The 144,179-nt window shown below is 47.1% G+C and overlaps 1 pseudogene across 1 annotated transcript; it reads right to left on the bottom strand.

Annotated features, from left to right (window-relative positions):
* Positions 1–63,678: 63,678 nt before the first annotated feature.
* Positions 63,679–111,497, bottom strand: LOC146835240 (selenoprotein P-like; annotated as a pseudogene). Its single transcript, XR_014960697.1, has 5 exons — positions 111,244–111,497; positions 92,729–92,942; positions 89,295–89,507; positions 79,492–79,630; positions 63,679–65,976 (listed from the first exon to the last, which is right to left on the bottom strand). The product of XR_014960697.1 is annotated as a selenoprotein P-like (transcript).
* Positions 111,498–144,179: the final 32,682 nt, after the last annotated feature.

Raw genomic sequence — 144,179 nt, 5'->3', positions numbered from 1 at the left:
CTTGTTCAGCTCTAGATGACTTTATTTGTGTCAATCGGTATCTCAATCTCTTTATCTTGTTTGGCCAAACTTCCTCCTTTGCTGGCCTTTTCAACTTATTTCCCTTTTCACTTCTCTCAGTTCTCCATGCTCTTTTTCTCAGAACTCGACCTTTCTGTACTTCTTTGTCACTGTCTTCAGATTCAGTTCCACCTTGACTCTTACTTTCAGTCGTTTTTCTTTCCGCAACTTCCGTTTTCTTATCTACTTCTGTCCCTCCTCGTGTTTCTTCCACACAATCTTCCTGCTGACTAACTGTCCCTTCACTCACCTGGATGTGTTGTTTCCCTACACCTCCTCGGGGTTCTTCCTCAACAATCTTTCCCTCTCTCTCTGTATCTAGTACCTCACCATCTACCTCTGTTATTTCAGGTGGAATTTCTCTTGTTTTTACCTGCGGAGCTTCTTTATCAAGAATTTATTTGACAGTCTCTTCACTGTTTTCGTTTACTCTTTCATGTACTTGTACTTGTTGAGTGTCTGACTCTGAGCTAGTGTCAGAAATCTGTAATCTCCTTCTTAATGGTAGATTCTCTGGTGCTATAACTGGGCTTGATTCTAACTCCGCCTTTTCAGGATCTGGTCTTGTTCTTGTTTCTTCGGAATCTGACTCGGAACTGGTATCAGATTCTTCAAAATATTCCTCTTACCTGTTATCCACTGGATTTGTAATTCACAAGGTATGACTAGCATGAATCCAATTCTTTACTCCTGCACATTTCACAGCTGTTGTCGTGGTCAAGATTACCTGACATGGTTTACCACACCGTGGGACCAGACAATTTCTTCTTCTATGCACTTTAACTCTCACTCAGTCACCTGGACTTAGATCATGAGCTGGCTTCTTTTCAAGAGTGGTTGCATCCGATCCAACCTGATGAAACACAGAATGAGCGGAATCAGCCAACCCCTTGCAATAATCCAACACCAAGTCATCAGATATAGGCAATAGTTTGTTGACAGGAATGAAAACATGTCTCATTGCCCTCCCCATTACTATTTCATGGGGACTCAATCCATTATTCCTATCAGGGATAGATCTAATAGTCATGAGCACTAGAGGCAAGACATCAGGCCATTTCAAACCTGTGGCCAAACACATTTTTCCCAATCTATTTTTAATGGTGCCATTTACTTGTTCCTCCACACCAGAAGCCTCTGGGCGATAAGCACAATGCAGTTTCTGTTGTACATTCAATGCTTCACAAATCAGTTTCATGATTTCATTATGAAAATGCTTTCCTCTATCTGATTCGATTGTGACTGGAAAACCAAATCTGGGAATGAACTCTCTCAATAGTCGTTTTGCTACAGTAATTTCATCACTCCTTCTTGTTGGGTATGCTTCCACCCATCAAGAAAATAGGCAAACTACCACTAGAACATATCTCAATCTATTGCAGGGGGGCATTTCAATGAAGTCAATCTGCATTCTTGTGAAAGGCCCTCCTTCTCGTCCTATCGTTCCTAGGCTCACCACTGTCTTCCTTCCAGGATTATATTGCTGACATATAAGGCATCTTTGACATAGGCTCTCAGCTACAAGTCTAAACTTAGCATTATACCATGTCTGTTTGAAAAGTCTGATCATAGCATCCCTTCCTACATGTGCTTGTCCATGATACATCCGTGCCATAGTAGAAACCATGCTATCAGGCATGACTGGCCGTCCATCCAGATAAACCCAAACATGATCGGTCTTTCGAGGTGCACAACCTGCTTTTATCCACTGTTTCCTCTCCTCGTCTCCTGCCTCTTCTTGTAACTGCCTTACCTCCTCCCATGTATTCACAGTGTTAGTAAAAAGCAAGGGACATGAATTAATTTCTTTTTCCCTGCCACGATTTACTGAATTCTGGTTTCGTGCACAATATTGTGCCATGTCATTAGCAAACTCGTTCCCCAGCGGTTTTGGAGTGTGCAGCACATTTTACAACTGCTAATTGCTTAGGCAGCTGTATCACCTCAAGCAACTTTCCAACCACTTCAGCATTCCTTATAGGAGTTCCACTCGATGTCAAAAATCCTCTTTGGGACCAAATTTGCCCAAAGTCATCCACCACACCAAAGCTATACTGACTATCGGTAATCACAGTGACTCTCAGATTCTTTCCCAACTTGCACGCTCTTGATAATGCAAATAGATCGGCAACCTGGGCTGATTTTACTCCTTTCATACAAGATGCTTCCAATACAGCTGCTACAGTACACACTGCGTACGCTGCACTCAAAATCCCCTCGTCTGTTCTCAAGCATGACCCATCCACAAACATCACATAGTCACTTTCTGTCAGAGGTACATCTTTTATATCAGGGCGTGGCTTAGTACAAAAATCAAGCACTTCCAAATAGTCATGATCCACATCATTCCTGACTTCCACATTCTCAGCATCAGGTAACAATGTTGAAGGATTCACATTCAGACACCTCACAAGGCTCACATTCGTTGCACCTAAAATGACTTTCTCATACTTAGACGACTATGCGTCATAAACTGAGTGAGACTCCTAGTTAAAAGGATTGCTACGTCATGAGGCACAAACACTCTCACAGGATATCCCATCACAATTCCTTCACTCTGTTCCAGGCTCTCACAAGTAGCTACTACAGCTTTCAAACAACCAGGTAATGCCACAGCTAGAGGATCTAATATAGCTGAAAAGTAGGCAATTGGTCTTCTCAATTTTCCATGTTTCTGTACTAGTACGGAAAGCGCACATCCATTTCTCTCGCTGCAATAGAGCTCAAACTCTTTTTCATAGTCAGGCATGCCAAGAGCTGGTGCTTCACACAAACCATCTCTCAATTGTTTAAAAGCCTTCAACTTCTCTTTATTCAACTCACTGGCGTCTTTTACATCGCTCTTTGTCAAACGTACTAGAGGTTTTGCAATCAATGAGAAATTACTAATCCACTGACGGCAATATCCAACCATTCCAAGAAACATTCTCACCTCTGTTTGAGTCATTGGGGCTCTCATTCCTTTGATTATCCTGATTCTATCTGCTGTCACTTTTCTTAGCCCTTTTTCAATTTTCTGGCCTAAATACTGTACTTCTTTTTGGCAAAATTGCAATTTTGATGGGGATACTTTAAGTCCTCCATCTGCTAAATGATTTAGCAATGCAACTGTATCCACTACACAAGCTTCTCGAGTTCTCGATGCCACAAGTAGGTCATCGATATATTGGACTAGTACCGAACTTTCGGGCATTTTTAAATCTTCTAGGGACTTCTTCAGAATCTGATTAAATATCGATGGACTTTCTGTATACCCCTGTGGGATTCGGCACCATGCCAAAGTACGTTCGCCAAACCGGAACACAAAAATCTGTTGGCTATCAGGGTGCAATGGAATAGAAAAGAAAGCATGACACAAGTCTGACTGTGTACCATTCTGCATCATGAGGAATCTGATATAGAATCACAGAAGGATTTGGTATGATGGGACAACATGATACAACAATTTTATTCACTTTTCTCAGATCTTGCACTATTCTGAAAGTTCTCAGACCCATAATTGGTGAATTACACGGGCAACTCATTATTTCTCTCAAAATACCTTGTTCAATCATTCTGTCTATTATGGGAGTAACTCCTGCAATTATTTCGGGTGTCAATTTATTCTGTGGAATATTTGGGTAACTTACTCCTTCCTTTACAGTAATTCTTACGGGATCTACATTTCTCATTAATCTCACATCTTCTCCTGTGAAATCCCATAGTTCCGTTTTCACTGTTTTCTTCAATTCCTGAGGCAATTCTTCTGGGTCAAATACAGCAAATGCCTCAGTTACTTCGGGTCCCATATTAGCCATAGTCATTTTGTACAGTACATCCTCATCAGGAGTCTCAAAATCTATGCCATCAGGAGTACAGAAAATTGTGCAATTCATTTTACACAACAGGTCCGTCCTAACAAAATTACAGGGCTGGTATCGCACACAACAAAACGGTGCATCTCGGAAAATTTCCCTATTTTGACCTTAACCCCTTCGATGCTGCGCAGATTCCGCCGCTGTGCTGACGGAATCTTGCGCGGGCGTGGTCATGACGGAATGGTTCCGTCATGAGCACAGCTCAACCGTGGGTCATGACGGAACCATTGTTGAAACTCCAACTACTGGGATTGTCTCATCCGAGAGAGGAATATCTTTAACATCAGCTGATCTAACAGTTGAACGAGTAGCACCAGTATCTACTAGGAAAGTAATGTTTTCGTCATTTACCTTTCCATCCACAAAAGGGCCTATCTGGTCTACTTCCAGAGTTGCGCAAAGTACGTACTCTTCTTCCTTTCCTCGGCACCGTCAATAACTCTCTTCTGACTCACTCTCATCACGTTGCAGCCAATACTGCGAAACAGCACTAGCGTGCGGCAGCTTACTTACCTGTTCTTTGGTGTAGAATCCTGTCTCATTACTGTATCTCTGAGGGTTTACGCTCTGTGGAAAAGCTGGTTTTGGCACCTGACACTGTTGGGCAACAACCTGCTGCTGTCGCTGTGGTTGACAACTCACCTCATTCTGCACCTGTGGATTTAATGAAGCATTATCGCCATTAGCACTTGGGGGTAATTTACACTCGGATTTCCAATGCCCTATCTTTCCGCAGTTATGACATGGCCACTTCTTCTTTTTTTTTTTTTTTGAAAAACCTTTATTACAGTTTCAGAGACATACAAGTATGGGCCTACAACCAATAGGCCGGCCGCTAATGCACACTATAAGCATAGACACATCTCGACAGCCACATCGGTGAAACAATAAGAGAGCTACTGGAGTGCTAATCAACTCAGCCAGCCGCAGCCGCAGTCCATAGACAAACAAAGAAAGGTTTCATATTTTTAAAGAAAACGAAAAACATCACACACACAAGGCAGAGGAGGTCAATAGTAGTAACATGTGCTCCCCGTGTCGAAGGGGTAAACAAACCCAGGGAGAAAGAGGGGGGGGGGGGCAGGCAGAAGAAACCAAATGCACATGTCACGGCCACTTCTTTTTTGCTTCTTCTATGCTAATCTGTCCTTTTCCTTTCCCAGTACTGGGTTTTTGCTTCATATTGCGCATGCGATTTGCCTGTTCAATCAGTTGGGCTTCTTGTCTTTTTGCCACTTTTACTTGAGTCCACATGTCTTTTTCTTTTAACTTACGTTGCTTGGCTTCAATCTCATCGCTAAAATATTTTGCATGCCTTAATACTTCATCTATCTTTTCATTTTGCCAGTCCACAGTATGCTGTTTAATCATTTCACTTACTTCACGTCGCAACCCGTACACAAATTGATATACAAAGTGACTTAAATCTTTCTCACAAAAATTTTCATCACCACTGTATTGTTTACAATCCAATAACAATCTCTCATAATAGGCATGTACAGATTCTTTTACCTCTTGATGAGTTCTATCAATTCTTACGCAATCAGTTTCTTTTGGAGGTACTTTATTTTTCAAGAAGGTAACTCCCTTTTCGTATTTTCTCATTACCTCTGGATCAGGGGCACCTGTTTTAGGATCTCTAGGGTATTCCTGGGTAGGCCAACCTATCGTAATTTTACATTCTGCCCATAAATCTGCTGGCACAATTATGTCAAACAGACTGTTCAAATCAATCCACAGTACTTTTGATAATTTGACAAACCTGTCAACCTGCCTGTACCACTCCACTGGCTTCTCGCGCAAACGGGGAAAGTAATTTGTAAATGATAAAATGTCCTGTCTAGTCCAGGGCACATGCACATAGCCTCCTCCTGGAATCTCCCTCATGGGACACTCAGTTACCACTTTCTCCTTTTCTCTTACTGGAAAAGCTGCAAACGTTTTGTCAGTTGCATCATCTCATTTCCGAAACCATCTGCTCTTCCATTTATCTACATCGCCCCATTTTCTCAGTAAAACAATTAGCTCTTTAATTTGAGTTATTCTTCTTGCAGTATTCAGATTCTCAATATCCTTCTCAGCAAAGTCTACTCTGTATGGTTTCTGTAATTACTTTATTTTCTCAAAGTCGATACCCATTTCACTCGCTACTTCTTCCAATTTTTCATGTAAATTTCTCGCTCTCCATGTTATACTTTTACATAGAAACATTAATTCTTCATCCTGATATGCTTTTAACTTTTCTGTGGGAATAGTTCCTACTAATAATTCTTCTAAAGTTATTTTTAATTTTGCCAAATCTAAAGGTCGAGGTTCAGCATCTTTTTGCTGTAAACTCCTTAACCATTCGCTTAGTTCATCGGAAGTGGGACTTACAGGAGTTATTTCATTCCTTACTCTTTCTGGACTTTTTGGCGATCCTGGTACTGATTCTGTTGTCATTACTGCTTTATTGGCCAGGCTTTGATTCACTGTCAAATTTTTAGGAGTACTTAATCCCGAAGTTCCTGTCACTTTTCCCCATGGATTTTCTCCTGAATCTCTTTTTTCCATTTCAGCTTGCTTATTACTGTTGTAAGGGATCGTTAGACAATTTTCACTATCCTTTTGCTTATCAAAAATAGGCATCACTGGTCCTATTGTTACAGGAACAGTTACAGCTTCCATATTTTTGGTCAATTTCCTAATCTTTTCAGTTAACTCCAAAGTAGTTCTGGCTAATTCAGCTGAGTTTTCATTTGTCATTCTACCAGGTTGTGTATTTTCTGATTCTCTGAAAGGATTATTTTTCCCTACCTCAGGTGGCGTTGACTCAAATTTTATATTTTGTGGTGTCTCTTTCACAGGGGCACTTGGTGTCAACAACGTAGAATTTCGTTGGTACGGGGGAGGATTTTTATAAAACATGTCTTCAAGTACATCATCCTCCGACTCATTCACACCATACTTGTAGCCTTCTGACCCTGTATTGTTTCTCTTCTCTGTACATTTTCTACTACTAGTCTCTTCAGCATTTCTCATAGGGAACATCCCATCAGCCATATTCGCACTCCGCCATCTTCTCATTCTGTCATCATGATTTTCCTGTCCACACGGTCTGCCAAACATGAATTTATACCTTTCGCCACTCCGCTGTTGCTCTCTTTCATACATCTCATCTTCCCATTCTGTCAGTGCCTCAAACTGAGTAGGTCTAGGTCTCGGCTCTAGTCTCATCATCTTTTCTCTGAAGTTCCTCAATACCGCTAAATTAAATGAACCATGTTCTGGAAACGCTAAAACTCCATCATCTTTTGTATACTTTGCCCAATTATCTAACCAATTACATGTATGATACCCATATTTCGCAACCATGAAGGATGCGGGCGATTTTGGTGGAGGAAGCAACTGTCCCTCTCTAGTCACAATCAGTTTATCTTTTTAAAATAAGTTCTTAATCTTTCCAAACCAGGACTTTTTCTCTTTTTCTGGTGGATCGTAATACATTATTTTCCTTATCCGGTATCGCTAGATTTCCTCTACGACTATTCCGTGGTCTTATCCAATCATAGCGCGATTCACACTAACGCACCAATCAGGAGCGTCTATATCACTTCTGTAATTCTACAATCCAGCGCAACTCACAATAACACACCAATCTGAAGCGATTACATCACTCTGGCTTTTCTCCACTCCTAGCGCGACGTACACTAATGCACGAATCCAGAGCGTTTACTTCTCTCAATTGCTGGCCAATCCCAGTGCGGTCTTTCTAACGTCAGCTTTTCTCGCTACTCCTGCTTCTGCTGACCCCTCCTTTACAAAATATCTCGGCAAATCTTTTCTTGCTTTCTCTTTTACTCAAATTCTGTTAGTAGCGACATAAAAACACCACCATTGTCCGCTTCACTAAATCAAAGGAAATAGATTTGACCTTTTACACAAGAATTCCGTATTTCTCGAGAACAGCGCTTACCTCTGCCCTACTACGTAATTATTCCATTTGCCGATAAAGTAGCACTTCCCTCTACCTTACCCTTCTAGCAAGCATTAGCTAACCGTTTCTCTGGAGATAAAACACATGTGGAGACTACACAGCTCCTGAGAATTAAGACCAGAGTTTCACAATAAAGCCAAATGCTATTTCACTTATACACAGTCATACGGAAAATTGTAGTCCATTTACCCAAGAATCCTGTATTTCTCGAGAGCAGCACTTACCTCTGCCCTACCAGAGAATTATTTCATTCATTGATAAAGTAGCACTTCCCTCTACTTTACCCTTCTAACAAGCTTAGGGGAGACCTATTACCTTTCCAGTGATAAGCATGATCAGAGCTCACAATTGACTCCTGTTACTTAAGACCGAAATTTCACAGGTGGCCTTCGCTATCCATACACCACTTTCACACAGAAATCCCTACCGATAACACACGACGATGTTACCAATTTCGAACCCAGACAATGCGTCGTGCGACTCCAATCGTCACACGTTTTCCCTGTGTACCTACAGGGCAACAATACAATACACCGTGCGACTTCACTTGCCACATGTTTTCCCCGTGTACCTACAGGGTATCCAACTTCCTACATCCCAGAAGTCTTCACAAGCAACACAAAACGCGACGCGACTCAACATAGAATGTTAGTACATAAATCAATAATCAGAAATCAAAATCAATAAGCAATAATTACCAAACCAATGCAATAAAACCATAACTCTGCTACCAGAAAAACTGATCCAGCGTGAAAAGGGGGGGGGGGGCACATTTTACATATCCTCCCTGCGCCACAGACCTGTCGTCACACTAACTCATTCACACACGCATTCATTGGTGGGGCCCACAACACCAGCACTCATACGTTTCTCTCATGAGTCTGCACACAGGAGGGAAGATGCGCTGGACATGTGGGGGGGTACCTTATTACCTATAGGAAGGAAACATTTATTACAGTATATACATATTTACATTAACACCTATAGGATCCTAACCTTAACATCAAGGCACTCCATCCACTTGGTCGAATGGAGCAATTAGTTGGACTGGTTGATGGTGATTTAGAACCAGCTAAAACACATTAAACCTTCAGAATCCTCTAGTAACCTAAATAAAGAACCACAAACTCATACTTTTGTTAATCAATATTTAGTTTATCTAATCTTTGTTTCAATTTTTCAAAAATAGCATTTCGGTCAATAAAATTGGAATTTCAGTCTATCAACACAAATTGCATGACATTTTATATTTACCTATTCTCGCTATCAGGGTTATTCTCTAATTCAATTGGCTCTGCATAACCCAAATTCTTTGCTCAATCGTCTCAATCGGAAGCAGGCCAAGACTCAAAAGTCCGGAAAAGTTCTTTGCTCAGCACGACACTGTCCCAATGATCTCCAAAGGACCAAGTAATCGTGCAAGCGAATCGATCACGGAAGGCTCTCTCCTCCGGATATGATCTGCTCTCTCCCTCCAACATTCATCTCTATTCTACTACCCTTTTTATAATAAAATTCTGGGTAACATGAAACATTTCTTAGTCTACAAGAGACTATGATTGGTCCATCTGGTGAAATTTGTAAGAAGGTCCAATTTTCCCACTGACTTGGGTTCCCAGAGAAGATGCTGGGTCACTTCCTCAGTTTATGTCATACTCATGCAACATTGTTGAATCGTGGTTATGTGCGACCATTGTTTCCTCCAGCAATTTCCACTGACTGAAGTTTGGCAGTCCTCCATTTTTCCTATCCTTGACCAGGAACACTGTGCTCTGAATTGAGGATGCCCGGAGATCTTCGGAGCCATCCGAGTCTGTGCAGAAGACATTGCGCTCACAAGACGGTGGCCACTTCCAAACTCCATTTTGAATGTCATGACTTCGTAGGCTCGAATGCCAACTTAAGCAAAACAAACACAAAGAATAATTAATATGTGTAAATTACGATTCTAATGTTAAAACCCACACTAATCCCTTTTGTATTAATATTTTCCTAGTTTATATCGACATTTAAAGCATTCATAGTCACCATTTGGCATCAACAGGAACGCAAATATCACCAAAGCAACATAAATCATGCAATATTCTATCAACAGAAATACTATTGTTAATAGGCGTACCACAATTAGTTATTAGAGTTATTCTGCCATGCAAATAGCAATGTGTCCCAAGTGTAATTTGTGTTTACCAAAGATGAATATTGTTGGTTAGTATAACACAGCAAACAGTTAATTCAAATTAAAATATAAATCGATTACGTAATTAGTATTTTGATGCAGAATAGAGAAGGTATACAAAATGTTGCTTTACCTGCTCCATCAACATCAACAATAGTGAGTGATAAGTCTCAAAGGGGCATATCAACAAGCGGCAGCAATAATTATCGCTGGCCGCCCTTAGCGTGAGGAATTTTATCACCGGCTATAAATCGCCGTCGAGCCCAATGGAGGACTTCGAAGAAGAGCCGCTGCTAAAAGGAAGAAAAGTGTCAGTTGGAATCCAAAGGTGGATTCTTGTCGAGAAGTACCTGAAAGCAGAGGGGACAGAGTCTGGGTCACTTATGAGTGACCAGGGGCTCGGTAGACGAATGCCCACTGATGTTGGGTGCTTCTGGTTGGTTGATGGAGTCCTTGATTCTGCAGCTGCGGGGACCAGGAGACATTGAGGACAACCAGGAGCCGGATTCAAGCTGTCCCACGAAGGATGTCGGGTGCTCAGGGGTCGGTGTCTGGTGGGAGCAACAACAAGCCTTGGCAACGGCAACCCACGCATAAGGTGAATGATTTGTGCGGGTTGGACCAGCAAGGTCCAGGAAACTCACCAAACACAGGGAAGTCAGAGTGAGCCTAAAACAACCAGGGGAGCCCAAGAAAAGCAGAGTTGATCCTCAAGTGGACCCACAGGCCGGAGGTACAGGAGTCGCGAGGGGCCCTAAAGCGATTTCACCAAACAACAGCCCACGGACCACTCAGTGCAAGGAGGTCAAAGTTCTTGGTAGGAAATGGTGCCAGAGACTGGGGCTACTCGGAGCCCAATGTACTTGTTTAGGAAACACCAAAAAGCATATGCACTTGCAAATGTATGCAAAGTACAAGAGTTCGAGTATTGAGGCCCCCACGAGGGATTCTGACTTTAAACTTGGTGAGAGGGCAGCTCAGACCTCGAGGGACGTAGAAACCCACCTCCTGGGTTGCTGAAGTCTTGGGAGTCCATAGGAGCTCAGGATCAGCAGATTGGAGAGCAGTGTTGTGATGCCTGCGAATGCAGGGGAGTGGCTCCTTCACTCCAAGGGAGATATCTTCAGTTGTCCTTGATGCTCCACAGGTCCGGTATGGTGCACGAGCACAGACGATGCAGCAGACTGAGTGGGAGATGATGTCGGGCCCAAACGAAGTCCAGCAAAGTCCAAGGTGTCCAGATGGTCGAAGTTCAGTGGTTTCTGGTTCAGAATCTTGTCCACGTCGAATCTAAGGCCCTACAGGCAGGTAAGCCCTAAAGTACCCAAGGAAGAGGGTTGACAAGATTCAGGGGAACCTCCCAGGGGAGGGTCTGGACAGTGAGGAGGTTACACCCATGTCCTTTGTCCAGTTTCACACCAGAGCGGGAGCTGACAGCTCCCAGGACTGGTTTGAACTGGACTATGCACAGGGACACCAAATGTGCCCCTCATGCAGACTTTCAGTCACTGGCAAGCACGCCCACCCAGCCCTGATATATACTAATTCCTGTCTGGGAGGTCGTCACACCTCCCTGTGACAGGATGCCTATTGTTCTGCCATCCCCTGCTCGAGCTGGGGAAGGGGTACTGAGTCGGGTCAGGAAGGGAGCAGACCTCCACCAACTCTGCAATACACTTTCTAAAATAAAGGGGAGTAAGGGGGAGGGCACCGGACCCAAATAATCAGTCCCTTGCCTATGCACCACTGTATAGTAGAGTGCCTCTCACTCGTTTTTACACCTGGGAGCAGTCAAAGCTATTGGTCTGCTGTAAGAAAATACTACCTCCGTGGGCACCCATGACATCAATGCTCTGTTTCTGTTTAGCAAGCAGATCAAGGCATCCTTCCATCGTTCTCGAGCACCCTCAGTGCACAACAGTGGGTATTCTGATTGAGCACAGCAGTAAGAGAATAGCCACCTCCAGCAGAAGTCTTCATTTACATTCTAACATGCAGGCCTGTCCCAGTAGACCCTTAGTGTTGTCATATGGTATCTGGTCTTCACTACCACAAAGGCAGCATCGCCCAGAGGGTCACCTCCCACAAGCAACAGATCCTAGGCTTGTACCGTCCATCCATCAGTGCTGTCACATGCCCCTCCTTCAGCCTCCTGGTCTAGGCCTGCCCCTCTCAGATACCTCTCTGTATATGATGTAGGGCAGTGGAGCAAATTCCAAGAGATATCTCACCTCGGTGGGCTCCAGGCAGGCCTCTGTATTGGGTCACCAGGTTTCCCGTCTACAACCTGGGCATTTAACAGTGCCACAAAGAAAGGGTTCTCTGCAGGTATGAATCATGCAATCCATTTGTCAAAAATAATCAACTTGTAGCTATGTCTAAATCAGTGGGCTCTATGGGTGTCTGTGCACATTGGTGTTTGATTGTAGGCATAGGTGAATGGCGTAATGCAAATGTGTCATCCTCAATGACACTTTGTGTCATTTTTGGTTGTTCGGGAAAGTCCTAGAAAAAAATAAAGATGGCTATAAGTTCTGTGTTTAACTTTTCACATTTGAAAGTGCTTTACAGACAGAGGTCAAATATCTGGCTATGTCTTCTGATGAATTGCTGCAGCACTGGTGTTTACTTTTCTTTCTCTGACTGGAAAGTGAGAGGAGTTTTGAAAGTAAATTATGTAAAAAAGTGTAGGACACTGGCTCTGTATATGGTATTGCCACTAGGTGGTAATAACGTACACATAGTCCAGGGGTTCCCCAAAAGTGTACAGGGCTCTATGTAAAATGCTCTATTAGTTGAAGTTTGGGTGAGGAGCCTTACGCCTAACACAGAGGAGCGGAAGACATTTATTGCTAAACCTTGATCAATAATAGACACATGACTCAAAAAGGATATCCACACCAATTTAGAAAAATATTCTTTGTTTGTATTTTATTTTAAGATTTAGAACTTCACAATCAGATTTTTTAAATAAAAATACTTTTCACTTTCAAAAGTTGACACTGAATATTTTCACAACAGTTCAGTGTTATCCTATGGGTAAAATACTTTCACGATTATACAGGTAATTACCACACTTACAGTTCCAGCCTTCAGGACAAAAGGTCAGCAAGGGCAAAGGGTCAGGCGAGTACAAAACCTGCACCACCAGCGGCACAAGGGCAGCTGGGTGCAGAGTTCAAAGTCGGAGTTTGGCCCAATGCATTCCAAGGGGACTGGGGTTGCTTGGATCCACACTCCTTATAGGTAAGGAGATCGGTTGCAGGAGCCAAGCTTTGGTGGTTAACACAAGCACAGGGATGCAACAAGGCAAAACCAAACATACACCCCCAACAGCACAGGGGGCTGGGTGCATGGTACCACGTCAGCGTCTAGCGCCTAATGCTTCTCAATAGAGTTTCTTCTTTTGTCAAACCGGCTGCAGGTGTTGCTCCGAAGGTTGCAGTAGGAAGACCAATGACAGCAGAGGTAAGTAGAGGTATAGGGGTACCAGGGGTAGAAAAGATTCAACAGTAATGTAATAATGACTTTGAAAGACTTAGAATCGTGAACTTAGTGGTCAAAGGTCAACAGACATGATCCCCCAAAACCAATTAAACCAATGAAAATGCAAGTATTTTTCAAGACAAATACAATAATGCAACACTAGTAACAATTGATCCAAGGGTAGTACAATAACGAGCATCAAACACCTAAATAACTGTAATTAGAGGTCAAAAAGCAACTTTTTGTGATGGCTTAGGCGGTGGCGCCTTGTGGCAGGACATGTGTCAACGCAGTCTAGTTTGCGTTTTTCAATGCTGGAGTCCAGTGGGCGGCCGTCCAATAACTGTGCGCCAAGCAAGCCACAATTACCCCAGGCAAATAGAGTTTAGCCGTCGCACCGCTAGTAACTTGCACTACTATTAACAGGGCCTCAGTGAAGTAGGGCGTTGACACTTCCGCTCCTCGTGTTCTTCAGTAGCTTACAGGCAGTATGTATAACCGCAATAACCCACAAAGAGGGATTTAGTGTGGACCCCTGCAAGGTGAGAGCAGGCAATAGGCGAGGGGGGCACCGACGACCACCTTCGCACTTCCTACGTCAGCCCCCGCACCACCTGTGTGCCGTGCCGCAGGCCTTCAGTTACTTGATACTGGTATATACCTTCTGGTAACTTCAGCAAGGGTGCTGTTTTAACGTGAGAGCCACTATAATACGCTGTATAGCCCAGCACAATCACACCGTGTCCATTACCCCACTTGCAATCTCTTTCGGGGGGATCTGCTAATTAATAGAACCAATAGTGCTCAGAGTCAGCGTATTCAGGTGTGCAAGCCACTCTTGCTTCCCTCTGCGCCTCTCTTGCCTCTTTCTGCATTTCTTTTGCTTCTTTCTGTACGTTTCTTTCTTTTTCTGCACTTCTCATGACCTCATTCTGCAAACCTCATGTACTTTCTGCACCTCTCTTCCCTCTTTCTGCATGACTGTTGCCTCTTTCTGCACCTCATTTGCTTCTTTCTGCACCCCTTTTGTCTCTTTCTGCACTCGTCTTCCCTCTTTCTGTACCTTTCTTGCCTGTTTTGCATCTCACTTGCCTCTTTCTGCACTTTTCTTGCTTCTTTCTACACCTCTGTTGCTTCTTTCAGCCATTCTCTTGCCTCTTTCTGCACTTCTCTTGCCTGTTTCTGCACCTCTCTTGCCTCTTTTTGCGCCTCTGTTGGCTCTTTCTGCACCTCACGTGCTCCTTTCTACACTTCTTCTGGATTTCATTTGAGATGTTATCAGTGATGTCATCAGTGATGTCACTGACCATGTCATGAATGATGTAATATGTGACGTCATCAGCAGTGCATTGCGGGGGCGCGAGTTATAGTTAGCTGAACTAACTATAATGGCCGAATTTCTCTGGTTTTGTGAAATGTCCAACTAACTATAACGTCTCTGAAACCTGTGGATTTTTCAGTGAATTTCTAAGGTTTTTTAAATGGTAATTTCTAACTATAACGTCCCTGAAACCTAAGTTTTTTTCAGTGAATATATATATGTGTGTGTGTGTGTGTGTGTGTGTGTGTGTGTTTATATATATATATATATATTTATATATATATAATATTATAATACCCGAGTATTAATTACTAGCTGATAAAATATATTTAAATATAATTTTATCATTGAAATGAAATCATTTTTAAAAGAGCTGCAAAACTCACCTTTGCAAAGGATATAGGGGCAATGGGTCGGAGAGTGTATTAATACACAGGTATTACATTTTAATACCTGTTTAATTTTTGGAAATTAGAATTTATATTTAAATGTAATATTATATGTAAATATTAATATTTTTTGACCTGCTCCAACACTTACCTTTAGGGGCCAGATGTAAGGCATATGGGTTAATGGATGGTGAAGTGACGTAATACCCAGGTATTATTTTGATATCTGTTTATTCATTTTTGCAATTAATATATATTTAAATGTAACATTATATATAAATAGTTTTGAACCTATGACAAACTTCCCTTCAGGGATGTGATGTAAGGCATATAGGGGTGATGGGTAGAGTAGTGTAGTAATACCCAGTAAATAATCCTAACACCAGATTATTTTTTAGTAGGTGCTAAATTAAATTTTATCAGTGAATTTAAATATTTTAAAAGAACTCCTACACTCACCTTTAGTGACAGAATATAAGAGATACAGGGGTAATAGATGGGGTAGTACATTAATACGGAGGCATTGATTTTAATTGATTTTTCCTGAAATGTATTTAAGTTTCATTTTATCTTTAAACTTAAATATATTTTTGAACTAATGTAACACTCACTTTTAGTGACAGGAAACAAGAGAATAGGCGTATGTTGTGGGGAAGATGTTTATTAATACAAAAGTATTAATTTTAATATCTGTGTACTAATTATTAGGCTTTTAAGTGAACTTTTAAATTTAAAATAATTGTACATTTTTTTTAACCCACCTGTAATACATTTATGGACAGAGTGCAATGAATATAAGGGTAATGGGAGATGGAATTGTATTAATTATCAGGTATTACTTTTAATACCTGAGTACTAATTACTAGGGGCTCGATTACGATGTCGGTTGGACTTAAGTTCGCCTGACACAGTCGCGGTCTTGGGACTGACCGACCTCTGGTATTAAGAGGAGACCGCACCATGCGGCTGATTTTGATGTCGGGTGGAAAGCATCTGCACGACTCGGAGAGCCTCCAAGAAGTGGTTGGAGGCCTTCCAACCGACTCGGTTGGTTTAGTTTCTGACTGCCAAATTACGATGTTGGCTGTTGGAAACTTATCCAATCCGTCTTTTCGAATTGGTTCCGACTGACTCGCAGAGTCCGTGGACCGCTCGGAACTGATCCATACTGCTCTATGGAGTTTCATTTCCGACCTCCGTATTACGATGTCGGTTTTCAGACAGCCTTTCTGAGCGGGCCTGTCCGACACGAAAAGGCTGTTGGAAAGCGACTTTGGGGCCCCTAGCAGGGCCCTATTGCCTCTGTGGCCTCTGGTTGGGGGCCAAGAGGGTACCTAGGGTACCCCCCTGTAAATCCCTACCCTGCATGGTTGGCACCGTGGGGTGCCTGCCACAGGGTGCACGGATTGCCCAAAACCCCTTTTTCTCTATGGGAGCTTGTGTTCCAACCAGTTTTCGAGCGACACACAAGCTCCCATAGAGACTAGTGAGTTTCCGCCTGAAAACGATGAGGTTGCATCGTAATCGGTCGGTCAGACCCACCAACCGCAAGTCGGTCAGAAACGATTCAGAGATGGTGTCGGTTGGTCGTAACAAGGCTCCATGTGCTGTCGCATTCTTCCATTTCTCTAAGGGAGCTTGTGTTATGGCCGTAATCCAGCCGTGACACAAGTTCCCATATGTTATGTTATGTTAGGGGGATTTGTAGAGCGCATGGCTGCCCCAGCAACAGGGCGTCCCAGCGCTAGCTGACAGGTGACCAGGGGAGATGTGGCTAGATGCTAGATGGAAGCACAAAAGCCAAGTTTTGATCAGCTTCCTGAAAGCCCAGTGATCCTGGCAGCTGCGGGCAGCCAGTGGGATGGAATTCCATAGTGCGGGGGCCTGAGATTTAAAGGAGCAACCCCTGGCTGTGCGCTGGCGGACCAGTGGGATGCACAGCAGATGTTGATCAGAGGAACGCAATGGATGCAGAGGAACATAAGGGGTGCAAAGTCTCTGCAGGATTTGGGGGCCCCGGCCATGTACAATCTTGTATGTGGTGCAGAGGGTTTTAAACTGGACTCTCTGTTTGATTGGCAGCCAGTATAGACGGTGAAGTAGATTGGAGGTATGGCATTCCCTAGGGAGGGCAAACAAAGTACATGCAGTTGCATTCTGTACCCGTTGGAGTCTTGAAGTAACTGTTTTATTTATGCCAAGCAGAAGACCATTACAGTAGTCCAGACGTGACTGGACAGCCGATTGTACTATCATTTGGCAGGTGGCAGCGTCAAAAAATCCAAAATGGGTTTTAAGCCGCGCAGAAGACCGAAACAGATACCGGCCACTTTTTTTGCATGAGTCTCAAATGAGAGGGCAGTTTCAATCACGACCCCCAAATCTTTAACTGCATTTTTCTGTGTGGGAGGGGTGCCCAAGGTTGCAGGCCACCATTGGAAGTGCCACTTGTGAGTTTCCCGGCCAACCAGGAGCACCTCCGTCTTTGCCAAATTGAGCTGTAGATACTTGTTAGCCATCCAGTCTGCAATGGCCAAAACATTGGCACAACATTTTTGTTGGTCCAGAGCAGGATTGTTGGTAAAGGTAAATACCAGCTGGGTATCGTCCCCGTAAGATACCATTTTGATGTTGCGCTCTTTAGCCAGGAGGGCCAGAGGGCGGACATACCCCTTGAACAACGTGAAGCTCAAGTCGGAGCCCTGCAGAACACCACTGCTAAGAGGGAAATTGCTAGACTGGTAGGGGGGCATGTATCTGAAAAGAGCGTTCTGATAGAAAAGAAGCAAACCAGGCCAGAGTCTTGCCTTTAAACCTGATCTCCGCAAGAAGTTGAAGAAGAATCTTGTGGGAGACTGTGTCAAAGGCCGCACTAAGATCAAGTAAAAATAGTGCCCAGGTATTGCCCTCGTCTAGTGTGGCCCACAGCTGCTCAGTGACCACCAAAAGGGCTGATTCTGTGCTGTGCCTGGGACGAAATCCATTCTAAAATCTATCTAAGATTTGGTTGGCCTCCAGATATTTGGTCAGAGTGATGTTGACATGGGACTCCATAGTTTTGGCCAGGTAGGGAAGCAGGGAGATAGGTCGGAAGTTCTCCGGCAAAGATGCATCTAGTGTAGGTTTTTTCAGCAGTGGGCCGACTTTGGCGTGCTTCCATGACTTTGGAATCACTGCCGACAGAAGTGAGACATTCATTCCCGGCCCTCAGTCATAAGGCAGTTGTAGAAATTCCTGAAGATATCCGGTTTTATGGGATCATCAGGGGAACCTGATTTGATTTTAGCCACTAGGGTGGCTAGGTCTCAGAGAGATACGGGTGGCAGAGTTTGTAAGGTGTGCGAGAGTGCTCTAGAGATGGGGGGAACCATGGATTCAGTGGTACCCCGCCTCATTTCTAGCGTGATGCAAATACATTCTACTTTGTTAATAAAGTACCTTGTCAGCAAGTCACAACGAGTGTTGGAAGATACGGTGTTATTGGTTCCTGTGGGAAGTGTTGACATGTCTTTCATAAGGGAGAAGATAATTTTGGAGGGGTTGGAGCTAGATGAGATCAAGTCATAGAACAAGGCTTTAGTCTTTTGAACAGATTTCTGGAAGGTTTTTATGGCCATCCTAGAGGTACTTTTAGCAACGGCGTCATAAGTATGTCTCCAGGCTCGTCACAGAATTTTGCACTTTTTCTTTTCCGCCCGTAGGGACTCATTGTACCAAACGTGCGTATGTGTGCGCTTAGTCCCCGTCAGTTTCATCGGAATGCAAAGGTCAAGTGATTTATTGAAATGGCCCCTGAAGACCATATTAGCTGCCTCCAGGTCCGCAGGCCAGTCTGGGTGGGACGCATTTAAGGCAGATAGGAAGGTAGAGAAATGGGAGATTGTGTTAATCATTGCACTCCATGGCAGGCACTTCAAGGTGCCTGCCACAGGGTGCAGGGATTAACAGGGGGCACTATAGGTGCCCCCTCTGCCCCCAGCCAGAAGCTGCAAGGCCAAGGGGGGCCTGCTAGGACTCCCCAAACTCGCTTTCCGACAGGCTTTCCATGTCGAAAAGCCCAGCATGGAAAACCTGTGGGAAACCGATTATCATAATCCAGAAGTTGAAAACGCCATCCCATGGGAGTACTCTGGCCAATGGGCTCCTGGAGCCTGTCGGAAGCCAGTCAGAATGACCGGCCGGTTTCAATTCCGACCGGCAGTATTGTAATCAGCCAGTCAATTTTGAAACCAAGGATCTCTGTAGTAAAGCCCCGACCTAAGGTCAGAGGCTTTATGACTGAGATCGTAATAGGCCCCTTTTAAATAAATGTAAATTTAATTTTTGCATTAAACTTAAATATTGTTTAAAAGTACTTCTACACTCATCTTTAGTGACAGGATGTAAGGCATATAGGGGTAATGGGTGAGGTAGTGTATTAATACCCATGTAATACTTCATTTTTACAAACTAACTGAAATTTATTGTAAATAGAAAAATCAATACAACAGTGAGATTTTAAACCGCAATTATTATGAATAAATAATAGTTACAGTGATACACTTCATTTTAGATTAAGCTACAGGAAACAAATAAACACCAAACACCATGTTTTTTCATTTTAAAATTTATTTGCAAATAGTTGAAAAACTGACAATTTGCAAAAATAGTAATATATACTTTTTTTTTAGAAATAAACAAGACTTTATTGTAATAAATAAAAGTGTCAAAAGCAAATGGTTGAAAGTAGTTTCCCATGCTTTACATTAGTGTCAATGGTGAAAACTGTCCTTTTTTCCGTTGGTATGCAATGCCTGCCAGACTCTCTCTTTCTCAGTGATGACGAGGAAATGGACCTTGTCCTTGCATGTACATAATGATAAACCCAAGACAGTATAAAGGAAAGCCACAATAATTCACTTTTCAATTATTTTTGTTGCTTTATTTAAAACTTTTTGCAAGTAAGTACAGTAACCCAATACAGTACATGATTACATTGGCTGGCAGCTAAGCGAGTCAGCGGTGATCGTATACAATACATTTGTATATGTCAAACAGAGCGAAGACTATCAACAGAGGTTGTTAAAAGAGAGCTAGCAATACTATGCACACCCCAAGTGTATACAGTCATATTAAGCTAACATAGGCAGTCATCCTGCCCGACAAATAATACATGCCAGTACACAGTGGGCTGGGTCATAACTCAGGTCTTAATAGTCTTGCTTCCTTCAGGCTCACCAGTTTCTGTCCCCACCAGGTATTGCTGATATAGGCCCCAAAACCCTGCGGGCCACTCTGCGGGGGAAGGAGTTTACTATAGGTATCTGATTGCATGTTGCATTATAGCATATCCCTCTCCCATTCAGCTATTGTCGGGACCCGGCCCTTGGCCCAGCGCATAGAAACCCTACCCTTAGCGTGAAGCCGTCCCATGTCCAACAGTCATCTGGCCTGTTTACATATGTTTTTACTATAACCCAGGAGTGCGAGCAGTGGATCTGGAGCCAGCGAGAGGCCTGTGATCATGTTTATCCTACGGAATACCTTGTCCCAGAATTCAACAATCCGGGGACACAGCCAGGCAACATGTAGAAACCCCGCCTCTCCCTCTCCACAGCGTGGGCAAGCAGCCGACTCTCTTAGGCCATATCGCTTCAGCCTTTCTGGAGTGTAGGAAACCCTATTAATTTATGTAAAAAGGATTAGTAGATGTTTACCATTAAGCGAGATACGCGTAGTCAGCTCACAGCAGTATCTCCGGGCGCCATCGTCAATGATCATGTCTAGGTCACTCTGCCAGTCCCATCTGGCTTTTTCTGTATCGGTCTCCTGGAGTCTTGTGTCTTGTTATAAATAACAGTCACTATCTTAGGGGGAGGAGTGGATCGCAGAATGCAGGTGAGTGATGGGATCTCCATGGGTTCTAGCAAGTCATCCCGAGAACGTCTCGCAGTGCATACCTAGTTCTATGGAAGTGATATTGCTCTAAGGGGAGAGGGTACATGTTCCTCTGCAATTATGTCTTCCCACCTGCGTGCTACCCCGACCTGGGACAGGTCACCCATCTGCAAAATGCCTAGTTTTTCAGTTCGGCAACTGCTTCTTTATCATGACCAGTCAGAAACCAATGGCACCAGTCGATTGGGATCCGAGGAGAGTATAATTGCGCACCCGCCTGTCTGTTGAACAGGTTGCGCCAAGCATGGACTGTAGTGTTTATAGAGTCCAATGCACCCGTCTTTCTGGTAGGTGAATAACATCTGGGGGAGCGAGAAGGGGTTGGCAACAACTGCCCCCATATGTAGGTGTGGCAAGTTCTTCGGTTCATGAATCCAATATCGGGTGTGCGAGCCTTGCGCCACTCTGTAGTACAGATCCAAGTCAGGTGCATTAAGACCACCCATTGAGTAGGGAAAAGTCAATGTGTCTCACTTGACCCGTGGTTGTTTCACAGCCCAGGCAAGTTTAATAAGTAAAGAGCAAAGAACTGCAAGTGTCTAACTAGGGAGAATCATCAGGATATTCAGAAACAAGAACAAAAATCTAGGGAGGACAATCATTTTCATAAAAGAAATACGCCCTATCAACGAGAGAGGCAGACGGATCCACCGCATCACATCATCCTCGAGTTTAGCAATAGCCCTCCCATAATTCTCGTAGAATAATACATTAGGGTCAGTATGCACCTGTATGCCCAGATATCGCACGAGTCCGTGGTCCATTGTAATGGGAAGTAAAGCTCCACAGGAGTCATAACTGGGGTTTGCGGGAAAATAATAGATTTGGACCAGTTAACCTTAAGGCCCGATATAGCACCACAATTCGTGACCTCCATAAGCACCGGTGTAATATTTTCCCTTGGGTCCCAGACATACAAGAGAGTGTCATCCGCATAGGCAGAGATAGTCAGCTGATATCTAGGGAATCGCAGCCCTCTATGTCCGTGGTATGCTGGCCACCAGGGCATACAGTTCAGGCGATAACGGGAACCCCTGGATATTGTAATAGGAGAAGTAACCATATTGCCAACCATAACTCTAACAATTGGAGCACTGTACAAGACACCCACCAGCCGCAAAAAAGTCACCCACCCCAAAACGTTTGAGCACTGCCCTGATAAATGCCCACTCCACAGAGTCAAACACTTTTTCTGCGTCCAAGAAGACCGCAGCTGGGTTAGCACTGAATACCGTTCTGAGGGTATAAGTTAGGTATTGCCCTGGTACAGAACTAGCCTGCTCTGGCCCTAACAGGATGGGCACGAGTGGAGCTAAATGATTAGCCAGTGTTTTAGCGAACAGTTTAGTGTATACATTTAGTAGTGATGAAGGTCTATAGGAGAAGCATTCGTTTGCCAGCTTCCCTGGCTTAAGTATAGCAATTATCAGGGCCTCTCTCGTTATAGGTGGCATCCTATCAGCCTCCACCATCTCCTCATAGTGGGTGACTAAGTGTGGCATTAAGAAGTCCGCAAATATCTTGTAAAAGGTTACCCTCAGGCCATTGGAGCCCAGAGCGCTGCCGTCTCGCATTGACTGCAGAGCTCTACGGATCTCGCCATTTATCACAAAAACAAGAGCGACCCATATGTCCCTGTGAATTGGGTCTAGCTAATGAGCCAAAAAAACATTTGTTCACATGGAACTCATTATCACAAAAAAATGAAATTGCTCAAAGAGTATTAATATCTTGCATCTAAAGTTGTTCACCCAATGCATTTTGGGCTAAGGAGCTCTTCTTCAGGGATAACTTTGATATAAAGAAAGGCCCTCGGTAACCATCAAAGGGGCATATTATCAAGCACGGCGTTAAAATTATCGCCGCTTTAGCGGCAGAAAACTGCCGCTAAAGCGGCTATAATGGGCTTCATAATATGCCGCGAGAATTCCAATAGAAGCCCATGTTGACACCAGAACATGGGCTTCTATGGGAATTCTCAAGGGCATATTATCAAGCCCATTATCGCTGCTTTAGCGGCAGTTTTCTGCCGCTAAAGCGGCGATAATTTTAACGCTGTTTCTTGATAATATGCCCCTATGTTCTCTTAGTCAGAAAACATAAATGTGTACAACATGCATTTCAGGCAGTCAATGTGCAAAACCAACACTAAAACGTGCTGCTCAAAAAGTTTATTATTATGTTGCAGAGGGTTTTGCAATCTGTTTAGGGCTTTTGTTTCAGGAGTTTTAAGGTCACCCCATCCCATGAGTAATATTCATAGCACTTGGTATGCATCAATCTGTCCCTGTTCTCTCCTTAGTCTCAATTCCTACATTCCTGATCGAAATCTGCCCCTTTTATGACCCTACTTCTGTTGTCTCTATCCTGTACTCAAAGTCCTAAGAACCTATCATCTATAACATCCTTAATTTCGCCACCCTATTATAATCATAAAAGGGGCAGATTTCCATCAGGAATGTAGGAATTGAGACTAAGGAGAGAACAGGGACAGATTGATGCATACGAAGAGGGTTCTATAGAAGGATTTTGTTTTTGGTAGAAAAAATGGGGTGTTTATTGCAATGAGTGTTATGAATATTACTCATGATGTTTATTATATCACCAATTGTGTCATTTTTGACTGATAGAGATGATGTCTGTTACAAACTAGAACTACTGGTTTAACATCCTGATTAACTTGGGAGCCTGTTATATAGGTAGGAATAAATTAGAACAATTTGTTTACTATTCTGATTTACTTTGGAGCATGTTATATAGGCAGGATTTGATTTGAAGGTGTGAATATATGGACAGGAAAGTCTTGATTATGATGGCATGTTCTCATTTATTTCAAGCCCTGATGATGTCCCGGGAGGGGACGAAATGCGTCGGCTGTTGAGAGTATTGGACATTAGGAATGGAAGTATAACCTCTCGATCTAATGATTGGATCATACAATATTTCATATAATTGGAAAGTAACGATGGATGGATCAAAAGGATGATAAAGTGATTGGATCATAAAAAATTGGTAACAACGATTGATGGATCAAAAGAAAAATTTGGATGGATTAAAAGGAAAAAAAAATATTTTTGGGGAAGAACATTTATTAATGGATAAAGGACTATGGGCCATATGTAGGTAAATATATTTTACCGATTCTTAAATACCGAATTTTACCGATTCGGTATTTATGAATCGGTAAGTTATATGTAGGTAATCATTCGGTAATAATTACCGATTCGGTAACAATCGGTATTCAAGAATTGGAATTTACCGAATCGGTAAATACCGAGGTGGTATTTACCGAATCGGTAAATTCGAAGTGGTATTTACCAAATCGGTAAATACCGAATCGGTATTTACCGAATCAGAAAAACGAAAACAGATGACTGGATGAAACAGCCAATCCTGTGCAACCAAACCTCACCCAACCAGGAAGTGGCCACACCCAGGCAGGTGCACACAATCAACAGACTCTGGAGAGGCTGGGAGTGCAGAGGAGAGGCAGGGAGCCAGTGCCTGATTGTGCAGCTCAAACTCACAATGTCCAGCCAGGAGACCCAGAGAGATGGAGGGGAAAGGAGGAGAAAGCAGAAATTCAGCCCCAAGGAACTGCAGGTACTAGTGGAGGAGGTGGTGAAGCAGCACCAGAAGCTGTTTGGGAGGCAGTCCCTGCAAGTGCCAGAGTCGGAGAAGCGGAATATATGGCTGGGAATCCAGGCGCAGGTCAATGCTGTTGGAGTGACCCCCAGGGACATTGAGGTACTTAAAAAGCGCTGGTACGACCTGAGGATCGTCACGAAGAGGAAGATGGGGGAACTGCAGAAGGAGGCCAGCCGGACAGGAGGTGGAAGGAACAGGGCACCTGCCCATACTGAACTGGAGGAGCTGGTGGAGTCCACAATAGAGCTCGAGAGTGTCGTGGGGCTTGGGGATGCCGACAGCTCTGCCAGAGCCGCCACCCAACAAGGTAAGACGCATGCACAGCAATGTAGCCCCCCCTACCCCTATCCCACATCCCCAATTGTGAAATGAGTATCCCACTCCAGTCCATGTGTTAGTGCAGACTGGCAATGCATTATGGGAGATGTAGTCTGGGAAACCCCAACCATGAACTGAATAGCACAGAACAAGAAGGCATGGTACACACATTAGCGAAAAGCAGGCAGAGGACAATGTGAGAGTGTTACAGAAATTTATTGTGATGCTTGCAATGTAGGGCTTCAGGTACACTGAGCTGATGTTGCATTTCTGTCCACAGATGAAACATCGCGCAGGACTGCAACAGGAGAGAGGGCACACCGGCAAGACAGTACAGGGCTGGCTAGCACAAGTTCTGCACAGATATCATTGCCACAGCCAGCATCACCGCTACCACAGCCAGCATCACCAATACCACAGCCAGCATCACCACTCATGCTTGAGTCACCGGCCACATCACCGCCTGCATTTGTGAGGTCGAGGAGGCCTGCTGCTGCCAGGTTGCGAGTGTTTGAGTCCTCATCTGACGACAGCAGGGGCCCGGAGCCAACCACTATGCCCCAGGATGGGAGCCATGCCACTGTGCCCTCCACCTCAGAGGGAGCACACACAGGTGTCAGACGGGGCTGCAGGTCTCGGGTGCAGAGTCCACCAGCACACGTTGACAGCCATGGGGTGTTCTCGGGGCTCGAGGGCAACATGTTGAAAATACAGCGCCTACAAACAAAGGCAGTGATGTCTGTTCAGTGCCAAATGCGGGGACTGAAAGCTACTTTTGACAACATGGACAGGGGCATCAGCGCTATGGCGGTGGGGATGAGTGAGATGGCTGCGGGCATGCGGGACATGTCCCAGTCCGTCAAGCTGTTGTGCAGCAAGTATGATGCAGACAGAGCTGCACGGCGCCGGGAACGGCAGAGGAGAGACAGTCATACCAGGGCACTCAACCGGCTGGCAACTGCCACTTCACTGCTCTGCAGGCGCTCTGTGGCTATGCAGGAGGGCCTGACACACTGCAGCAGCGACGTTTCTAGGGGGATGGTGCAGGTCACCAGTGCACTGGAAGTGCTATTGACAAGCCAGGAGGCCACAACTGGTGCTGGGGATGCTGCAGAAAGCATCGAAACCAGCAGCAGGAGCAGCATAACCCCCCCGGTCCCAGATACACGCAGGAGCAGCAGGCGGCATGGGTCTGCCACTAGTGAGGAGGCACGATCCGTGGCATCCCACACTGTAGCGCGTGGCCGCAAACAGTAATGCTGCACGGCATAGCATAAGACAATTGGGTGACGTAACCCTGGACTTGCTAGTAGTCATTACACAATGTTGCCAGAATGGCATTTTCTTGGTGTTGTGGCGTAGTGCCGCATTATTAAACTACGTCATGACATCCAACAACTGGCTGTGTCCCCTTACTTACTCAGAAATAGTTGCATGTGATCTCTGCCCGTCTCTCTCTCCCATCTGTTGCTGTTGGCACTCCAGCTGCGTTGGCCTCTGGCTGTCCTGACTCATCCTCATTGTCCTCAAAATCTGTTAGTTCCACCTCTGTACCTCTCTTCGTGGCAAGGTTGTGCAGCATTGCACAAGTGGCAATGATCTTGCAACAGATGATGGGTGTGTACTGGCGTGCGCCTCCGCTTTTGTGGAGGCAGCGGAACCTGCTTTTCAATAGTCCAAACGTGCGCTCCACCACGTTGCGTGTAGATTTGTGTGCCACGTTATATCGTCTCTCACTCTGGGTTGATGGGTGTAGGTAGGGAGTGAGGATGAATGACCGCACAGCATATGCACTGTCGCCTAGGTGAGTATGAGAGAACCATCAGTCACATGCCTCAATACACGATGATTTGCACTTAGTAGAATGGAGCGTCACTGTTACTTACCTAGCAGGTATCCTTCTCCAAATTCTCCGGCAAGCAGTCGTGTGTAGATCCCACTGTTCTGGAAGATGAAGGAAGCGTGGGTGCTCCCAGGAAACTTAGCTACGATATCAGTGATGATGTTCCCTGCATCGCAGATTACCTGCACATTTATGGAGTGGGTGGACTTTCTGTTCCTGTAGATGTGCTCAGTGGCAGCTGGTGGGCAGATTGGAATGTGTGTGCCATCAATACAGCCTATGACATGGGGGAACTGTGCCATGTGATAAAAGTCTGTTTTGGTTTTCTGCAGTTCAGCCTGTGTGTTTGGGAAGCTGATGTAGTGGTGCATTCTCTGCATCATGGCATCCAGGAACTTCCTGAAGAAACGGGACAGGCAACTCTGGGATACACCGCCCACCGCAGCTATCACCCCTGGTAACTGCCAGATGCGAGTAGATGTAGGCTGCAGAGCACCTGCACATGTGGTGGTATGCCAAGCGCCCTTCTTGTTGGCTGGTCCAGGAGTGGGTGCAGGTCCCTTATGAGGTCCATGATGGTTTGGGGGTGTAGCCTGTACCTTTCATGTATCTCAGCCTCAGTCTGTTGAAAGAGTGTGATGCGCTGTCTGTAAATGCGTTCCTCCCGTCTCCAAATCCTCAGACCTGCTGCCTGTAGACGTAGGCGCCTTGCAATGACATACAGAGCGACCATGTTGTCCATGCTGTTGCATTTTGGGATTGCTTATATGCACTGTTGATGCTTACCACCTGCTTTCAATCTGTGTTAATTACCGACTCTTAATTACCGAATTTCATGGATTTCTTAATTACCGATTTTACCTACATGTCTTTTCTCTTTTTACCACTTCTTATTTACCGATTCGGTAAATATGTATTCGGTAAATATGAATCGGTATTTTAGAATTCGGTAATTATGAATCGGTATTTACCGATTCATATTTACCGAAAACTGGTTTTTGGCCTCCTACATCTCACTTGACTAAATACCGGTCGGTAACAGGATATTTACCGAATTTCGGCCGTTACCGACCGGTATTTAGCTACCTACATATGGCCCTAACTGAGGCATCAAAGCAATAATACATTGGTACATGAACAATTGGACATTCTACATGTTTAAAAAATATGAGATTTGAGAATAAATGTGTTTGAATCAAAGATATTTGTTTGGAAATATTGTGTATATTTGTAGTGCTCCTTACTAGTGGGAAATTATTTTAATGTAGGGATGGTTTAACGGTGACCATTCGTTAAGTGAGCACTGGTAATTGAAATATTTTGAGGAAGTGACTCCCTGTGCGCATGGGTGCGGGACCCTCATCGTTGTGGTGCATTTTTTTTTGATTACTTACTTGTTTGATGTGTAGAAAACCGTGGAGCGGGACAGACGTGCGTCTCATGCTGCATGAGGACGCAGTCCTGTTTTACTGCCAATAGTCGTGTGCATGCGCGAGCAGCAGATCTGAAATAATTACTTTCCGATGGGCAGCGCCGGACTGAGAACCAAAACCGGCCCTGGCAAAGTGCTCGGCAGGCCCCTCAGGGGTTGGGGGTGTCGCCGAGCTCTTTGCCGGGGCCGGTTTTCGGCCGATTGTGTTACAGGGCCGATTTTGCAGCTATGCTGCAAAAACGGCCCTGTAACAAAAACGTCCCCCAGGGGCCGAAAACCGGCCCCAACCCATGCGGCCCACCAGGGGATTGCCTGGTGCCCGCTACGGCCAGTCCGGCCCTGCCGATGGGCTACTCGTGCGAGTGCAGGTGGCGTTCTCCTATCCTCAGTCCCTGGAACATCACCGGGGTGCAAAAACATGGTAGGGCACTGCCCTAGGACAGATTAAAGGGGTGGCTCCCTCCACATTCGAAAATAAATCAAGCAGATAGTGCAGACAAGTTAAGGACAGTTTAATAAGCTTGATATTTCACCCATGGCTACTCTCCCCCTGAACCTCCTCCACACCTCCAAAACTTAGCAAAGATGATGTACTTCGCAGAGGAGGTTGATGAATATGCGGATTATGATGATTATGCTGAATATGAAGAGGTGCCTTATGAGCACCAAATGGAGGAGCAGCTACAGGAGGCCCTGGACTCCCATGTGCAGAATTCGGTCAACAGAGCTTTGATCAGGGCGTTACAACCCTTCACTAAACTCTTAAAAAATTACGGGAAGAGAGTATTGGGTGCTTCTTTGGGCAAATCTTCAACTAAATCTGCACTTTTGGGTGAGCAGGGCTTTACCCAGGACCTTCATTTAACTCCCCTGCAGAGGTGTTGTCCCAGGTGGCATCATCGGTCCTTAAGGACTATGGGTATGGCAGTACCTTCCTTTCTAGTTCACTAGGGAATTCTGCCTTTTCTAATCCAGGGGAGGGGGACGAGTTGTCTCCTTCCACGCACAATATGTCAGAATCTGACAAGGCCACAGAGAAACCGCGCAATGCGCAAATGTAAGACTCATTATGGGGGAACAGAGTCAGAAAATAAAAACCATTTGTTTAATCCTAAAAATATCATTCACCTGAGGTCCACAGAATGGGTGCCCTGCAAAGAGGTGGTGCATTATGTCCAAGAGAATATCAGACAGGGTTCTGAGCGCGAAGTGAGCAGTACTTTGAAATCAGAATGCCCAAGACCTTCATTACTAGGTAAGGTGACAGACACCCCAGAGTTAGACCCCAACATGACGACCTTCCTTAAAAAGTTTGCTAAGGACCCAAAGAAAGGGTTAGACAGGGTGTGGAAGGGATGCCAGGATAAATTGATGGACATATCAGGGCTCCTCAACAAGATTCTAGACTTAGCAGTCAGGGCTAAGGACACAAACACAAATCTTGATCCGACGGAGATATTGGACTGGGCTTAGAGAGCTTTGTGCTTTCTCAGTAATACAAATTGTGCGCTGTCCACGAGCGCAGAAAATCGTTTCTAATGAGGATTGACCCTCAATTGGCAGACATGGCCACTACTGAAGAAGGCTCGCTGGCTAATGGCCTATTGTTTGGTAACAGGTTCGTCAGGGACCTAGGAAAATATGTGGGTACCTTTTCGGCCCTGTACAAGGCCCAGTCTTCAATTAAAAAGTATTTCACAGTGACCTTTTTACCAGGGCCGGACGCTTCAGGGGTCAAGCAACTGGCTGAGGATAACACAAGGCCTCAAGAGGTTTCGATAATAGAGGTCGTGGCGGCGCCACCCAATCAAACTTCTATCCCAACCACATCAGAGGAGTGAGAGGCAGACAAAATCGAGGTGGCTACAGAGGAGGAAACAACAGCAATTCCAGTGACACCTCCTTAGCAAGTAAGCCGGGTACAGGCCGGGGAGGTGTTGGTGGGAGGAAGAATTGGTTTATTCCTTCAAGCTTGGGAGGCATTAACACAAGACCCGTGGGTACTACAAACAGTGCAAGGGTTCCAACTAGAGTTCTACTCCACCCCAAAGCAAAATTGGACACCTATCCTCAACCTCTACATTTTTCCCTAATAGAAAGCACTTTCATAGATGAAGAAGTGATGTCATTATTGAAAACAAAGGTGATTGTAGAGTCAGCACCTCATCCACGCGGTTTTGTCAGTACAATTGTTCTAGTGCCAAAGAAAGATCAGGGATTTCTCCTTGTTTAAAATCTCGAGGAATTCAACTCTTGGATTGTGTCTCGCCATTTCAAAATGGAAGGCATACACTTACTGAGAGATCTGTTGTCTGAAAAGGGCTGGATGGTGCAGTTAGATCTGAGAGACGCATATTTGGCAGTACCGATTTTCCCAACTCACCAGAGGTTTCTCTAGTTTCAATGGCAATATCGATGGTTCGAATTTATCGCTATGCCCTTCGGTCTCTCTTCCACCCCTTGGTGCTTCACCAAGCTGCTCAAACTGGTAGTGCAATATCTGCAAGAGCAAGGGGTGAGGTTGATCATATATCTGGACGATGTTATGATCAAGGCACAGAACGCGGAAACAGCGTTACTCCATTTATCTTGGACGATCCAACTCCTGCAGGACTTGGGGTTTGTTATCAACTCGGAAAGTCAATCCTGACTCCTTCTCAGTCAATGGAATTTTTGGGGTTCCAGGTAGACTTAGTTTTGACGCAACTGTTGCTCCCTCTGAAGAAGAGGATTTCGATCAAGAAGGAATTGAGGAGAGCGCTCGCCTCTCCGACTATATCTCTGAGGATTCTGGCTCGCTTAGTAGGCCTGCTAGCCTCGTCTATTCAGGTGATTTTCCCGGGTCCTCTACACTCCCGGGCTTTACAATAACTGAAGATCATGCATTTGCAGAAGGGTTTGAGCTATGCAGAGCAGATTCCCCTCTTTTCACAAGGTTTGAGCTATGCAGAGCGGATTCCCCTATTCACGAAAGCCAGGACGGAAATGTCCTTGTGGTTGGAACACATGGATGCTTGGCATGGCAAGGCCATTTTTGCTTCAGCCCCCAAGGTGGTTGGAACACATGGATGCTTGGAATAGCAAGGCCATTTTTGCTTCAACCGCCAAGGTAGTGGTAGAGTCAGATGCCAGCTGGTGAGGCTGAGAAGCCCAATGCGGATCAGTGGAAACAGGGGCTCATACACTTTCCCCACAGAAAACATGTTATGGCATCCATTGCTCTGCTCCACCCTAATTATTAAAACAGAAACCTCACACACCTTTGATCAAGCAAATCCACCTTTACATGTATTTATTTCACAAAAGTGAAATTGAAACATAGCAAGCAGTGAGACAGGTGATGATTTTGGGTTCCCCACTAACCCAGGGAGAGGACCAAGCAGATACCTTGAACACAAAGAACACATCATGCTGAACGATTCGGTGGTGGTCCCATCTTCCCAGGACCACCCCAAGCAAAGTTATGGGCAAAAATACAATCCCAACCAAAGGCCCCACAAAGCATTATGGGATGAGATTCTAGAATGCAGTGAATATTATAGTATCTACTCTCTTGCTGAGCCGGGGAGAGCCCCTCCGGCTTCAGGAATGGTTTCCTCTAAGTCTAGTGGGTCTGATGGAGGTGCCCATCCCACCGGGTACCTCAACAGTGATCCTTGGTGGAGGGCAGCTCGGGCCCGCTCTGGCGTCGGGCTGCAGTCCTCCTTGCATCTAGACTGCTTGCGTCCTCGGGACCCCATCTCCTCCCTGTGTGTTTCTTCCGTGCTGGTGTCTGAGGGGATCTGGAGGCAACCTCAGAGGGTTGCTGTCTGCTCGCTGTTGCTGACTCCTGACTGAGGCAGCAGGCATGGGTGCTGCTGGGACAGGGAGCCAGCGAGGACAGGTGGGCTCCCTGAGCTGCCCTCCACCAAGAATCACTGTTGAGGTGCCCGGTGGGATGGGCACCTCCATCAGACCCACCAGACTTAGAGGAAACCATTCCTCAAGCAGCAGTGGCTCTCCTGGCTCAGGGGACAGCCCATACTATTCACTACACTCTAGAATCTCACCCCATAATGCTTTGCGGTGCCTTTGGTTGGCATTATATTTTTGCCCATAATTTTGCTTGGGGGGATCCTAGGAAGATGAGACCACCAACAAATCGTTCAGCATTATATGCTCTTTGTGTTCAAGGCATCTGCTTGGTCCTCTCCCTAGGTTAGGGGTGCCTCAAAATCATCTCCTCTCTCACTACCTGTATTGCTTCAAAGTTCACTTTTGTGAATTGGCTATATGTATTTTAGCATGTAAAGGTAACATTGTTTTACCACAAGGATGTGGATGTAGGAGCTAACTCCGCCACGCAATGAAGTCTGAGTTTTTGCTTGAGCTCCGTGTTCTGTTACAGTTGGCAGCTGGATCTTCAGGTGCTCAACTTGGATGCATTTCTTTATTTTAGGACTGACACGCATTAGGGGGCATATTTACAATGTCTGGTGCATCTCTACAAATCAGCAGGGATGCGACAATACAGATGCAACATGCAATTCTCCCCTTGCGCCACCACGTATGCTTCACATTTACAATGCATCGCACCATGGCGCAAGGATAGGCAGATGCGTGTTGCATCTTGTGGTGTAAGGGCGGCTCATTGCTGGAGTCGCATGGCAACGCAACTCCAGCAATGCACAGGGGCCGCCCATTCTTAATGTGGTGCGTCACTCCTTACGCCTGCTTCAAGCAGGCGTAAGTTTGACGCAGCGGCGTCGTAAAACTGACACAGTGAAATCTTGTAGATTTCACTGCGTCAGTTTTACGAGGCTTTCCTGAGACAGAACGCCCACCCTGTGATGGAACACCCACATGAAACCTGATGCAGGTTTCATGTGGCGCAATTCTTTACAACGTAATGCATCTGCCTAGATGCGTCACGTTGTAAATAAGTTACAACGTGGCGCATGGTTTACGCTGCCGCTGCGTCACAGAAGTGATGCAACGGAAGAGCAAATGTGTCGCAAGGGGCTTGTAAATCTGCCCCTATGTCTTTCCCTCATTTGTCATGATCCAGAGAGTGTTAGAACAAGTGTGCAGACAGGGAGCGGAGTAAATCTTGATCACCCCTTACTGGAAGGCACAGTCATGATTCCCGCTCTCAGTCCTAGGACTACTAGAAGATAGGAATACTAGAAGATCCAATGGGAAGACCACATCTGTTGGTGATGCAGAGCCAATAGTCCCTCATGGCATGGGGACACATCTGTTGGTGATGCAGATCCAATTGTCCCTCATGGCATGGGGACTTTGAGGAGACACTGGCAAGTGCTAGGAGTTTCACAGGATGCAATGCTTTTTCTGTTGCAATCTTAGGCTCCCGCTACGCACAAGCGTTAGGAATCAGCTTGGCATAGATTGGCTTGTTGGTGTAGTGAGCAACAGGTGTATCCCATGGGATCCGGTATACATATGATTGTTCATTTTCTTTCAGATGTAGCCAGCCAGGGAATGGCATATAGGACGGTTAACAATTTCTGTTCCGCAATTTCAGCAGGTCATCACCATGGAAGGAAAACCTTTTGGGAGAACATCGATTAGTTTATAAATTGCTGAGAGGCATTAGATTGGTGAAACCACCAAAATCCAGATATTCCACAGTGTGGGATGTTGATATGGTAATTCGATTGATCAGAAATTGGCCAGCGAACGAAGGTGTTTCACGTAAGCAGTTGTCAGTGAAACTTACACTATTAGTATGTCTCATTTCCTGTAGGCGGGTCTCGGATGTGCGTGCCTTGGATTTGGCAGGTAGAGTATTTACTCCTTCTGGGGTTTCTTTCACAATTTTCAAAATAACTAAGACAAATTACAAATGTGTGAGTTATCCTGCCTTTCCACCTCACAGTAAGTTATGTGTGGTTCAATGTTTGAAATGTTACAGGGATTGTACTCGTGAGTTTAGAAATGATGTGGCAGGTCAATTGTTGATTTCGTTGCAGAAATCTTTCTGCCGAGTCTCTTCAGCGACTATGGCCAGATGGATTACATGGTTGTCAAGTCAAGCTGTTGTTGATGTCTCTGTTTTTGGAGCTCATTCCGTGGGAGGGGCTATGGCTTCTAAGGCCTTATTAACTGGTTCTCATTTGGAAGTTATTAGGACTGCGGCAGATTAGTCTTCTGATTCAAATTTTAAAACGTTCCATCACAAATCAATCGTGGATGTAGCATCTGATGTAATTGCAAAACTTTAAACGAGCATAATCAGGAGCCTCCGTTTCCTGACACAGAATAAAAAAAATTCTAGCTAATGCGTCAAGAATTTTCAATTCTAGTAAGGACACGGAGGCGAGAATGATCCCGCCCGGAGAGTTTTATATGTTAAATTGCAACAGTCTATTATTGTATGTTATTATGAAGTATTATAAGATTCCTACCCATTGTTGAAGACGTCTGGTTAGACGGGAGGTTTCCCTCGGTTGGAAGTTTCGGTGGCAGAGATCGGTTGGAAGACTAGAAGTTGTGAAGTTTATAGTTGTGGTTATTGACTGTTTGGCAAGGAAAGAGGACAGACTATGGTGCTCTCATGTTATATACCCAGCAGAGTGTACACTGATTGGTGGAGTGATGTCATACTGGGCATCATGGGTTATGTAGTTTAAAGTTTTATTGGCTGCTGTTTGGCTTCAGTAAAGAAAGAGAAGCATAATCCTCGCCTCCGTGCCATTAATAGAATTGAAAATTCTTGATGCGATAGCAAGAATTTTTTTTACTCCTTCCTCCTGCGGTGAATCGACGCAATGCTGTATAAGAAATACCGATTCGATCCAAGATGGCCGCCGCTGCATGAACAAAAGTGCGCAGTAGGCGTCACACCGTAGAGCGTCTGCCCACGACTGCAGTGCTAGAGACACTCCTATGGTTTGACACCGCTTGATGACCTTTGACTACCATGATTTTAATTGACTTTGGTGTTTCATTTTACCCTAGCCTGAATGTATGTCCTGCGTATGCCTTGTTTCCCTTGAAGATTTCGTAAATTTAAAGTGGGAGTTGTCACAGAGTAGAACAGCTTGCCAAGAACAGAATGTGTGGGATGTGCATTTGAAAGCATGAGAAAGAGGGAGATGTGGGATGTACTTTTTGGTCCTGAAGTGCAGTGCTGTGAGCAGTGGTGCTCAAATGTGCATTGTGTTGTACACTGAGAGATGAAGTGTGTGATGCTATAGGCAGTGGTGCACAAATGTGCATTCTGTGGTACATTGGGAAGTATTATGAAGTTCTTACTATTGACTTTGACATGCCCTCATGTCATCCTGAATTCTGTCTCTGTCGTCCTTAAGCTTTTTGCGTGTACAGACAGGCCCTTAGAGTGCTCAAGTTGTTTGGGTTAATAACGTTCAAGGTTGCTTTATTTTTGGAGAGATTGTTCAATGTACCGTAGGCTTTCGTAAGCTTCGTTAAGATAAAGGCTGGAACATGTGAGAAAGTTTAGGGATCATGGGAGTTCCTTGTGCCATTGGAATGCTTGCATGAGAGGTGGCCAATTCCAGTAAGTTTCCTTGGCGCAGAGGGAAGGTCTCTCGAACCTTCTAGTGTGCTTTGAGACTATAAAGCTGAGGTTTGTTGACTTAGAAACCGGGATTTTTGAAATCTGAAATGGGGACTGACGCCTCTACTTCGGTACAGTGGAACCCTGGTTGATGAGACTCTTAACCCCAGCTGTGAATACCCCAGTCTGGAGTGGGGCTAAGATGCAGTGTTTGCACCAGGTGAAGTGATTTGTTTTTTTTATTAGTGCCATTGTGATGTGTGGCCAGTGGCTATAATCTTAAGAGGTGTTTTCTTTGTGATGTGTGAGTGAGTTAGAGTGCACATCCAAAGTAATCATTTGATGTATTTAGTGTATATATCTTTCTGATTTCTTGGAGGACGTCCAGTATTATTTGCTGCTTTATTATTATTATTATTACAGGGATGCGTTATGGCCCCAACACCCTTCTCCCTTTTTCTAAACAGCCTAATCGAAACCCTGTTAGACGGGAAAGACATTGATGCACCGAGGTTGGCGAACCGCAAAATTCCAGCTCTTATATTTGCGGATGATACACTTCTACTCTCCAAATCTCCCATGGACATGCAGAGGGTGCTTGAGGTATTCAGCACCTTCTGCAAAAATCGGGGACTGGAAATTAATCTACAAAAAACCAAGTATATGGTTTTTAATGCCAACACTTCGAATTGCCCATATCCCCGATTAGAAGGCAGGCCCCTAGAGAGGCTGTCCACCTTTGACTACCTCGGGATCACTTTAACCGAAAAGATGGAATGGGGGACACAAATAAAGAAAGCTAGCCTCAAACTGACCCAGTCCTCGGGGGGCATCATAAAAGTTTACAAGAGTTGCACGCAAAAAGTGATGGGCCCTGTAGCAGAAATATATAAGATCCAGGCTACGGGAGCGTCATTGTATGGGGCAGAATTGTGGGGCCACTGCCCATCTACCTCCCTCTCAATGACAGAATTCATTTCATAGACAACTGCTGGGCCTCCCTATGAGCTCCCCACTAACACCGTTTAGGATGGATCTAGGGATTAGCCCTATAGCAGATGTAGTCTTTTCTAGACCTCTCCTATGCTGGCGACGCCTTTGGAGTACACCCGAATTGGCCGAATACAGAGAGGAGCTGAAGGATGTAATGCGCATCCCAGGTGCAGGGAAAGTCCCTTGGCTAGCCTATATTAGGAATAGATGCCAGGCCTTAGGGAGGACAAATATGTGGACAACCCCAGATGAGATCTGTCCAACAATCCCCAGAAGGACACTACTTGACTCCTATAGAGAATTTAAACTGGCTCTACTATGGTGGGGGTCTAAGCCCGACTGTTTAACCTCCAGGTTCCTGGACATTAAGCAGAAATACAGGATAGAAATGGCTCTTGACCATATTCAACCCCTTATAGCCCAAAAACTTTAATCCAATTCAAACATGGGGTGCTCCCGCTCCGAGCATTTATGAATAAATGGCTGGGAGCCCACACATTAGACTGCCCTGGGTGCGACCGGGCTGAGGAAACTGAAATGCACGTCCTCTTCTTTTGCCCTGCTTATGGGAAGGCAATGTCACAGTGGCTGTTACAAATGTGTAGAAACATGGGGATCAGACACTGCGCAGAGGTGTACAGGCTTTTTAAGTATGAAACCGATTCGCTTATTGTATTTACCATCTCACGGTTTCTGTACTCTATGTGGTGCACCCGCAGAGCTATCCTTAAGAAAACTCCCCTAGGAAATCCGTAGCTCCTTAGTAATCTCTACATACATATGTTTTGCTAAGTTATGCAATAGATGAAAAAATGCGGTTTGTACACACCTACTGTATGGTTATGCCCACTGTAAACTAACCCTCTTCTATTGCCTTTTAATCATATAATTTTATCTGTTTTAACTCGGACCCTTTTTAACACCTGTTATAAATATTTTTTAGATAAAGTCAAAAGCTTTTAGTAACCAATAGGCATTTTATCTATCAATGAATTAGCTTTTAGCCATAATATGTGCTATTTTATTTCATCTAGTAATCAATGCAGAAACCATAAATCCTTTGTACATTGCACTATATCAAGCCATAGAACCCCGAGTAGGGAGTCAATCTAAGAATGTATTAAAAGCTTCTATAATTTGGAGTGTTCCAATTTTAAAACGCAGATATCATGTACATAGCTTTTATAATGATAAATTGTATTGTTCTTATTTCTTTCGTTCTCTTTTTTATCTATTACAACATATTCATTGTCTTTTTTTTAATGTGCTTTTATGGCCCGTATGGTCAAAATAAAGCTTTTCTTGACTTGACTTGATTATTATTATCCGTACATTTAACAGTTGCATTTGCCAAGTGCCTTATTATTGCTTGCGTATACATATATATCTTGATATACATTTGAATGTTACTCCGCTGACATCTGGAAAAGCCTTTCTGTTAGAGTGCATTGCATAAATAAAACCCCAATCCTTATTCTGAAAAGAGAGTCTTTGATATGTTTCATTTTATAAAGTGAAACCTCTTTCTAGGTGGTGTTGTGTTATAAGTCTCTTGCTTCATCGTGTTTGAGCCATCGTGTGGGAGTGGTATTTTGGGAGGGCAGAGCAAGACATTTTGGCGTCACAAACAGAATTTATGAAAAAAATGCAATTTTAAAAGGGGAGAATGCTCCCTAAAATGTCCATGTTTTCAGTTGCAGATTCCCAGATGCCAACTGAGTAATTTGGGTGAGAAGTTGTCTTTAATTAATTTTTAACAGATGAGGGGCAAGTACAGATATTTGAATTTTTAGAAATGTTTTCTTTTAAAGAGGTAAAACAACTTGGTATTTCGGAGAGAAAAAGTTGTGTCATTTTGAATGCATTCCTCGGCATGTATAAAAAATGTGGTCAGTTAGAAAGAGAATGTAATGAAATACAAAGGGAGTTAGTCAAAGCAAAAGAAAAGTCAGACCTTTTAACACGTGAAAATAAATCAATGAAAAGAGAGTTGGAACTGTACCAAGCTCCGTTTATTTTGCCAGACTGCTTAGATAGCCAGGGCGAGTCGTTCGTGAAAAATTTGTGTTTAAAACGTTTTTATTGAAACAAAACAAACCATGGGGGAGGGGGATAGGAGGTTAGGGTACATATAAAACAGTAAAAGAAAAAGGTGCAACTCAAGAGGGTTGGCGAAGGATAGCTCGGTGGTCCAGAGGAAAAGCACAGTAAATGAAAGGCAAGAAATGCAATCTGTGGGATCCCTGCGTGCATATCCAACACCCCAAATCTGAGCAATGAAAGCCAGCAGCAACTCAACAAAGCACAATCCACCCCCCCCCATCCCTCATCCCCCCAGTAAAGAAAGGAGGGAAAAAAAAACACCATACCCCAACCCCCCCGTCCTATGGTCCCGCGCCAGATTTATCCGCCCCAAAAAGCCCCGCACCCCCCCCCCCCCGAGGACCCCGTCTCACATGTGATCTAGTCCGCCGGGATCACCGGCGGCGTCAGCCTAAGAAGCCTAAGATACCTCGGACAGGTGAGCTCCCGGAATTCGGTGGACAGCAGCGCTAGAAAGGGTTGCCACAGCTCTTCATATTGGTCTATCTCCCCCGCCACCGTAAGCGACAACTTCTCCATTCCCAGCACATGCCAGAGCCTATGCAACCAACCCGTAATGGAGGGGACAGTGGTGGTGCGCCAGTGGATAAGGATGTTCTGGACCGCAGACCCCAGCGCAATCGCGATCTGCCTACCCCTGCGGGACTTCAGTGGGTACATTAGGTCATTGGGGAGGCCCAGCAGGACATACGCCGGGAAGCGCGGCAGCTCTATCCCAAAGTGCTTATCCACCTCGTCCAAAACTTCCTTCCAGTAAGCGGTCAGCACGGGGCAATCCCAAAGAATGTGTGAGAGGGTACCCTCCTGCCCGCAGCCCCGCCAGCACCCCTTGTCAGTGTGTTTATGCATTTCATACAGTCTCTCCGGGGTGTAGTACCAATAAGTGGACACCTTAGTAAAGGTCTCCGTAAGGCCCGTATGATATGCAGAGTGCCGCGCCCGATACGCAATTTTGTCCCATTCCTTGTGGCTGAGCGTCCTACCCAGTTCTCTGTGCCAGCGCTCCCTCCCCGGGTTATAATAGTGAAACGGCGGGGGTTGTAGGTACTTGTACAGATCGGTAATTAGCTTAGCGTCGGAGGTCCGGGTAGCCAGCCACCTCTCATACGGTGTAATTTGACGAGCAGCGGTGTCACGCACCTGGGGCTGGAGGGCCCAATGCCGAACCTGCATGTAGCGCAATCTGTCCAGCTCCGTCAGGCCGAATTCCTGGCGAAGTTGCTGAAAAGGAATCACGCCCTCCGGTCCATAGATCTGGAAGAGCACCCTGCAGCCCGCATGCACCCAATGGGAAAAAGCTCCCGGCTCCATCCCTGGGGAGAAGTCCGGGTTGCCCACTATGGGTGTGAATGGCGAAGGGAAGGTGGTGAGGCCCCGAGCCTCACAGACTGCATCCCACACCCTCAGGGGGACCCGCGTAACAAGAGGCGTAAAGGTTAGGGGGGCGATGCGCGCGGCGCAAGAATGGAACCTCTTGTAAGGTGCGGCCCGCCACTGCCTGGTCTTGAAAGAGCCAGTGTTTGTCGGACTCCCACCTGCTCCACTCCACCAGATATCGCAGCTGTGCCGCCTGAAAGTACTTACGGAGGTCCGGAATACCGAGACCCCCCGCCTCCGGAGCAAGCGTGGAGAGGACCCTCTTCATCCGTGGCTTGCAGCCCTGCCAGACAAAGCGGGAGATGTCAGCCTGCATTTGTCGTATCCAGCCCACCGGGGGCTGGAGAGGTAGGGCCCGAAAAAGATACAGTATCTGGGGCAACACCGTCATCTTAACCGCCGCGATGCGCCCCAGACAGGACAGTAGGCCCTTGCTCCAGCGGCCAAGCTCCTCCTTGATCTTCCTGCTGAGGGAGGTATAATTGGCCGTAACCATCTCCGGCAATGTGGGTGCCAGCAGAATCCCCAAGTATGGCACCGTGGACGAGGACCACTGCATGGGGAAGAGTCGCTGAAGGTCCCTCCTGGTATCCGCAGCCAGGGACACGTCTAACGCCACCGACTTGCTCATATTCATTTTGAAGCCGGCCACACGTGCAAAGGCGTCCAGTTCCTGGAGGCAAGCAGGCAGCGACCTCCTAGGGTCGTCCAAGGTCAACAGGACATCGTCCGCATAGAGACTAACCGTGTGGACATACTGGCCCATCTGGACCCCAATAGCATCCGGGTTGTTGCGAATCCTCTGAGCAAACGGCTCCATGTAGAGGGCAAACAAAAGCGGCGAGAGGGGGCAGCCCTGCCTCGTGCCGCGTTCGATAGCAAATCCACCGGAGCTACACCCGTTGACCCGCACCGACGCTGAAGGATGCTTGAAACAGTTGAATACCATGGTGCGGAACTTATCACCGATTCCCAATTTCTTGAGAACCAGCTCGAGATACGGCCAGTGAACTCTGTCGAAGGCCTTCTCCGCATCAACGGACAGCAACATTCGCTCCCCCGGGATCCGCGAGGCCTTCTCCAGAACATGCGTCACCCGCTTGGTATTGTCAACCGTCTGTCTGCCGGGTACAAAGCCAGCCTGGTCCGCCTCCACCAATCCGGGGAGGCGTGGACCCAGCCTGGACGCTAGAATCCCCGTGTACAACTTGAGGTCGACATTTAAAAGCGAGATGGGTCGATTCGAACCGCAGAAGGCCCGGTCCTTCCCAGGTTTCGGGATTACCGAGACCGTCGCCCTCAGGAGATCCGGTGGGATGGCTCCCGGTTTGGAGAAGGTATTAAATAGCCGAGTAAGGACAGGGGCCACAGCCGTGCAAAAAGTCTTGTAAAACAGAGACGTGTACCCGTCCGGGCCCGGGGCCTTACCATGTTTCAGCCGCGCGATAGCGGAAATCACTTCCTCAACATGGATATCCCGCTCCAGGTGGTCCGCCTGAGCAGGATCCAGCACCGGAAGGGTCACTGACTCCAAATAGCCTTCGGCATCCCGCGGCGAGGAGGGCTCCTCAGCATACAGCGCCTCGTAGAAGCCGCGGAAAGATTCCGCTACCTCTGCGTCCCCGGAGACGACCACCCCGTCCGTACCCACCAGTTCCCTCACGACGCTACGCTGCTGCGTGACCCGGAGCCGGTGTGCTAGGAGCTTACCACATTTGTCCCCCCCAGTGTAGAAGGCATGCTTCAAGCGCAAGGCGGCATACTCCGCCCTATCAAGATCCAGTGCCGACAGGAGCTTCCTCGCAGCCTTCAACTGCCGCCACACCCTTGGCGCCCCCGTGCGGCGGTGGACCTGCTCAAGCTCCCGGACCTGAACGGTCAGCTCGTCCCTTTTCCGTTGCCGCTCCCTATTTTCGGCTGAGGAGATGGAAATAAATTCCCCCCGGAGGACTGCCTTCAATGCCGCCCACTGTCGCTTGTGAAGTGTCGGTGTTGCTATTGTGAGTTAGGTAATCCTGTATGACCTCCCCAATGCGCTTCACTACAGACTTTTTGTGTAAAAGGGTATCCCGAAGGCGCCACACCCCCCTAGAGGGGGAGGCCGCCGGCCACTTGAAAACGCCGGCGACTGGTGAATGGTCAGACAGGGTCAGGACCCCAATGTCCGCCGCCGTGGCGGCAGCGCGCATCGGTCCACTCACCAGAAGATAGTCCAGCCGTGGGTAGGTTCGGTGTGCGTGTGAAAAGTAAGAGTAGTCCCTATCAGTGGGGTGCATGGAGCGCCAAAGGTCGTGTAAGTCCATTTCCGCAATCCGGGCCTTCACAGCCTGGGACAGTTCCCCCGTCTGCAGGGAGCGCTGCGCCGATCTGTCCATCACAGAATCGAAGACAATATTAAGGTCTCCCCCCAAAATGACGTGGCGGTCGGGAGAAGCAGTGACATCCACTAACACGGAGTCCAGGAAACGCTCTTGGTGGTCATTTGGGCTATAAACGGAACCGACTGTAAACGCTATGCCTCCTAAGCGCATGCGATACGCAAGAAGCCTCCCCTTCTGTTCAGCACACTTATACAAAACCTCCCCCCTAAAGGAGCTCGCTAGAAGAATGGCTACCCCCGCCGTCTTGTTCGCTGCCGAGGAGAAGAACTGGGTAGGGAACTTAGCAGAGCGCAGCCTATGGCAATCCCGGGACAATAAGTGGGTCTCCTGCAAGAGGCAAATGTCCGCCTGCGTCCCCTCCAGCAAAGATAAGATCGCTCTGCGCTTCACAGGGTTATTCAGACCCTGAACATTAAGGGTCACTACCTTTAGGGCCGACATTCCTCCTGGGGATCAGGAACGCCGTGCAATGGGCAGGGGATCAGCGGGTGGGGCGCGCGGGGCAATCGCGCGGGACAAGCCAAAACAGACCAAGCGTGGGCACGGACGACATCGGACGGAACCTCCCTAACCCCAGAACAACCCCTACACCCACCCAAAACACAACCCTGGCAACTAGCCAAATGCAAACCTAAACACCCCATTGTCCCAGTCAAGTCCCAAAACGGGCAAGTCCGTAGAAAAAAAACAAAGTGGACGTCCAGCCACTCACCTCCATCCGCTCCCCCCCGACCCCCCCGCCCCATACCCAGCATTTAAAGAAGCTAGAGGCATCTCCCCCCGGAGTGAGTGTTAGGCCGTCAAGGCCACGCCGGTGAAGCCGGCCGAGTCCCTGGCCACCGCCCTCAATGCGTCGGCCATGTCCGCCCTGATGGTAGGGGAATCAGGACGCCCTGCGCTGGCCGCCGATCGTCGCCTCGCCGACCTCCGCCGGCTCCGTCTCTCCGAGGGCCTCCACGACGGTGTAGCACCTTCCTCCTCCACCGCCGTAAGCCCCAGGACCCCACAAATGTCCTGCAAGGAGCGTAGCTGATGTAGCACCCCATTCCACCGGAAGATCAGGCGGAAGGGATGTCCCCAAGAGTACGGCGTCTCGTGTTCGCGCAAAAAGTCAGTGGCAATCCTGAAGGACCTGCGTTTCTGCAGCGTGATGGCGGAGAAGTCCTGATAAAGCGCCACAGGCCGCTCCCGGAAAGTCAGGGGCTGTTTCCTGCGGGCCTCAGTCATGATGCGTTCCTTCAGCGGGAAGTCGGGCAGGAAAGCCAAAATATCCGGTGGAGGTGCCGATGACTGGCGCTGCCGGCCAACCCTATGTGCCCTATCAATGCGAATAGGGAAGTCCGCAGCTTCCCCCAGGATCTCTCGAAACAGGTCCTGCAGGTAGCCCCCCAGATCGGACCCCTCGTCTGCGGACGGCACACCACGCACTCGAATGTTGTTCCTCCGTGACCTGTTCTCAAGGTCCTCAGAGTGGGCCTGGAGCTCAACACACTGCTCCCGGAGGCGGAGAACGTCCTGTTGAAGATGGACTATCTCCTCATCCCGGCGTTGGGCCTCCGTCTCCACCGTTTCAACGCGCTCGCCAAGGCCCTCCACTTCCCTACGCACTTCCCGGACCTCGCTGGCCACTTCCCGCTTCAGTGTCTGGAAGTCCTCTTTGAGGGAGCTAAATAGTTCTTCCATAAAGGACCTCGTGACCGGTGGCTCCCCCCCAGTCACATCCGCCGAGGCCCGGGAAGACCCCGGCGAGGGCTGTGTTCTGTCCCGCAGTTGCTGGGCCCTGCCAAGCATGTCCGGCAGGGTGCGGTCCCCCTTCTTCGAGCCGCCTCTTCCAGTCATCGCAAACACTGCGGTCGACGGGTGGGCACAGGTCCAGCCGCCCCAGGGATGCCCAGCCGCTGGCAAGCGCCCGACGTGGGGGTCCCCCCGCAAGCAGAATCGCTGCGTCACAGGCGACAAGATGGTGGTTCAGTCCGGTCACCGCCAGCCACGGGTGCCCATCCGAGACAGCAATGGAAGCTACAGTGGGGGGCTCCTCATCAGCACGTCCCTCAGAGAGTCAGCCCGGCAGCAGTGACGGTCACATACATCCACCAGCAAGGGCTCCGGTGAAGGCCAACACCACTGATCCCTCGGGGACAAAATGGCGGCAGGGCGGGGTAGGGCAGAACGACCAGGCCCGGCGACACCACCGGGGCCCCCTAAACGCACAGCAATCAGATAAGTTCCACCGCCGGTTTCAGTCTGTCACACGCAAGGGCCCAGATGGTCCGACCCCAACAGAGAGTCCGCCGTACTGCGGCCAAGGGACAGGGGCCCACACAGTGCGAAGTGTTGCCAACACAAGTCTGAGTGCCAAAGCACCCGTCCTAAGTCTTCCGCACCGCCGGTTCCCAGCCCGCAGAGCTCCTTCACCCTCCGTCGAGCGACGGGTCAGACTTCCTCCAGATCGCAGCTTTCAGCACCAGGCCCAGCCGAGGCGCCCGGACAGCACTCCGATGCGCTCCGCCTCCCAGGCCCTCCGTCGCTCCTCGAACTCGATCGGACTTTTGGGGGACTTCCCTCGAGGCGATCCAAACCAAAGTGACAACAACGTGCGCTCCAGGTGCTCCGCCGCACTCCTCTCACACGCTGAGCCTCAGCGGGGGGAGAAAAGCGTAAGAAAAGGGCTCAAGCTTGGCCGGAGGAGCTACGGGAGGAAGCGTCCGCTCACCCCGCCATCTTGGCCACGCCCCTCGTGAAAAATGTGGATGAAAAGGAGCTGCAGGTTAATTTACAACGCTCACAGGGATTTTAATTATTCTTTTGAGGACGTTCAACATACAGAAATAAATGGTATTTTGGTTGAATTAGAAGCTTCTGAAGTAATGTTGAACCTAGAAAATGTAAACGTGCAGGAGTATTTTGGAAACTACAGAAAAGATAAACAAACAAGCCTGTTAGAACTGGCGATCGTTAGTGGCAGTTATAAATCAGACTGGTCAGTGAATGACAAACCTTGCTTTACATGGAGAGACGTTATGAAAAATGCTATTTTAAGGCATGCGTCTAAATGGGAAGAGGAGCAGCAATGTGCTTTTGAATCTGCAAAAGAGATTATGCAATGGGTTTCAGAGGGGTGGCCAATACAGAAAGGAGACATTGAGTTACATGTGTCAGGGGCAGTGTGCCACTTTGAGTATGTGGGAAAAACAAGAAAAGAAGAGGGTGCTCTTAGACATTTGGACTGAAACATTTTCAAATGCTGGAGAATGTTTTGCTTCCTTTGAAAAACACTTCCTTTTGAGTTGTGCTCTGGTAGAAACAGGGCAGAGTCAGTTGTTTTTCAGCTGTGCTCTGATAGACACAGGGCAGACACAGTTGCTATTGAGTGGTGCTCTGATAGACACAGGGCAGATGCAGGTGCTTTTGTGTTTTTGCACGCTGACAGACACTGAGCAGATGACAATAAGGCATAATGTGATTTTTCAGTTTCAAACTTTCTCTAATGCAATGGCTGATGAATTCCCAAGTTATACAGAACATGTAATACACAAGAAACAAATGTGATCAAATGGTACATACAGAAAGAAACTGCAGTTTTGCATGAACAGTTGGTGCAGATCCCAGTAGAAAGTCCAGGGGCGGTGTTTGAGGTGCCTGAGGTACAGGATTCCCCAGTAAAGTGGAACAGAAAAATGTTGCAAATATTATTCCAAAGCGCAGCTACTGTGTATCATGTAGATGCTCATTGTTCACTAAACAGAAACTCTGAATCCCTCACAGATGAAAATGCTAAAATCTTGGAGGCAGAGGTGGTGACACACGATTCAGATTTGGTGTGCATGACTAAGTGCGAGCACCGAGGAGAGAAGGACCCTATCAAAAGGTGGGCAGAGAAAGAAGGGATGCATATGCTCTTAGTCTTACTTAGAACTGTGATTCCTATGTGTCAGTATGCACAGCACAGACCAGTCCAACAGGTGGTGAGGGGTCAGTTGGAGAAAGGAAAATTACCAGAGTAGATAGAACAGATGGATTGCCTTGGGCTCATGCCAAATGATCAAGGGTATACGTATTCAGCAGTGTGTGGAGAGATAGTCAGGAAGGGAACTGTGAAAGGGAAAGGAGAGTTTGATCCCAATACCAAGAATTCAGAGGCCATAGAGTGGGTAGAATTCTCAGATAAATTCCCCAGAGCCAGCAGAGAACCGTGCAGACAGAAATGATAATATTGTGCCATCAGACCCAAAACTGAAAAAATGAACGTGTCCTTTTTGAAAAATGTTTTTTTTGCAAGAGGAGTGATGCTTGTTTCTTTTCCAGATCATACTGCGACGTGTTGGTGTACCTGATATCCCTGTCCTGCGTGTAGGTGCCTTTGTCTGAGTGGGCCTGTGAGGGTGTAAGATCCACCAACCCTGGAGTGATCACCAGCCAGCACGGACCGACATAGTTGCTGAGATGGACTTCCTAGCCAGTGATAACGAACTGATGTTGTGAAAGTGAAGGAAACTGTTAAAAGATGTACTTTCAAAGCAAGAAGGCTGTGTATCTTTCACACAGAAGAACATTTTTCAATTAAAACCAGAGGAGCAGATTTACAAGCCCCATTGCGCCACTTTTGCGTCACTTTTAACATGGGAAAAGTGACGTAAAAGTGGCACAAGGGGCTTGTAAATCTGCCCCAGAGTTGCCAGAGAAGTTGTTCAGTTTGATGAAGAGATTGTGAAATTCCTTTAATTTTAAGCAAAATATAAGTTTGGCTGCTTCAATAGTCGAAGTTCTAGAATTAGCCATTTATAACACTAGGAGCACAATGAGTTAACATGTTTGTTTCTTTTTGTGCATTCATTTTGTGTATTCATCAAACATTTATTCTTGATGCTGAGTTATTATCAGATATGCATGAGCTATTTTAAGTGAAGTATTATGTTACATGCTTTTATAATGTCACTGTTTTAACATGTTTTTCATTTTAGATTCGTGCTTTCTCTTAAGAAGTTCATTTTTTGATATATGTATGTTATGATAGTCAAAGGTCATATGGTGGAATGTAGGGTTAGAGGCACTCCTATGGTTTGACATTGTGTGATGACCTTTGTCTACCATGATTTTAATTGACTTTGGTCAATAGCCTAAATGTATGTCCTGCATATGCCTTTTTTACCTTGAAGATTTCGTAGTTTTAAAGTGGGAGCTGTCACAGAGTAGAACAGCTTGCCAAGAACAGAACGTGTGGCATGTGCATTTGAAAGCATGGGAGAGAGAGAGAGATGTGGAATGCACTTTTTGGTCCCGAAGTGCAGTGTTATGAGCAGTGGTGCTCAAATATGCATTGTGTTGTACACTGAGAGATGAAGTGCATGATGCTACAGGCAGTGGTGCACAAATGTGCACTGCGTTGTACATTGTGCCGTTTTATGAAGTTCTTACTATTGACTTTGACATGGCCTCATGTCATCCTGAATTCTGACTCTGTCTTCCACAGACAGGCCCACAGAGTGCTCAAGTTGTTTGGGTAAGTCACGTTCAAGGTTTCTTTGTTTTTGGAGAGATTGTTGAATGTACCAGAGTCTTTCGTAAGCTTCGTTAAGATAAAGGCTGGAACATGTGAGAATGTAGAGGGAACGTGGGAGCTCCTTGTGCTCTGGAATGCTTGCATGGAAGGGGACCAATTCCAGTAAGTTTCCTTGGTGCAGAGGGAAGGTCTCTCGAACCTTCTAGTGTGTTTTGAGACTATAAAGATGAAGATTGTTTGTTTTCATTCCACAGTGGGAACTACTGTAATAGGAACCCTATGATGTGTTATGATACATGCGTGCTGATAATACTCAAGATCCTTTGTTGTTGATGCCATAACTTTTCAAGTGCCTCAGGAGGGGGGAGGTCAAGGGGGGGGGGGGGTTGTTTGCTCTCAGGAGCTGCTGTTTATGTTCCGACCACATATTTCTGCTGCTTTTCATACTTAAAAAAGCTTGCAATGATCCATGCTATGTTGATTCTGATGGCTCCCCATTGGAGCAGGTGTACTTTAATGGCAAGCTATGTAATAAACAAATTTTTTTTTTTTTTTAAATGAGGATTCTTGGCTGAGAAACCAGTATTTTGGGAATCCGAAATAGGGATAGATGCGTCTACTTCGGTACAGCGGAACCCTGGTTGCTGAGACTGGCTGTGAATCCCCCAGTCTGGAGTGGGCTAAGATGCAGTGTTTGCATCAGGTAATTTGTTTTTAGGTCTCGCCTATGCAGCGCGCATGCACTGCTCTAGGAGATGACCTTTAGCAATCGGTCTGCTCCTTTTCAAGTAAGCACACTCGTGCTTGTGCTGGCATCCACTTTGCGGGAGGGAGCAGCGGCGCGCATGCTAATTGAAAACATATGGCTCTCGCGCCGCCGCTGCTCGCTCCCACAATGCGGAGGCCAGCACAAGCACGAGTGTTTCAAAACAGCTGCTGCTTGTTGCTTCTAGTTCCTCTCCTTTCCCCTTTTAGGCCCTCTCCCTGTTCGCCCACTCAGGTGGTTCATCTAGTTTGAACGTTGTTGGTGGTATCTTTCTGCGAGTTTCGGCTTATACGGGACGTGGTTTGATAGAAATGTTTTTCAGGTTGTTGGTTTAGTTTAGCTTAGTTTTTGCAGCGTGTTTTTCGAGAGTGAAAGTTTTATAATGCAGGACTGTTCTATCTGCGCTGGTTACATTTTTGAGCAGTGCTGAGGGTTATTTTTTTTAGTAGCAGTGGTTGCTTCGTTCTTTTATAAAATACCGTTTTTATGATGTTTCGTAGGTTGCTTCTCCTTCTGTCTTTTCTAACCGCACCTAATAATATACTTCCTGGATGTATTTTTATGATGGTTTATATTATGGATCTTATGATTAGCATTGAATCAGTTGAGAAAGTTTAGGGTTTGCATTTGTGGGTATTCGCTGTATTTTTGTAGCTGTATGATGCATTTACTAGGTAAGTTGTGTGCTGTTGCGTTTCTTGCAGGCGTTGCGTTGTTTTGACTTACAATATTGTTTTGTCGGGTTCCTTTGTTTTTGAGGTGCTGCACATGTTGTTGCTTGTTTTTCTTATATATTTTCTGTAGTGAAGAGCGTCATCCATTTAAAGGCAGTAGCTTTCTCCAGAACTTAATAGGATGGCGCTCTTCGCTGTAAGTAAAATGTACACCTGTCCTCTTAATAGTTCAGCACCATTCTTTTTTTGTGGCAGAACCAGTGTAGAAGTTCTGGGGCTAGGAGTATTGGCGATCATCTCCCTGCCAGACTGGCAGTGCCAGTATGTATCAAGGTAGAACAGCCTGGAATCTTCGTTTTGACGCTCTTCATCCCACCCCTATATTGCAATCCTGGAAGTCAGCCGTTCTCGGACGAGCTGTCTTTCCCTTTTGGTTCAGCCGAAGTTTCACACTGAGGGAGAATAGCCTCAGGGGGATTATCGGGTTCACTTCTTCTTTTGGCTCATAATAATTTCCAAAATAACAGAAATTGTAGAACAAACTCTGTCTCGAGTAAGCAGGCTATCTCTCTGGGTAGGTTTTCTCTAGACAGACTGTTTCGTGAGCCATGAATGAATGTGTTTACGAGCTGGTTGATTGTGAGAGACGATGCAGATACAGGCACACTAACTCCTACATGACTAGGCTCATTCTTGTGACCAGTCATGGCTGGCGCTGTTACAGTTAAGTTGGCTCTTGTGACAGTCATGAGGCTGTTACAAGCATTCTGGCTCTTGTGACGGTCCTTGTGACTATAGGGACTGGCCACGTCATTGACTCTGTTAGACACAGATTGGCTCTCCTATTCTTGGCTGCTGAATTTCAGTTCTGTGCCTGATCAGGACAGTCTCCCCACCCCCCCAGTTGCCCCCTGTAAAAATTATTTACCTAATTTTTTTATTAGAGTTGTTTATACACCGTTAAGTACTTGCAAGTCAACACAGATGCTTTTGATTTTGGGTATTACAAAGAGTATTTTAGCTTCACTTAGTAATCTCTCCATGTCCTCTGATGGAAAAGTAGTTTATGACCATCCCTAAGAGATAACCAACTTCCCTGCCTGTGAATCTCCCGATTTGATTTCTCCCTCCCAGCTTATGTGAAGTTAGTATGCGATCTGTGTATAGGTACACATGCCTAGCATTCATCAAGCACTTTGTAGTGGTTTCATAGTCCTTTGCGTCAGTACTAGAAGTGTCTAATTTTATGTTAGCTGCTTGTGGGGCACTTCTACTCTTTTCTGTGGCTGCTTCAAAAGCAGAGGTGCAGGGGGAGGATATTGGGGTAAGTTTGAAAGAAACCACTGGACAGTATGGATCATTGGAGAGGGAAGTGGGAGAAGCTTTGTGAACATAATGGGCTCACCCAGCTACAGCTGCTGACTAGATAGCTAGGTATCCCAGTTCGAGTCTCGGCTGTGCCACGCAACATCCTGAGATTCTATGCAAATCACTTAATCCATCAGGGCGATAAATTATTATATAAATATGCTGCAAGTGTAAAAGGCAAAGCTTTATGAAAATATAGTTCCACCAAAGCAGATGTGATCAGTATTTCGGCAGAAATTGTTCTATAAATGTGCTGCAAGAGTAAAAGGCAAAGCTTTATGAAAATCTAATTCCAAAGCAGATGTGAACAGTATTTTGGCAGAAATTGTTATATAAATGTTCTGGGAGAGTAAAAGGCAAAACTTTATGAAAATATAGTTCCACCAAAGCGGATGTGAACAGTGTTTCGGAGGGAAACTAAGAGAAGCAGATGAGGAACAAGCATTGGTAAATGCAGGAAAATATGCTACAGCCAACAGAAATGGAGGAAAGGTAAGTGGCATGCACAGGAACCAATGAGAAGCCAGAAAAGACAGGAGGTAGGATGTAAGTCCCTTTGAAGTTTATATTTAAAAAATAGATTTCTCAAGCACAGCGCAAGCGCTGTGCAGGTGAAACCTAAAAATGGAGATGGATTAAGCATCGTAGATGAGAAGAATTGGCGTAACGGAGTAAGAAATACAACTATTAGATGAGATGACATCGATTGGAACCCCAGCATCTTTTGACTTTGACTTAGTCATTGCTTTTCTCAGTAGAGTCTGGAAACAGTCACGTGCCGTTTCTTTTCCCTCCCGCGACTGCATAGAAATACTGCTGATTCCAGTGCATCAACGCACCATTGCCTCTCTCGGGTATGTTAACTCTGCTTCGCTAATGTAACAGGTGACACGGAGAAGCAGCACAATGGTTTCCCCAGGATTTATTTAGAACACTATTTTATTACATTTATTTCCTGAGGCACCTAAAACTATTGAAGCATAGACTTGGCGTAGTACGTCATTAGTACATACATAGGGCTTTCTACAGGTATTGACAATAGTAAGAAATAAAAAAAACCTGTGTGAAAATTAAGAAATTGTTCTTTATTGAACATAGATTTTTGCACTTTTATTGACAGTACTTGCTGTAAGGGATGTGTATGTGCTACTGATGCTCTAGTCTAAGACCTTCATTAAGAGCAGTCTAGATTACTCGCCGTTAAGTCCACCCCAGAGGTACCTGTGCCAAGGGCATCGACTGAGCTTTAAATGAGAAGGGATTAAGTACCTGCACTTCTCTGCAGATTTTTTCCCCCCAGAGTTTTATATAGCTCGAACTTGACCCGAAGGTATCGGAGCACTTTACATGAGCACCAGTTGCATTACATAAGGACACCTTCATTCTTGTTAGGCACGGGGAGATTAAGTGATTTGCCCAGAATCACAGGATGTTGAGTGTTGTTGCCGAGACTCTAACCCAATGCCTCAGATTTGAGGTCGACCGCCCTAGCCGTTAGGCTACATGCTCTTTAAAATGGAAGAGTACCGACATACCTCTGTAGCAGTAAGGTACTTGGGGTTAGTGAGTTATTATTAGTAGCCGAGTACTTAATTGTGCCATTTTGACTTGGAAGCACATTACGTTGATATATGCGTATTGGGTTTGCATAACGTACCGATTTGAAGGTCCATGAGAAGAGTACAGTAGACGAGTGTGGACTAGTTCTTTCCAATGCAGTCATTAGTTTTTTTTTATTTTTTATAATTCTTTTTATTGAAAACAAGCATCGGTTTATATAAACAATACAGAGGACACCGAAAGATTTTTTTTTTTTTGGCTGACTCTTGGGACCAAATACACTGTGTTGCCATATTATTTGAAGCAAACTCATACATGACAAAAAAATAGGAGTTTTGTTTGGAATCAACGTCTTTTTCTTTGTTTTCAGGAGTTGGTGACAGTTGTGCAACTCGTTCATTAGATATAGTCCCACTAACACAAAAAAATGTATGTTAGTGTGGCATTTTATCAAATGTGTATTGTCTCATTCTTGGATTTTTCCTTTGTATGTAAGGTGGAGAGATCAAAACTTGTGCTGTTGGAAAGGTTTAAAGTCACTAACTCTAGGTGACCAGATTTTGAAAATCAAAAATGAAAGAGAGGCTATATTTTTTTATCAACCGAGGGGTACAGAGTGACCGTGATCATCAACATAGAACCACAGACGAGACACTAAGGCAATGAACAGAAGTCAATTTTTAAACCCAGTTTCATACCCGTTAATTAAACAGCTTTCTGATAACAGCTGCTAAGTAGTCCTGCTTTGGGACACAGAGAAACGCTCCCCCATGCATCACCACAAAACGAGCATATGTTTATTCACAGTACATGTGTTTTTCGTGTCTAAAATGGACACATACACACATTTTAGCGCTGTATGCTGTGTTTGCCTTTGTCTCTTAATTTCCTGTAACGTGTGGGCAGGCACACTCGCATCACCATTATATCTCTAACTATTACAAGGGCACTACATGTTCCACCCTCCCTGCTATAGTATAACACATGACCGTAGCAGCTTCTTCGCTCTCTTGTGGCCTGTACAAACCCATCCTGGCTTGATTGGCGGCTCTCACTCCCCCGTTTACTAGTGGCATGTGAAGCATCAGTAGATGTTGTAGCACCCCTAATAATGTGCTGCATGGGCAAAAACGTACAAGGTCCCAAAGGCAAGACCTATTGGCCATGCCAATGCTTGTTGATTAGTGCCATTGTGATGTGTGGCCAGTTTTCTTTGTGATGTGTGAGTGAGTCGGAGTGCACATCCAAAGTAATCATGTGATGTATTTAGTGTATAAATCTTTCTGATTTCTTGCAGGACGTCCAGTATTAACCCGTTAACCGCGGCTTAAAATCTGCCACGGTGCGGGTGAAATCGAGCACAGGCGGGGCCGCGTCGGCCAACGGACATGCGCAGCACTACGGAGGTAATGCTCGCGACAGTCGTTGGCCGACGCACGCATCGAAGGGGTTAAATGCTGCTTGTTAATTATTATTATCCGTGCATTTAACAGTTGCATTTGCCAAGTGCGTTATTATTGCTTGCATACACATATATATCTCTATATACATTTGAATGTTACTCATCTGACATCTGGGAAAGCCTTTCTGGTAGGGAGCATTGTATAAGTAAAACCCCAAGCCTTATTCTGAAAAGAGAGTCTTTGATGTGTTTCATTTTATAAAGTGAAACCCCTTTCTAGGGTGATGTTGTGTTATATGTCTCTTGCTTCATTGTGTTCGAGCCATTGTGTGGGAGTAGTATTTTGGGAGGGAGAATCAAGACAACGACGCACTTAGTGATGAAGCAGGTGTCACAGCTCCCAGGCGTCCCACATCAATCAATCAGTAAGGGATTTGTGAAGCGTACTACTCACCTGTGAAGCGCTGGAGGGAGGGGTGCTCCGTCTCATCCAAAGAGCCAGGACTTGAGGCTCTTCCTGAATGCTTGCAGTGTGGGGGTTCGTCTGATGCTGAGGGGAATTTTTTTTTTTTTTGCAGAGTTTTATATAGCGCGAACTTGACCCGAATCCAATCAGGTATCAGAGCGTTTTACATAGCACCAGTTAAGTTACATGAGGACACACATTCATTTTTGTTGTTGTTAGGCACAGGGAGATTAAGTGATTTACCCAGAATCACAGGATGTTTAGCGTCATTACCGAGACTCGAACCCAGTTCCCCAGGTCTGAGGTCGAGTGCCCTAGCCGTTAGGCCAACTCGTTCCAGGTCTTGGCCGCGATGTAGGAGAAGGCTCTTCCTCCCGTGCTGGCTCTGCAGATGTGAGGGACTTTGGCCATTACTCCTCCACGACCATCTGATGTGTCAATTGACAGGACAATGACGTTCCTCACGCTTCATCCTCACGCTACTTCCTCATGGTAGTAATGGTCCAAACAGACACCCCGGTAAGAACTACTAATAATGTTGCTCAACACCACAATCAAACATACAAGGAGATGGGCACTGCGCATACGCTTCGAATAGTTCTCATACACTGTACTTGTGCGAATACAGCTTCAGGCTTCACTCTTCACCAGAAAATGTTGAACCCTAACTACGGGTGGCCTCAAATGTGGGTTCACGAAGGTTCAAGTCACTCGTCGCCATTTTTGCAATGATGGATCCACGCAGGACCTCAATAACAGTGCAAGAACAGAGATGGGCTTCCACCTCTTTCCAGCTCCCGTCTCCTCTGTTCCCAGTGACCTCATAGCATTCTATAAGCTCGGAAGAGACTCGAGCCCCAGAACACTGACAAGCTCACACAATATAACAAGACGCACAGCCCTGGTTTGCACTTCTCTGAGCTCTTAGCATTTTTCGCAGCTAGAAGTCTCTGCCAACAGGAGGTCACTCACATTGCATCACATTCACAGTGGGGCTGGGGGTCATTCACGTGTTACTCGGTACGTATCTAATCAGCCAAATAGCCATATTGTTCTTTATTGCTTATATTTCTAACCGCTGTTGGATTTTTAACCAATCTTCCAGACATTATGGGGCATATTTACAAGCTGGCGATAAAAAATTATTGCCGCTTTTGCGGCAATAATTTTCGGCCGAAAAGCGGTGATAATTTTATCGTCTAATTAGCAAGGCCACGCTAACGCGTGAAACCTTGCATTAGCGTCGGGATTCCTAACGCCCAGCTTTGCATCTCTAATGAGATGCAAAGTGGGCGTTCCGGACCTGACACGACAAGAGAAATGTCGCTAAGCGACATTTCTCCTATCATCAAGCCCCACGCTATGAAGCATAGCGGCAGGAAAAGTAGCGATAACCCCTGTTATCGCTACTTTCCTTACCCCTGCTTCAGGACTGACTTAGCCATGATATCCTACGGAAGGTGGATATTATGGCTAAGTTTGTGAGTCCTTATCAGCAAGCTAACGCCACACTACGTGAGATTATCGCTGGGTTTCCAGCGATTATCTCACGTTAGGCAGTTAGCGTGAGGATTTGTATCGCTTTTGAGATAAGCGTTGCTAATAGCACGCTATCTCAGCAATAAAAATCCACGCTAGCCGGCGATAATTACCCTAGCGCTAAGTGCGCTTAGTGATAATTATCGCCGGTTGTTGCTGATATGCCCCTATATTTTTAACGCACTCGTCTTGATTTACGTGAGAACTTTAGGGTTCACACAAGTCCCTGCTATTGCACCCATAATCCATTGCAATATTCCTGAAGAATTGTGACTTGTATGAGTGACCTACTTGATGTTACATTGTTAAAAAAGCGAATCAGTGGGCATATTATCTAGACCAGCGTTGAAATTATCACCAGAACATGGGCTTCTATTTGAATTCTCTGCGGCATATTATCAAGCCCATTATCGCCGCTTTAGCAGCAGTTTTCTGCTGCTAAAGCGGCGATAATTTCAACGCTGGTCTAGATAATATGCCCCGAAGTTCTGACAATGAATGCCACTGCCCTCATTTATTTGCATGTATTTACAACAGCTGCCATTTGACGACATGTGCAGTGTGTCTGTGTCATATCACAGTTTCTCTCTGATTTAGTTGCCTATCATTCTCACTGTATGATGATTAATAAACCCCCCTCATGATAGGCAGTGAGTAGCCCTCTTAATAATCTGCAGCGTGTTCTTGTTCTTAGCAGATTAGCAGTATCACTAGTGTAGTGTTTCCAGTTCTGATGGTGAATAGAACAGCAGTACCATGATTTATCTTTGCAGAGCGCCTCTGGTGTCCTTAGCTCTCTGATTTATCTACATGTAGGTGGTTCTAATATTGAGCAGTAACACAGAATCATAAGATATTTGTGAGTTGCTTTCTAGCCTTGCACGGGCATCAATAATTTATTTATGGCCTGAGTTCTAGTGATGAATAGGTCAACATCAATGTAGATGTATAATAGAACCTAGTTTAGAAATGAAAGGTGCATTTAAAAGGGGGGCTCTCTCGGGAGCCATGTAATAGGAAGAGGTGGGGCGCCGCGGCCAGGGCGACTGACTCCGGAATCTGGGGATCACGGTTCGATCCCCGGCGCCGGCGGCAGATTAGCCCAGCACCATGTGACTCTGGGCAATAGCTTGCTTAATCTTCCCGACGGTCCCCAGCGCCTAGAGACCCTTACGGGTGATTGTTCGCGCTTTACAAATGTGGATTATTATTATTATTATTATACCTCTGGGCACGCCTAACTTCTAGTGAGCAGGGAGCCTTTAAACATCCAGTGTATTGGGGCGCTTGCATTTACATCATCTGTGGGTCACAGGGTTGAAAACCAGTGGGGCTTACACAGCCTTTCATTCTTAGGTCAGCAAAAGGAATACCAATGAGTTGTGTAATGCGAACACCTGCTAATTCAAAAGCTACAAAAGAACTCTGGGGCATATCAGCAGCAGACGGCGATAAATATCGCAAAGCACGTTTAGCGCTTGAATATTTATCGCCACCTATCGCTGGAATTTATCGTCTGGATAATGCGTTATCAACAACGCGTTTCTCCAGAGCAATAAATAATCCATCAAAAGCAGAGTTACGCGGGAATATCGCTGGAAATCCAGCGGTATTCCCGTGGCGTTAGGGAGATTTACGATGATAGGGAGATGTGGATTCAGCCACTGAATCCACCTTCCATGTCAAAGATAGGGTAGTCATAAAAAAGCAGACGTACAAAACCGGCGATAACAGCGGTTAGCGCTGTTTTTAATATCGCTATGGGTGTCCTGGGCCGTATTGTAAATACGGAGAGGGACAGTTAGCGACCATTTCCCATTAGTTTTTGCAGGGAACGCCTACTTTGCATCTCATTAGAGATGCAAAGCGAGGCGTGAACAAAACAGGAGCTGAATCAAGGAAACACGCGCTAGCGTGTCATTGTAAATAATGCAATATAATTATCGCCGCTTTTCGTACAAGAACGGGCTCTAAAGCGGCGATAATTATATCGCCAGCCCTTGTTGATATGCCCCAACATCTTTCTATGCCATTTTTAACGGTATATCCCACGTTCTGCATTTTTTTCCCTTCAATTTTGGGACACCAGAATTCTGGGTTTCACATCCAATCCTAGGAGTAAAAACTACATATACATCTTGAGGACACAATCGTTGCCCAAGTGCTTAGGTTTGGGCCTAGGGAAGAAGTACATGTCTATCTAACTTAAAAGGCTCCAGTAACATCCAAGTCCTTTTCGGGAAGGTAGGCTTCTGAGCCCCAGTTGCCAGGATTCTGCTTCAACAAAGTAATGCCTCCACTACAGCCTTAGGAGCATGTGATATTTATAACAAAGTTTAGTCTATCATTTCTCTAGGCACTACTTTTGCGTGCGAAAAAAGTTCAAGAAAATATTCTCGTTCCTTGCCATGATGTGCTACGAAAGGCCCAGCACACTCGTTGCACCTTCAGTATTAGACAGGAACATCCATATACAGAGTTAAGTGCATCGCTATAAACTTGTCCAACCACGTGCCGGTTTGTGGCCATACACCAGTTTGGTTGTGGCGTGACCTTTGGTTGGGCTTCTTTCCTGCTGTGAGTTTTGGTGCAGTATCATGAATGATGATGCTGGTAAACTTGGAGCAAATTTAATGGAAGCTCCCACTATTGTCGACTACTCTTTAAGAATCCAGCGCTATAGGGTGCATATTAGTGTCAAGGCTTATTTGTTGAAAAAGGAATATGCTACTTACCAGTATGCATCTGTTCTTGGCATATAGAGCTGCAGAGCCACACACTTAGGATAGTAGATCGCCATCTGGTGCTGGGCTCGGATGCTTGCAGGTTGTTGTTGTCTTCGGAAGAAGTCTTTGGTCAGGAGATAGGTGACTCCTCCCTTGGACTACAGTGCGCATGGGCATCAACTGCATCCTCAGATTGTTTTTCGCCATGATGGGAAATGATGGAGTTTGTAGAAAAGAGAGAGATGTCCATGTGTAATGTCTAAGTAAGACGATGCTGGAACAGATACAGGTCCCGGGGAGGTGGGTGGGCGTGTGTGGCTCTGCAGCTCTACATGCCAAGAACAGATGCATACTGGTAAGTAGCATATTCCGTTCGAGGCATATGAGCTGCAGATCACACACTTAGGATAGACTATATAGCAGTGTCTCCCCTAGCGGTGGTCACCTGTATCGGTTGCAGCAGTTTGAAATAAAGTTTTAAGGACAGCCTGACCCACAGAAGCTTGTTGCTTTGCTTGCACGTCAACACAATAGTGTTTAGTGAAGGTGTGTGTTGTAGACCATGTGGCTGCCTTACAAATATCTTCTAAGGGAATGTTTCCTAAGAATGCCATGGAAGCCCCTATTTTGAGTGTGGAATGCGCTCTAGGGGGAACTGTCAGTGTGCGTTTAGCATTGTGGTAGCATATTTGGATACATTTAACTATCCACCTGGCTATCCCAGATTTGGAAATGGGGTTGCCTTTATGTGGTGGAGAGAACGCAACAAACAATTGTTTTGTTTTGGGGAATTATTTGGTTCTGTCAATGTAGTAAAGCAGGGCTCTTTTAACGTCTAAGGTATGAAGAGCTCTTTCAGCTACCGAGTCCGGATTTGGGAAGAACACTGGTAGCTCTACTGATTGGTTAAGATGGAAAGGAGATATGACTTTTGGCAGGAATTTAGGATTTGTTCTAAGAACCACTTTGCTACGGTGTAGTTGTAGGAATGGTTCTTGTATGGTTAAAGCCTGGATCTCACTTACCCTTCTAAGGGATGTGGTAGCAATAAGGAAAGCCATTTTCCATGTGAGGAACTGTAGTTCGCAATTATGCAGAGGTTCAAATGGGGGTCCCATGAGCCTTGTAAGAACAATGTTTAGATTCCACACTGGAGAGGGTGGTAATCTGGGAGGAATAATTCTCTTAAGGCCTTCCATGAAGGCTTTGATCGCAGGTACTTTAAATAATGACAAGTGTTGTCGATTTTGTAAGTAGGCTGCTAATGCTGCTAGGTGGAGACGTATGGATGAGTACGCTAAATTACATCTTTGCAAGTGTAGTAGGTAGGAAATGATGTTCTGGATGGAGGCATCCAGTGGGTGTATATCATTGTTAGTGCAGTAAATGGCAAGTCTTTTCCATTTTGCAGCGTAGCAGGCTCTAGTGGTAGGTCGTCTGGCCTCTTTTATAATATTCATGCAGTCTGGTGGTAGGTTGAGGTAACCGAACTGTAGGACTTCAGGAGCCAGATCGCTAGATTCAGTTGACCTGGATCTGGATGTCTTATTTCTCCATGGTTCTGGGTTATTAGGGACGGGGAGAGATGCAGTTTTTGGTGTGGAACTAGAGAGAGTTCCAGCAGTGTTGTGAACCAGGGCTGACGTGCCTATGTGGGAGCTACTAGGATCAGCTTGAGAGACTGTTGCCTGAGCTTGCGTACCACGAATGGAATGAGTGGGAGAGGCAGAAAAGTGTACGCAAATCTGCCTTACCAATTCATCCATATCGCATTGCCCTTCGTCTGTGGGTGGGGAAACCTGGCAGCGAAGGTTGGGCATTTTGCGTTTTCGTGTGTGGCGAACAGATCTATGTCTGGTTGGCCCCATTTTTGGAAAAAGGGGAGTAGGACTTGTGGATGTAATTCCCATTCGTGGATCTGTTGAGTCTGTTGACTCAACAGGTCGGCAATCCGATTTTGAACTCCTGGAAGGTGTTCTGCAAGCAGGTATATGTTCTGGGGAATGGCCCATCTCCAAATGTTCTGTGCGAGCTGGGACAGCTGGAGAGAATGTGTGCCTCCTTCTTTTTGTATATAATACATGGCTGTCATGTTGTCCGTCCGGATGAGTAGATTTTGTTCTGGAGATGTAATTGGAATGGTTTTAGTGCTAGGAATACTGCCAGCAGTTCCAGGTAATTGATATGGAGCACTTTCTGTTGAGTGGTCCATTTGCCCTGAGTGGTGTGTCCTAGAAGATGGGCTCCCCATCCCGTGAGAGATGCGTCGGTTGTCAGCACTATTTGTGGAAGAGGCTCTAAGAACGGCCGCCCTTTGGACAGGTTTATTGTGTTCCACCATTTTAGAAAACGATGTGAGCGGCTGTCCACCAACACCAGATCTGTTAGTTGTCCATGAGCCTGATTCCACTGATGTGTTAGACACTCTTGCAAGGGACGCATTTGAAGTCTTGCATAAGGCACAATGAAGATGCATGACGCCTTCATGCCTATCAGTTGCATGAACACTCTTGCTGGAAGAGAGTGTTGGGTTTTAAATTTTGCGATGAGAGCTTTTATATTGGCTATCCTGGCTGGGCTGGGATATGCTAAGGCTTTGGAGGTATTTATGGTGGCTCCCAGATATTGATGTATGTGGGAGGGTTGGAGATGAGATTTGGGATAGTTTATTGTGAATCCCGAGTTGTGTAAGATTTGAATAGTTTGAGAGTGTGTAGAACGCATTTGTTGAACGAGTTGGCTTTTATTAGCCAATCGTCTAAATATGGGAACACATGACTTTGTTGTCTTCTGAGATGCGCTGCTACTACTGCGTGAATTCGATGTCGAGGAAAGGTGCTTCGATGTAGATGTAGAAGTTTTTTCGCTTCGAAAAGCTTGTTTTTGAGATTTTCAACCGGAGTTGGAAAGTTACAACCGAACCCAATGGCGGAAAAAAACGATCTGAGGATGGAGTTGATGCCCATGCGCACTTTAGTCCAAGGGAGGAGTCACCTATCTCGTGACCAAAGACTTCTTCCGAAGACAACAACAACCTGCAGGTATCCGAGCCCAACACCAGATGGCGATCTACTAACCTAAGTGTGTGATCTGCAGCTCATATGCCTCGAACATACACTTTTTGAATTTGAAACATAATTTATCATATTTTCATTAAATAGCATGGAAGCCCATCCATGGGTGTGTGTGGTCCTTACCAGTGGCACGTGCAGTAACAAAAGATGTTGTAGCACACAGGCTAATGTGCTGCATATTTCCACTTCACAACTTTTCGCCACACCATTCCACTCCACACAATTCCACAACAAACAATTCTTTTGTGCCCGGACTCAGTTTTAATATGATGCCTGCTCAGGCAAAAGATTGATAATAAAGCTACTTTCATCTTTGAGTTCAATGACTTGTGAAAACAGGTGTGGTGAGTCAACCAATAAGTAGGGAGAGCAGAGTGAGAGCCACGCCAAAGGTAGGCTCTGGCTTTAAGATTCCACGCATGAGCCGAGCCCTGAAAATATCTTGCATGCAAATAATGCAGCAGACATCATGTCGGATTATTGATATGGTGTGTTCAGAATTGTGTATTTCAGACAGAGGAGTTTCACTTTAGTACATCAGATTATTTCAAATGTATTTATTAAAAGTAGGAGTTTTTAAACATGAACTGAGAAACATTTCTGACACCACACTTGTAACTATGCTATTTGTGAACTAAGAGGCAAGTCAGTTGTCATGTGCATCCTATATGTAAACTAGAGCCCAAATTTGCAAACATTTCATATAATGCAGGGCAGCATTTGAAGTTGCTGTGCTGCGTGAAAAGGAGAGCAGAACTGCACCATATTGTCAAAGAAATGGTGCAGTTCTGCTCTCTGCTTGCACTGGTGCGCTTTGGGCTGCCTAGCACCAACACAAGCACCCTTGTTCCTTACTTCAAAGGTGCCTGCGTTCTGGCCAGGATAGTTTTTGTGCATGAAGGGGTACTTCTGGGCACAAAAAGTAGCCTTGGAGCTTTTTTCCTCCTTGTATGTGTGCTGTAGAATGCAATGGGGGTAATAAGAGTGATTTCCCTACCCCCTAGCATGGATATTCACACTTTTTTCGTGAAACATGCAGAAGTCTCTCTGATATTTTCATGGATGCCTCTGGGAGCCTTTAGTTAAATACTGAGTAAAAAGCTCTTTCCAATGCTACTGCTGGGTCAGCCTCTTCCACAATATTTACTGGAGCCATACATTCTCACTGAGAAGCCGTGAGCAGTACATTGTGGGAAGGAATGTGTATAAAGCTCAAGACAACTGGCAAATTGAATTGTTTTTTAGATGTTGTCTCATAAGCATAACATTTGTTGGATTTGAGTTTTATGAGGGCATTTAATTATTTTTTTTAACAGCAACTTTACATAACATTTTGCCCTTGCACTCACATGATGCAAAATATAGCATTTATTTAGTATTCTTACAAAAGACCCCTGAGTGCTCACAAAGGTGCGCGGTGCTGTGAACAAAAGTCGCTCTCTGAACATGATCAAAAGGCTGCCATTTGTGCCGTCTTCACCAGATTTAGGGCTTTATTGAGAGTTCAGCGGATGGGTTACTCCATCACAAACGTGAAGGTTATCGCGTCCGCCACATAACAAGTGCCATTGTAACATGGAGGACAGGTTATCTGTCCCATTTGTGATGCAGTTACCCGTCCGCTGAGCTCTAAATCAGGCCCTTAATTTAGTTATTTGTGCGCCCACACATCAAATTAAGCAACGAGAAAACAAACAGCGTAATTAACTACAAGTGAAGGAATTGCCCCTTTCCCTGGAATAGCAGCTCACATTTTGTAGGTGAAACTCACTGAAACTATCCAGCATTGTTCTCTCTTTTAATGAGGTCTTCACACAACAGTTCTCTGAGTATGTTCATCATGTAGAGTAGATAGTTCAGGAAGAAGTTACATATACAGAGAAAAATAGCACATTTGATATCTAACATAAAATATATTCTGTTCATGTTGAGAAAGATGGTTGAAAAATGCTGGAAAATTTGGGAATGTTTCCAGGAAATGCTTTCTGAGGAATTGTTGAGAAGCGTTAAACAATTTGTGACTCCGCTACCCTGTAGCCGTTGGTTCCTCTAACTCACCTCTTACTGTTTGGTTCAGGATTCTCTGCCTCGCCCTGGTCTGAGAGTGACTGCTCTCACCCCTGCCCAACCCTACACGGATTCAACCTGAGCTGACCGGGTCTCCGGTTTGTAGCCCAGGTGTCATAGAGTGCAAGGAGAGGCATGAGGGCGAGCAAAGTCCCCTCAAGAACCCAGAGAGTCAGATTGTCGCACTCTTGAGGGTGTCTGTCAATAGAGCCAGCATAGAGGATCTGGGTTGGGTCTGGTCAACCCTTTCACCAACATTCATTTCAGACTTTGGCTTCCTTCCTAGGATCATCTTAGCCTCATCTTTTTTCTAACCAATAAAATGTGCACAAATTATCATCTCTCTTGAACTCCTCCCATGGTACCATCACTCCTATTGTCATAATATTTTCCTCTATTCCTTCCTCCTTATAGAATTCTGCCTTTCCTTCCTTTTTCACTGTCACCTCGCTATAGGGGATATTTACAAAGAAGTGGCGGAGTGAGGTGTTAGCTGTCATGGCTTAACGACTCACTCCGCCACTTCAGAAACGCAAGGCTGCACCATATTTACAACAATATGGTGCAGCCTTGCGTTTCCCCCTGCGCTGGCGCTACACTTAGCAGGATAGTGCCAACGCAGGCATCCTTGCACCATAGTGCTATGATGTTTGCGTGCAGGGGAGGATTGTTTATGTACAGGAAGGTCTCCCTTTCTGCACATAAACAATCTTGAAATGCCATTTTGTCACTTCTTTGTATGCTGCTTAATGCAGTACACATGGACGTGACAAAATGTAAAAAGAATGTAAGGATTGTTTATGTGCAGGAAGGGTTACCTTCCTGAACATAAACAATCCAAGGCACCACACATGAAAAAAGCAAAAACGAGGAGAAATAAAAAGTTTCTCCTCATTTTGCCAAGTTAAGACCAGGTTTTCCTTGTCTAAATTCTGGCGCTGCCTCCTATGTACGCCCCCTTTGTAAATAGGGGGAAGAATCAAAATGAATGGGTGTTGCAGTGGAACACCCACTGCAAAACCCACTGCCCACCCCTTTCACGCTAAGCATAGTGTGAAAGGGGTCCTTATTTACAAGGCAGCGTTAAGCCACGTTAAGTGTGCTTAACTCTGCCTTGTAAATAGGGCAATTCCCCTATCGCCACGGAAGCGTCACAAAAACTGACGTTCCCGTGGCGATAGGGGCTTGTACATATGCCCCTAAGCTTCTTACCTTACCACTCTCATCTCTTACAGCTCTTTACATCACTCTCTGTCTGTCACATCACAAATTCTTGGCTCTCTCCCGAAACTCTTTTTGGCCATGATGCTTACCTTCATTCTGCAGCACACATTGAAAGAGAAAAATGCCTCGGGAGGATTGTTTTTATGTAGGAAGGTGTCCCTTCCTGCACAAAAACAATCCTGCTTACAATCCAGGCATCCTTGCACCATGGTGCACGAGTGCCTGCGTTGGCGCTAGGCAGCACATTGTGAACCTGTGCTGGGAAAAGGCAGGAGTGCATTAACAATTGTTAGATACAACACAATCCTGCCATTTCTCTGTCACACAGCGCAGCAAGATGACTTGCTGCACTGAGTGACATTTTGAAAAATGTGTCACTAATGTTTGATCTAGTTATGATTTTGGTGCTCATCTCCATGGTGTTGGTGAGTGTGTGCTTTGTGAGTTTGATCATTATTATTGCTACCTAGTGGCTCTTGTTCTTGCTCTTTGTTCAGCTGAAGGTTGTGGTGGTGGTGATGACCATTTTGCTCTTTGTTGTTATTCAGGTGAGGTGAATCAAGTTGGTCTTTACCATGTTGTTTGATTATCTCTTGATTTTGCTCTATGCTAAGTGGCTGCTGGTTGTGGTTCTGGTGCTCATCTTCACCACTGATGTGCAGTTTATGCCTGACTGCATTTTCTCCATGGGGTGACTGATTTTCTTCTTTTGGAGGCATTGTAGTTGGCAGTTGGTCTACCTTCATCCACACAGTTGCATTTTCTGGATAAGATGTTCCATTCCTGGTAACCTGTGATGGGAGTAAAAAATGGAGTATGTTAATAGTTTTTTCCCATTGAGTTGGAGCAGTTCAGATTTTGTGGTGTGACATTTCCTCTACAGACTCATCTCCACAGTGGTGTAACATTAGCGCCTGCAGTCCCTGTGGTGCAAGGGGGGTGCCGGTGCACAATGGGTTGGCATGCGACAACACAGGCACCTTTGCGCTATGGTGCACAGGTGTCTGCGTTGAAGGGGTGATTGTTTTTGTGCAGGAAGGAACACCTTCCTGCACAAAAAAAATCACAAGAGATGTTTTCCCCTTTCTATGTGTGCTGCAGAATTGCAGTCTTTCAAGTAAGGAGCTGCCCCCAGAAACATAGTAGGATAAGGAGGTACAATGGTATAGATCTGAGATATAAATGAGGGTCCCGACTCTCTGTACGATACATGTCTCTATGGACGTTACTGATATGCGGGGTTCTGGGGGAGTGTCATGTCTGTGATTGTTTTGGTTGATAATGTAATACTAGCATCATCAAGACTTGTTGCACTAATGAATATGCATTCATGCAAGGGCCGGTGAGGCCTTGATGTACTAAAAATGTAAATAAAATTTGATATTAAAAACAAAATTCAGTGACGTAGGCCCCAGAAAAGAGGCTAGGGTGGGAATGGAAGACCACTTTTAAGGGGAATATTTACGACTAAAGTGTCGGAGTGCGGCGTTAAGCCAAGAAGGCTAATGCCGTGCTCTGACACTTAAGAAACAAAGGGCTGCGCTGTATTTGCAACAACACCTGACTAGCACCAACACTGGCACTGTTGCACCATAGTGCAAGTGTGCCTGCACTGTGGGAAATTATTGTTTATGTGCTGGAAGGTGTCACTTTCTGCAAATAAGCAATCATAAATTGCTATTGTTAACTTCTATGTGAGCTGCTTGTACAGCACACATAGAAGTTCCAATACATCATTTTTTTAAATGATTGTTAATGTGCAGGAAGGGACAACTTCCTGCACTTAAACAATCATACATGGCAATTTTCTATTTCTATTAACCGTGGGCAAGGAACTACCCACAAACCTTTGGCAAATCAACTTTACTTTTACATGCTAAAACACAATTAACAAATTAACAAAAGTGAACTTTGAAAAACATCAAGCAATGAGAGGTGATGATTTTGTGGTCACCCCTTACCTAAGGGGAGGGCAAGTAGAGGCCGTGAACACAAAGAGCATATCATGCTGAACGATTCGGTGGTGGTCCCATCCTCCTAGGACCACCCCAAGCAAAGTTTTGGGCAAAAATACAATGCCAACCAAAGGCCCAGCAAAGCATTATGGGGGGAAATTCTAGAGTTTCATGAATATTATAGTATTAGTTCTCAGCTGAGCCCCAGAGCCTGCTGCTTGAGGAATGTTTTGATATTGGATACTATAATATTCACTGAACTCTAGAATTGTCCCATAATGCTTTGCAGGGCCTTTGGTTGGGATTGCATTTTTGCCCATAACTGTGCTTGGGGTGGTCCTAGGAGGGTGGGACCACCACCGAATCATTTCAGCATGATGTACTCTTTGTGTTCAAGGCATCTGCTTGGTTCTCTCCCTAGGTTACTGAGGACACCAAAATCATCACCTCTCTCACTGCTTGCTGTATTTTCATTTTTGTGAGATGATTATATGCATTTTAGTATGTAATGATGGAGTTACTTGTTGTTTTACCAATGGTATGTTAGGTTTCTGATTAGTTCATTGTGGGGAGAAGGAATTCCGTGTAGTGGGAGAAACCTGCATTTCTCCTCGTTTCGCCTGTTTAAGATCAGGTTTTACCTGGTCTTAATTTTAGCGCTGAACCATATTTACACCACCCTTGTAAGAATGGGGCAGCGTCAAAATCAATGGGTGTTGCGGCGGAATGCCCACTTCAACACCCATTGCCACTCCTTTCACCTAAGTATAGCGTGAAAGGGTGCCTTATTCACAAGACGGTGTTAAACCATGTTATGTGACTTAACGCCACCTTGTGAATAAGGCGAAGCCCCTATCGCCGCAGGAATATCGATAAAAGTGACGTTCCTGTGGTGATCGGGCCTTGTAAATATGCCCTTAGTTAGAAACCCACAGAGCCAGGGGCAACGTCCCCAAGCCTGGCACTGGTGAGGGCTCGTAGTGAGACAAAAATTGAGTATTTTGAATAAAACCTGCGCTTTGGGAATCAGATAGGATACAACAAGAGTTCTTTGTGATCACTTGTCTATAAAAAATATTTTTTTTCTAGAGACCCCTCACCCACCAGGGTTGCCCCTAGGTGGCATGCTTCATCATTGGGGTTCACTGTGAGGGCTCTCCTGACCACCAAGAAGTCCTAGAGAGTCAGGCAACTGCTTGAAGTTAGGGATCCCCCCGCCCCCCGAACTGACAGAAGTAATGAGGGTAGGAAGATGTCTGCCACAGTAGCCCCTCGGATATCCCATCCACCTGTCAGTGGAAAGCTCAGGGTGTGGTTCTTGGCACCAGCTTTGTTGGGTCCTGGCCTTTGTGGCAGCGCTATCTTTGGCATGGGGGACAGATCCCATGATAGGGAGCAAGGTCGGCACCCTGACCCTCAACTCATAATGGGATTACTGAAGTGTTGGTTGACCTATTTGGGTCAGCTAGGGTTGTCCTAGCTAAGGTAGGGCTAGGTAAGTTAGGTACCTCACAACCCCAAGTAGAGGGTGGAGAGAAGGTTCGCAAAGACAGAGGCCCAGTTTAGGTATGGGCTTATTGTAGTTGAGGTAGGTCAGCTCCCCAGTGAGAATGACCCTGGCAGATGGATGTAAAGGGGAGAAGCCCTGGAAAGATCAGCCAGTTTCCCTACATCCTTCCTCGCTGAATAGTCAAGGAGACTTACCAAAAGTCTGTTTGAGTTTTCATGGACGTATAAACTGGGAAGTTGTGTAAGGAAACAGGCTGGATGCAGGTTTACCACCACTTTCTGCCTCCATTATGACTATTAGGTACTGGTATAATGGCTCTGAAATGCTCTAAGGCCAGCTAAACAGAACTCTGTGCATGTGCTCTGACCCTTAAAATGGTGAAGTTTAATTGACTTGTCCTCAGTTAGCATACCTAACTTATTTGTAAGTCCCTAGTATATGGTGCCTGGGGTACCCAGGGCATCTACGTGGTTGTCCTCCAGTGACTGCAGCACTTGTTGTGCCACCCTGAGTGGTACAAGGTAAAACATGGTTCCCATTCTGCCACTGCAGACTGGAAAGGCAGTTTTACACTGCTAACTCGACTTTGCCATTTAAGGTAATAACAAAGCCCAAACCTGCCTTTTTAATATATGCAAGTCACCCTTAAGATAGGCCTAATGAGTCCTAGGGTAGGGTGCTGTATGTTAAAAAGTGGAACATGTACTCTTACATATTCCAGCAGTAAAACCCCTAAATTGTTGGTTTTACAGTGCAAAGGTTAGTAGCCCCATTCGCAAGTAGAGTTACAGGCTGACACCTCAGTCCTGCTAGCATCTGATTGTGACTACTAAAGTTGGTACTGTAAGATATCAAAATAATCAGTGCATTAAATCCAATTTAATAGTTAAGTCAAATTTAATGTCACTGGGGGACAAAGTGCAAGTTTAGAAATTGACCAAGGTTTCCAGTGCCCGTTTACTGTTGTACTTGGGACAGAGAACTTTCTGCCCTCCTGAGGAGACGTGCCAACAACTTCCAGGAAAGACAACAATAGAGGCCTGCCACTGGAGGAGGATTTACCTCCCCATGATAGGAAGTCACACAGGTGCAAATAGCAAGCTTCAAAGGCGAAGCCTCCTTTCAAGGGCAAATGGGGAACCCTTGGAAGATGGGCTGCTCTTTTGTTTAGATCAACAGGCTGACACTAGGGACAGGGAAGCAGAAGACAGTTGTCAAACTGGTTTTCCAGGGGTGTGTAATCCCCTTAGTAACCACACTTCTGGGTTGGGCTCGGGATCTTTGGATGCCAAGAGAGGGGTCTGCCATATTGGAAATAGGCAGAATGGTGCATCTTGGTATAGCTAGATGCCAAAGTCCACAGAAAGTGGCCATCAGGAGGGAAAAAGAACATGGTGGCCCATTGGCTAACAACCACATCCCACACTGAGGGTGTTTTCTGTAGATAAATAGGGCACGTCTGGCACCCAGAAGTCAGATTTCAACTGGACTGGAAGAAGAACAAAGGAAGGACTGCCCTACTGCCCAGAGGGATCAGCAAAGAGAGATTGCACTGCCATGGACTACACCTGCTGCACCTGGTGGCTAGCAGAGGAGAGGTACTATGTCTCCTCAAAGAGAAGTCGACACCAGAGCCCAGCTAAAGCCAAGAAACTCCAGGTGCCAACTTACTGGCCTCCTGTTCGCAGCACAGGAACACAACAGCTAATCAAGCCTTCTGGGGTATTTTGGTAGCCTAAGGTCTTCTACCCACCGCCGGGCAGCACCAGGGACCAGGACCTGGTGCACAAAGTTGCACTCAAATTCACTGAACCCAGGAGTGCTGTCGATGTGCAACTGGGACCTACAGAGGATGAGTTATCGACCCTGGGATTGGCCTGTGACCGCGATACTGGGTGACCTGCAGTCTAGACTAGACTTGTGCCAGCTCTGATAGGACTTCAGGGGATGTTCACCCTGTGACAGGACCACCTCATCCTTTCGTGGACTAAGGAGTAGTCGCAGAGACCCCTATTGACTGCATTGTATCCATAGTATTCTTTGAGCATCTTAAGCATCCTTTATCACTTGCATCAGGACCACTTCTATAGGAAAGGCCTGCAAAGGATAAAGGTTCCTGGAACACACTGAAGACTGCTTCAAGTAACTGTTTCTGAGGACCTTGCTGGTTCCCCTGACTGGCTCCTTGCTGGAACTGGTCACCTAAATTAGTCACCTAAAGTGACTCCAAAGTGACAGTATTACAACTGGCTAAAAGGGTTCTAAGTGCCAAATGCTTGTTCTTGGTTGAGGGAAATGCTTTGAGTTTTTATATTTTGTATATTCTATAGCTGCAGAACCCTCCGCTGGATCTTTTGTGTTGTGGTGTCTAAAAATACATAAAATACAGACTATTTTTATAAATTGGTGTCAGATTCCTTTAGTGTCTTGTCAATTTCTTCTTCAATTATTTTAGTGCTTTTCAAATGCTTTACATTTGCTCATTTGTGAAAGCCTTGTTCTTCAGAGCCACAGCAACCCAGGGTTAAGCTGAAGGTTCAACAAACAAAACCCAAGGGTCCTAAATGGGTTGGTAAGTGTATTACATGGTGAAGTAACACAACTACACCATATAATGCACTCCATTTCCTCACAGCATTCTTCCAAAATATTTCTGGAACGTGATGACTCCCTGGTGTCCAAATAACTCCCTGATTAGCCCTTGTACTAATTTACCACCATACTACAGAACTCTAAACCTGATGCTAATCTGATCAGCTGTCAGAATTAACCCCACTTCCCCCACTAGGATCTACCTGAGACCAAGCCTTTCTTCACCTATTATGATTACCTGCACCTTTCAAACATCTAGTAAAACTCCTCAGCATTTCCCATGGGTGCCCAAATCTCTTCCTCAACAGAGGCTGCCAATCTATCTATTGCAGCAAAATCTTGTAAAATTTAATGAAGTAACCAACATTGATTGATTTATTGTTGACCGTTCGATTATTTAAAACCAGTACAGTAAAAATCTAAAATTAAAACTCAACTTCACTTACCCGGCCACCCGTCCCCCCCCCCCCTCCCATGGCCTCCTGTGAGATTTAAAAACCCCATTTCCAACAGTCAAACTTGTATTGCAGCGAACTTTCTGCTTTAGTCCAGGAGCTTAACTTTAATGTGGCGATGTACCAGTCATAGTACTTGAGATGGCGACCAAAGTCTTTTTTGCTCATGAATGTTGCAGTGACACCTTGTTGGCGCATTAATCTAGCTCTGACTTTCATGGGCTTGAGGAAATCGATTATACTCTAGCGTCTAGTGCTTGACCAATCTGGTAAATTTTGCCGCTCTTGCCAGGTGGTGTGTTTTTATTTCTGAATAGCACCAATCTGATGCCTCCTTGCAAGTTCTAATGCCAAGCGCTCTGAAAATGGGATGAAGCAGCCTCTGTTGGTCACAGGTGAGTTTGGGGCAACAGCATAGTAAGTGAAGCCAGGATTCCCGTTGGTAATTGCATAGGCAGCATGAAACGGCCCCATCTGTTTGTGCCCATGCTGAATTAAAGTCCCCAATTCTTAGTGACGTTAGCCTCATAAAAAGGATTTATTGGCGTGCCTGGGCAACTAGTGCTTCTCTTAGGTATGGTTGGGCTTTCCCCAAGATGTAAGATTCGTCCAATGCCTTCATACAGGTGTTGTGTCAGAGTGCAGTTAGATCCTTTTCGTACAAGATGGAGCGGACCTGCCATCTCATGATTTTTGACCAAGCCATAGGCGGGATGTCTGTTAGGGACAGACTGTTGGAATCTATGTTTAGGGTCTCTGTTGCTTTACCCAGCTTGGTAAACCAGGGGGAGACCTCTTCTATGAAAATGGTTGCAAGATGATATTTGAGAGAGTTGTGCGGTGCTTTGAGGACTCTGATATAGAATTTTATCAGATCTCCCTGGAGGGCCAGTTCGGGTCTACCGAGGCCTAATTCCAGCCGTAATCTCGTGTTCCTTGCATTCCTAGGTGCTTGCAGCACAATCTTGTGGGCTTTGACCTGCGCTGCTGCTATACGTTTATCTAAAGCTCCTGGAAATGCCAAGTGACTGTTGTTAATGGCCGGGATTAGTTTTGACCTGAGGACCTTCAGTATGGGATCTGCTGCGGGGCTGGTCAAGCGTTGACTCAGGAGTCTTATTGATAAAATTACGCTGTTGATTTGAGCAGTTAGATGTTTTAAATGAGCTGCCGATGTTGCCCTCTCGTTTAACCAAACACCAGGATAGTTATAGGCTGTAGTGTCCCGATTTGGTGATCTCCCAACTTCCAGACTGCTTGTTTTTTGTGCGGGTATCTGCCAAATATCATTATCTTTTTTCTGTCATGATTAACTGTCAGGTGATTCTCCTTGTTGTACTCCCCTAGTTCTTTAAGTGCTCTTTGGAGGCCCACTCTTGTGTGGTCCCTCACTACAGTATCGTCTGCGTATTGTAGAATTGCCATTCTTGCTGTGCCCAGTCTCGGTGGAACTTGACTTGCCTTTTTCAGGTCTCCCCCCATATCTGCCGTATAAAGATTAAATAATAGGGGGGCCAAGATGCAGCCCTGCTTCAGTCCGTTGTTGGTTTCGACTTTTGCTGATAGAGCTGTGGAGCTTAATTTGACTTGTACCCAGGTCCCCTCGTGAAGGATAACATTTTTTCCCAGCGTTTGCACCTACCGACTTTATCAAAAGCCGTACTGTAGTCAATAAAACAGCAGAACAGCGGAGGGTTCCTGACTTTCACAGCACGTTTTGAGAGGTAGGCCAGGGCCATGATGTTATCAGATGTTGCACTGTTTTTCCTGAAGCCAATCTGAAAGAATGGTAATATTTCGTTGTAATTAGCCCAGTCCTCTAAATCTCTCAGTAGTAGTTTGGCAAAAGCTTTGGCTTCTACATCCAGCAGGGCTAGTAGCCTGTAGTTTGCGGGGTTAGAGCGGTCACCTTTCTTGTGAATGGGGATAGATCTTTTCCATGAGTGTGAAATTGTTGCCGTTGCATTTGAAAAGTTGTGTAGGGGGGTGAGGACTATGGAAAATAATTATTGGGCTGTTTTAAAGGCCATGGCTGGAATTCCATTTGGGCCTGGCGGCCCATCATTCCTCATTTTCCTAATCTCCCTCGTCCTCAAGCATCCTTTGTCCTCCCTCTTCTGTGTGCCTGGGGAGAGTGGCTATGTGGGAGCCTGTTTCCCGGATGTTCAAAGGGTCGTGCTCGGTAGCTAGTGTACTTTTGGTATATAATCCCCTTACGTACTCTTCCCACTCGTTGCTTTCAATATTGTTCTCCTTGCTCCTAGGTTGAGAGCTCAGGCGATTAATGTACCTCCATAGTTTTGCATTATTCTTTTCCTTTAGCAGGGCAAATACTGTGATCCATTTTTGTTCGATCTCTTTCCTCTTCTGCTCACCTACTTTCCTCCTGAAGGCGACTCTTAGTGTTACTATGGGGGCCCCCTCTGCCGATGTTCCTCTTTTCTTCCTACTTCTAATTGCCTTCATTAGCGCTCCTTTACATTGTCTCAGGTTCTTCAATGTCTGTTGGTTTTTTAAGAGTGAGCCTTATGACAGAGATTTTTTATTTTTACGGGGTTTTTTACCCAGCTTCCGCCACAGGTCTTCTGTCATTTCCTCCCAGCAACCAACCACCTCTGAGTCGGTCTCCCGTGATCCCCGAGCCTGCCAAGTTAGTACCCACTCCTGCATTTTCCATTCGAGAGAGGTTGACCATTTTATTCTTTTGATATTTCTGAAGCGTTCGTCCCCTTTGCTTTCTCCCATCATTTTCTGGAGGTCTGTAGCTTCCATACCTAAGTTGAATCTTGCACATAGAGGCCTGTGGTCACTTTCCCCTCTATCATCGACCTGGAAATCTTCCAGCCTCTCCGCCGTTTTGTCATTGATTAAAATATAATCTATGGTAGATATATTCCGGAACAATGGTTTGGAGCACCACAAGGGTAATCTTAATCTCATCAGGGTTGAGTGGAGTTTAAGATTTTTAAGAAGACAAAGCAATGGGCCTGCCTTTTGCTGTTTTGTTTTGTTTTCCCGGGGCTTTTTCCAAGCCTCTCAAGTTAAAGTCTCCTGCGATGATTACATTGTAGTGCTCATATTTTATTAATATATCTTCCAGCGTGTTGGTAAAAGATGTCATACTGGCCGTAGTCAGAGCAGGGTTGATATAGCAGTTTATGAGCAGCAGATGAAACGGCAGGTGGCCCTCCCTTAGCCCGGCGATTGTCATTGCTTGCAGGTCTGGGGAGTTTACTCTAATTTCTGTGGGCTTGAGTTTTCTCACGTGGCTTATGAAGATAGAGAGACCCCCCGATGGACGTCCGAAGATGGGTTTTTTTTGTTGCATTAATCCGATGTTCATGAAAGCCCACTATAGGTGTTGAGGTCATTGACCAAGTTTCATGACAGCAGATAATGCTCCCTTTTGCAAAGTAGTCCTGTACTTCCTTGGTCCCTGCTTTTTTATTTAACCCTGCGATGTTCCATGATATGAAGGTTAAATCTTGGTGAAGGTCCGAGATTTGGCCTTAGTATTGATCTTCCCGCACCAGCTTTATCCTCCATTCTCTCTCAGACTTGGGTTTTGCTAGGGGTGCTGTTGCCAGCTGTCACTTCTTGTTGGCTGATTCGTTTGACCCATTAGCACTCTTCGTAGGTTGTCTCTTTGACAGATAGAGACAATTATTGGTGTTTTAGGGCGTTCATTGGTGTATTCTCCTCGTTTCCTGTTGTGGATCGTGCCTTTCAGGATTGATGTGGGCCCCTGCCCTCTGTTTGAGGTATGAGGATGAAGGGGTAATTAGGTTGAGTGGGTTCTGTTACTTCTATGCCCCAACTAGCGAATTGTTGGGCTTCACTGAGGACTGCCTTTTGGAAGGATTGCTTGCAAAAGCCCAAAATAGTTGAATCGCCGTGGCGGTCTCCTTGTGATCTTTTGAACTTTACCCACTCTAGATTTTCTGAAGTGATCTGAGATAGTGGTTTAACATGGCCAAATAGTCGGAGGATATTAGTTCTGTTTAAGATGTCGTGAGGCCCTGTCATGTGGTACCTGGGGGTGAGCGCCACCTCGTAGAATGTGGATGGGTCCGCAAGATTACTAGTTTGTATGACCCCCCCCCCATTGCGCTTGCTGCTTGATTTCGAACTATGGGAGGGTTTGATCAGGGTTCGCCAATGTTGTTCATCGTCCACCCAGTTGTTATTTCCCAGCGTGCTAACTATGTGCTTTTGCTCCATCAGTGGCGATGTAGTGTGCTCCATAGGGCCTTAGTGACCCTCCAGTTGCAATAAATCAAAGAGCCTTATTTGTGTGGCGGCATCCTCCTTACCCATGCTGACACTCTTTATTGTTACCGGGGCTGCTGTTGATGACGACACTGCGGGGTGTGGTAGGTCAGCCTGGTCCGCCTGGTTTTCTTGATCCCTGCCTTGTATAATTGCACCATCCCTTTCTCTTTCTTCGGCTGTTTCTTTGTTTCCCGATACACTCGGGCTCATGATCTTCTGTTTGGGATTAAAAATCGGGTATAGTGGTAGTGAGTTGCTTTTCTCCTCAGATCTATGGCTATTCAACATTGTCTGTAGGATGGATCTTCTTTTCATTTTTGTTCTCTTCAGCTGTTTCTTCAGCTTTTTCTTTGCCCTCCTTGTTAGTGGTGCTTTCGTTCTGGCTTCTGGTTTCCCCTCCATGTTTTTTTCCTGTTTCTTTGGCTTCCTTTGTCTCAGATATTGCCAGAGCTTCCTCGGTGTCGCTCTTTGTCGGGGGTGCCAGAGTAACTTGGTTGTTTTTCTCGTTCTCTAGGGTTTTTATTTCCATTACCCTCGTTCTGATGTGTTCGCCCATAAAGGTCACTTTGAGATTGCCATTTTCCAGTGGTTCCATTATTCCTGGTGTTTTTAACGATTTGCCCCTGCTCTTGGCTAGTGCCACTATGTCCCCCAGAATTTCTGGCAATTCAGCCCACTTGTCTATCATGTCTGCGATTGAGCTTGTCCGAGTTATCATTGTCTGATTATATTTGATTGTTGCCTCCAATTCGTCCAGTTTGCGGCCCTGCTTCTCTAGGCACTGGGCTATTGTGGTAGAAGGTCAACTTGGACCTCCATTTTAGTTGCTTGCCATATCAGGGCCTTTGCTATTAATTTCTGAGCTTCTCTAATGGTTGTCAGAAGGGAGGTATGTTCTTGATCATCTTGCTCCTCTAGGTCCTTTCCGCCTGTCGATGGGGGCGTCACTGCTCTTTCTTTGCCCTGATTTACTGCCACGACCCCTCTCCCGATACAGAGGGGAGTAAGTTCCAAAGTTCTTTCAATTGTCTCCTCTAATTTTTGTAAAAAGGAGTTGGTGAATTCTCCTGTCTCTGGTGAGTCGAAGTGTCGTCCAGTAGATGAGACCTTTGAACTTAGTTGTGAGGTGTCGTGCGGACTAATATGCGTAGGATCTTTGCCCTTGATGCCTTCCGACATGTCTTCCTCCTTGGGCCGATGGATCAAGGCTTTAATCGGTGAAAGGCTGTGCATCAGGTCATTGGGCTTCATTCCGATCTGAGCGACTGTTGTGAGCCTCCCGGGGTCGGAGTTGACCCTCCTTTCTTTATATGTTCTGCTGTTTTCATCTGCGATTAGTATTTTACACCCGCTAGAAGGGGGCGAGTTTTGATCTCCCTGTGCCCATGTATCCCGTTCCTGGACCTGGTCCCCTTCATTGGGCAGAAGGTTGCTTCCTCTCCCAGATGGGGGGCTTTTAATATCAAGCTTGATGAGTGCCTGACTGGGTCGAGGTGCTTGGGGGTTGCCCACGGTGACCTCTTCCGGCTCTTCAGTCCTCAAGGCAGGCATACTGGTGGGTGTTGAGCTGCCCAGCGTTTGAAAGTAGTGAGTGATGAGCCCTAGTTGACAAGATTGTAAAAGGGGGCTCACGTGTGTGACTCTTGTCTAGCGTTCTGAGACGTGCTTCTCGTGACCCTAGTTGTTTGACCCTTGGGGACTTCTTTATCAGAGTCAGCGTCAGCGGCCCTCCTCTTTAATTTGAGCAGTTTTCCTTTGAGCATTGCCCTACGTGCACAGGGAAGGGTTTTAAGACTCGTGACAGTCACTCTGTTTTTTTGTACCAGTGAGAGCTATTTCCTGTGAGCGTTCTTCTGCTTCTTTCCACTCTTCCACTTGCGCTGCTTGGGTGCGGCTTGATCATGCACTCCACGCACTCCTCGCCTCGGGCTAAACCGAAAAGGAAAGCCTTGACTCCTGCAGCCTCTCCGCTGTTGCGCTGCCTGTGCGCCTTTGTCCTTTTTGCACCTGCGGACACTCACACTAGTTTTCGTGCTCTCCTGCCATGCCCTCTTGCTCACTCCAAGCTCCAACTGATGGCCACCACCACTAGCCACTACCGGCCAGGTATCCTGTTCTCCTGGTGACAGTCTCTCCCCCTCTCCCCCTTTCTCTTTCCCCCCTGTAATACTTGGGGGGCCGGGCTGGGTCCGGGCTGCGTGGGGATGTGAGGGGTATGCCGGTGGGGGGTGGCGGTGGGGATGACAGTGAGTGGTGAGCGGACAGGCTTTCTCAGTTCTTTCTCACTCACTCACTCATTCACTCACCGGTGCTTGTACTGTACTGCACCCCTCTCGCCGCTTGCTGGTTGCTATGCCACTGTACCTCTGTGGCTCTGGTGCCTCTCTGTTGGGCAGCTGAGCTGCTGAGCTGGGCTGGCCTGGGTGTTACTCCAACCAGACTCTCGGTATCTCGGTGTACTCCAGCCTCAGAGCCCCCTCATCTCTCCGCTTGGCGCCTTGAAGGACTTGAAGGGTGTGTCCTGAGTAAGTGGGGTGAGTGGATACTCCCCTGGTGCCACTCGCTTCTTCCACAGCCCTCCACAGCACCACTCAGCCCCCCCCGTGGCACCACTCAGCCCCCCCCCGTGGCTCCCGGTGTTTTCTCTGTGTTTTCCTCACGGCTTATCGGTCCGCGGCTCCCGGCTCCTGCGGTTCCGCTCTGCACGGCCGCTGCAGCAGCCTTCCGTTTCTCTGTGGGTCACTCACAAGACCTGCACTGGCTGACTGGCTGACCACCTCACTGGCCTCCTATCTCAGATGACCAACATTGATAAAATGATCTTTTCTAGAACTATTTGCAGAGGAATGCAAGAGAGACCAATTTCAATGTTTATCTTACGCTAACAAAACAATAGACTAAGATGATTTGTCCTTGGGGTTCAACAAGTAATCCTCTGCCATCTCCACAGAATGTAATGTGTTCCAATATCCCTCATGCACACCCTTTGCATGACAATGGTGTCTGTGCACTAATATTATAAGATATATCTGTCAGTAGTAGATCATGCAATTCTTTTACAACATGAACAGGAGGCCACCTTAAAAATGGATAACATGCTTTCTGTCTGGCTGTTCTCATGCTTTCTCACTTCCTGTTTTTCAATCGCTGCTCTGCCTGCTTCCATTTGTAGTTCAACAATGTTCCTCTATCTGATAGATACTCCCCTGGAATACTCTTGTGGGGATTATTCTTGTGAGATTGGGGTGTCCTTCGACATCAGCAGTCAGATAGGGCACATTACCCTGAATCCTTCCTTTGTCCAGGAAGTTCATCATTTAGGCCACCATTGATCTGGGACACTTTCAAATGATGGTTTTGTGTTCTTCTTCAAAGTGTCCAATGAGCCACCCTTCTATGGAGTCTAATCCCCATCCACCATGTGTCTATTCATGATTATCACATGTGATGATCATTTAGCTCACATGAAGCTCCTAAAGGTGACCATTTGGCTGCCAACTAGATGCACAGAATCATTCTCACCTCCAAAGTGGTGTTGTGTTCGTAAAAAGTACAGTTCCCGCAGTGGTCCTTGAGGTAAGTAGACCGGATAGCTGCCTCCACATATGGAAAGTGGAGATAGCTGTATGGCAATCTGATATGGAAGGTTAGCCGGCCACACCTGGAAAACAAAAGCAACACTGATCAACAGCAGCCAAAAAAAACAACACAAACGTTTCATATTCAAGTAGGAAACCTTTATTGCAAGAGCAGAAGGGACACTTCGTGCAGGTTTCACGATTTCGCAATTCAAGAGAATAACATACCTTTTTGAGGCAAGTGGAAATATTCTTAATTTTTGCAAGTTAGAAAGCTTTTTCAGTTTTGGCAGTTCCAGAGTTATCATATACACACAGACATGTGGGAGCTCCATTCAGGACATCTGCAAAAGATCTCCATTGGCTATAAACACATCCATCTTGTGGAATTCAAGGCACTCAGTGCTTGTTATCATTTTGTTCTCAATATATGAAAGGAAGCGCTCTGAATGTATTTTATAGGAAATTGACGAACGTGTGTCAAGGTAGGCAATCTATGGCTTGAGTTTGAAGGTGATTTGGAATTAGGGCCAAAATACTTGGTAAAAATGTGAACTCATGACTCCCTTTTATTGCTACTTGAGCCATATTCTACCACCATTTACCACAGACAAGCTTACAATTAAAACAGGATGATCCCACTTCTGAATTATGAGGCACGTCATCATGTGAGGGTCATTAGGGAGGTAATTACAGCTCTGTAGTCTGTTTTCTTTTATTTCGTTATATTTACCTCTCTCTGACACAGACCGCCCTATCATCGACAAATAGATATACCTTACTTACCATCGCCTCTCTTATGCCACTTACAAATGCATCGAAAATAGAAGGATTGTGGCTTAAATATGTGTCACCCTGTACTTTTACCCCTTTCAGCCTGTAAAAAGAGCTTAGCCCAGAATCTCCAAACATCTTACATACTAAAGGGCATATTATCAACGATTTGCGATAATTATCGCAAAGCGCGCTTAGCGCTGTTTTTTTTATCGCCGGCTATCGCTGGATTACCACGCCGTGATAGTGCTGTATTATCAACACCTATCGCAAAGGCGATAGGTAATCCAGCGATAGTGTGTAAAACCAGCAATAGCGTGAGAATTCCAGCGATAAATCAACTGCGCTGATGAAAAGCTTGCTAATAGGCAAGTGTGTACTTAACCTAACAATCCACCCCCCATTGACAAGATGGTTAAGTCAAGTTTTTTTCAGGTGTTAAATTCCAGCGATAAGCGCGAGTTTTCTTATCGCTTCGCAGGCATTGAGAATAGAGAGAAGTTGTGTTTGCGACGGTTTCAATGGAGTTTAAGTCAGGAACACCTACTTTGCATGTCATTAGCGATATATATCGCTGACATGCAAAGCGAAAAGGAAATGGCTAATATCGTTGGAAAACAAGCGCCAAAGCTTGTTAGCGAGTCCTTGTTAATGATGCGATATAAAAATCGCCACTTTATTGCCGGGAAGTGCCGCTAAACTAGCGAAAACTCGCTTGATAATATACTCCTAAGGTTTTTGAAATAATAATAAACATCTTAGCCCAATTCCATCCAAATCACAAAAGTATCGCTGTGTCCGTGTATATTTATCTGGTTAACCAGAGATAAGTGGCCTATCATTGCACACCCATGCTGCTCTGGACACCGCACACAACCCATTTCTCTTATAAGCAATTCTTACACAATGGAGGAAAAGGGTTAGGCCTTTCCTACTTTAAACATTGGGAATTTACAGGATATCTCTGTTTTCAAGAGGTGCATTTTTAAAATTGTTTTTTCACAGTAATATTGTGCAACAAGGTGCAGTACGTCTGGTTTTGTTTTGGAAAACAGTCGTAAACAACGTGATTTTTACATCGCAGTGTCTTTACCATGCATTTATTACCACACAGGTTTTTACCATGCATTTAAAGTCCGTATAGTGATTTGGGAGGTCTCCGCCCTAAACAAAATAATAATTAATAAATATATATATTTATATATATATATAACAAGTGAAAGGCAAAAGAGCCTAATGATATCTGATAGCACAGCAGTACGACCATGACATATAAGAGTTTTCTATTGATGCAATATGTACAGTAGTAAGGTCCATAATATATGATGTCAAGAGCCCACTTGGGCACGGCGGTGGTGAAACTCGTATTATAGGCAACACAATAACAAGCAAGCCCTGAATTCTTAAGAGTAATGATCCGTATAATAGATACATATGCCCAATTGGGCTGAATTGTATTCTTCATGGACCTTTATTTGAATTTTCATGTAATTGGAACAAGCAAGCATGTTTAATCAGCTTTAATATCAGTTATGAAGATGTGTATTAATAGCTACTCGATAGCAACGCTTGCTGCACAAATTCTAATGTTGTGGTCTGGGTTATACATAAAGTTTTCCGTAATAGCAAAAAACTTTATTGAGAGTGTAAGACGAACAACGGAAATTCAGTATGGCCATTGGATTGTATTAGTATGTTGTGCACACAGTAGTGCAATGAAATCCGAAATACATCTGCCCCCACCTGTAATTATTATGAATTGCATCAACACGGTGTATTCAATTCAATTCAAAAGCTCTTTTTTCGGTTACTTTAATAGTTAACCATAAAAGCACAGTGCAGATGTCAAACAATTAAAACGCCATTAAAAATTGTAAAATCACAATCATGTCGTGACTATTTTTAACAGAAATTAAGTGAAAAAATAAAATCATATCATAATGGATTTACGGCAATTAAAAACATTTTTTAAAAAGGCAATAACAGAGGCAATAATAATTTCTTTATCTAGGTATTGCAGTGCCAAGAATGCAGGGCGGCATTGTCTCAATCCAAATTTTTTTAGTACAGGAATAATCCATTTCCTTCTAGGGATAGAATAAAATGTACAGAAGAATAATATATGTATAGTCGATTGTACAGAAACATCGCCGGACACGCATTTACATAAAACTCTTGACCAGTCATTTACTTCAGGAAAACTTAATGCTCTGTGTAGAATATTCAATCTTAAGCGTGTCAGCAAAAATCGGTCATAATCACCAGTGATTAACGAAATATATGGTTGGGTTGTATAGTTGGGGTCAACAGGGTAAGATGATGAGCTTGCACCGTTGTTTTTTTCATTTTGGTTGTAATTCTGATTTCACCCTGAAAACACATACAGCTGGCTTTAAGGTCTTTCCTGGATACATTGCACATATTATGAGGGTCATTATAATATTCTAGGTGGCCTAAATTTGATAAAAACATTTTAACATATTCTAGCCATCTTATTTTTTTGACCCCGTCAATCCCCAGGGCGTCTTTCAGTATATGGTGATTAAAAATAGTCTCATCTGTGGTCCAAATTCTATGCCACAGAAGTACAGGCTGGATCTTCATAGTGTCCTCTAAGTATGGCATATCCAATTCCGAGTGACAGATATAAGTTGAGGTGCTATCCGTTACTGCCAAAAGGTACCTAAGAAACATATTTTCCGCATTTTGTACAGAGTTTACGTCGGCATAACCCCAAATTCCGGCTGCATGGATGGCAATTGCTACACATTTTGCCCTAATATTAAATATGTAGGAGTTCCGCTCGTGAGCGTCTACCTAATTTTCTACTAAAATTTGATAATGCCGTAAATGACTTAATAAACAATAGCCTTCTGGTTTTAACTGCCAGGTTCCTGACCGATAAAATAAAATCCCTAAGTAGGAAAAAGTTTTAGTACACTCAATTGCCCTCAAGTTAATAAAAAGGGTATTAGTCTTCTTATTAGAGCCTACCCCGCAATTCATTGCGAACGTTTTTGAACAGTTGATGGTAAGACCCAGATTTGGCATAAAATTAGAAAAGGTATTGACTACCCTTTGGAGACTGAGCGGCCATTAGAACCGCGTCGTCCATGTACAGAAGTGCGGGGATAGGGCGCTTTGCAGCTGTTGGCAGATCCCTGCACTCCTGGACCAGGGTAGTTTCTAAATCCTTTATGTATAGTGTAAAGAGGAGTGGGGCAAGGACACAGCCTTGCCTCACACCTCTCAGCACTCTAAAGTGCTGGGTGCATTCGCCGTCCATCCCGTCGCGAACCCTCGCCTTTGCCCCTGACTAAAGCTGCCTTAAAAAAGACATTATTAAAACATCCACACCCATGCCTTCTAAGATCACCCACAACTTGTCATCGATGACACAGTCGAATGCCGCCATTAGGTCAACAAAAGTCAAAAATAATCTTCCCCTTTTTGCCCTGGTATATTTATCTAATAGAATATGTAAGTTAAGGCCCTGATCAACTGTGCCCAAACCCTTGCGGAAGCCAAGTCATTCTTGACTAACAGAATCCAGACAGTAGATCTTGGCAGAGATAGATCAGACCTTTTTCCCTTCCCTGTGGTGTTCCGCAGGGTTCCTCGCTTAGCCCCACATTGTTTAATGTGTATGTGGCACCGCTGGCCGTCCTGATTAGATCATTTGGATTCCAGCTGACGACATATGCGGACGACACACAAATTGTGCTGTCCATTAAAAAGGGATCTGAGGCTGAGATTGGATCCAGATGCAACAACTGTATGCAGGAGATTTAAGCCTGGATGGCTTCAAACTGTTTGAAGCTTAATGCAGACAAGACAGAGGTAATTATCTTTGGGAATACTGCTAACCTCTGGACTCCAGATTGGTGGCCAGCAGCAATGGGCTCACCCCCAGTACCTGTGGCTGGGACTAAGAATTTGGGAGTAATTATTGACTCAAAACTTTCCTTCAGTGATCAAATTAGTAGGGTTGTTTCCTCCTCCTTTTTAACTCTTCGAACCCTCAGGAAAATCAAACCTCTTGTCCCTGAAGACAGCCTGAAGACAGTAGTCACAGCACTCATTCTATCGCGACTGGACTACTGTAACAGTCTCTTTATTAACATCCAGGAGAGACATTTGGTCAGACTCCAGATCGTGCAGAATGCGGCAGCCAGGCTGATCACAGGGACACCTAGATTTGCCTCTGTAAGGATGGGTCTCAGGACACTCCATTGGTTGCCCGTTTACCAACGAATTCAGTTCAAGGCACTGTGTATTGTCTTCAAGGCACTGAGTCATGCTGGCCCTGATTTTTTTAAACACGCCTTTCAGTGGTATGTTCCCGGAAGAGATCTTCGTTCAGCTCAGGCTAAACTAGTTACTCTTTCCAGCTTTAACAAAGCCAATTGGGGAGGTAGGAGTTTTTGCCATTGTGCTGCTAAGGCATGGAATGGTCTGCCTCTCCAGCTTAGAAACATCGCCGAGCTCCTTCCTTTTAGGAAAGAATTAAAAACCTGGCTTTTTATATAATCCTCTCCTTCAGCATAATCATTGGCTAATCTCAGGTGGGTAGTGCACAGCGCCAGGACACCTCCGGGTAACAGAGCGCTATAGAAATCATTTTAACATAACATAACATAAAATATTGTTGATCACAAAAAATTGGCTGCTCCTCAGCCCAAACCTGAAATCTGTCTAACAAAACTCGCCCAATAACCTTAACTACTGAATCCAGCAAAGAAATTGGCCAGTAACAGGCTGGGTTCGCCCTGTCCCCTCTTTTAAAGATAGGCACGATTACCAATTCATATCACGTTGGTAAAAAACCTTGTGAACTACATGCTTAAAAACCTGCATTAAAAGTAGTCCCCATAGTGCTAAATTGGATTTAAAGAGGTCCACCGGGATGCCATCAGGCCTAACACCCATACTTGAATTTATGGCCGTATTAACTTCACTAAAGGTAAAATCTAGTGATAATTCTGGTGGAATAAGAGGAGGCTCAGGGTCAGCCGCAGTCGACAGGGTTCCCTGATCATCTGGCAATGAATTATTGAACAACTTTGAATAGTGTGCTATCCACTCTGATTCAGTAATAGCTATCTCTATAGTTGCTTTATCATTCCCAGCCAGAAAGGGCGCATTAACCACCTTCCAAAAGGCAAAAGAATCACGGTTTACCGAGGTGTCGTGCAGGGCGTGCCAAGCTTCCTCTTTTAGTGCCGTCTTTCTTTCTTTTAATGCCCTCTTATATTCTCTTCTTGCCTCTCTAATAAGCTCCTTTTACTTTAGCATGTAGGGAATGTTTAAGCTTAGAAAAGACCTTTGTACAATAAGTTTCAAACCACCCTTGGGTGGCCTTTTTTACTTTTACAAGAAGTGCTTCTTTAATGTAATCTGAGATGATAGAAGTTTTCTATAATTTCCTGATGGGATGACCTCTCATCTAAGCAGGATAGAAACATATTTTTGCAATTCAGCACAACTTTTCTAATAATTTCATCATAATCCAAATTCGCCCATCCAAGTGCATATCCATTTTACCTACTCAGAGTGATGTTGTCCACACAGTGGGAAGAATTACCTCTCGTGTTAATGCTCTGACTATACACCACCACATCTACGCTTAGGAGCAAGTGATCGCTTAAAGCGATCTCATGGGTAATAAAGTCCTTAACACGTGAGGAGTATCTACTCGATGTTAATTTAAAATCTATAATAGAAAAAGTACCTCGGCCTTTAAAGGTAGGGCAGAAAGGAACTGTAGATGAACATAAATAATTGTGTAAACATGATATCATTCAAAAGGTCACCATACAGTGTATGTGGAAAGTGTGGGAGACTGAGACCTTTCTCATACGCCATACCACAGACCTCTTTATCGGCATGTTGGCATAGGGAGGAGTTTAAATCCCCACCCCATACGACAAATATATCTTTGGTTAAATGAGTCAGTAAGTTATGTAGGTGACGGCTCATAGATCTCAGTATTCCCTCAATCAACTCCGGTGTAGCGATAATATAAAAATACAATAAGACCATGCAAAATGCATGATTTACATGGAAGCTGATAATTTGTTAATACCGCTCTGTAGCGTTTAGTACAATTTTCCCTATGTTCAAATAATTTGAAATATAAGTGCAGAGACCCCCTTTTGCTCTGCCATAGGATGATGTAACTGCTGGAGTGTGGAGGGTTTTGTAGCCACTTATGTGAATAGGGTCCTTCACCCAGGTTTCTTGCAAACTGAGAATATCAAAATTGCTCCCGAAATCGATCCAAAGTTTGTTAGTCACCTTGGATTTTAATCCCGCTACATTCCAGAACAAGGGTTGACATTTGTCCTTCCTTTCTTTTCCACAATCGACCCCCCACTCACTATCCATGTCCATTGATATAGAATCAGCCGAGGTGTTAGAAGCTATATCATGTACTGTCTCTGCGTTTACTACCATAACAACAACATGAGGGAGTATTTTTACATTACTGGGGGGGGGTCTTACCAAGGATCCCTCACTAAGAGGAGCACCTATTCTACTAGATGCTACAACCTGAAAAGGATCCACTTTTTGTGGTCAGTCAACTGATTCGAGATTGGTGAGTGTATCAAAACGGTTGTATGTTGAGACGTTAAACTGACGCCTGTAGGTCGGGGTTTGAGATTCCCTGTTTTTAAGGACGTTATTTTTATACATAGGTTGATAAAAGTAACCTAGAGGAACTAGGTTAACACCATGCCAGGAGATGGTATGGTTTCCAGCTCTACTCAAAATCAGTTGTACTAGTTGAGGGGTTTTAAAGGTCAACACCACACAATTCCCAGTTATTTTGTCCTCTGCCTACCCAACTCACTCTCCTAACCATCTTAAATTCGTCGAATAACCTCTCTGTTAGGCCTGTCCTAGCACCGAGCCAATGTAGAGACTTATTCCATAAAATGTCCCAAGATTCAGCCATCCCATTTTGTTGTCTAGGGACGTTAGCTAACACCACTATATAAGGTGTGGCTGCTGGTGGTAAATATCCAGATATGTTGTTTGCCACTCTGCCTCAATGTCGTTCCGAGTGCTAGGGGTATGAGAACTGTTAGTAGCTAAAGAATGTGTGGGCATCGCTGAGGCTATGGGAATTGTAGGAAGGGAAGCCTCACAATTAATGGTAGGACTTTTTTGGGCTGTGTTGTGTGATACATGTGTAGATTCCTTATGACGGACAGGGACAGAGTAAATGGGATAGCGCCGTGTGCTGTTAGTTTGGCAGCCCTGATTACTCGCTTGTATAGTTGTCGGCTCCTGAACACGAATCTGAGATTATCTAGGCATTTGGATAAAGCTTCTTCCCTTTTGGCAATTCTACATGTTAAGCTACTTAAAGTTTTTTCTAAGAAAGGTATCTAAGGCTTCCAACTTAGCTTTTATCTTTACAACCTTGTTCTGTGTGCGTTGGTTGGAGTTTACTATGGATTTTTCCCAGCTATCTAATTTACGTGACAGTAAGGACTTGTCCTTTTTGGGGGACTTTTTTCGTACTATAAGAGGGGTTCCTCTAATCGTTGGACCTATTTCCCCAGTAATAGGGGGGAGGGTGTCAGGGTTTCTAGCACGCTTAGTCGGTGGTTGGGTATCATACTCCTGGTCGCTACCAGATATGTGGTCTGATATATTCACAATGCAGCCATTTGGACCTGACGTGGTCCTGAGTACTTCTGTAGGTGGAGCAGAGCTCCCTTGTGTTGTATTGACCACTGGTGTGCCCCCAACCGAGCCCGAATCTCCTCTATTCAAGGACTCTTCCACAGTTATGATCTGCTGCTCAATTGCGCCCATAGCTCTGGTTTAGACCCAGTAAAGTCTGACGTGGGTGCTCCCCTGATTTAGGTTGCCTTTCGTTCTGCGCACTCGGTGCTTTTCTCTTCCCCATGACCAAAGTTACACAAAGTGAATATAATCAACCACAATTTAAGGTCGTCAGTCCAAAAAGTATTTTCTTGTGAAAGGGAGGCGAATAGCAACAAAACTTAAACTTTGTTAAAAGTTCTCCTTCTGGCAGGTAACGTAAGTCATATCACAAAGTCACAATACCGTTGGCAGCAGAAATAAAGAGCCATGGCCCAGCCCGGCCTCTTCTGGTCTATGACGTGTCCACTAATGTAATCTTGTCTTAAGTTGTTACTATTACATTTCTAATATTATAAGTAGCTCAGGAGGAATTTCACAGAACATGAGTAGCTCTTACTACAGCAAAGGTTGCTGTAGACATATCCTGGGTTGGAGACCCCTGCTGTGGAGATATTCTGGGTTGGAGACCCCTGCTGTAGAGATATCCTGGGTTGGAGACCCCTGCTGTAGAGATATTCTGGGTTGGAGACCCCTGCTGTAGAGATATTCTGGGTTAGAGACCCCTGCTGTAGAGATATTCTGGGTTGGAGACCCCTGCAGTAGAGATATCCTGGGTTGGAGACCCCTGCAGTAGAGATATCCTGGGTTGGAGACCCCTGCTGTAGAGATATCCTGGGTTGGAGACCCCTGCTGTAGAGATATCCTGGGTTGGAGACCCCTGCTGTAGAGATATTCTGGGTTGGAGACCCCTGCAGTAGAGATATCCTGGGTTGGAGACCCCTGCTGTAGAGATATCCTGGGTTGCAGACCCCTGCTGTAGAGATATCCTGGATATTTCTTAAGTTTCCACGATGTGCAACTGTGGAACCCACTGTGCCAGCGAGTACTTTTGCGTAGGAAGCTTAGGCCACATATATTTCACCATGACGCCTGTGAGAAGTGCAAGCTAAGGAAACTTAGGAGTCAAAATGTATGCGGGAGGTATGATAAACACAACTAAGCATCAGCTGTGGCCAATCACACACGCATAACAGACATGACATTTCAGACTTGTGTGTAAAGGAAAGTCCAGTGTTTCTCCAGACGACACTGATCCAGGTTATCAACACTTCCTACAGCAGCAAAAATGCTCACCTGTCGTAGATAAGAAAATCATCCTTCTCTCCTCCCAGGATCTCCCAGATGTCCGGCTCGTCATGCTTTTGCTGGTAGACGGGCACTCCCTCAGGTGCACGCCGCTTCAGCTCGGGGTATAGGTACCTGGAAAGAGGGTCCTTTTCGTTGATAATGAAGTAGCTGATGTTTTCCAGTTGCTGATTAGACAGCTTATCATGCAGGCTGCCAAGGCTACAGAAGGTAGGGGGCGAAATTTGGCACACATACAATTTTGGTTAAAAAGCCAGCACGAATGAGGCTACACCTGTGATATAATTTAATCTGTTTTTCTAAGAGTCATCAAATATCGTCAATCAGTTCTCATACTCATTCTTCAACAAGATTGGTTCATAGTTATTTTTTTGTTGATTTTTTTTTTATATATTTTGAGGTTTTATAGAGAACAATCCCTTCCACTAAGGGCGTGGGAGCACCATACAGCAAGTACTGTTGTGCACCATAATAATATATATCAGATCTGGTTTGCAGGTAAGGGGCAATCAGAGGTTACTAGACTCCAAATGTGACATTTGGGCATAAATTCACAAACATGTGGGGCCAAATGTACGACCATTTGTAGCACTCGCAAATGGCGAAACGGGACGTTTGCAACCTCTAAATAGGTCAGTGGCGTGTACAAACCCTATTTTGCAAGTTGGTAACCTTTTACCGACTCACAAAATAGAGTTTGCGACTCGCTATTAGGAAAGAACGTGCCAAGTGCGTCCCTTCCTAATAGCAACTTGCAGTGCGCAGTGCCATGTATGAATGTTTTAAGACCGAAATGCAGTCGTAAAACATTCAGATTTTACCGCCAATCAAAAGTTGATGGTAGACCAGTCACAAAGGTGAAGGGGTTCCAAGGGACCCCTTCCCCCTTGCAAATGTGGGCGCAAATATTTTTTAAGAGCAGGCAGTGGTACCACGGACCACTGCCTGCTGTTAAAAAATGAAACTGAAATGTTTCCTTTCTGTTTTGGAATCGCATCCCGTTTTCCTTTAACCCGTTAACCGCGGCACAAATTCCGCCGCGGTGCAACAGTTGTATTGAGCGGGCGGGGCCGCGTTGGCCAACGGATGTGCGTAGCACTACCGAGGTAGTGCTCGCGACGGTCGTTGGCCGACTTGCACACAAGGTGTTAAGGAGTCACGGTATCTAGCTCTTGATGGAATCGACACCCCTCCACTGTTGAGGGTCAACGCACACCACTGCATCCTCTGCTGGGGTCTGTATGCAAATGTATGGAGGCAAAAGAGGAGAAGCAAGCACCCGCTGCTGAGATCTGGAAGCAGAGTCATGAAAGCAGGAGATGCAAGCACCGACTGTGCTGAGCTTTGTAAGCAGAGGCATGAAAGCAGGAGAGACAAGCACCTTCTGTGCTGAGCTTTGCAAGCAGAGGCTTGGAAGCAGGAGAGACAAGCACCGACTGTGCTGAGCTTTGTAAGCAGAGGCATGGAAGCAGGAGAGACAAGCACCTTCTGTGCTGAGCTTTGCAAGCAGAGGCATGGAAGCAGGAGAAACAAGCACCGACTGTGCTGAGCTTTGTAAGCAGAGGCATGGAAGCAGAAGATACAAGCACCTTCTGTGCTGAGCTTTGCAAGCAGAGGCATGGAAGCAGGAGATACAAGCACTTTCTGTGCTGAGCTTTGCAAGCAGAGGCATGGAAGCAGGAGAGACAAGCACCCACTGTGCTGAGCTTAGCAAGCAGAGGCATGGAAGCAGGAGAGACGAGCACCCACTGTTCTGAGCTTTGCAAGCAGAGGCATGGAAGCAGGAGAGACGAGCACCCACTGACTGTGCTGAGCTTTGCAAGCAGAGGCATGGAAGCAGGAGAGACAAGCACCGACTGTGCTGAGCTTTGTAAGCAGAGGCATGGAAGCAGGAGAGACAAGCACCCACTGTGCTGAGCTTAGCAAGCAGAGGCATGGAAGCAGGAGAGACGAGCACCCACTGACTGTGCTGAGCTTTGCAAGCAGAGGCATGGAAGCAGGAGAGACGAGCACCCACTGACTGTGCTGAGCTTTGCAAGCAGAGGCATGGAAGCAGGAGAGACGAGCACCCACTGTTCTGAGCTTTGCAAGCAGAGGCATGGAAGCAGGAGAGACAAGCACCCACTGTGCTGAGCTTTGTAACCAGAGGCATGGAAGCAGGAGAGACAAGCACCCACTGTGCTGAGCTTCGTAACCAGAGGCATGGAAGCAGGAGAGACAAGCACCCACTGTGCTGAGCTTCGTAACCAGAGGCATGGAAGCAGGAGAGACAAGCACCCACTGTGCTGAGCTTTGTAACCAGAGGCATGGAAGCAGGAGAGACAAATGCCCAGAGGAGCTATCTGTGCAAAACAGGGAGAAATGAAAACATTTCTCCTTGTTGCACCTGGCTAAGCCACCCCTAGGATTTTGTAGCATTCTGACGCATTTCCAGATTTACAATTCCTCGTAAATCTGGAAATGCATCAGTGGACATGGGTGTTGAGTTGGAACACCCACAGCAACACCCATGTCACGCCCCTAACACACAAAGTGTTGTGTGAAAAGGGGCGATATTTACAAGCACAGGTAAAGCCAAGCAGGGTGGCTTTATGTGTACTTGTAAATATCAGGCAGCAGGTTGCGCCGACGGTGCGTCACGCACCGTGAAGCACTGGCGGAGCAAGGGGCATGTTAATCTGCCCCTGAGGGTCTCATTTACAAGGCCATTGCGCTGCCGGTGCGTTGCTTTTATTGGCGTAATGGGCTTCCCTATATTTACAAGGCCAGGTAAAGTCACCCGGCATGACTTTTCATGGCCTTGTAAATATGGGTCCCTTTCACGCATTACTCTGATTGAGAGGGGCGTTCTATGGGGTTGCTGTGGGTGTTCCCACTGAACATCAATAGAACCTGACACATTCCCAGATATACAACGTTTTGTAAAGCTGGGAATGCGTCAGAATCCTACCCCTCTTCAGGGGAGGCATAGGAGTGGTGTAACGAGGATAAATACTTGTATTTGCAGAATGCAGCACACATACAAAGAGGAAAATGCTATCAATGATTGTTTGTGCAGGAAGGTGCCTCTTCCTGCACAAAAACAATCATCCCCGCAACGCAGGCACCCTTGCAACATGATGACGGGTGCGTGCGCAGGCGCATGGCAGCCCATTGTGCGCCAGTGCAGGGGAAAGACCACGAATGCATCATATTGTTGTTAATATGACGCATCCCTGAGCTTTTAAAATGACGCCGCTCTGCGGAGCAAAATGGCTTGCGGCGCCGTGTCATTTGTTTTGTAAATGTGAGTTTTGAATCCCGCCTGGTCCACTAAGTCCAGCAGGCTGTCGTGACTAGTCTACTCGGGGAGTTAATCAAAATAGATTGTGACAGTTAATAGGCAGCCTGTCCCTGAAGATGGCGTAACACTCAGCACTCACCTGGCTGCCTGCGTGAGACAGAACTGTCAGCTTGCTTTCAGCAGCACCACCACTGTGACCTGCCCCGCGCTGCTGTTCATTGGCGCCTCTCCATCCGTCTTCCACAGCGGGGCGGGCAAGCAGATTTGAGATCCCGAGTCTTCTGCTGCCACCACCCTCAGGAGGATGGTGATGGTGAGGGCAAGAAGACCCATCACCTCCATCTGGCTGAACCCTAGAAAAAGTGCAAATGAGTCAGGAGGCTGCAAGGATTGCGCAAGTCCTAACGGGGTCATCTTACCTCCTGGGAGGTGTCTAGTGCACAGCTAGAGGAAGGGGAAGACACCTTGAGCAAACTCTTGTGCAATCTTTAGTGAAAGACAGAAGTCAAAAAAGCCATCGCTATCCCTACATTTTCCTGCCAGGATAAACAATAGCTCAGCATCAGTGCACACTCTGTGGCTGTGAAATACTGACACTTGAGCAGGGAGACACTTAGACTGGAATGAGAAGAAACTGACACTGGAACAGGGAAGTAATGACACTGGAACAGAAAGAAACTCTGGAACAGGGCATAAATGACACTGGAACAGAAAGAAAATGACACTGGAACAGGGAAGAAATGACACTGGAACAGGGAGAAAATGACACTGGAACAGGGAAGAAATGACACTGGAACAAGGGGAAAAATTACATTGGAACAGGAAGAAACTGACATTTGAACAAGGAGAAACTGACACTGGAATAGAGAGAAAAGGATACTGGAACAAGAAGAAACTGACACTGGAACAGAGAGAAAATGACACTGGAACAAGGAAAAATTACATTGGAACAGGGCATAAATGACACTGGAACAGGGAGAAAATGACACTGGAACAGGAAGAAAATGACACTGGAACAAGGGGAAAAATTACATTGGAACAGGAAGAAACTGACATTTGAACAAGGAGAAACTGACACTGGAATAGAGAGAAAAGGAAACTGGAACAAGAAGAAAATGACACTGGAACAAGGAAAAATTACATTGGAACAGTAAGAAACTGACATTGGAACAGGGAGACACTGACACTGGAATTGAAAGAAGCTGACAATAGAATAGGAAGGTTGAAGAAGTGACACAGAGGAAACGAGTAACAGAGAGGGGTATATTTGCAAACAGTGTGCAGGTGCTATTGGCAGTGTAACACATTTTTTCTATGCTCTTGCAGGCCTCCTGAATTTATGGTAAATAGATGCTACATTTTGCTGTGTGATGTGCCTGATAAGTGCCAGCAAAAACCTTTAATAAATATATGCTATATATACACACCAGCACTGGGACAGGGAGTCTCAAACACTGACACTAAACGACGGAGGCAGGCATGGGTGTAAATATGAAAGGTGCGGCTGGAACAGTGAAACGGGCTGAGAATCCTGAGGGGCCTCCTGAACTCTGATTAATTCTGCTTTTTTGCATGGAGCCCATACAGAAACACATAACCAATCAAAAGTCTCCGGGGGCATATCTATGACCCCCTTGTGCTGCCGTAGCATCAGTTTTTGTGGCGCTCTGGCAGGTCATGCCTTGAAATCATTTTTATGAGGCCACGCAAAGCCACCATGCACGGCTTTGAATGGCGTCATAGATGTGGAGTAAGGCAAGGCAGCGCAAATCGCTGCGTTGCCTTTCTCTGCGCTAGGGAGGTGTTCCGTGGGTATTGGGGTGGGTCTTACCACGCAACACCCATGGATTTTGACGCTTTCCCAGATTTACAAGACCATGTAAACCTGAGGATGTGCCAAAGGTGAGGCATAACAAGGAGACCTAACTTTATTTCTCGTCGTAACTTCTCTTTCTATGTGTGCTGCATTAGGCAGCACACATAGATAGAGGAACACGCCTCAGTGGATTGTTTGTTTGCAGGAAGGTGTCCCTTCCTGCACTTAAACAATCTTGCCGACAACACAGGCACCCTTGCACCATGGTGCAATGGTACCTGCGATGGTGCTAGGCTGCTGAAACTGCGCCGGCGCAGGGGGAAAGGACACAAATGAACCACATTGTATAAATATGGTGCATTCCTGCCATTTCACTGTCATGCGGGGCAGCGCAGAAAGTTGGCTTGCAGCGCTGCCCTACGACAATTCCTCATAAATGAGGCCTCAAATATCCAGATGCTGAGTTTGCAGTTACACAACGCACATTTGCTTAGTTATCTTCCCAAGAGCAAATACACTTTACTTTCACACTAACCTAAAGAAAGCACTTCTAAATAAAACATGGAACAACCTCTACTAACCTTACGCAAAGAGAAGGCAGTAAACAAGACACGCCAGATTGTAGGCACTACTAGATTGCATAAAAGGGCACCCATCTTGCGACTGTGCCACGATGACGTAATAATGGTAGTTAGTGCAATGAAAAGGACAATAAGATAACATCCCACGCCTATCAGTGACTTGGCTGTCAACACTGTCCTGACCATGGATCCCTACACATTGTATAAAAGAGTGAAAATGTGCAAGAAGTATCAGAACTAAGGGGCAGATTTGTCATTCTTTCATGCAGCGCAACACAGCAAGCCACCCTGGTATGCTGCGCTGAGTGAAAGGGAAAATGCAGGAATGCACCGGAGTTACCATTATTCTGCACATTCCTGTCTTTTCCTACCGCTGGCGTACTTTTGGTTGCCTAGCACCAATGTATGCCCCCTTAACTCATTGCAGGCAGAATTGTTTTGTGCAAGAATAGACCTTCCTGCACAAAAACAATCCCCTGAGGCAGTTTCCTTTTTCCATGTGTGCTGCAGATTGCAGCACACACATAACCAAGGAGAAATAACAATATTTCTCCTCCATATGGCTCACCTGGGGAGGTGTAGCATTTTAATGCATTCCCAGGTCTACCAGTAATTGGTAATCTGGGAATGTGAGAAGTTGGCCTGATATATGCTGTCACTAGTTCTAGTGGGCACCCTGTATCAGTCCAAACGACCCCATATGGTGAATGGTTAAAGACAACCTTTATTGAAAGCTATCCTAGTGGTAGGTGTGGAGAGCAGCCTCCAGGCTAAGTCTTGAAGGAATGTAAAGCAACTTCTTTTACCGGTCTATAATCTCTTGAATGACCAAATGAAAGGACAACCACACCAGGTATATATTTAAAATATATGTATTTAAGATAAAACACACACCTCTAGTCTCTTTATGAGACTGGAGTTTGAAGTACTTAAGGTACAAGTTAGCAATCAACAGTAATAGCACAAATACACGTTTGGGCCCTAGGGGCGTACCAAACTATATACCAATATAGTGGTATAAGAACCACGACTGAACTAGACGCAAGGCCTAGGGCCTGTAGAATTGCTGGGACCCCAAGGAACCACCCAAGGTAGTGACACAGGGGACCCACGGGGGCCGTGTGCAGTGTGTGAACACAGCTGGGGGTTCCCGTTAGCTTCTATGGGCAATGTCGCAGTTGGAAATTTAAAGATTAGGGACACTTAGAAATGAGTCAGGACCAAACCCTTTTGGACTTAGAAAGTTCTAGGGCTAGCACCCAAGGGAGTACTGGAGTACTTGTGTTACCTCACCCAGGGAAGTCGGGTGCATAAGTTTCTTTTGGTGTCGGGTTGCGTCGTCGATTTCAATGGAAGCTGGCGAAGAAGTGCTGCTGCCGTGAAGAGGAGAAGTGTCCGAAGCGATCCAAGCCGGGATCTAGGATGGGAAGAACCTGAAAGCAGAGGGGGCAGAGTCTGGGTCACTTACCAGTGACCAAGGGCACGATTGACCAATGCCCACAGATGGCGGGTGCTTCAGGTGAGTTGACGGGTGTCTTGACTCTTCAACCATGAGGTCCAGGAGGTGCCGATGATGACCAGGAGCTGGATTCGAGCTGTCCCACAAAGTCTGTCAAGTGCTGCGGTGTCGGCGACCAGATTGGACCCAACAAGCCTTGGCAAAGGCAAGTCACTTGGAATCAGAGAAAGGACGGCGATGCAGACCAGCAAGGTCTGGGTGACTCACCCAGTGAGGGTAAGTTGGGGCACATCTGGAGCAACCAGGAAAGCCCAATCAGAAGAGGAGTTGCCTTTGTGGGGACCCACTAGCCAACGGGCTAGCAATCGCGAAGGAGCCTCGAGCGGTCGCACTGGAAACTGGCCCACGGATCACTCGTGGAGTGGAGGCCAGCAATCTTCGGTGCAAGAGGTGCTAAAGGCTGGGGCTACTCAGAGCCTAAAGCACAACTTCGAGGAAGACCAGGAAGATGATGGAGCTGCAAAAGATCACGGTGTCCAGGGGTCACGGTGCCACGTCACCCACGATAGCTTTGCTGTGGACTCAGGGTAGCCTCGGAAGTCTGGAAATCCACCTCTGGTGATGCAAAGACTTCGGCGTCCGGCGGGAGCTTCAGCGATGCAGACCGGTCACTTGCTTCTTTGGTGCCTGTCAAGCAGGGGAGTCACTCCTTGACCCCAAGGGAGATTTCTTCAGTCTTCTAAGCAAAGTAGAACGTCAAAGGTCCAGGATATATATTGCAGAGTTTCGTCCAGGGTAATCCAAAGTCGCAAGGACTGGGTTCCCATACTTATACTAAGTTTGGGGGTTGGACATACTCTAGGGACCCACCTATGGGAGGGTTTGGAAAGAGTGGTGGTTACACCCATTTCCTTAGTCCAGTTTCGCGCCAGAGCAGGGGCAGGTAGCCCCTGCAACCGGTTTGAACTAGACTATGCACAGGGACACCAAGTGTGCTTCAGTGCAGGACTTCAAAGCACCAGAGAGTGCTCCCGCCCAGCCCCAATACACATCTGCCTGTCTGGGGAGGTAGTTACACCTCCCTGGGACAGGAAACCTAATGCCCAGGCCTCCCCTGCCGGAGTTTCGGTCAGCAGCAGGAGGCCAGACCTGTGTCTGTGGCAGAGGCATCCATTTTGTGATGCCAGGGCTCAGGAAAGTCCTACCGGGTTAGACCAGTGTGAACATGTCTCTCCCTCTAGAAGGGTGGAATGCTACCCCCGCCGCCAGAACTGGCAGGGGGGTAGTATTCCAAAGTGTTTGACACCAAACACGATATGTTTTGATGCAGCTATTCCAAAGTTAGCATTTACCTGAAGAGTATATGGTATAGCTGTATCACAGAACAGTCATAAGGAAAGATTTCCGAAAGCTGCAGAGGGGCTCAGCTCATGCTTGGGCACCCTCTCACATAAAACCAAGCACTCTGCCTTCAGGATTGTCAAGGCCTGCCATAGGAGTGGCTTATAGGTTTATATGTGTCTGTATAATATGTGGATATAGGTAGCCTATACCACTATAAGGGGTGCAAGCACACCCTTACCCAGGCTGCAGTAGCAGACCTGTGGTGTCATTTTGGAGTGCTTCCCAGGGGTGGCATAATACATGCTTCAGCCCCTGGTAGGCCTCTGAGGTACCTATGCCCTAGGTACATAGTATACCATATACTAGGGGCTTATAAGGCACTCCAGAATCCAATTAGAAATGTACCTAATGTACATGGAAACCATTTTAGAGAGGAAGCAGCTAGGCTGGGGTCCTGATTAGCAGGGCCACAGCCAGACTAAGGTCGAAAAACAGTGAAACACCAGCAAAAGGTGGGGGTACCCATGTGAAGCAGGTCCTACTCTCCTACAGGGAATCACCAAAATCTACAGGTGGATGCGTGGGAACACCCACGCTGCATTCATGGAACGCCTCTCTGGGTCAGAGTCATGCACACAGCGATTCTAAAATCTGACGTAGCACGGGCACCAAACATGGGCTGGGACAACCAAAACTCTTTCACACAATTAAACAGAAAGTCTCCACCCTGGACCGGCCTAGTGTACCTACAGGACAAAGGTTTGTGGCACAGTGCCAAGATCTATTGAGCAAGAGCTGTGCCACGCACTAGCCTTGTCTTATTTCCATCACGTGTTACCTATTGCATAATACAGGGTATCCACGCACTGCGTACATGGGTTCCACTTACTTGCATTAGGCCTGATCCACACAGATTTTGCTGTGACTTACTCTTTCTGCATTCCTTCCTGGTTTACTCCAACTTATGGCCCACTCCTGGAATTCAACATTGACGTAGGAGTGCTAAAAGTGTAAATCACACCTACTCATAGCAACATATTTGTGAATCTGCCTACTGTGTGTACATTCATCACAAGTTGATATCTGGAAAATCTGGCATGGATTCCGCCACACTAGGCTTACTTTGGTCAAAGAATATGATTACATGATTTACTCTCTGCACTATAATGTCCTTATTGTGCAGTGTAGCCCCTCTTTGACTCAGTGTGCCGTTACAGCCCAGTAAAAATACAACTGGAGAATGTACCTGTAGAAACCACACATTCATTCCTTCGGTGTGACGTGGGCATGTTGTCACAGGAGGCCGCTAGATATTCTCACATGTAGGCATTAACACAGAAGTGGCAAAGTGGCAGGAGCAGGGCCGAGTCTGCAGTGCAGACCTCCACACTATGCTTAAAGCAAACTAGCTCACTTCTTTCCCCAAAATACAAGTAGTGGCAAGGTGAGATAGAGTGGAGTAGAGTGTCAGAGTGGAGTAGTGTGTCATGGTGTGGAGTGGCATAGATTGTTGTTGAGTGGTATAGAGCAGAGTGGAGTGGCGTAGAAGGGGTTCTGTAGAATGGAGTAGAGTGCTGTAGAGTACAGTGGTGAAGAGCGGAGTAGGTTGTCGTAGAGTGGAGTGGCACAGAGTGAAGTAGTGTAGTAGAGTGGAGTGGTATAGAGTGGCGCAAAGTGGTGTACAGTGTCGTATAGTAGAGTGTGATAGAGTGCCAGAGTGGAGTATATGGAGTGGAGTGGTGTAGAGAAGAGTACTGGAGTGGCATAGAGTGGATTAGTGGAGGGGAGTAGAGTAGAGTGGAGCAGTGTGCCTTAGAATAAAGTGGAGTAAAGTGGCATGGAGTGGTGTAGAGGTAGTTGTGTAGAGCATCGTAGAGTGGAGTAGTGTTGTAAGTGGCATAGACTGGAGTAGAGTGTCATAGAGTAAAGTAGAGTTTAATGGAGCAGAGAATCACACAATGGAGTGTTGTAGAGAAGAGTAAAGTAGAGTAGAGTGGCCTAGAGTGAAGTGGTGTAAAGTATAGAGTGCAGTGGCTTAAAGAGCACTGGTTTTGAGTAAAGTGGTGTAGAGAGCATTGGCATAGAGTGCAGTGGTGTAGAGTAAGGAGCATGGCAAAGAGTAGTGCTGCAGAGTAGATTGGAGTGGCGTAGAGTGCAATAGCGTAGAGTGGAGAGGGCAAAGTAGAGTAAAGTGGCGTAGAGTGCAGTAACATTAAGTGGGTTGAAGTTGTGCAGGGTAAAATGGAGTGGCGCAAGATAGAGTGCAGAGGTGTAGCATAGAGTCGCGTAGAGTGAAGTGTCATGGAGTGCAGGTGCAGAGTAAATGACAGTGACATAGAGTGCATTGGTGTAGAGGTGAGTGGTGCAGAGTAGAGTGCAATGGCATAAAGTGCAGTGGTGCAGAGTATTGTAAACGTTCTGTGGTGGAAAGTGCAGTCTTGCAGAGTAGAGTGTCTTTCTTACAGTGCAGTGACAGAGACTGCATTGACGTAGAGTGCATTGGCACAGACTGCAGTGGCGTGGAGTGTTGTACAGTAGAATGTTGTAGAGAGCAGTGGCATACAGTACAGTGGTGAAGAGTAGAATAGAGTGGCGTTGAGTGCAATGACGTAGAGCACAATGGTGTAGAGCGGCGTAGAATACAGTGGTGTCGAGTGCAGTAATGTAAAATGTTGCAGTGCAGAGCATAGTGGCGTAGAGTGCAGTAGTGCAGAATAGTTGGCATAGAGTGCAATTGTGTAGAGTGCATTGGTGTTGAGAAAAATTGTGTAGAGTACATGGGGCAGAGTGCAGTGGTTTATAGTAGACTGGCGTACAGCGCAGTGGCATAGAGTGGTGCAGCATAGAGTACAGTGGCCTAGAGTGCAGTGCTGTAGCATAGATTGTTTCAGAGTAGAGTGACGTGCTGGAGGGTAGAGTGGAGTGGCATAGAGTAGAGGCATATAGTGGAGTGGTGCAGAGTCGAGTGGAGCAGCCTAGACTAGAGTGGTGTAGAATGCAGTGACAAAGAGTGCGGCGGCATGTAGTATAGTGGAGTACATTGACTTAGAATACAATGGTGTAAAATAAAGTACACAGGTGTAGAGTAAAGTGGTATTGAGTGAGGTGGCATACAGTGCAGTTGCGCACAGTAGATTAAAGTGTGGTAGAGTGCAGTGGCATAGAGTGGCGTAGAGTACAGTGGTCCAGTGGCATAGAATGCAGTAGAGCAGAGTAGAGTGGAGGAGAGTTCAGTGACGGAGAGTGCAGTGTTGCAGAGTAGAGTGCTGTAGAGTGTAGTGGCAGAGAGTGCCATAGTGTACAGTGGTCCAGTGGCATAGAATGCAGTAGAGTAGAGTGGAGGAGAGTTCAGTGACGGAGAGTGCAATGTTGCAGAGCAGAGTGCTGTAGAGTGCAGTGGTATAGAGTGCCATAGAGTAGAGTGGTCCACTGGCATAGAGTGCAGTAGAGCAGAGTAGAGTGGAGGAGAGTTCAGTGACGGAGAGTGCAGTGTTGCAGAGTAGAGTGCTGTAGAGTGTAGTGGCAGAGAGTGCCATAGAGTAGAGTGGTCCACTGGCATAGAGTGCAGTAGAGCAGAGTAGAGTGGCGCAGAGTAGAGTGGAGGAGAGTTCAGTGACGGAGAGTGCAGTGTTGCAGAGTAGAGTGCTGTAGAGTGCAGTGGCAGAGTAGAGTGGTCCACTGGCATTCAGTGCAGTAGAGCAGAGTAGAGTGGCGCAGAGTAGAGTGGGGGAGAGTTCAGTGACAGAGAGTGCAGTGTTGCAGAGCGCAGTGTTGTACAGTGCAGTGGCATAGAGTGCCATAGTGTACAGTGGTCCAGTGGCATAGAATGCAGTAGAGCAGAGTAAAGCGGCGCAGAGTAGAGTGGAGGAGAGTTCAGTGACAGAGAGTGCAGTGTTGCAGAGTAGAGTGTGGTAGAGTGCAGTGGTATAGAGTGCCATAGAGTAGAGTGGTCCACTGGCATAGAGTGCAGTAGAGCAGAGTAGAGTGGCGCAGAGTAGAGTGGAGGAGAGTTCAGTGACGGAGAGTGCAGTGTTGCAGAGTAGAGTGCTGTAGAGTGCAGTGGCAGAGTAGAGTGGTCCACTGGCATTCGGTGCAGTAGAGCAGAGTAGAGTGGCACAGAGTAGAGTGGGGGAGAGTTCAGTGACAGAGAGTGCAGTGTTGCAGAGCGCAGTGTTGTACAGTGCAGTGGCATAGAGTGCCAAAGTGTACAGTGGTCCAGTGGCATAGAATGCAGTAGAGCAGAGTAGAGTGGCGCAGAGTAGAGTGGAGGAGAGTTCAGTGACAGAGAGTGCAGTGTTGCAGAGTGGAGTGTGGTAGAGTGCAGTGGTATAGAGTGCCATAGAGTAGAGTGGTCCACTGGCATAGAGTGCAGTAGAGCAGAGTAGAGTGGCGCAGAGTAGAGAGCAGAGAGTTCAGTGACAGAGAGTGCAGTGTTGCAGAGTGGAGTGTGGTAGAGTGCAGTGGTATAGAGTGCCATAGAGTAGAGTGGTCCACTGGCATAGAGTGCAGTAGAGCAGAGTAGAGTGGCGCAGAGTAGAGTGGGGGAGAGTTCAGTGATGGAGAGTGCAGTGTTGCAGAGCGCAGTGTCGTACAGTGCAGTGGTATAGAGTGTCGTAGAGTAGAGTGGTCCACTGGCATAGAGTGCAGTAGAGCAGAGTAGAGTGGCGCAGAGTAGAGTGGGGGAGAGTTCAGTGACGGAGAGTGCAGTGTTGCAGAGTAGAGTGTTGTAGAGTTCAGTGGCATAGAGTTAAGTGGTGCAGAGAGCAGTGGCATTAATACAGAAGAGATGATATCCTTATGTCCTGTAAAACAAACTGAAGCAGAAGCAGTAATTTGTTTTCAATATGTCCTTGATGCCAGATTGCCCTTGTGTGACTGCACCTGTTGCACAAATTGAAAGAGTAACATAAATGTGTGTGCAGAAAGTAGGGAAGGTAGAAAGAGACATCCGCTAAAGTGTTATGAAATATTACTGATGAGGATTCTTGTTGTTTTGAAAGAACACATTGGCGTAGGTTATAGGTGAAAACGCAAATAGGTCAAATCAATTTTAGAGAACGGAAGAAGAGGCCATCAGGCCTCCTGTTGCTCCAGTCTGATGCTGGCTGGGCGTGGTCTGGAGGCTCACACTTAGATGCAAATGGCTCACAGCTTGCTATCACTTCACACATCTCTTTTTATAAGAGAAATGCATGCACTGTAAGAATGTCTGATGTAGTGGTCTGTCCCATTATCTGCACGAATAACAATGTAAATATCACAATTTCAATTATTGTATAGAGCTACTAATTCCAGTGCATGGTGTCAGAACACTTTACATAACATACATTTTACCTATCTAGCTAAAATTATAATCTGTCACCTGCATGTTACATGATGTGCTATTTAAGGGTTGTGTTACAGCCTTGTAAATGGAGCTTTGGAGGGGCACGAGTGTGTTCCATGGGGAGAGAAATCTGCATTCCTCTTTCCTATAAGTGCTCTTACTTTGAAATCAGCATAAAGCAAATTAAACACCAAGTTCCCTCGAAGAGACAACTTGACATTTGATCTCTGTCTTTGAATGCACACCCAATGTGACAAGATAAGAACAAGATTTAAGGGCCTGTTTTTCAGAAAGAGAGTTCGTGGAATAATACAGTAAATATGGTTTAGGCAACGGGAGGCACACACTGAACCTGGAGAGCCTAAAGCAAACAAGGCCAGCAAATAGAAAACCAGAAAAGGTGAGTTACAAACTACAAGGCCAATTGGAATCAACCGATGGAATGCATTCCTAGGTCAATTTTCTGAAAGTCCCCAAGATGTCTTTAGCAAATCTGGTAGGCTGCGACTTAAAAAGCAAGACTGACCTGCAACTTCATTACAACTACAGCATTAGTGTGCCAGGACCCACCTATAAAACACCAGGACACTCATTTTGAGTTGCGGCGAGTTTTTGTAAGGATACCTGTAAGGGATTAACGTTTCTGCACCATGCAATTTTTCTTCTAGACATTTTTTACCTCTCAATTCAGAGGTTACTGCTTGGAATGAGGGATACCATGCATTAGTGTTGTTATCACAAGGAAAACAAGCATTTGCAATGCAATGGGTCTCGCATTTGCGAGAGTTTGAGCTATTGGCATTGTAAATGACAATGCCTTTTATTTATGTGTTTTGAAATCCTGCAAGCGGTGCATAAACACGCACTTTGTACTTAAAGTCCTTGCTTACTACGAGAAGCAATGCTGGCAGTAACTGCGCCTCTTTTACTGCCAGCCTTGCTTCTTTCCTTTCATTTATGTCTGTTGTTCCTTTAGTGAAGATGTGTACTATGGGACTGAGAAGAGACGGTGAATATTGATGAACAATGGGGAATTACCCGGGGAGATCCGTTTTTTAACTTTGCCTGGTCAGCCCTGCCCCCCCTTTTATGGCACCGTTTGTTTACATCTTCGCCCAAGTTGCTTTGAACGTCTTAATGGCATCTTTATTGAAGACACTGCTGTGCATGCCTAACACAGGCACTCGGTTGAAATGAGTCATGTTGACAGTTGAATATGGAATGTGTAAAATGAAGAAAAACAGATACCTGCTGATGTCTGCAGTTAGGGCTATGTTGACCTGGAGTTTATTGTGAAAACATTCATCTTATTAGCCAACCACGGCGAACCTGTATCAGACGTGTGCGTGCACATAAACAAAGCTTCCAGACTGGATTTAAGGGCGCACCAGGAGAGAGGGGTCAGAGGGGACAAGGATCGGCTGAAAGCATGAGTGCTTGCTGAAAAACGAAACCCGGAGCGGGGGGCAAGGATAGGCTGGAGACACATGCTGCAATCACTTGTGTTTTCAGCCGATTCGCGTTTAGTTTGCAAGCGCTTGTGTTTTCAGCAACTAAAGAGGATCAGCTGAAAAACAAGCACTTGCAAACTAAACTAGGATCGGCTAAGTTAAGTGAAATAACAGGGTGGCAAATAAATCTTTGGAACTTCGTAATATGTTAAATATTCAGCCCAAAACGGCCGCAAGGCTGAAAGATGAAGCGGCGACACTTATTGGAAGTGCTTGTAAGCCTGTTAAGTGAACAAACAGCGCTAACGCGGGTTTGGTGGGAGAAAAAAACGAGAAACAAGCAGGAAGTGGGATAAGGGAGGGGGTGGCAAATGGTGATCACTTTCGGCCGCTTTGATGTTCTCAGTGGCCGCGCGGCTCACTGAGAACATCAAAGCGGCTTGAAAGTGATCAGCAGGCTGACAAATGGTGCGCGCGCCCGTCACACATGCACTGTATTTGGAGGCCTGAAAAGCACTAGTTTGCACTTCCAAATCCCCGTTTTCTTTAGCTCTCGCCATAGCAGCGCTAAAGCGCTGGCTCAGGCGAGACCTAAAAAACATGTTACTGAACTTCTATTTGAAGAGAAATATTTTTTTTAAGTTGTAACATGGCATTATTTGCCTATTACAATAAGCCACAGTTTTACTAATAGTTGGCGCAAGGAAGCGCAGCAACTTTGATTGCTGCACCACCTTGCGTCAAAGCAGGAGAGAAAAATGTGCCAAATCTACTAAGATATATAGCATTCCCTCCACCCCCCACAGCGCTGACACACTTTTGGCTGCCATGTGCCAACGCACAGACCCTTGCACCACAGTGCACGAGTGTGCGCCTTTTGTCAAGCATAGGTTTTGTACTGGAAGGGTTAGTCTTCTAGTACAGAATAAACTGAAACCCGTCATACCGCTGAGGGACCTCAAACCAGCCGTTAAATCTCTTGTGCTCTCCAGACTGAACTATAAGAATGCCTCACACATAGGTGTACCCCAAGCCTGACTAGCCCCAATAAAAGTGACAATTAATGCAGCAGCAAGACTTTTAACAGGTACTTGTTGTTACGATAGCATCGCCCCATCGCTCAGAGCCCTCAACTGGCTCCCAGGTGAAGCCAGGATCCAAATGAAGCTTGCATCCATAACACACAAAGCTATACACAATGCGGGTCCCAAATACATGGCCAATAGGTTCAAGATTTCAGGAGACGTAAGGGATTCTAGAAGTGCTAAATCCCTCCTTCTAGAACCACCCAGATTCAAAATAAAGGAAACCTCACCGCCGCCCCAAGAATATGGAACTCCCCTCCACCCTCAATGAGAGCAATTACCTTACTCAGGCTTTTCAAGAAGGAAGTTAAAGCATTACTACTAGAAAAAACAAGTATCATAAGCGAACTATTATGAAACTGTCATTCACGCTATTTTATATTGAATCCTATTGTTTTATACCTTGCACTCTGAACTCTGTGTATAGCGTTCCTTATTTTATATTGCATCCTATTGTTTTATACCTTGCACTCTGAACTCTGTGTATAGCGTTCCTTATTTTATATTGCATCCTATTGTTTTATACCTTGCACTCTGAACTCTGTGTATAGCGTTCCTTATTTTATATTGTATCCTATTGTTTTATACCTTGCACTCTGAACTCTGTGTATAGCGTTCCTTGTTTTATATTGTATCCTATTGTTTTATACCTTGCACTCTGAACTCTGTGTATAGCGTTCCTTATTTTATATTGTATCCTATTGTTTTATACCTTGCACTCTGAAATCTGTGTATAGCGTTCCTTATTTTATATTGCATCCTATTGTTTTATACCTTGCACTCTGAACTCTGTGTATAGCGTTCCTTATTTTATATTGTATCCTATTGTTTTATACCTTGCACTCTGAACTCTGTGTATAGCGTTCCTTATTTTATATTGTATCCTATTGTTTTATACCTTGCACTCTGAACTCTGTGTATAGCGTTCCTTATTTTATATTGCATCCTATTGTTTTATACCTTGCACTCTGAACTCTGTGTATAGCGTTCCTTATTTTATATTGTATCCTATTGTTTTATACCTTGCACTCTGAACTCTGTGTATAGCGTTCCTTATTTTATATTGTATCCTATTGTTTTATACCTTGCACTCTGAACTCTGTGTATAGCGTTCCTTATTTTATATTGTATCCTATTGTTTTATACCTTGCACTCTGAACTCTGTGTATAGCGTTCCTTATTTTATATTGCATCCTATTGTTTTATACCTTGCACTCTGAACTCTGTGTATAGCGTTCCTTATTTTATATTGCATCCTATTGTTTTATACCTTGCACTCTGAACTCTGTGTATAGCGTTCCTTATTTTATATTGTATCCTATTGTTTTATACCTTGCACTCTGAACTCTGTGTATAGCGTTCCTTATTTTATATTGTATCCTATTGTTTTATACCTTGCACTCTGAACTCTGTGTATAGCGTTCCTTATTTTATATTGCATCCTATTGTTTTATACCTTGCACTCTGAACTCTGTGTATAGCGTTCCTTATTTTATATTGTATCCTATTGTTTTATACCTTGCACTCTGAACTCTGTGTATAGCGTTCCTTATTTTATATTGTATCCTATTGTTTTATACCTTGCACTCTGAACTCTGTGTATAGCGTTCCTTGTTTTATATTGTATCCTATTGTTTTATACCTTGCACTCTGAACTCTGTGTATAGCGTTCCTTGTTTTATATTGTATCCTATTGTTTTATACCTTGCACTCTGAACTCTGTGTATAGCGTTCCTTATTTTATATTGTATCCTATTGTTTTATACCTTGCACTCTGAACTCTGTGTATAGCGTTCCTTATTTTATATTGTATCCTATTGTTTTATACCTTGCACTCTGAACTCTGTGTATAGCGTTCCTTATTTTATATTGTATCCTATTGTTTTATACCTTGCACTCCGGTCTCTGTGTATAGCGTTCCTTATTTTATATTGCATCCTATTGTTTTATACCTTGCACTCTGAACTCTGTGTATAGCGTTCCTTATTTTATATTGTATCCTATTGTTTTATACCTTGCACTCTGAACTCTGTGTATAGCGTTCCTTATTTTATATTGTATCCTATTGTTTTATACCTTGCACTCTGAACTCTGTGTATAGCGTTCCTTATTTTATATTGTATCCTATTGTTTTATACCTTGCACTCTGAACTCTGTGTATAGCGATCCTTATTTTATACTGTATCCTATTGTTTTATACCTTGCACTCTGAACTCTGTGTATAGCGTTCCTTATTTTATACTGTATCCTATTGTTTTATACCTTGCACTCTGAACTCTGTGTATAGCGTTCCTTATTTTATACTGTATCCTATTGTTATATACCTTGCACTCTGAACTCTGTGTATAGCGTTCCTTATTTTATACTGTATCCTATTGTTTTATACCTTGCACTCTGAACTCTGTGTATAGCGTTCCTTATTTTATATTGTATCCTATTGTTTTATACCTTGCACTCTGAACTCTGTGTATAGCGTTCCTTATTTTATATTGTATCCTATTGTTTTATACCTTGCACTCTGAACTCTGTGTATAGCGTTCCTTATTTTATATTGTATCCTATTGTTTTATACCTTGCACTCTGAACTCTGTGTATAGCGTTCCTTGTTTTATATTGTATCCTATTGTTTTATACCTTGCACTCTGAACTCTGTGTATAGCGTTCCTTGTTTTATATTGTATCCTATTGTTTTATACCTTGCACTCTGAACTCTGTGTATAGCGTTCCTTGTTTTATATTGTATCCTATTGTTTTATACCTTGCACTCTGAACTCTGTGTATAGCGTTCCTTGTTTTATATTGTATCCTATTGTTTTATACCTTGCACTCTGAACTCTGTGTATAGCGTTCCTTATTTTATATTGTATCCTATTGTTTTATACCTTGCACTCTGAACTCTGTGTATAGCGTTCCTTGTTTTATATTGTATCCTATTGTTTTATACCTTGCACTCTGGACTCTGTGTATAGCGTTCCTTATTTTATATTGTATCCTATTGTTTTATACCCTGCTCCTTGAATCCTTGAATTCTTTGTACACAGTATCTTAAGTGTCAGGTATTTTACTGTACTGCAACCCTCTTTGTAGAGCGCTCTGACACCATGATGGTCATGATCGCGCTTCATGAAACACAATAAATAAACAAACAAAAATGCCTTAATACGTTCCCAACTTTGAACCTGTGCTGTACAATGCAGCCTTTTCTAGGTATTTAAAAAATTGCAATTGGTCTCGCCATGTAAGCGGCCTGTTTATTAATAAAGACAATTGTGATTTAATTTAAAAATATTTTGACGCACACCAGTGCCGCAAGCCTTCTTGCTGCGCTGCCGTGCGTCAAAATAAAAGGGCAGGAATACGCCGTATCTACAAGATACGGCACATTCCTGTCCGTCACTGCGGCGGAGCACAAACAGCAGCCGTGCACCAGCGCAGACACCCTTGCCTCATTTTGCAAGGGAGCCTGCACTGAGGGCATGATTATTTTTGAGTAGAAAGGGACACCTTCCTACACAAAAACAATCATAAAAGGCATTTTCCTCTTACCATGCATGGTGCAGAATGCAGCACGCATAGAAAAGGCAAAAACGAGGAGAAATTCAAGTATTTCTCCTCGTTGCGCCTCCTGACGCCTCCACAGGGGAGGCGTAGGCTTCTAACACACTCCCAGCTTTACAAAATGTTGTAAATCTGGGAATGCGTCAAGTTCCATGGACGTTGCTTGGGAACAGAACGCCCACAGCAACACCCATGGAACGCCCCTTTCAAGCAGAGTAATGCTTGGCAAGGAAACATATTTCCAAGGCCATGAAAAGTCACTCTGGGTGACTTCACATGGCCTTGTAAATATGGGCGAGCCCAATGCGCTGCTGGTGCGTCAATGACAGTGATGCAAAGGCGGCGCTCGGGGCTTGTAAATACATCCCTATGTGCATAACTTTTTCTGAAGCAGGGCGGCCCCTGATAGGGTGTGACCCCCTCATTCCCATGTGGGGGCCCTGACCACAGCACCCTCACATGGGTGGAAGGGAAGTTACAAGCCAGGCGAGAGGGCACGCAAGATCACGTAAAAAGCCTGACCCCATAGGAGCAAGAAATACACACGATACTAATAGGGGCAAAGGCCCTCAGGATTAGGCAGCCCAGTCAACAAGCACTGGCAAAGCCTACATGCCAGGTAGGATGGTGCAATGATTATTTGAAAGGATTACTTCTTAAATTACTTTTTAATAGAAGCATATGTCATAAAAAAAAAATACGAAAGCATGTGCATTAAACGTGGAGCCATATGCTTGCAATGCAGTTTTTAAATTTAAAAAACTACTCACAGATCATTTTAATATAACAGGTACTTTCTAGCGAGCGGATGTACATATAACAGGCACAGGGACCCGTCTTAGTTTTAAGGTACATACTTGGGAAGTGATTCATATTAGTGCACAGCAAAGGCACTACTAGCTTAGAATTATTGTTTCCTGAAGCTATGGTTTAAACATACAAGGATAACTAAAAAGAATAAAGAGTGGAAAGAAAAAACATTGCCGAAGTCTTTTCCATAATGGTCCGCCACTGAAGAGCACTCATTTTAAGGCAGATGTGCACAGGGGAATCCTGCCCCCCCCTCACTACCAGTGGAAGAGAGCCAGTGGTGAAGTGGACTGACCAACCGCGCACTGTCCCATACTGCGAAAAGCAGCGAGGCTGTAGCCTGACCGCGAGAGCAGACACCCTCGCAGCAGCGGAAGCCAGTTCGAGTCTCGGCTGCGACGCTCAACATTGTGTGATTCTGCGCAAATCTCTTATTCTCCCCGTGTCTAACAAAATGAATGTGTCCGTTTGTAATGCAAATGGTGCTCAAGTAAAGCGCTCTGATACCTTCACGTCTAGTTCGCTCAATATAAAAGTCTGAAAGAAAAAAATGACGGCTGAAGAGGGTTGAGGCCCACTAGTATATTTTAATCACATGAGGTTAACAGGCGTAAAGCGGTCATTAGGCCAGTGCTAACAATTAAACAAACGTTCACGCAGACTCTGGTCGAGGTTTCAATTCCACTTAGGAGCACCCTCAATTTTGGGCTTACCCACCGCCAAGTTTTTTTAATTCATTTAATTGTGCCGCAGATAGTAACGTAGTATATGAGAAGTTAAAATACCAAGCCTGGCTTGAGGTACATTTCAAAGGGTGCGCCTGACGAGGCCCGCGTTTCAACTGAAGCATCGTGTGATCTTCTGCAAATTCAATGTTCGCTCGCCCTCTAAATGCTGAAAAGGGAAGCTTCACGCAGATGACGAGCGCCCGCTGTAATCTTTGATCAATCCGTTCTTCTATGTACGTTTCCTTTACTTATGCCAATGCTCTTATAGTCGCATGACTCCTAGTTTTCTCTTTTCCTTCTATCAAATTTTCTTCGCTGTGCTCCTAAACATACTTAAAAAATGCGCCTTAATACTCCAAACTGGCAGAGTGGGAACATTAGCAGGCTGGGTCTGTACTGCGCATAGCTCCTATTACCCTTCTCGCTCTAGTAAGGGGATGTGTGTGCCCCCCCCTGGCCTCCTCAAGACGTGCCCCTGCATCAATGCCCGACTCACCCCTTCCTCGCCTGGCGCTGCCTGGAGCCTGCTGTCCCCTTTGTCCTCCGGTGAAGAGCCGGCCTGTCTGTGTAAGCCTTGCCTCACTCGTGAAACCCAGCATTATATCTGCGCCATGCTCCACCCGGGACTGGCGGGGGCCGCGGGGTGTTTCGGGCGGTTGGGGATGGCTTGACGGACACACAATAGGGCATTAATTGTCCCTTCAGCTCTCCTCCCCTCTCATGGTACCACTCCAAGCCCTCTGCGTCCCCTGGGGGCTTCATATCCTCCCTTGAGGTGAAAAGTGGCCTCATCCCGAGGCGGTGCAGCCAATGGTGTCCTCTTCCTGGGGGGTGCGCGCCTGGGAGTAAAGCTCGCCGCGTACACAATAAACGGGGAGATGAAAGAGGCCTCCACGGGGCTGGTAAATGTTCACTCTCAGTAAATATTAGATCTGCTTATCTGTGTCCTGGCCGTTTACGAGCCTGGCAACAACTCACCTCCCCCCCCCCCCCCCCCCCCACCGGTGCCCCTGAAACCAAAGTAAACACAGGGCCCGGGGCCAGGAGGGCAGCTTGTTTACTGACCACCCTGGGGCTCCCATGCACAGAAGGAATGCAGGGCCCGTGGCAGGGTGTACACACTCGAGCCCAACACTAAACTGGTTGACTTCGGAAACCAGCAGAAAGGAATATAGCGTTCAGTGACAGGGCCTCTCGTCTACGTGTTAACTAGTATAGCGTGCTGCGTGAACCTAGCCAAGGGGCAGCAGGGCGCTGTAATGTACCATCCTTCAAAGAGGTGAGGCTTCAACACTCCAGAATTGGAGCAGCGTTGGGGTGGTCCGCATGTTGTTCCAGATCATGGGCGCATAGATGCATAGACGCCTGCTGCCTTATTTTTAGGTCTACGCAGCATAGGAGGACCTTTAGCCGTCGTTCAGCTGTTTTTCGAAGCACGTATTTGTGGCCACATACAGTTCGCGGGAGTGCGCAGCGGCGCGCCACGAACACAAGTATGTGCTTCCAGAGGCGTAGCTAGAGGCTGTGGCGCCCAGGACTATCCCTCAGATTGCCGCCCCTGGGGGGAGGGGGTTGCTGGGGAAAAAGGACGGCAAGCACTTGAAAGAGGACCGAGAGACACGTAGTATCGCAGCTAAAAGTTACATCGATCATGCAAGTTACATGCACGTTACATGCACATACATGACACGGTCCAAGGCTACACAGTTGGATACACCGGTGACTGGCAGTGACTGGTAGTATGTTAGAAAAGGTAGACGGACCGGGAGGGCCGGCCGGGGTCAGGGGGAGAGGTCTCCGGGGAGAGCCGTCTCCAGCGATCGTACAGACAAGTAACTTCCCCCCCCCCACAGACAGAAATCACACACGGATAAGGTTCAGTGTTCTTTATAGGTACTTAGTTATGATACGGTAGAATGGTATAAGGAGGTCTGGACGCAGGGGTCCCCTCGATTAGAGTCTCGTAAGGTAGGGAAGGGGGTAGCGGGTCAGTCTATTTACCACTCAGGTAGTTCGGATGAGATGATGATGAGCTCACAATCCTCGAGCTTGGTGTTTAGGTGGTACGGTCCGCGGCAGCGCCAGCAGGTCCCGGTAAGGATGGCTGATACAACGGGCCGCGGCAGCGCCAGCAGGTCCCCGGAAGATGTACGGTCCGCGGCAGCGCCAGCAGGTCCCGGTGAGGATGGTCGTTACAACGGGCCGCGGCAGCGCCAGCAGGTCCCAGGAAGATGGTCGTTACAACGGGCCGCGGCAGCGCCAGCAGGTCCCAGGAAGATGACGGTCCGCGGCAGCGCCAGCAGGTCCCGGTGAGGATGGTCGTTACAACGGGCCGCGGCAGCGCCAGCAGGTCCCAGGAAGATGAAGGTTGCAGAAGGCCGCGGCAGCGCCAGCAGGCAGGACGATGGTTCACAAGAGCGGGCTACGGCAGCGCCAGTAGACCGTCAGGGTTGAGTTCACTCGGTGTCTCTCGACTCCAGGATACAACTGCCTTCCTGCTCCGGAGCTGTCTTAGTTATAGGGCTGGTGCCCTTTGATGTCCGGACCCTCGCACTTGGAGGTCGGAGGGTCCGGGATGAAGGTGTCCAGACACCCAGCAGGGGGTGGAGCCAGCGCCTGGGGGCTGCTGGAGGCGATCGGCACCTGGCGGGGGAAGAGCTCTTGACGCTTCGTTCTCCCATTGACCTGCCAAGTGGTCCGCTCACCTCCTGGGTGGATGGTGGTGCCGGGATGTCGGGGCCGGCCAGGCCCGGGGTTAGGGTCGAGGTGAGGCCACGCGGCCGCGTGGTGCAGGGCCCAAGATGGCGGCTTGGCCCGGCCGGGGAAGCCGGTGGGGCTGGACCCCGTGATGAGTAGGGGTCCGAGGGCAGAGGGTCCGGCGGGAGACGGAGTACAGGGGCTTGTCACGGGGGTATGCCTGGTGGGCCGGAGCTCGGGCCCTGTCGTGCGGGGGGGGGGCAAGCCCTCTGTGTGGCCTGTCCAACATGCGTCCCCCCCAGCTGAAGGCGGGGAGAGTCACCCATCTCCTTGGGGACTCTCTTCGTCGAGGCGGAAAAAGCGGGACAGGCCATCCGCGTTGGCGTGGTCTTGGCCTGGCCGGTGCTCCACAGTGAAGTCCATTCCCTGCAGGGAAATGGACCAGCGCAAGAGTTTTGGGTTCTCCCCCCGCATCTGCATCAGCCATTGCAGGGGTCGATGGTCGGTTTGTACCCGGAAGTGGGTACCGAAGAGATAGGGTCGGAGCTTTTTGAGGGCCCACACTACTGCAAATGCCTCCCTCTCGATTGTGCTCCAACGCTGTTCTCGGGCCAGGAGACGTCGACTGATGAAGGCCACCGGCTGGTCATGACCTTCGGAGTTCAGCTGAGAGAGGACGGCCCCGATGCCGTGGTCGGAGGCGTCGGTCTGCACCACAAATTCCCGACTGTAATCGGGGGCCTGGAGCACCGGGGCGGTGCACAGGGCGGCCTTCAGCTCCTCGAAGGCCGCTTGACAATCAGGAGTCCAGTGGACCCGCTTCGGTTGATTCTTGGATGTGAGTCCCGTGAGGGGCCCCACGATGCTGCCGTAGTCCTTCACGAACCGCCGGTAGTAGCCGGTGAGCCCCAAGAAGGCTCGGACCTCGGTCTGGGTGACGGGGGGCTGCCAGGACTGGATGGCAGCAATCTTAAGTTGTAGTGGGGCCACCAGCCCGCTTCCCACTTGGTGCCCAAGGTAGGTCACAGACCCTTGGCCAATTTGGCACTTGCCGGCTTTAATGGTGAGGCCGGCCCGCTGGAGGGCTTGGAGGACCTCTTGGAGGTGACGGAGGTGGTCGGACCAGTGGCGGCTGTATACAGCGATATCGTCCAGGTAGGCAGCGCTGAATTCTTCGAGCCCTGCCAAGACCTGGTTCACAAGACGTTGGAATGTGGCGGGGGCATTCTTCATGCCAAAGGGCATGACCTTAAATTGATAGTGGCCATCGGGGGTGGAGAAGGCTGACCGTTCCTGAGCCCTGGGTGTGAGGCCGATCTGCCAGTAGCCCGCCGTTAGGTCGAAGATACTAAGGTAGCGGGCGGCCCCCAGCCGGTCGATCAGCTCGTCTGCTCGGGGGATGGGATGAGCGTCGGTCCGGGTGACAGCGTTCAAGCCCCGGTAGTCGACGCAGAATCTCAGTTCAGGGGCGGTGCCGGGGGCAGCGGCCTTGGGAACTAATACAACCGGACTGGCCCAGGGACTGTCCGAGGGCTCGATGACCCCGATCGTGAGCATCTTGGCCACTTCCTCCTGTATGCAGGCCCGTACCCGATCTGGTACGCGGTAGGCCCGGTGCCGGACAGGGGGACTGTCCCCGGTGTCTACGTCGTGCAAACACCAAGGGGTGACCCCGGGGGTGAGGGAGAACAGGGCAGCGAACTGCAGCAGGAGGTCCCGGCAGTCCTGGCGTTGCTCCGAAGTGAGGGCGTCGGAGAGCCGGACCCCATCCACGGAGCCGTCCTTCTCCTGAGTCTTTAAGAGATCCGGGAGGGGCTCGGAGTCTTCTTCTGTACCACTGTCGGTCGCCATCAGGAGGCTTAGTTCGGAGCGCACAAAGTGTGGTTTGAGCCGGTTGGTGTGGAGGACCCGCAGGGGGTTCCGGGTGGACCCCATGTCGATGAGGTAAGTGACGGGGCTTTTACGCTCGACCACTTTGAAGGGCCCCGTCCACTTGTCTTGCAGGGCACATGGTTCGGTGGGGGACATCACCCATACTTGCTGCCCAGGCTCGAATTCAACGGAGGAGGCATTGTGATCATACCACCTCTTCATGTCCTCCTGACTGGCCTCGAGGTTCGCCTTGGCCATCTCCCTGAAGCGCCGGGTCTGGTTTCGTAGGGCCAGGATGTATTTGAAGACGTCGGGAGGGGTCGTTAAGGGGGCCATCTCCCAACCTTCCTTGACTAGGCTGAGGGGCCCTCGCACAGGGTGCCCGAACAAGAGTTCGAAAGGGCTAAAGCCGAGGGACTTCTGGGGGACTTCTCGGTAGGCGAAGAGGAGGCACGGGAGCAGCACATCCCACTGGCGACGGAGAGGCTCTTCCAATCCCCCAATCATCCCCTTGAGAGTGCGGTTAAAACGCTCCACTAGTCCGTTCCCTTGGGGGTGATAGGGGGTCGTGAATCTGTAGGTGACCCCGCATTGTTGCCAGAGGGACTTCATGTATTTAGATATGAAATTCGTACCTCGGTCGCTGACGACTTCTCGGGGGAAGCCTACCCTGGAGAAGATCCCCATCAGGGCCCGGCCAACCACCGGAGCTGTCACTGTCCGTAGGGGCACCGCCTCGGGGTAGCGGGTGGCATGGTCCACTAGTACCAAGATGAACCTGTGTCCTTGTGCCGTGCGGGGGTCCAGTGGCCCCACAATGTCTATCCCCACCCTCTCGAACGGGGTGGTGACCACAGGGAAGGGTTGCAGAGGGGCCTTCAGCTTCCGACCACTCTTCCCGCTGGCTTGGCACGTGGGGCAAGATCGGCAGTGGTTCAGGACGTCATTCCTCATTTTTGGCCAGAAAAAGTGGGTCACCAGGCGACTGTATGTTTTGTCCTGGCCCAGGTGTCCAGCCAGGGGGACATCGTGGGCCAGGTTGAGCAGAAAGTCTCGGAAGTGGAGCGGTACCACCAGAACTCGACCGGCCCCCAGCTCGGCGATTCTTTGCTCGCTGTAGAGCAGGTCGTTGTCCCAGTAGACCCAGTGGGTTCCGGTGGTGTCCCCTGCGTTTTGGATATCGGCTTGTTGGCGGAGTCCCTCGAGGGAGGGACAGGTCTTTTGTTCCTGGCGGAACTGTTCTTGGGTGGGCCCCCCCTCTTGACGCCACTGAGCCAGATCCGGAAGGTCCTGGTGTTGTGCGTCTGCTTCGATAGTCGGGTCCGGGAGGTCGGACTCGCCGTTGTCCTCGACGGGGGCAACCGGGGGCGGAGGTGCTGGCCATTCGGTTTCTTCTGATCGGGGGGTGGCCCGGGCGGCCATGGATCGGGTGGTTATGCAGGCCCAGTCCGGGAGGCCCAGCATCCCCAGGTGCTCTCTTTTCTCGACGGTGGCCCACGGGGAACTCTCGAGGTCATTCCCCAGGAGGCAGTCCACGGGGGCATCGTCCCGGACCGTCACCTTCAGTAGGCCGGAGACCCCTCCCCATTCAAACGGGACGCAGGCCATCTTACACATACTCTCAGAGTTATCTGCCGAGCGGACGGGGCAGAGAATGTTCGGCAGGATCTGCTCGGGCTTCACCAGATGACAGCGGACGGCCGTCACGCTGGCGCCGGTGTCCCGCAAGGCCTCGGCTCTCTGTCCATTAATGGTCACCCACTGACCGTACTTTCTGGTGTTGGCGGGTAGGGGAGCCCGCGGAACCATGTCTCTTCCCCCTAGGCATGCCAGGACCATGGCGGCCGGTTCCCACCCTTGCTGGGCCGGCTCGTACTCTTCGGGTCCCTCCGATGATTGCTCTTCCCCTAGGGCAGCGGCTGCTACCTGGCGGGGCTTGGGTGTTTGATTTAGCGGGCAGTTCGGGTCATTGGCGTAGTGGCCTAGTCGCTGGCACCGGTGGCACGTGACGTTGGCTCGGTACCCAGGCCGCAACGGGGGGTTGCCCCGGCCGGCCGGAGGCGGGGTGCTGGCCACGGGTGTTGTTGGTAAGGCGTCTCTCCCTCGCCCCTGGCCCCCTCCTCCTCCCCGAGGACGGTGCTGGCCTTGGTTGCCTCTGTTCTGGTCGTGGGGCCCTCTCCGGCCCACTCGGGTGCTTTCCCACCGGTCAGCTTCGGCGGCGAGCTGCCGGGGGTCGGTCAGCTTACTGTCGAGTAGGTGCTGCCGGAGCTCGACGAAACAGTTGTTTGACAGGTGCTCCCATACCATAAGGTTGAAGAGTTGTTCGTAAGTGGTGACCTGACTTCCCTTGATCCACCCTTCGAATGCCCGGCTGAAATAGTTCACGTATTCTACCCAAGTTGTACCTGGGATCCTGGTGCAATCTCTGAACCTCTGGCGGTACATCTCGGGCGTGAGGCCGTAGCGGGTGAGGAGGGCAGCCTTCATGTGGTCGTAGGACGACATTTGGTGATCGGGGAGCTGCAGCAGGGCATCGCGACCCTCGTTGATAAATCTCCCCCAAAGTCCGGCTCCCCAATCACTCCGGTCGATTCGGTGGGAGGTCATTGCGATCTCATAGGCTTTAAACCACTGTTGTATGTCGTCTTCTCGGACATATTCGCGGACAACATCCTTGGGGATGTGAACTTTTTTCTCACTTGGCCCCGGGGTGTGTGGTCGCTCAGGCACCCCCAGTTCCTTATTCTGTTTGCGCAGTTCTATTTCCGCTAGTCGGCGCTCGTGCTCGAGCGTTATTTTTTTCTCTTCCAGCTCTCTCTGTCTCTGCTTTTCTTCTCGTTCCTCTCGAAGCCGCATATGCTCGAGGTTAAGTTTCTGTTCAGCTAACTTGAGTTCCCCATCCATCTTGAGTCGTGCCATCTCCAACTCGTGTAATCTGACTCTGTCTCTTTCTCGGATCTCCTCTTGCGGGAGGCCCGTTCCCCGCTCCTCGGGAGCCGTGGCGTTCCCCTCTGGTGTGATGCTGGTTTGGTCTGGTGTGACGCTGCTTTGGTCGGAGGGTCCTGTGACCCCCGTTTCTGTCCATGACTCCAGAGCGCGCTTTAGATCATCCTTGGTACTCAGGCCGGTGGTAGCAATGCCAAGTTCTATGCAAAATTGTCTCAGTTCGCGGTGGTTGTATTCTTCTAATTTCTCCATTTGGAATTTCTCGGTGGAGCTGCTATCTTTGGTCGACATCGTGTTTTTGTCGTGGGGTGAGCTACTCTCTGTACGATTACGCGTTGATTCGGATCGCGCCGCTGGCCACCAATGTTAGAAAAGGTAGACGGACCGGGAGGGCCGGCCGGGGTCAGGGGGAGAGGTCTCCGGGGAGAGCCGTCTCCAGCGATCGTACAGACAAGTAACTTCCCCCCCCCCACAGACAGAAATCACACACGGATAAGGTTCAGTGTTCTTTATAGGTACTTAGTTATGATACGGTAGAATGGTACAAGGAGGTCTGGACGCAGGGGTCCCCTCGATTAGAGTCTCGTAAGGTAGGGAAGGGGGTAGCGGGTCAGTCTATTTACCACTCAGGTAGTTCGGATGAGATGATGATGAGCTCACAATCCTCGAGCTTGGTGTTTAGGTGGTACGGTCCGCGGCAGCGCCAGCAGGTCCCGGTAAGGATGGCTGATACAACGGGCCGCGGCAGCGCCAGCAGGTCCCCGGAAGATGTACGGTCCGCGGCAGCGCCAGCAGGTCCCGGTGAGGATGGTCGTTACAACGGGCCGCGGCAGCGCCAGCAGGTCCCAGGAAGATGGTCGTTACAACGGGCCGCGGCAGCACCAGCAGGTCCCAGGAAGATGACGGTCCGCGGCAGCGCCAGCAGGTCCCGGTGAGGATGGTCGTTACAACGGGCCGCGGCAGCGCCAGCAGGTCCTAGGAAGATGAAGGTTGCAGAAGGCCGCGGCAGCGCCAGCAGGCAGGACGATGGTTCACAAGAGCGGGCTACGGCAGCGCCAGTAGACCGTCAGGGTTGAGTTCACTCGGTGTCTCTCGACTCCAGGATACAACTGCCTTCCTGCTCCGGAGCTGTCTTAGTTATAGGGCTGGTGCCCTTTGATGTCCGGACCCTCGCACTTGGAGGTCGGAGGGTCCGGGATGAAGGTGTCCAGACACCCAGCAGGGGGTGGAGCCAGCGCCTGGGGGCTGCTGGAGGCGATCGGCACCTGGCGGGGGAAGAGCTCTTGACGCTTCGTTCTCCCATTGACCTGCCAAGTGGTCCGCTCACCTCCTGGGTGGATGGTGGTGCCGGGATGTCGGGGCCGGCCAGGCCCGGGGTTAGGGTCGAGGTGAGGCCACGCGGCCGCGTGGTGCAGGGCCCAAGATGGCGGCTTGGCCCGGCCGGGGAAGCCGGTGGGGCTGGACCCCGTGATGAGTAGGGGTCCGAGGGCAGAGGGTCCGGCGGGAGACGGAGTACAGGGGCTTGTCACGGGGGTATGCCTGGTGGGCCGGAGCTCGGGCCCTGTCGTGCGGGGGGGGGGGGCAAGCCCTCTGTGTGGCCTGTCCAACATAGTACAAAAGAGAACACACAGACTGCATGATCTATCTGGGGACTCAGAAATACTGCATGTGACATCCATCAGAGAGCTGCGTGAACAATTACCTGGTAATCCCCTCAGCACAATGCAAACATGCACATACATGACACTGTTCAGGGATCCATCATCTACAGCTGACATTAAATGACCATTCATCATGGTCCCCCCATTAAAGCAGTGCACTTCGTGATCTGCATGGTACATGTTCTTTGCAGCAGGCATGTTAACCCTCTGTGCTACCTTTCCAGGAGTCAACCCTTCCACTAGACAAAACTCGGATCTCTCTCTAGGAAGAACATTAATCACCAAAGTTATCATGACATTTTTATTGTTTCTGAAAATTGCTGGAGGCCAGGAAGGTGGCTGCAAGTTTTTTTTAAACCATAATATACTTGCAAACTACGCACCCACCCGAAATAGGTACCCAGTGCGGTCACACCGTTCACATCGCCCTAACCTACTCAAGGTTTATGTGACCTCAGTGACAGAGTCACAGTGACTGGATCACTGTTGCTCTAGGGTGTTCTGCTTCGTAGGCCTGCCCGCAAGACTGGAGATAAACTTCAGTATGGATTGTGGTGGACAGGCCTTCAAGGTAAACCCACAATTGACACCACTAGGGTACACCTGCTTGTGCTAAGACATCAAGCCTTCTAAGGTCTAGTGGGGCCTTCTAAGGTCTAGTGGGGCCTTCTAAGGTCTAGCATGGGAATATACTCCCTCAGTAGAGTGGTCTGGTGGACTGGTAATGAAGGCTGAACCCAGTTCCCCAGTTCCAAATTCGACAGCTCTGGCCATAGTGCCACATCCTCTCCCCCACTGAACACCATACTGCCCCACTGAGAGAAACTCGCACTGCCTTCAGCTACAACCTAATTGTGCCCGATATAAACACTTGGATGTGGCTCAATTCAAATTATGCACTCGATAAGAGTAATATGCTGCCTAAAAAAAAAAAGTAAAAGGAAACACTCATAGGGAATGCAAGATTAAGTAAAGCATGTGAAATGTAAGCAGAAACAACATGGTTACGTTATGATTTCTCACTCACTATTTAGAAATCAGCGAGTGGTTTTACCTGAAAAGTTAAGGACAGGACTACAGGGCCCTGAAGGGAACCGTTTCAATTTTTCATTGCTTATATCCTTAATAAAGGTAAGCAGTATGGTTTAAAAAGACCACATCCATAAACAGAGCCATGGTACACATTTTGGGGCATATTTATGACGACTGGCGCATCCCTGCATATCAGCAGGGATGCGCCAGTTATTATGCGCCACAGCTGCGCCACCATGGATGCGCCACATTAATAATGCGGCGCACCATGGGGCAAAAACGGCACAGATGCGTGACGCATCTGTGCCGAAAAGTGGCGCATTGCTGGAGTTGCGTCGCAAGCGCGACGCAGCTCCAGCAATGATCTGGGGGGCCCTAGCTTTACAATACTGCGTCAATCCTTACGCCTGCTTCAAGCAGGCGCAGGGGTTTGACGCAGCATGGGCCTAAAAGTGACTGAGTGAAATCTTGTAGATTTCACTCAGCCACTTTTAGGAGGCGTTCCTGCGTCGGAACGCCCCCACCTGCCCTGGAACGCCTACATGTGGCGCAGGGCTTTACAACGTGACGCATCTCCCAGATGCGTCACGTTGTAAATACCCCGCACCATGGCGCAGGATTTGCGCCGCTGCTGCGTCACAAAAGTGACGCAACGGCGGCGCAAAAGTGGCGCAAGTGCAACATAAATCTGCCCCTTTGTTTTCCAATCCACCCATCAACCAGGGATTGCAGTACCTCCAGGAATGGTACACTTCCCCACCTGGGGACAACAACGCTGTTTAAAGAAAGACGAGAATACAAAAGTAGCGCTTCACTGCAAAGTCTGTAAAGTGAGGCTGATGTGTTTGGATGTGAATAAAACCAATCTGGCCACTTTGCAACCACTCTGTCTTGCTTTATTTAGTTATGTATTTATTTTTCATATTTAAAACCTTCTATTTCTCTCCATCCCGCTGCACTTTGGAATAGAAAAATGTCAGAAAAAGGGCATTTCCCGCAAAAGTGTTTTTCTTTTTTGGATCCATTTCACAGGGAAGCAACTAAATAAAAGACGGAAAGAGGTTGTGAACCGTTTCTTCAAGTTACGGTTTTCAGTAAGTGAGGAGCAAGACAGAAAGAGAGGGAATAATAGGAAGAGAGGGGGGGACAGCTGCCAGCACTAAAAAGAAGAGGACATTGCCCGAGTCCTATTCCTTCTCTGCCCGTCCCCGAACGCCCACGAAAGCAAGCCGAGCCTTATCTGAATGCCTTTGTCCGCCCCCAAAATAGTGCCGCCTGGGGCGGTCCGCCCCCTGCTAGCTACACCACTGTGTGCTTCGAAAAACAGCAGACTGCGTCCGCGCGCACGCAGCACTCCCGGGCGCTCGCTCGCTCTCTCTCTCTCATTTGGCTTGTCCCTCATTATTATTTTGTTACTGCTTGCATTTTTTCCATTTGTCTGTTCTACATCTCACTTGGCTCTTCCTTCATCTTACATCACATTTTTACTCAATGGTTCCTCCTTTCAGTCAATTGCTTAATTCCCCTTCCTAATTTCCACCTTTTCCTAGCTAAACCTACCTACACCCTTCCATTTACCAATCATTCCTTTGACTTACTTTTACTTCCTTCTACTTTCTACCTTGCAGTTCCCAATTGTTCATGTTGTTCCTTCTCAGTTCTTCTCTATAGTTCCATTCTCAGTCTTGATTTCGTTCTTCTTTTATTCTCACCCTGTGCTTTATTTCCTCACAAAATAGTTCTTATCTCCAGCTCTTCTTTTCTCTCAATTGATGCCACTCACTTCATTTGTTTATTCTCGTTCCTTCCTTATTCTCCAATTGTATGCATTTCCTCTATCTTTACTCATCTTTTCATCTACCCTCCTTCCATTCACTTTTAACATTTTCGCTTTCCTTCTCCTGCCGTCTTCACCACCCTTCTGCTTTCACTCCCTCCACAGTTCTCGCCTACACTTTTCCTCCCGCGCGTTTCCTCCCTCCCCCTTTCACTCCCTATTGAGGGCATGCATTTGCACATCCTTCTCGTCTGTCTCCTACCAGGGGCAGGCCGTGTTGTTTCCTGTCCCAAGTCGTACGTAAGCGGGGCTTTTGTAATTGTAAACCAGTTCTCTGCATGAAATGGGTGCCCTGACCACGCTCTGGTGATAAGAGCGTGAGCTGGAGTAATCAAAAAGAGATGTGCAGCTCCTATTTCAAAACTCAGCAAAAAGCCCTCGGGACACCTAAAGTGAACCAATTCTTCGCGAACCCCTAACAAGCCCCCTTAGTGTCACTCAGAGTGTAAGTGTGTGCGTGTGTGTGGCATTGCAGGCTAGTGCGTCATCAAAGATAGACGTATATACTTGAGACACAGAGTAGAAAAAAAATCACTTTTCAGCCCCCTTGTGAAACAAGCATTGGCATAGCCAATAGGTCTCGCTTTTGGGACCTTATAAGTGTTTAGCCATGCAACAGTTGATGTAGTTTTACCAAGGATATTGTGCTGCATAACTAAATGCTTATAAGGTCCCAAAGGCGAGACCTATTGGCTATGCCAATGCTTATTCTTTTTAGGTCTCGTATAGGCAGCACATGCGCTTCCTCTCCGAGGCATCAAGTAATCAGTATTATTGGTGAAACTCCACCCATTACGTTTCTATTTATTTTGTCACTTGCCATTGGTTACATATGGCATTGCTCTTCTTATCTCGCTCATTGATTGGCTGGTGGTCCAATACATCACTTCCGTTTTGCTTCCATTTTGCAGGAAGCAGCACCGACCAACTACAGTTTAGTTCCGCTGCTGGGCTGTTATCTTTTTATTTATGGACTACTTCCGTGTTTTATCAGCATGGTGCCCTTTCCTGACCCACCATGAGCATAACTTTAAGAACCACAGGCGCGCACTATATGTTGTAGCACAGCAACAGCTTTAGTCTTCTTGTGTTTTTTATTTCCTTGCTTAATGTTCTTTTCTTTATCAGCAGGGCGCCCTTCACGGGCCGCCATGCGCATAACTTTATTAGGCACGGGCGCCACGCTATATATTTTAGTTGCACGGTGCCCTCTTTCATCTTTCTTTAGCAAGGTTAACGCCGGGCCTTGTTCCACAAGTACGAGCGGCATATTCAGCTTTCAGCGGGAAGCGGCCAGAGAGCTTTTTGACCCTGGCTGAAGGAGGCAGTTCTTCCAGGTCGCTGCGGCTGTGATTACTTATTTGTGCTGCATGGCTCTTGCAGGGAGCGGAGGAGGCGGCGAAAGCAGAAAGAAGCAACGGTAATGCTGCCACTTTGATATATGCAAGTTCGAGATACACGCTGTACAATTCTTCTTGTGTCTAATGAGCTAGATTTTAATGTTACGCTGAATATTAATAAGAATCTAGGCCACATTTGGGGTATGCATGTCAACTGACGCCTCTTAATTCACAAATGGCATATTTGTTGGGTAGGAGGAGCAGCAGTGTGTTAATTCACGCTTTAAACGAGAACTTTTAATAACTTCCTCCCAATTCAGTGTTATCATGTTGTGTACTGAGGTGACGCTATAAAGAAGTTCCAAAGAGACATTATCGCACATTTACATCATGTTTACTGTATGACAAACATGCCGAACATTTTCACGGCTTGGCTCTTGCACTGGCTCCTATACCCTTGGATCGACTCCGGCTGGCTCTCCCAGCTAATGTATTCGCTTGCCCACCTCTTATAAGGAGAGATGAATGAATACGTGACCGTGAGTCCGGTGGATGGTAGAGAAATAGACTGGTGTAGACAAACAGACAAAGTCCATCTCCATCGCCTCGTGTCTGAACCATCACTTCCAATAACCTACATATCTGCCTGAAACACCCGCATGCCCCAACCTCCTTCCCTAACCTATCCTTAGCAGAAGTGGCAGATTCCAAGCTGCTGTGGCCTGTTGGTGCAGAGGGGCAAGTCAGAGTCTGTAGATGCGCTGGGATCACTAGCCTGTTTGGGCGGGCACCTAAACCCTCCGAGTGCCTTCACACTCAGGATAAATGAATACATTTTGTTCTTTGCTTTAGTCGCTCTGTAGTAAGCACTGCCTGGCAGATGGCGCTCTGTGTTAACTAAACACATTCAGAGAGGTGTTTGTGTACAAACAACCAACTGCCACAAAACCGTACATTTTTAATATGTAGTTAAATACCTGCTCATCGAGTACCTCATTGGCTGATCATTCCATGGCACTACCAAAATTACATTGGACACATTTGCTCAACTGTAAAACACTCCCTTCTATGGGTCATTTAACAACTCGGGGCTTTGGGGATAGGTAACCTACTTTGGATACTGCAAAATACGGTAAATACGAAAATGAAGCTAAGCAACCAGTATTGTCTAAAATACAGCCATAACAGTACTTTATTTTTTTTAAATTTTTTTTAGTAATGCCAATGCAATAGGTCTTGCTTTTGCGAGAGTTTAAGCTATTAGCATTGTAAATGACAATGCCTTTTATTTATGTTTTAAAAACCGAAACATAAAAAGCATTGTCATTTACAATGCCAATAGCTCAAACTCGCGTACATGCGAGACTTATTGCATTGCAAATGCTTGTTTACACTTCTTAGTCTGCAGTCTGATGACATCCTGGCTGGGGGTGGGCCGAGATCCTCCAGAGAGGATGAGCTTGCCGTGGCGGCTCATACGCTAATGCTTTATTGCATTGAAATAAAGGGAAAATAAAATGATAATAACTCACGTTATTCAAGTTATTATCATTTTATTTTATCCAACGTATGCAGATTTGAGGGGGCGGGGGCAGGGGATGAGTGATAGGCAGGGATGAGTGATAGGCAGCACCCTACCATGTGCGCAATGACTGCTTAGCCGGCCCTCTGGGGCCTCCCAAAACAGTCTTGCCACTTCGCATGTTCTCCATGCAGGTTGCATCACAGACTACGTGGAGAACAAGCCCTGGCCTCCAGTTAGCGTCTAAGTGCCGAAACACGGCGCTCAAACCAATCGCAACGCTTAGCAGCGTTGTGATTAGCTGACTGAGAGCCTGGGTGTGCTTCCTGTGGCTAAGCGAGTGAGGACTGAAACGCGTTGAGGAAGCGGCAAAAAGGTACGTTTTAATTTTCGTTTTTTTATACCGGCTTGCCCCCCACGTCCTCCCCTCCACCCCTACCTCTGATCCGTGCCAACCGCTGCTGCTTTTTTGCAAGATAAGTGGGGACGCTGGCCGTGATGGCTTTGTACATTACGTTGCTGGTTTCGAAGCTGGTGTGGCCCAGAAAGGGAGCAGATGGAGTTCCATCACGAACAGGGTGATGTGACCTTATTTCTTCAGGATTTTAATAAAACGTGCTGTGGTTGCAGCGTGCAGGAGTGTGGAATCGTACAGGACCGTGGAATCTGGAAGGCCATGGAAAAGAGTGCGGGAGTACAAGGGCTTGAACAGCAGTTCTGAAGTCGCTTTCTTGAAGAAAGTTTCACTTTTAGATGTGTGAAGCAGAGGAGACTTTTAAGCAGGCTTGTGCATTATCAGCATATCGGGGAATCTTGATGCTGCATACAGTGTCTCAATTCCCACAGGCAGGAAGCTCTGCTCACTGTCAAAGCACCAGAGCCTGTCTAGTCCATCTTTCCCACTGTTAGGATACTAGAACCTGCCTAGTACAGTGTGTCTGCACACCTGCAGTGTGACTGCACAATAGGAACAACTCCCACTGTTGGATACTAGAGCCTGTCTAGTGCAGTGTGTCTGCACACCTGCAGTGTGTCCGCACACCAGGAGCATCCCCCACTGTTAGGATACTAGAGCTTGTCTAGTATAGTGTGTCTGCACACCTACTGTGTGTCTGCACACCAGGAGCATCTACCACTGTTAGAATGCTAGAGCCTTTCTAGTACAGTGTGTCTGCACACCTGTAGTGTGTCTGCAGTCAAGGAGCTTATCCCACTGTTATAATACTAAAGCCTGTCTAGTGCAGTGTATCTGCACACCAGGAGCATCTTCCACTGTTAGGATACTAGAGCCTGTCTAGTGCAGTGTGTCTGCACACCTGCAGTGTCTGCACACCAGGAGCATCTCCCACTGTTAGAATAATAAACCCTGTCTAGTGCAGTGTGTCAACACACCAGGAGCATCTTCCACTGTTAGGATACTAGAGCCTGCGTAGTGCAGCATGTCTGCACACCTGCAGAGTGTCTGCACACCCAAAAGACAAGGAGCTTCTCCCACTGTTAGGATACTAGAACCTGTCCAGTGCAGTGTGCCTGCACACTAGGAACAACTCCCACTGTTGAATACTAGTGCCTGTCTAGTGCAGTGTGTCTACACACCTGCAGTGTGCCTGCACACCAGGAGCATCACCCACTGTTAGGATACTAGAGCCTGTCTAGTGCAGTGTTTCTGCACACCTGCAGTGTGTCTGCACACCAGGAGCACCCCCCACTGTTAGGATACTAGAGCTTGTCTCGTGCAGTGTGTCTTCACACCTGTAGTGTGTCTGCAGTCCAGGAGCGTATCCCACTGTTAGGATAATAAAGCCTGTCTAGTGCAGAGTGTCTGCACACCTGCAGGGTGTCTGCACACCAGAAGCATCTCCCACTGTTAGAACACTAGAGCGTGTCTAGTGCAGTGTGTCTGCACACCAGGAGCATCCCCACTGTTAGGATACTAGAGCCTGTCTAGTACAGTGTGTCTGCACACCTTCAGTGTGACTGCACACTAGGAACAACTTCTACTGTTAGGACACTAGAACCTCTCTAGTGCAGCGTGTCTGCACACCTGCAGTGTGTCTGCACACCAGGAGTATCCCCCACTGTTAGGATACTAGAGCTGGTCTAGTGCAGTGTGGTTGCATACCTGCAGTGTGTCTGCACACTAGGAACAACTCCCACTGTTGGATACTAGAGCCTGTCTAGTGCAGTGTGTCTGCACACCAGGAGCATCACCCAATGTTAGGATACTAGAGCCTGTCTAGCGCTGTGTGTCTGCACACCTGTAGTGTGTCTGCAGTCAAGGAGCTTATCCCACTGTCAGGATACTAAAGCCTGTCTAGTGCAGTGTATCTGCACACCAGGAGCATCTTCCACTGTTAGGATACTAGAGCCTGTCTAGTGCAGCGTGTCTGCACACCTGCAGTGTCTGCACACCAGGAGCATCTCCCACTGTTAGAATAATGGACCCTGTCTAGTGCAGTGTGTCAACACACCAGGAGCATCTTCCACTGTTAGGATACTAGAGCCTGCGTACTGCAGCATGTCTGCACACCTGCAGAGTGTCTGCACACGGAAAAGACAAGGAGCTTCTCCCACTGTTAGGATACTAGAACCTGTCCAGTGCAGTGTGCCTGCACACTAGGAACAACTCTCACTGTTGAATACTAGTGCCTGTCTAGTGCAGTGTGTCTACACTCCTGCAGTGTGTCTGCACACCAGGAGCATCACCCACTGTTAGGATACTAGAGCCTGTCTAGTGCAGTGTTTCCGCACACCTGCAGTGTGTCTGCACACCAGGAGCACCCCCCACTGTTAGGATACTAGAGCTTGTCTAGTGCAGTGTGTCTGCACATCTGTAGTGTGCCTGCAGTCCAGGAGCTTATCCCACTGTTAGGATAATAAAGCCTGTCTAGTGCAGAGTGTCTGCACACCTGCAGGGTGTCTGCACACCAGAAGCATCTCCCACTGTTAGAATACTAGAGCTTGTCTAGTGCAGTGTGTCTGCACACCAGGAGCATCCCCACTGTTAGGATACTAGAGCCTGTCTAGTACAGTGTGTCTGCACACCTGCAGTGTGTCTGCACACCAGGAGCACCTTCCACTGTGTGGAAATATGGATTTTTATGATCAATTATGTCCCCTATCTTGGACCCCAACGGTTTCATGTATAAATCACAAGTACATGTATGTTCCCTCCAGTTCCAGTTATGAAGACGCAAACACATGTGCGTCCACCGCCAACATGTCCTCTTTCAGATCCGCCATGAATGGGTCGGATATTCCATTCCTAAGTATGAAAGGCCACCGGCTTTATATGGTTCATTTATCCCATTTTTCAGTCCAGGCGAGTAGGCCCTGATTCTGCCATTAAGCCTTTCCCTGCCTTCTGCCTCTGAAAGCTCCAGTCTGAGCTCGCATCTGTATCCATGAACTTTGTCCTATTCCCTGCGCGGCTAACGGTGCCTGACTCCAGCCTGTTGCCTGCCAAAAACTGTATTTCACCTTGTGATTATCTGCTCCGCTCCCTATCCAATGCATTCTTGTCTAGTAGTTTAAGTAAACATTCTTCCAGCTACCGAGCAAAGGGCCCGGCTTCTCTGTCTTTATGCAAGTAATTCATAGCCCTGTTACTATGGAAGATTTCTGCCCTCGCATTTAGTGTAGACACTTAGACGCTTGTACACGCACTCACAGTCAGTATAGAATAGATTTTGTTCAAAAGACCTTTCTTTTTGGATAACATAGTTCTTTAAACATAAGATGTTAGATATGATTTGGGATTAGGTTGACTTGACCCCCCAGACTTCTGTCTCCACATGTAGAGCTAAATGTCAAGTCCCCTTCACCCCCTAGTTGCACGTCAATCACACGTCATGCTGCTGCGCGCGCATCTCTGCCGAGTATTTCTGCTGACATTGCGAAATTCTTTCATGGAACCACCCTATTGTGACATCATACCTGATGACGTTCTTTAGTTACGCCCAGTTACACCCACTTTAGCTACGCATGTATGTTTTATCTTTGCTATCAATTGTTACGCCTCCTGCATCTGTTTCACTGTAATGCCTATTGTATAAAAATGATTACTTGTCAATAAAGTTGGTCCTTCACTTCCTGAACCTTCGTGGTGATGGAATATGGAGTCCATCAATTCGAATTGATTTTGGAATAAAGCCCGTTCCGAACCTCTAATACCACGGATTCTGCCTCTTGTTTTTCTGAGCTATTATTATTAATTTTCCGCATCAAATTAAGTTCCGGTAATTAAATTATTTACCACATATATGGCGCCCGAATAGGGACACTTTCTCATCTCACGCGCCGGAGGTGCGTTGCAGGCCCGGTCTCCTGTCACAGCTGGACGGACAACAACGCGTACCCACAGGATTTCCTGTATCTCCCTCCTGCCGAGCGGGGGTAACTGAGGCTGCGATCAACACCCAGACGAGGCGGTGAGAAGTGCGAAGTATCCCGACCAGAGCCTAGCTGAGAGAGCAAGATCCGAGGTATACAGAGGCCCACCAGTTTCCGAAGTTTCCGAAGTTTCGAGTCGAGTCCAGTCCGGTCCAAGTCCAGTTCAGTTCAGTTCCGAGGCCTTCCGTTCCGAGCTACCCGGTGAGTACCATTATCGGGGAGGCGTTCTGACGTGCACATAGTTTGTGCCGGTCAAGACGGGTTTGGGTACACAAATCCGGTCTGCACTGTTTCAGCAGTGTATCTGTACTGTTTAGCAGTATATCAAGTATGTCTAGTATATAATTCAGAATTACCTAGTTAGTGTCGAGTATTATGCTTAGTGATTAGTTCCCTAAATGGCCATCATTGTTGTTCATTAAATGTTAAATGTTAAATGTTTTAAATACGTTCTGCATACTGTGGTGTGAATGACTGTTCATTATTGTGTTTTGCTTTATTAACCCCTTGCATGCCCGCCCCTTTCCCCGCCCAGTGCCGCGCCTTCCATTAGCGGGCGGAGTTCATGACGAGCTGGACTCGTCATGGGCACAGCGCCACCGCAGCCCATGACGAGTCCAGCTCGTCATGGGCACTGAAGGGGTTAAACGTGTTCAAAATTAGGTATCAGATCAGTTCTCAATATGCCGCTCTTTTCGAAATTAAGACAGATCAAAACTAGAAAAGGGGTACTCGAAGAAGCTGTTCCCATTCCTCCTAGGGACACTCCAGGGTACTTCATGTATCATAAACATGGCCTAGACGCCATATTATTTCTTGATTTATGGGTGGACTACACCAAGGAACTACCAGAAAGTCAGAGGTGGCCCGCAGCTGGGACCTGGGATGCAGATTGCATCATGAAAGTAGAAGAAGAATTATGGAAAAGTAAAGCTAGACAGTCACAGAAAGATGCCATTGAATTATGGCGTAAAGAATCATATAGACGTACAGAAAAAGCGCTCAGACAGGAAGAGAAAAGTAAGGAGAATTCAAATAAAGTTCGAGAAAATCTATTAATTGAAGAAGGTACTCGAGTAAAATCAGAACAAATAGACAGACAAAGAAATGCCCTTATGAATGGTATGTATCCTCTTCTGGCCGAAGGGTTACCTAAGGCTACTCCGGAGATACCAAAAGACTTGCCACCCCCATTGTTTCCGATAAAAGTACATCCCAAAGGGCATCCCAGAACCGCAGAAGATGTTTTTCTTTCCTCTTATTTAGACGACGCAGCTCCCGAGTATGCTAATACTGCGCCACATAGACCGCCTGCCGAGGGGGTTCAACGCCAAGACCCTCCTCCGTCTGTACCTACGCAACAGCAAACTCCGACACAAGTTCCGGCAAGCACATCTGTTTCTACATCTGTATCCACACCTATGGTTGCTATATCACGTTCAACGAATCCTTTCACATCCAGCACCCCAGGTGGTGCTACCGGAGGTACATCAAACATTTTTTCCACGCCACCCAGAGCAAATAAACTTTCCTTTCAAGAATTAGCCCACCAACGTACGCCCAAACTAGTAACTCCCAACACGCTCAAGGAACTTCTAATAGATTGTAGATATGACCCTGTGCCCGGAAAAGGGGACGAAATGATGCTGGCATCATTACGTATCCGACGAGCTGCAATATATTTAGGGAAGCTACCAGGAATGACTACACATTTAGAAAATATATATCACTTTGTCCAGTCAGGGCGAGATTCTGAGAGTATTAACAGAGCCATGGAGTACCAAAAAGTGGAAATACAGGGGGAACTGTTACGTTTCCTCATAAACTGTGTGATCAGAAATCAAGACCGACCAGGGGTAAATCCGGAAGAAATGCAAATTCTTACCACATGGAGTCAGAATATATCAGAGGGGAGACATGATAAACGATCATGTATAGTAGCTATGTGCCGAAAGATCCGCAAAGAAATAGAACGAATACACGAAGAAAGATTAGCAGTAGGCGAACCTGAACAAACCGAGGACGAGGAAGAATTAGAACTGCCCACAGGACAGTTAGAAACCATGGCCTATGTAGGTAGAGGAAGATCTTGCAATAATACTAGATGCTTTACTGATCCGATACGTCCGATACGTCCAGATAATAGCAGAAAATTCCAAACTCCTATAATAAATATAAGGTCCCCCGAACATTCGTTCCAAGCCGCTGACAAATTACTCCGAGAACGAAGGGGTTATCATATACTCGATTCTATGGACGAACAAGAATTAGCCAGGTCAGCCGTTCACTGGGTTGATAGTCCCGGAAAATATGGTGATGATACACTAGCACATACGTTTTTGAACCTCACCCCAGATGAACAGCGTTTAGCTGGTATCTATATGATTCAACAACTCCTTATATTATATAAAAGCCAACACTCCGATCCTGGTCCCTTACCTGATATATTGACTGAATTACTCACGAATAAATGGAGAGGTTCAGGTACTGAGTTAATTAGAGAAATACTAGAATCCAGAAAGCAGTACATTCTTTTTGTATGTCCCGAACATGTCTCACTGCCCATCAAGGAAAGAACGACGTATTATATGGATAGACAGAATCCCTTACGCGAAGTCCACCCGATAAAAGGTGAGGACAATCAGTTTAAACGTGTGTTTGTATACACACCCATATCCAAAATAGAACTATTAGAAATGAAGAAAGTGGTACCCAGTCATGACAAAGACCCAGCGGGTTTCCACCGTGAAATTAAAGATATGTTACTCATGGGAGAATATACCTACCCCGACATTATGACAATATTGAAGGTATTAATGCCTGCGGGCATTTACGAAAAACTCAAGGAAAAGGATTGGGAGGTGGGAGACCAGAAGATAGATTGGACAGCATTAGAAAACGAAGAAAAAGCTCGAGGTCCAGGATCAGGGCTTGGGGAAAAGACCAAAACACTACCAGGTCTACTAGTACAGGTACTGCCACGTTTGTTAACTACGAAAAAGGAAGACTGGGGTGCAATCTCAGCCTGTAAACAAAAACCAGATGAAGACAATAGTGATTTCTATTCCCGATTTGAAAAATGTTTTGGTATAAATAGTGGAATAAAAGCAAGTAGTGAGTCGTATCCACATCTGTTTGTGACAAAATTGGTTGAAAATGCCTTGCCCCAAGTTAAGAATAGAGTATTGAAATTCGAGAGTACCTGGCAAGGTAACACTCCGTCACAAATGTTACAAATGCTACAGTACCATCACAATAGAATTAGAGAGGAACAAGAACATGAACAAAGACGCATGAAAGACACGAAAATGAAAATGTTAGTTTCCCAGACAGTTCCAGCTGACGGTCATAAAAAGGGTATAACACAGTCCAGTGTTTCAGCCGGTCCTGTAAAAGGGACGTGCAACTATTGTAAACAGCCAGGTCATTATGTACACGATTGTCCAGTCTTAAAACATAATATCGCCATAGGTAATACAAAAGAAAGACCACGACCACTTAGACAGGATCAGAACCAGCAAGGAGCCCCGCAGCATGCGCAGTCCATGCCAGCTCCGCAACAGTCTATGCCAGCTCCACCACCGCAGCCTATTGCTGCCACACAAACAACGACACGACAGATGTATCAGACCGCACAGTATGACTATCCTGATTATCAACGATACTCATGAAACAGCCTAGAGAGGGAAGTTGGCTTACCCCTTATTGAGGTTCCTGTAGATCAAGAAGGACCTTATGTACACAGTGAACTATTAGGCCAAGATAGAAAATTCTTACTTGATACAGGGGCAAGCCGAACAACAATAAAGCGAAGTGAAGTTCCAGGGGCACCCCTCTCAGGCTCACAGAATATTTCCCTTGGCTTTTCAGGAAAACCTATCATTAACGAAGTATCACAGCCTCTTCCACTTACGATTGGTCCCTTGACACGAACTACAGATTTATTACTTACTAAGTCATGTCCAGAAAACTTGTTAGGTATAAAAACATTGAAAGCTCTAGGAGCTATAATATGTTGTTCTCCGGAAGGAGTAAGATTGTTTCTACGTGATTTCAAAGGGCACTATGTGTCCCGAGACATGGATAACCGACTGCAGACTTTACCCACACATTTATGGGCACAAGGCCCTACAGATGTTGGTTGCATGAACATTACACCATATCGAGTCACACTAAAGGCAGGAGTGGTACTACCACGAATGCGACAATACAAGTTACCCCCAGATGCTGTAGTGGCTTTACTGCAAATCATTGACGAGCTTATTACCCAAGGAGTGGTTGTGGAAACGGATTCCAATGTTTGTAATTCACCGATAATTCCGATTCTTAAACGAACTGATCCAACAGCCCCGCCAGTATATCGATTGGTTATTGATCTGCGCGAATTAAATAAATGCATTGTACCACAATACCCCGTAGTCCCAGACATTTCTTCATTACTGACAGCCATTGATTCCAAAGCAACATTCTTTACTGTAATTGATCTCAAGAATGCCTTTTTCAGCGTCCCAATAGATCCGGAAAGCCAATACTTGTTCGGATTTAGTTTAAATGGACGAAGCTTTAAATTCACACGCGCACCTCAAGGATTCACAGAAAGCCCCAGCATCTATAGGCAAGCACTGAAACGAGAACTCGACAGTATCCACATGCCAGTCAACACTGCCCTGCTTCAATATGTCGATGATCTGCTGATCACCGCTAGAAGCGAACCTGAATGTGAAAAAGCCTCACTGACGGTTTTACAATTTCTGGCCGAAAAGGGGCACAAGGTGTCCCCTTCCAAGCTGCAATTCTGTGTCCAGCGAGTTGTTTACCTTGGGCACTCGCTGTCCAAGGAGGGAAGGCAGCTTACACCCGATCGCATCCAGTTAATTGCTAACATGCCAATACCCAAGACACAAAAGGAGGTGCGGGCTTTTATAGGCCTCACTTCATATTGTAGGCAGTGGATCCCGCAGTATGCATTTCTAGCAAAACCACTCATTCAGTTGACAACACAGGAGGCCGCCACATCGACTGTTCTCCCTTGGACTCAGGAACATACACAAGCTTTTGAAAGCCTAAAGAAAGCTTTATGTCAAGCACCTGTTTTAGCAACACCATGTTACAATAAACAGTTTACACTCTTTGTTACAGAACGCGAAGGTACTGCCTTGTCAGTACTCACACAGGAACAAGCAGGATCACACAAACCATGTGCTTATTTTTCTAGTACATTAGATCCCGTAGCTCAGGCTTTGCCTGCGTGCCTGAAATCAGTGGCAGCAACAGCTTTAGCAATCCGACAAAGCGATGCCATAGTACTAGGACACCAATTGACAGTACAAGTACCACATGCAGTAGAGGTTCTCTTGAACCGCACACAAACACAACACTTGACTATAGCAAGACTCACTGGTTACGAATTAACATTATTTCAGCCACACATAGAAATCAGACGTTGTAGTACATTGAATCCTGCCACACTGTTACCAGTAAATGGAACAGACCCACTTGCACATGATTGTATTGAAGTTATCACTATCACGACGAAACCCAGACAAGACTTGACAGACGTCCCATTGTCAGACCCAGACCTGACGTTGTATGTAGATGGTTCATGTATGAGAACAAATACAGGAGAGCTAGTGGCCGCTTACGCAGTCACAACAGACACTGAAGTCATTGAAACAAATCGCATAAATACCTTGTCAGCTCAAGCAGCAGAGCTCATCGCTCTGACACAAGCCTGTATTCAAGCTACGAATAAAAAAGTCAACATATACACTGATTCACGTTATGCATTCGGAGTTGTACATGACTTCGGCGTGCTGTGGCGAGAGAGAGGTTATTTAACTTCTCACGGCGCCCACATTCAGCACGGACCCCTCATTCATGCCTTATTAGATGCAATACATCTACCCACTGCAATATCAATTATGAAATGTAAAGCTCATACGAAAGTTACTGATATCATTTCCCAAGGCAATGATCTAGCTGACAGAACAGCTAAACAGACTGCTCAAACTCAAACATCTGACATGACAAAGACAATAGTTCCGACACCAACATATTGCATGACGGTTAAGGATCCCGCTCTTGACGTAATTGACATACAGACACATGCTACACCAGAGGAAATAAAGAAATGGACTGAATTAGGAGGGATCCAAACGGATCAAGGATGGATGACGAAGGAAAAATCTGTATGGTTCCTTCCTGATTCGATGGTCCAAGTTACCATTAATACTGTACATAGTCCAGCGCACCTAGGAGAAAAAGCTATGCTAGACAGCATTCAACACCTTTGGTTCAACAAACATTTACGAGCCGCAGCTAAACAAAAAGTTCGTACCTGTATGATCTGTTGTCAGTTTAACCCAGGTAAAAGCATTCCCGTAGAACAGGGTGGATTTCAGCCTCCTGATCATCCTTTTGAAGTCCTCCAGATGGATTATATCCAGATGGAACGATGTCGAGGATTCAAATATGTTCTCGTAGTTGTCTGTGCTCTTTCCCGTTGGACAGAGGCATACCCGGTTTCAGATTACACTGCCCCGACTACCGCCAAACAGTTGGTTCGAGAATTCTTCCCACGGTATGGTTTACCACGTGTTGTCTATTCAGATAACGGCCAGCCGTTCTCATCCGAACTAATGAAACACGTTTCACTTTTGTTAGGCTATCAGTGGAAATTTCACTGTGTCCGACACCCCGAGGCAGCAGGTCTCGTGGAACGACATAATCAAACTCTGAAAATTAGATTGTCCAAAATATGTAGAGAGAAAGGTGTCGACTGGGTAGTAGCCTTACCAGTTGCACTCTTTTACATGAGAATGGTAGCGCACTCTCGAACAGGGCTATCCCCTTATGAGGTGGTCTTTGGCAGACCACCAAATATGTGGGGGACGCCTATACCACGCAAAATAACTGATGTTGACTGTAATATGCTGACAGATTACTTGGCTTCCTTGATGTCTGCACTACAATCTTGTCGTTCACAGGTAGCTGCAGCCTTTCCCGACAACACCGAGGTGAAACCCCATGACGTAATTCCTGGGGACTTGGTGTTAGTGAGGAACTTTGACCGGAAGTCTCAGCTGGATCCTAGGTGGAAATCGCCTCAACTCGTACTGTTAACCACGAGGACAGCCGTGAAGATCGAAGGTCGAAAAGGCTGGATACATTCAAGTCATATCAAGAAATTTCATGGACTACCGTCCGATGTAAACGACACACCTCGCGTGTCTTCACCGATTGACTCAAAGCTTCCTTTGGTTGAACTGAATGACAAGGAACAATATAAACTAAAACTACGGTCTAACAAGTCAGGCAATTTGATTGTTTAAGTCCTCTCCAAGGTGAATCGGTCGAATTTGTCTCTGACATGTATCCTCTAGACCTGAATAGAGAAATGTTAGAAAGGGTAGATGGACCGGGAGGGTCGGCCGGGGTCAGGAGGAGAGGTCTCCGGGGAGAGCCGTCTCCAGCGATCGTACAGACAAGTAACTTCCCCCTCACAGACAGATACCACACACAGATAAGGTTCAGTGTTCTTTATAAGCACTTCTTAAGGTACGGTTGAATGGTACAAGGAGGTCTGGACTCAGGGGTCCCCTCGATTCAAGTCTCTCAAAGCAGGGTAAGGGGTAGCGGGACAGTCTGTCTACCAGTCAGGTAGTTCGGATGAGATGATGACTAGCTCACAATCCTCGAGCTTGGTGGCTTAGGTGGTACGGGCCGCGGCAGCGCCAGCAGGTCCCGGTTGAGATGGTCGGTACACGGTCCGCGGCAGCGCCAGCAGGTCCCGGAAAGATGGTCGATGTACGGTCCGCGGCAGCGCCAGCAGGTCCCGGTGAGGATGGTCGTTACAACGGGCCGCGGCAGCGCCAGCGGGTCCCGACGAGGATGGTCGTTACAACGGGCCGCGGCAGCGCCAGCAGGTCCCGACGAGGATGGATGTTGCAGAAGGCCGCGGCAGCGCCAGCAGGCAGGACGATGGTTCACAAGAGCGGGCTACGGCAGCGCCAGTAGTCCGTCAAGGCTGAGTTCTCTCGGTGTCTCTCGACTCCAGGATACAACTGCCTTCCTGCTCCGGAGTTGCCCCAGTTATAGGGCAGGCGCCCTTTGATGTCCGGACCCTCGCACTTGGAGGTCGGAGGGCCCGGGATGAAGGTGTCCAGACACCCAGCAGGGGGTGGAGCCAGCGCCTGGGGGGAGCTGGAGGCGATCGGCACCTGGCGGGGGGAAGAGCTCTTGACACTTCGTTCTCCCATTGACCTGCCAAGTGGTCCGCTCACCTCCTGGGTGGAGGGTGGTGCCGGGATGTCGGGGCCGGCCAGGCCCGGGGTTAGGGTCGGGCCGAGGCCACGCGGCCTCGTGGTGCAGGGCCCAAGATGGCGGCTTGAACCGGCCGGGGGAGCCGGTGGGGCTGGGCCCCGTGATGAGTAGAGGTCCGAGGGCCGGAGATCCGTCGGGAGACGGGGTACAGGTGCTTTTCGTGGGTTATGCCTGGTGGGCCGGAGCTCGGGCCCTGTCGTGCGGGGAGGGAGCAAGCCCTTCGTGTGGCCTGTCCAACATGCGTCCCCCCCAGCTGAAGGCGGGGAGAGTCACCCATCTCCTTGGGGACTCTCTTCGTCGAGGCGGAAAAAGCGGGACAGGCCGTCCGCGTTGGCGTGGTCTTGGCCTGGTCGGTGCTCCACAGTGAAGTCCATTCCCTGCAGGGAAATGGACCAGCGCAAGAGTTTTGGGATTCTCCCCCCACATCTGCATCAGCCACTGCAGGGGTCGATGGTCGGTTTGTACCCGGAAGTGGGTACCGAAGAGATAGGGCCGGAGCTTTTTGAGGGCCCACACCACTGCGAAGGCCTCCCTCTCGATGGTGCTCCAGCGCTGTTCTCGGGCCAGGAGACGTCGACTGATGAAGGCCACCGGCTGGTCATGACCCTCGGGGTTTAACTGGGAAAGGACGGCCCCGATGCCGTGGTCGGAGGCGTCGGTCTGTACCACGAATTCCTGACTGTAATCGGGGGCCTGGAGCACAGGGGCGGTGCACAGGGCGGCCTTCAGCTTCTCGAAGGCCGCTTGACAATCGGGGGTCCAGTTAATCCGCTTCGGCTGGTTCTTGGACGTGAGACCCGTGAGGGGCCCCACGATGCTGCCGTAGTCTTTCACGAACCGCCGGTAGTAGCCGGTGAGCCCCAAGAAGGCTCGGACCTCGGTCTGGGTGACGGGGGGCTGCCAGGACTGGATGGCAGCAATCTTAAGTTGTAGCGGGGCCACCAGCCCGCTTCCCACTTGGTGCCCAAGGTAGGTCACAGACCCTTGGCCAATTTGGCACTTGCCGGCCTTAATTGTGAGACCGGCCCGCTGGAGGGCCTGTAGGACCTCTTGGAGGTGACGGAGGTGGTCGGGCCAGTGGCGGCTGTATACAGCGATATCGTCCAGGTAGGCAGCGCTGAACTCTTCGAGCCCCGCCAAGACCTGGTTCACGAGGCGTTGAAACGTGGCGGGGGCATTCTTCATGCCGAAGGGCATGACCTTGAATTGGTAGTGGCCATCGGGGGTAGAGAAGGCTGACCGTTCCTGGGCCCTGGGTGTGAGGCCGATCTGCCAGTAGCCCGCTGTTAGGTCGAAGATACTGAGGTAGCGGGCGGCCCCCAGCCGGTCAATCAGCTCGTCTGCTCGGGGAATCGGATGAGCGTCGGTCCGGGTGACAGCGTTCAAGCCCCGGTAGTCGACGCAGAATCTCAGTTCAGGTGCGGTGCCGGGGGCAGCGGCTTTGGGAACCAATACAACCGGACTGGCCCAGGGACTGTCCGAGGGCTCGATGACCCCGATTGTGAGCATCTTGGCCACTTCCTCCTGTATGCAGGCCCGTACCCGATCTGGTACGCGGTAGGCCCGGTGTCGGACCGGGGGACTGTCCCCGGTGTCCACGTCGTGCAAACACCAAGGGGTGACCCCGGGGGTGAGGGAGAACAGGGTAGCGAACTGCAGCAGGAGGTTCCGGCAGCCCTGGCGTTGCTCCGAAGTGAGGGCGTCAGAGAGCCGGACCCCGTCCACGGAGCCGTCATTCTCCTGAGTTTTCAGAAGATCCGGGAGGGGTTCGGAGTCTTCCTCTGCCCCACTGTCCGTAGCCATCAGGAGGCTGAGTTCTGAGCGCACAAAGTGTGGTTTGAGTCGGTTGGTGTGGAGGACCCGGAGGGGGTTCCGGGAGGTCCCCAGGTCGATGAGGTAAGTGACGGGGCTTTTGCGCTCGACCACTTTGAAGGGCCCCGTCCACTTATCTTGCAAGGCACATGGTTCGGTGGGGGACATCACCCATACTTGTTGTCCAGGCTCGAACTCAACGGAGGAGGCATTGTGATCATACCACCTCTTCATGTCCTCCTGGCTGGCCTCGAGGTTCGCCTTGGCCATCTGTCTGAAGCGCCGGGTCTGATTGCGTAGGGCCAGGAGGTATTTGAAGACGTCTGGAGGGGTCTTTAGGGGGGCCATCTCCCAACCTTCTTTTACTAGGCTGAGGGGCCCTCGCACAGGGTGCCCGTACAGGAGTTCGAAAGGGCTAAAACCGAGGGACTTCTGGGGAACTTCTCGGTAAGCGAAGAGGAGGCACGGGAGTAGTACATCCCACTGGCGACGGAGGGGCTCTTCCAATCCCCCAATCATCCCCTTGAGAGTGCGGTTAAACCGCTCCACTAGTCCGTTCCCTTGGGGGTGATAGGGGGTCGTGAATCTGTAGGTGACCCCGCATTGTTGCCAGAGGGACTTCATGTATTTGGATATAAAGTTCGTGCCTCGGTCGCTGACGACTTCTCGGGGGAAGCCTACCCGGGAGAAGATCCCCATTAGGGCCCGGCCAACCACCGGAGCTGTCACGGTCCGTAGAGGCACCGCCTCGGGGTAGCGGGTGGCATGGTCCACCAGTACTAAGATGAACCTGTGTCCTTGTGCCGTGCGGGGGTCCAGAGGCCCCACAATGTCTATCCCCACCCTCTCGAACGGGGTGGTGACCACAGGGAAGGGTTGCAGAGGGGCTTTCAGCTTCCGACCACTCTTCCCGCTGGCTTGGCATGTGGGGCAAGATCGGCAGTGGTTCAGGACGTCGTTCCTCATTTTCGGCCAGAAAAAGTGGGTCACTAGGCGGCTGTACGTTTTGTCCTGGCCCAGGTGTCCAGCCAGGGGGACATCGTGTGCCAGGTTGAGCAGAAAGTCTCTGAAGCGGAGAGGTACCACCAGTACTCGACCGGCCCCCAGCTCGGCGATTCTTTGCTCGCTGTATAGCAGGTCGTTATCCCAGTAGACCCAGTGAGTTCCGGTGGAGTCCCCTGCGTTCTGGGCGCTGGCTTGTTGGCGGAGTCCTTCGAGGGAGGGACAGGTCTTTTGTTCCTGGCGGAACTGTTCTTGGGTGGGCCCCCCTTCTTGACGCCACTGAGCCAGGTCAGGAAGGTCCTGGGATTGCGCGTCCCCTTCGGTCGTCGGGTCTGGGAGGCTGGCCTTGTCGTTGTCTTCTACTGGGGCGACCGGGGGCGGAGGTGCCGGCCATTCCGGTTCTTCTGATCGAGGGACGGCACGGGCGGCCATGGACCGGGTGGTTATGCAGGCCCAGTCCGGGAGGCCCAGCATCCCCAGGTGCTCCCTTCTCTCAACGGTGGCCCACGGGGAACTCTCGAGGTCATTCCCCAGGAGGCAGTCCACGGGGGCATCGTCCCGGACCGTCACCTTCAACAGGCCGGAGACCCCTCCCCATTCGAATGGGACGCAGGCCATTTGACACATACTTTCAGAGTTGTCTGCCGAGCGGACGGGGCAGAGAATGTTCGGCAGGATCTGCTCGGGCTTCCCCAGGTGACAGCGGACGGCCGTCACACTGGCGCCTGTGTCACGCAAGGCCTCGGCTCGCTGTCCATTAATGGTCACCCACTGACCGTATTTCCTGGTGTTAGCGGGTAGGGGAGCCCGCGGGACCATGTCTCTTCCCCCTAAGCACGCCAGAACCATGGCGGCCGGCTCCCACTCTTGCTGGGCCGGCTCATACTCTTCTGGTTCCTCCGATGATCGCTCTTCCCCCAGGGCGGCGGCAGCTACCTGGCGGGGCTTGGGTGCTTGGTTCTGCGGGCAGCTCGGGTCATTGGCGTAGTGGCCGACTCGCTGGCATCGGTGGCACGTGACGTTGGCTCGGGCCCCAGGACGCCACGGGGGGTTGCCCCGGCCGGCCGGAGGCGGGGTGCTGGCCACGGGTGTTGTTGGCAAGGCGTCTCTCCCTCGCCCCTGGCCCCCTCCTCCTCCCCGAGGACGGTGCTGGCCTGGGTTGCTTCTGTTCTGTTCGTGTGGCCCCCTCCGGCCCACTCGGGTGCTTTCCCATCGGTCAGCTTCGGCGGCGAGCTGCCGGGGGTCAGTCAGCTTACTGTCGAGGAGGTGCTGCCTGAGCTCGACGAAACAGTTGTTCGACAGGTGCTCCCATACCATAAGGTTAAAGAGTTGTTCGTAAGTGGTGACATGGCTCCCCTTTATCCAACCCTCGAAGGCACGGCTGAAATAGTTCACGTATTCTACCCAAGTTGTACCCGGGATCCGGGTGCAATCTCTGAACCTCTGGCGGTACATCTCGGGTGTGAGGCCGTAGCGGGTGAGGAGGGCAGCCTTCATGTGGTCGTAGGACGACATTTGGTGATCTGGGAGCTGCAGTAGGGCATCGCGACCCTCGTTGATAAACCTCCCCCAAAGTCCGGCTCCCCAATCACTCCGGTCGATCCGGTGGGAGGTCATGGCGATCTCGTAGTCTTTAAACCACTGTTGTATGTCGTCTTCTCGGACATACTCGCGGACAACATCCTTGGGGATGTGGACTTTTTTCTCGATTGGCCCCGGGGTGTGTGGTCGCTCAGGCACCCCCAGTTCTTTATTTTGTTTCCGAAGTTCTATCTCCGCTAGTTGGCGCTCGTGCTCGAGCGTTATTTTTTTCTCCTCCAGCTCTCTCTGTCTCTGCTTCTCTTCTCGTTCATCTCGGAGCCGCATATGCTCGAGGTTGAGTTTCTGTTCAGCTAACTTGAGTTCCCCATCCATCTTGAGTCGTGCCATTTCCAACTCGTGCAATCTGGTTCTTTCTCTTTCTCGGATCTCCTCCTGCGAGAGGCCCGTTCCCCGCTCCTCGGGAGCCGTGGCGTTCCCCTCTGGTGTGATGCTGCTTTGGTCGGAGGGTCCGGCGACCCCAGTTTCTGTCCACGACTCTAGGGCGTGCTTTAGATCATCCTTGGTACTCAGGCCGGTGGTAGCAATGCCAAGTTCTATGCAGAATTGTCTCAGTTCGCGGTGGTTGTATTCTTCTAATTTATCCATTTGGAAATTCTCGGTGGAGCTGCTATCTTTGGCTGACATCGTGTTTTTGTCGTGGGGTGAGCTACTCTCTGTACGATTACGCGTTGATTCGGATCGCGCCGCTGGCCACCAATGTTAGAAAGGGTAGATGGACCGGGAGGGTCGGCCGGGGTCAGGAGGAGAGGTCTCCGGGGAGAGCCGTCTCCAGCGATCGTACAGACAAGTAACTTCCCCCTCACAGACAGATACCACACACAGATAAGGTTCAGTGTTCTTTATAAGCACTTCTTAAGGTACGGTTGAATGGTACAAGGAGGTCTGGACTCAGGGGTCCCCTCGATTCAAGTCTCTCAAAGCAGGGTAAGGGGTAGCGGGACAGTCTGTCTACCAGTCAGGTAGTTCGGATGAGATGATGACTAGCTCACAATCCTCGAGCTTGGTGGCTTAGGTGGTACGGGCCGCGGCAGCGCCAGCAGGTCCCGGTTGAGATGGTCGGTACACGGTCCGCGGCAGCGCCAGCAGGTCCCGGAAAGATGGTCGATGTACGGTCCGCGGCAGCGCCAGCAGGTCCCGGTGAGGATGGTCGTTACAACGGGCCGCGGCAGCGCCAGCGGGTCCCGACGAGGATGGTCGTTACAACGGGCCGCGGCAGCGCCAGCAGGTCCCGACGAGGATGGATGTTGCAGAAGGCCGCGGCAGCGCCAGCAGGCAGGACGATGGTTCACAAGAGCGGGCTACGGCAGCGCCAGTAGTCCGTCAAGGCTGAGTTCTCTCGGTGTCTCTCGACTCCAGGATACAACTGCCTTCCTGCTCCGGAGTTGCCCCAGTTAT

Source organism: Triturus cristatus, chromosome 4_2 (assembly GCF_964204655.1).
Source record: "Triturus cristatus chromosome 4_2, aTriCri1.1, whole genome shotgun sequence".
Taxonomy (NCBI): domain Eukaryota; kingdom Metazoa; phylum Chordata; class Amphibia; order Caudata; family Salamandridae; genus Triturus; species Triturus cristatus.
Note: the sequence above shows the minus strand (reverse complement) of the source record. Positions and strands in the feature narration are given on the sequence as shown.